Below are 144179 nucleotides of genomic sequence, written 5' to 3' on the forward strand. Positions count from 1 at the left end.
AACAAAGTAAGCTACAAAGTGTTTATAGTACCTAACAAATATTATTGGTTAATGTGAAACAGCAAAAAGCTGAAGCATGAATATAAAAGCAGCACTTATTTAAAATAATAGCACAAATAGCCATCCGTAACATAGTATTTAATTTACCCTTCAAATAAATATTGACCAAAAAGCTAAAAGACGTAGCTTGGATGGTCTTCCACATTGTTGCCCAGCTGGCAGTCCTACAGGTTTCCTTCTCTCCTTGCTTGAATGGCATCCTTGACTTCTAGTGGGAATTTTACAGCAATGCTTAAGCAGGGGAGCGAGATATCAGTTTTGTTTGTTTTGTTATGCAAGTGATTTCTGTGGTGATGTAGATTCTACACAGTAAAAGATATGACTTTTAGCAAAGACTTGTAGCCGAAATGATTTAGGAGGCTTAATTGCAGAGTTCTATTTGTTGAGGGTCTCAACTGAAGTGAAAAATGGAGTTGGGAGGCTTGATCTCAAGCATTTTATTTATTTGGTTATTTCTGATTTCAGGATTTGATGAGCAAATGGAAAAGATGAACAAGTTAAGAAGGTGTTACAGTAATCCAGGTAAGAAGGGATGTGAACCTGAACAAGGTAATGAGATTAGGAATGGAAAAAAAAATAAAAAAACAGGATGAACTACACAGATATTAAGGAAGTAGAAGTCGCAGGACATTTTGATGGAAGAGATACTTGGAGAAAGAGGAAGGCGCAAGAATGATCTTCAGGTTTTAAAAATTATCTACTACAAGTTACTGTTCGCAAAGGTTGATGTAAAAACCCCCACATCTTTCTCAGATTCTTCCATGTCTTATTAGAATTGTCACTGGGAGAAGACCTTTCAAATAGTATTTACCGGGGAACCCAATATAGAAACACGTCACCTACAGGAATATACTCATAAAAGAAAAAAAAAAAAAAAAACTGTCTTTATCTTGGAGGCAAAATAAAAGTAAACAAGTAACACCTAAGGGGTCAGCAAACTACCGTGCACAGGGCAAATCTGGATGGCTGCCTGTATTTTTAGTGGATTAAGAATGTTTTTTACATTTTCAAATAGTTTTTAAAAATTCAAAGAATAATAATTTTTCAAGACACTTTAAAATGACTAAATTCAAATGTCAGTGCCCATAAATAAAGTTCAATGGGAACACAGCCATGCTCATTTGTGTACATACTGTCTATGGCTGCTTTGGTGCTACAGTTGCAGACTTGAATAGTTGACAGAGACCTTATAATCCTCAAAGTCTAAAATACTTATTACTTGGCTCTGCAAGTATACAGTTTGTAGACTCCCTGTCTTCTATAGCCCAGATACTATGCCAGGGCTTTCATACTGAGTCTCCTTTACGTTTCTCAAAACCATTATTTGTATATTAGGTTATAGAAACCTGGAGAAATTATCTAGCTGACCGAGAAAAATAACATGCTTTGTTTGTAAAAATATTCAAATTATTTAGGCAAATGTATTGCTACCTTCTCTCTTTTTAAAGAATCGTATCCTTTCCCGCCTTAAACACTGTTACTCACTCCAAATGCTCTAGGCACCAAAGCTAAATTTTCAGAACATAAGGCCCTTTGCAAATGCAGTCTTTTAGTCACATCGCATCACTCTTTTACCCAGCCGTTACCACTGAATTTCTCACTGTTCTCCCATTTTGTTCAGACACAAGCTGAAAGTGACACAATCAAGAGATATTTGGTATTTACTTCCTTTTGGTCCCTTGTCTACCCTTCCTTTCTATGCTTTTCTTCCCTTTACTTTCTAGATCGAATTGTCTACCACTAGGAAATATAAAAAAGAATGAAGGAGGGAAATTGCAAAATATATAAGGGTTTCATTTCGGGGAAGCATACCTCTTATCACTCAGGTCAGCCTAACCGGTCAAATCCTCGAGTGTAGGACTGTTTGTTTTTTAAACGTTATTCAACATCTACGCGAGGTTCAGTGGATGGCCATTCGGATATGGATTTCCCCACCTCCCCCTCTTCCTCTCCTTTAGAAACCCTGGAAAACAGAACATCTCCCGACGGAAACACCTCAGGGTCGCGCCAAGATCCAGGCTTGCGCACTGAGACTCGCCCGGCGCCGCAGCATCGACTCGCAAGTCCGCGGGGTCTCCGGGCAGAAACCCAGCGCGGGCTTCTCAATCGACCGCGCGCGCGTGCGCGCTCCCCCCGCGGCCCCCTACCCTGCAGCAAGGGGAGCGTGACGTAATGCAACCTCAGCAAGTCAGGCGCGGTATAAAAGAGGGCTAGGCGGCGCGCCTCCCAGACGCAGAGTAGCTTGTGATTGGCTCGAGCTGCGGAACCTCGGAAACCCGAATGTGAGGAGCTCGCTGATCCACAGCTGCCGCCCCCCGCAGAAATCCGGAGCGCGGTCAGAATCCTAGTGGCGGCGGCGGCGGCGGCGCCAGGTAAGGAGACTCCTAAGGAGAGAGTACAGGGACTTGGATCCGCTGCTCTCAGTGTCGCTCGGGTGAGTAGAGAAGAGGCTCACACCCAGCGCGTAGTGTAGGGCGACGGGAACAATGGAAGTGGCGTCTAGTCCCTAAGCGTTCCCTCCGCTCGGGCAGACAGTGTTTCTCCTCAGCAGCGGGTGGCTCGGGGAATTGAGAGAATTACTTCTCCTTCGGCTGCCCTGTTTTTCCCCGAGGCCACAGCTCCCGGGAGCGAGAGCCGTCGTGGAGGCCGTCGGTGGTTTAGGGTGACGGGAAAATGGCGGAAAACAAAACGGTGAAGAATGCGGCGGCCCCCTGGCATTTTCTCTCGGCGACATTACCCACCCCCCCATTCCTCTCAGCTGCACTTCCCCCATCTCGCTCCCGCCCCCGTCCCCGCCAGCCGCGGTTGGTAACCTTGGAAAGCGCGAGGGATGACGGCGTTTGTGAGAGGGTGGCACCGAATCGGGCATTTTAGGGGCTAGGGAGCCGTCAGAGCCTGCGCTGGGGGTGGGGGCCGTGTGCGGCAACTGTCGCCTTCGCTAAAACACCACCATTTTGGTTCCCTGCCGCCGTCTCCCGTGTAGCGGGGCAGAGGGAGCAAGATGGTGAGGGGTTGGGCAGCACGGCGTGGGTAGTATCGGTGGCGACTGCTGCACCAAGTGAGGGAGGAGGGGAAAGGGTATTCTTGTCTCTTCGCTTTCTGCTTTTCCACTGCGAAGGTTCTCATTTGGTTGAAGATCCAGGGAGATGGGTAATGTATGGGAGGGCACGTGTGTGCGTTGTGCTCAGAATGATTGAAACTTGGCGTGATCGTGGGAAAGGGAGACTTCTGCGGGAAGAGGGTTGCGTCCAAAGCTGCAATACAGCTACTTGCCAGGGCTCCTTTGTCTCCTATCTCTGCTTATACTACTTTCACATTCTCTTGTTCTACCGCCTTAGGATTTTTCTCCTGTCCCTCACCCTATTTACGTCATCGGGAAGCTAGGCCCTGAGTAATCTGTTTAGAGGAGACGAGTGAGAGTAAAATGTGTGTGTGGGGGGGGGGGGGTGTTGCTTGTTTGTTTTTTGTCTTGCTTTGATTTTTGTTTTGTGATTTCTGCTCCACATACACTGAGGGAGAGATGTTTTCTTGAAGAGTACTTGGTGTGGTTATTCCATTCAATAAGGATGTGAAATATACTCTTCAGCCTACTGAGAAGCCTAGCTATATTGGCTACTGAATCCTTAATACACTGCTGTTCTCATACCCCATTCGTTATTGATCTTAATGAAACTTTCTATATGGGGAAAAAAGGTGCTCCAGTTTATTTGATATTCTTACAGTGTGATAATTCCTGTAAGAGTTGCACTATGTGTTAAAATCTTTACACTTCATTGAGCACTAGTGCAGATTTTTTTTCTATGGATTTGGCAAGAATAAAACTTGCCCTTGGTTGGTTCTCTTTTACTTTCCAAAATAAAATGTTATTAGTGATTTTTAAAATATGCTTTAGGAAAGATTTTGGTTTAATCAGATGGTCGGATTCTAAGTGAAGTAATGTTGTAGGTAGGTATTTCTGTTAGAATCCCTTTGGTTGCTTTTTAGGTTAACAGTTTTGAGCATATGAACCCTTCCCAATCTCACCCTGTACATTAAAGTGTAAAGACAATTCTTAAGTTGTGTCAGAGATTTGGTTCAAAATGTTTTAAGATATCTAATTGTGAATGTATTTTTACAATAGGTAAAAAGAACGTTCTTCCAAAGAAAATAACGTAGTTCAGAAGGAAAAATAACAAAAACAAAGTGCTGCAGATTTTATTTTACAATATGTAAGAAAATCTACAGTTTCTTCAGGATACTCATATTAAGGTGATTAACAAATTACTTCATGTTTTGTTTAATAATTAGGCAAAATTAACTGTTTAAAACATTTTAAAGGCATTTGTAATTGTTCTGTTGGTCATGTGATAAAGCAGTTATTCTGATTAAATTTAAAATAGTACACTGTTTTAAATGTTGGAAATAAGTCATTATGGCATTTTAATTTATCTCTCCGAAGACCCAGGTAGTTGTGAACTCTCTTGACTTCATTTTGAAGGCAGAAAACAATGTGGTGTTTAAAAAAGATAACAAAAATACAGCTCAGAGTGTGCTCACATATAAAGTAATTTTGTTTGAATCATTGTGATATACAGAGATGTCACCTACTGCTGTAGGATTTTGAGATATATGACTCAAGTGTTGATAAAGATTACTCTGTGAGACTTTCCTGCCTTCTGTATACCTATAGAACTTTGAGGCAAGGAAAAAAAATCTTAGTGATCTCCTGTACTTAAGAATAGATTAAGCCGAATTTATTAAACATTTCTAACTAAAAATGAGGAAATGTTCTATAAAATTGACAGATTTTTTTGGTCGATTTGCTTAGAAGCTTGTATCTGAGAGTAAAGTATACATGTAGTTTTAAGAAATAGCATTAAGTTACAGACCCTAATTTTAGGTCCATACTATCTGGTGATCTTAAATATAGTATAAGTCATTTGAAATGAAATAGGTTGAGCCCTTGCTTTCAAAACTAGCATGAGGCTAGCATGGCTTTAGTAATTATTAATGAAAAAACTTACAAGTTACAGTTACAAGTAAAAGCTATTCTGAAAGAACCTATTTGCTAAATGTTTGTATGTGATTGATCTTATCTCTGCTACATTTAGGAAGCAGTCATGTTTCATGAGTCCTCAAAACTGTGAGCCAAGAGATTGTAGTAGAGTAAGGCAAGAAGTCCTTACTGGCTCAAAGAACTCCAGGGAAACTGGGATAGAACATTTTTCATTATAAGTAGAACCCCGGGAGCCAGAGGTGAAACACAAGTTTATCTGCAGAGCTACGCTGCAGGGCTGAACTGGGTCTGGAAGAAATGGATGAGAGCCACTGGATGAAATGCACTAATACTAGACACCTGAGTCCTCTAGTAATGTATAAATACCCCAACTATTGTCTGTTGTCATCTTGTTCTTTTTCTTCCTATTTAATAACCTATATTTTAACTGGAACATCAATACTGCAATTTTGTTCTTTTGCTTGCGTCTATCACTTCCCTGTGGCTCATCCCCTTTGTGCTTCTTCTCCATTATCTTTGGTTTACTTCCACTGACCCTTCTTTTATTTATGGTTGTCACATAAAGCATAAAGCAAGGTTTCTTTTGTTTGTTTGCTTTGTTTTCCTTTGTAATGAGATTTGCACACCTGGTTGAGAGGCACATTTTCAATTGCATTTTTCTCAAAACAATTGACTTTGACTTAAATGCATTTAAACTATTTTAAAAAACACTTCTTTTACAGAGATTTGTGAATGAACTTTACTAAGTATGGATCCAGGTGGTGGAAGTCTTGGATTGCACACATCAGACTCTAGAATGGCCCATACCATGATTATGCAGGATTTTGGTAAAGCATTTTCTTTGTTGTATTTTTTCTTTGTAACTAAACATCAAAATTCTATTGGGGAAGGGGAGAATTACAATGAAAAATTGTTCCTTTGCCAAGAAAATACATTTGTAGGGCTTATTTAAGTAAATCTATGTGTCAATAGTCTAGTTAAAATCATTCTTATAATTTTGTGGGTAGATTGAAGTAAGGAAACTTGGAATATAGTGGTAATATGTCATTGGACATGAAAAACAATTTACATAAATATTTACAGCAGTTCTCATGTTAGAAAATGTTAAAATACATTTTACGTTGCATTGTTAATAAGCTGGAAATGGAAGTACTTTTGTCATTTCAAAGAAGTTAGATGCTTATATAGTGATAGAGGAATATCTTGCACTAGGTGATTAGTTATATTTTGATCCATATACTTAGAAAGTTCTCACTAATAGCATTACCTTTTTATTTTCTTGAAAAAAAAATTCCCTATTTTTGTGACCAGATTTTTCAGTAGCCTCTTAACAACAGTCATTTTGACAATGATAAGACTCCCTTAACAGCAAATAATCTGAATTTGGGCAAAGTCAGTCTGAATGATAGAAGAGAGAGGTATCTGAAGTATAAGTGGCAGTGATAGGGTGGTAAGAATTACAGAAAAGATCAGAGAGTAGAAGAGACAAATGGTAAATTGGGATTAAAAAGTAAACAGAAATATGAGATATTGTGGAATGTGAAAGATACAATTAGAAATGGGAGACTACAAAGAGTGATACTTTGCTCAATTAAGAAAAGGCTATACTATTTTTAGGTAATATGGTTGAATATGTTATTTTGTCTGGTGTTGTAAAGCCCACTGTAATGAGACTCAGAACTAGATTCTAGTCTTGGCAGTCCTATTATCTATGTAAACTTAGGCAAATTACTTAATTCACTTTTATGAGTGGGTTGGACTAGATAACATTTAATGTCCTCTCCAGATTTAATGTGGTAGGAGTTGTTGTTAATTGATGACACAAAAAGGAATCATGGATTTACTCTGCTTAAAGAGTCAGAAGTGAGTTGTTTGATTATAGATGACCTAGATGTGATTTTAGGTGGACAAAGTATGGGAATAAACTCTAGAAGAAGGCAAAAGGCTGAAGTGTAAGAGATTTTAAAAAGAATTTTGTGAATTCCTTGCAAGAGATAAGTTTTTTGAATTATGGAACACTTGAAATTCAGTATAATAAGTTTATAATAATGTTCACTTTAATAAGCTTAACGTTTTACCTTTTAAAAATAAGGTATTTTTTAAACTTTTTGTTTTGGGGTATAACCAATTAACAGTGTTGTGATAGTTTCAGGTGAACAGCAAAGAGAATCAGCCATACATATACATGTTTCCATTCTCCCACAAACTCCCCTCCCATCCAGGCTGCCAAATGAGCATAGTTCCATGTGCTTTACAGTAGGTCCTTGTTGGTTATCCATTTTAAATGGAGCAGTGTTTATATGTCCATTCCAAACTCCCCAACTACGCCTTGCCCCCATCATTCCCCCCCAGCAGTCATAAGTTCATTCTCTTAAGTGTGTAAGTCTCTGTGAGTGAAGTCAGAGAAGGAAAAATATTATATGACATCTTTCATATCTGGAATCTGAAAATAAATGATGCAAAATAAGATTTTTTATGGAAGAAATGCAGTATTTTGTCCATTTTATACAAAATATTACTTACCCTGTGGCATCTGATAAAGTGCCAGAAACCCCTCCCATCCCCACTCCTGAAGAAGTTGCCCATTAGCAAGCAAAGCTTGGTACCTTTCAAAGATTGAAAAAATGTCTGGTGCTGGTGAATTTTTACTTGGTGTTCCTCTTACCTTTCTTTCCATTGTTCCTCCTCGCTGTCTTGAGGTTTAATTAAGCCCTTATATATAATACTAAGGTTTACAGATTCTAAAATTTGATTAAAAATTAGATACATTCTCTTTAAATTTTTGCTAGCTTAAAAACTTAGATATCTTCAAACCTAGAAATTAATGATATTTGTGAAACATGAGTGTAGCATAGATAGAGCTAGCTAAGTAAACACACTATGTGGTATAGGATCTCTAAATTCTCTACGTTTTTGGTTGGTATGAAATGGCTACTATATTAAGAGTCTGAACTATTTAATTCAGAAATTTATCAGACCAGTTTCTTTTCAAGGATACTTTAAATTTTACAATAGTATGCTTTATGTGATAACTTGTGCATGTCTCAGTATAATAGTTGTCCTTGGAATCTGTGCTGTTGAATCTAATTGTTTAAGATTTTATTGCTAAAAAAAGTCCATACTGCTTTGGGCGTGCGTTTGCATGTGTATTCAGTTGCTAAGTTGTGTCCAACTTTGTGACCTGATGGACTGTAGCCCACCAGGCTCCTCTGTCCATGGGACTTACCAGGCAAGAATACCGGAGTAGGTTGCCATTTCCTTCTTGAGGTAATCTTCCCGACCAAGGGATCAAATGTGGATTCATTACCACTGAGCCACCTGGGAAGCCCATATTGCTTTGAGACTTGGTAGCAAAATAGCAGTATATGGTGGCCCAAAACAAACCCCCCAAATACCAAATATTATGCTTTCTGGTGAAATTCAGCTTTTCACATTTAATTTAAGCAACTTTAGTAAGAGGGGAAATGCTTGGAATAATGACTTGTTTCTTACTCTTATCTGGTCATCTAATTGATTTCACACTTTTAAAAGAATTTTTTTTCATATTGTTTATAGTTTGCTACCTAGCAAGATAAATTTTTAATGCCTTTTAATATTGCTTACTAAATGCCTTAAATTTTAAATAAGTCACTCTATGGTAGGTCTTTTTATTCTTTCTCTTTCAATCTATTCCTTTAGTAGTGATTCACTTGATTAGCCCTATAAATTTCTCAAAAATCAGTCTCTAGAGTAAGTAAATTCTGTTCTCCTCATTTAGGAAAGTTAAAAAAGCCAGGCTAGAGTTTAAAAAAAAGCATTCAGTTCCCAGTTTGAACCTTGAGCAAGCTTATTTAATCTCTCTAAACTGTCGTTTGTTCGTGTTTAAAGTGGAGATAATAACAGTCCCCTTATTTCACAGTTCTGAGGCTTAAATGAGATATTATATGTAAAATACTAGGTTGCTTGGTGCATAGTATTCAATAATAAATATAGCTAGTGTGTAGCTAAAATAACTTTGTCTAGAAATTCAGTGGAATCTTAATAAATGAGTTGATAAGAGGAAAGAGCAGAATTTAATGAAAAGCATTTTGGATCATGGTCTGAGTTTCTGCCAGTACCCTGTGGGAACTCATCAATTCTTGGTCTAAGATTCTTAAATTATTTAATTCAGGGTAAACAAGCATGTTTGGATTTTTTTGGTTTAGATCTGATTTATTTTGACCTGTATGTTCCTGCTAGAGTGAAAACTAGGTAAACTAGAAGCACTTATTCCATCTTATTAGAATCCTCCCAAACAGGTTAATCTGAACCCAAGCCAGCACTAGCATTATTCTGTCCTTCCATCCTTCTTTAGTGCCTACCTTTAGAAAACAAACTATCTTCTAGCTGTGTTCTTAAATAAATGGAATTTCCCACACTTTAAGTCTAATTTATGAAAAAAATTTATATAGTTTTAATGTTATTATTCATATACATAGAATTTCAATACTGTGAATTTTATAGGCTTAGAATTTAGTTTTTCCTTGCTAAAAACTGCATTTTCAGTCTGGTTGAATACTAAATTTGAACCCTCACCATCTCCCTGTCTACAAAAATGACCAGTGGAGTAAAAAGTGAATAGAAAGTTCTTATTCTATACACACTCCCTTTGTCTACTGATTTTCAAGGTTGAGGCTGTGTCCTTTTGGGTAATATGGTGGTTTTTGTGAGAATTTGAGAATAGTGAGAAAGCTTCAGAAGGGTTGAAAGGTAACTTTCCCTTCTCACCTTATTTTTTAATGTGTTCACTGGTCTCCATCCTAATTTACCAGCAAACTTTAGTAATGAATTGGTTAATAATAGTGAACCATGTAACAAATTGTACTCTTTTGGATTATTACTGTATAGAAAGTGATCATTATGTAGAAAAGGCTTTATACTGGATTCATGTAGGTAATTTTCTTTTAACTTGGTCCATAAACTATTAATTTGTTTACTGCATCACTTCAGAGAGGCAGAATGTAACAGAATTACTCGTGAAGGAATTTTACACTCTTTTAATTATATTTACAAGAGGGTAGGAGTTGGCGTTTACCATGCTGCTCAAGATAAATGTTATTTAAAGCTTTATTCCTACAGTTTTACTAATTTAGAATTTAATACAATTCAGAGTCTATATGTGTGTTTTTTTAAATAAACCAAATCTTTATCTAAAATGAGTTGTTTTCTTCTCCCCAAATCAGATGTGAAAAGATGCTTCCCATTTTTGAATATAGTAATTCTTATAAAATTAAAGAAGTTCAGAGACTTTCATGTTTATAATACGTATTGTCTAATGTATTAAGCTGTCATATTTTATTAACTCAATTTAACATGTTAGCACCCTTTCATGTTTTTGTGTCCTTTTTATTTTAACTTTAACTTTCTGAAATGCTTGATTCACAGGAAGTAGAAAAAATAGTGTATAGGATCCCATAAACCCTTTACTTATGTTTCTGCAATGGTGACATCTTAGTACAATATTAAAAACAGGAAATTAACATTGGTGCATTACTGTTATCTAGACTACAGACCTCATTCAGTTTTTACCATTTGTGTGTATGTGAGTGTATATAGGTCTGTGCAGTTTTGTTCCATATATAGATTTGTATAGACACCACCACAGTGAAGATACACAGTGAGCATGTATTTATGGTGTTCATCACTGTGTATGTGCTGTGCCAAAATATTCATATACACCCCCATCCTTGGCAACTGCTATCTGCTCTCCATCTCTATGCTTTTAGAATTTTGAGAATGTTATATAAATGATTCCATTTATACATTATGCAGTATATTGTATGTTGTAATTGAATTTTTTCACTCAGCACAATTTTCTGGCAGTTGATTCAGGTTGTTAATGTATCAATAGCTCGTCCTTTTTTTATTGCTGAGTAGTATTCCATAGTGAAGATGTGCCAAAGATGGCTTAACCAATCACTTGCATGCTGTAGACATTTGAGTTTCATTTTTCTTTTGCTACTAGAAATAATATCTACTATGCATTGTTATGGATAATCATATAAATTTGTTGTGTAAACATATTTTAGTAACTATCGGAGAAATGCTGCAGAGTGCAATTGTTAGGTTGTATTGGTAAGTACATGTTTTTTGTAAGAAACTGCCAAATTATTTTCGAGTGGCTACTACCATTGCATATGAGAGATTTAGTTTCTCTGCATCCTCACTGACCTGTGGTGGTACTTATTTCTTTTTTTTAAGCTGTTCAGTATCTCACTGTGGCTTTTTTGTTTTACTTCAAAATAAAGTATATTATTTTTAAGGTTTTAACTTAGATTTTACTAACATTGTTCTCTTTCACGTCCCCCTCAGTTCCTGGTTGGTGGGGGATTTTATTGCAGTTTAACTGTCAGTGGCTCTTTAAAATCCTAATTTTCCCAGGACTATTTCTAATTTTAAAACTACTTTATGTCATCTGATATATAAATACTTTTAATTAATAAGATTACTTTCTTTGGATAATTTGTATTGTAGTTGCTGGAATGACTGGTACTGCGCATATCGATGGAGACCATATTGTTGTTTCCGTTCCTGAGGCTGTATTAGTTTCTGATGTTGTCACAGATGGTGGGATAACTCTTGATCATGGCCTTGCAGCTGAAGTTGTCCATGGGCCTGATATCATTACCGAGACTGATGTAGTAACAGAAGGTGTAATTGTTCCTGAAGCTGTACTTGAGGCTGATGTTGCTATTGAAGAAGATTTAGAGGAAGATGATGGTGATCACATCTTGACGTCTGAGCTAATTACAGAAACCGTTAGAGTACCTGAGCAGGTTTTTGTGGCTGATCTTGTTACTGGTCCTGATGGACACTTGGAACATGTGGTCCAAGATTGTGTTTCAGGAGTTGACTCTCCCACAATGGTGTCAGAGGAGGTTCTTGTAACTAATTCAGATACAGAAACTGTGATTCAAGCAGCTGGTGGTGTTCCTGGTTCTACAGTTACTATTAAAACTGAAGATGATGATGATGATGATGTCAAGAGCACTTCTGAAGACTACTTAATGATATCTTGTAAGTGACATTTAAGTTCCATAATTACTTGGTAGAAGTTGATGAATGTTTAACATGGACAGGTTTTCTGGGATGGGGGATCTGTTCAATAAAGGTCATGTGGGTAATCTTTTTGAAAAGTAATTTTCTTCAAAGCTGTGTTGTTGAGATGGCTTTTTGAATTTGTTCATGTTTTTAATTTACTCTGAAAATTCATACCTACAATGGAGTAAACTAATGCAATTTATTAATATCTTAGAATAAAAATATGAATTTGGAAGGTTCAAAAAGAACATTAAATGACACAAAATTTTAATGGCAAATATATGTATTCCAAAATGGGTAATTGTATGAAACCACCGCTTTCTCTTTAATTTGACAGATAGTGGAGTTGTCATTTCAGTTTTGCGTAGGAATTTAAGCATAACGTGTTAAGAAATGTGTGATTAGTTTTTCTAATTAAATACTTGAAAAGTAAATAATCAACTCAGGTTGTATTCTACAATTCTGCCTGTGTTTATTTTCTGTTGTCTGTTCAGGTGTGTGTATAGTCTATGCAAAAATACTTAAAACAAATTTATATCAGACTGACTTTATAATGTTCTTAAGACATGCTATCTGAATGAAGAAGATAGAAGTATCTTGTTCTCATTTCAAGTGATAGGTTTGCCTGAATAGCAGCAATAATAAAAATCTTATGATAAGTTATTGGTGGAGCTTGAGGAAGAAGTGGATCTATTCCTTATAAAATTTGAAGTCATCATGCTAGAAGAAGTAAAGATTAATTGAAGATTTCACTTTTCAAGGGAGGATTTTTGTTCTTTTCTTTTTTAAAATAAAAAATGATTGATTGAGAAGTGAATTAACAGGTAGAATATGTGTATGTGTATATAAAATGATTGTTATGTATGTGCATCAGTGAATTTAAAACTAAAAACAAATTATATTTAATTTGTAAATAATGATTCTGAAGTCTGATGTGTTAGCTTTTTTCCTCTATAAGCACTTCAAAGTGAATATTTACATTGTTTTGAAGTGAATAATTTTAAGCCACTAAAAGACTGTGCAAATGTTATTATTCTTTTTAAATTGATGTGGATTACTAAAGCAGCTCCATATTTACATCTTAACCTGACATTTTTTTTAAAAAAAGCAAAACTGTGATTATGGTTTTCTAAATGGTATGGTTTTCTAAAATGGTATGGCAAAAGTCTTTCTGTACCAAAACAAATTCAGTATGCCTTTAAAAGGATACTTGTCAAATTAAACTCTCTGGTATTAAAGTGGTCTAAAATTTAGGCATTATATGAATTGTGAATAGTCATATCTCAACATATCTTCTGTGATTTGATTCTGCAAAAGTTTTTTAAGTTTCTAGAATATTTTAATTTAAAATGTTGATCTTGATGTTACCATATGTGTCAAGTGCAAAAGACTTCTGTCCTTCTAGTCTAATAGAATTAGACTGAAAACTATAAAGAACATTGTGTTATTCAAATAATACTGGAACTGCTGTGGAGTCATCTTAGGGGAATTCAGACTGGGGATTAATTACCTCCTTAATCATTAGTAAAGAAACTGTAACAATTTTTAAATAAATACCTTTTTTTAAACTTAAATAACTTTTTATTGTAGAATATAGGATATACAAAAATGAAATAATTTATATCATTTATTTTCTCACCACCCAGATCCTTGACTTTTTGTAATGGTTAGAATATTCAAATTGGGACTAATTACTCTATCTTACCATTTTCATTTATTTTATTTCACTCTAGTTTGATTTAGTTTTTCCTTTTTTTTCATCTCTTAATCTTTAATTCATGTTTTTACCTCTGGTTTTTGTTGACCATTAAATATTCAGAAGTTCAAGAATAAATTGCCTTGAGAGGCCTCAATGTTAATTTTAAAAGTTCTCTGGTTTTTTTCCCAAGATATCTTCAACTACTCTAAGAGATAAAATTGAGAACCTAAAACAGACTTTTATCTTGTTCCTGAATCCCTATAAGGAAATCTCAGCAGCTGGGTTTTGTTGGTAGGGAGTTTGTCTTCTCTCAGTCTCTGAGGTATATCTTAAGTTTTTTCCACTTTCAGTCCAAATGTCACAGTTTCTTTATCTTAACAGATAGTTAGGCTATTCCTCTTGTGCTAAGTAACTTGGAAATTAATATAGGATAACTATTTGTCTAAAGTTGTCCCAGGTGTTCTTTTATTTAAAAATACCTAACATCCATAAGACATTTGTGGGTGATGATTTCCTTTAAGAAAAACTTCATTGGAGAAAGGAGAGTCCTTTAAATAATTAACCAATATAGTGCATTCAAAGTTGTTTTCTTACTTATAAAATCAGTTGTTATTTCTTTCAGGAAAATATTCTTGTGTAAAGAAAAATATATTGGTAGGGTCATTATGGGAGATATCATGAAACCTCACCAATTTCAGGGATAAAAGGGAAAAGTTACCACCTTTGTATTTTTTAATATAACAACTTTATTGAGATAGTCACATGCCATACAATTCACTCATTTAAGGTGTTCAATTCAGTGATTTTTCATATATTCACAGAATTGTATCACCATAATCAATTTTAGAATTTTTTCTTACCCCAAAAAGACATCCTCATGCCCTTGAGCAGTCACTCTGTTAGTCCACTAACCTGTCAGGCAAAATCCAGTTTCTGTCTCTATAGATTTGCTGTTTTCAACATTTTATGTAAATATAATGGTATAATATATGGCCTTTTGTGTGTGACTTCTTTTACTTAGTATAATGCTTTCAAGGATCATCTATGTTGTAGCATGTGTCAGTTCTTCATTCCTATATATTGATGAATATATCCATATATTTCATTATATGGATATAAATTTTATCAGTTCATTGGTTATTAGACATTTGGGTTGTTTCCACTTTTGTGCTGTTGTGCATAATACTACCCTGAACATTCATGTACAAGATTTTGTACACATAAATTTTAGATCTCTTGGATATATACACCTAGGAGTAGAACACCTTTTTAATTTAAATATTATTCATTTTTGTTTGTTTCATCATTATGTAATAGGGATCCATTATACATTGCCTTATCCCATCCCTGTGGTACGTCAGTATATAGTTGACCCTTGAACAACACAGGTTTGAACTGTGTGGGTCCACTAATACAAGGATTCTTTTCAATAAATATATAATATAGTATTACATAATTTGAGGTTGATTGAGTCTGCAGATGCAGAACTACAGATATGGAGGGCCAACTCTAAAGGTATACATAATTTTCGACTGTGTATAGAGTCAGTGCCCCTAAGCTCTGCATTGTTCAAGAGTCAGCTGTACTCTGTACTGATAGCATCATATTCACCATATTAATTTTTTGATAGATGTAACAAGAAAGGGGTGCAGTAAAAAGTCTACTTAGTTTTTTAAAGGAATATTATATTGTACATTTTACTAAAATGAAATTTTAATCAAATTGTACCAATGGGCTATAGAAGAATGTTGAATGATACCACACTTTGTGGGGCTGGCAAATAATGCACCTTACTATTTTAATATTATATTTAGCACCAGTAGAATTCTGTGTTGTATGACATTGCCTACTTATTACTAGCTAGGATGACATGTAGATTGAGAAATAACACTGTGGGACTTGAATGTTGTTAGCCTTATAACAAATAAAAAAGTTAAGGTTGAATTTTAGGTATTTTGAGTATCATCTGCATTAAGAAAAGACTTAGAATCTATCTCTAAAACCTGTTGATTACCTGTTTTTTCTTTTAAGTAATTTATTTATTATTTTACTTTACAATATTATGTTGGTTTTGCCATACATTGACTTGAATCTTCCATGGGTGTACATGTGTTCCCCATCCTGAACCCCTCTCCCACCTCCCCCCCCATCCCATCCCTCTGGGTCATCCCAGTGCACCAGCCCTGAGCACCCTGTCTCATGCATCAAACCTGGACTGGCGATTTGTTTCACATATGATAATTTACATATTTCAGTGCATTCTCCCATATCATCCCGCCCTCGCCCTCTCCCACAAAGTCCAAAAGACTGTTCAATATATCTGTGTCTTTTTTGCTGTCTTGCATGCAGGGTTATCGTTACCATCTTTCTAAATTCCATATGTATGTGTTAGTATACTGTATTGGTGTTTTTCTTTCTGACTTACTTCACTCTGTATAATGGGCTCCAATTTCATCCACCTCATTAGAACTGATTCAAGTGTCTTCTTTTTAATGGCTGAGTAATATTCCATTGTGTATATGTACCACAGCTTTCTTAGCGATTTGTCTGCTGATGGACATCTAGGTTGTTTTCATGTCCTGGCTATTATAAATAGTGCTATGATGAACATTGGGGTACATATGTCTCTTTCAGTTCTGGTTTCCTCAGTGTGTATGCCCAGAACTGGGATTGCTGGGTCATATGGCAGTTCTATTTCCAGTTTATTAATGAATCTCCACACTGTTCTCCATAGTGGCTGTACTAGTTTGCATTCCCACCAACAGTGTAAGAGGGTTCCCTTTTCTCCACACCCTCTCCAGCATTTATTGCTTGTAGACTTTTGGATAGCAGCCATTCTGATTGGGGTGAAGTGGTACCTCATTGTGGTTTTGATTTGCATTTCTCTGATAATGAGTGATATTGAGCATCTTTTCATGTGTTAGCCATCTGTATGTCTTTGGTGAAATGTCTGTTTAGTTCTTTGGCCCACTTTTTGACTGGGTCTTTTATTTTTCTGGAATTGAGCTGCGGGAGTTGCTTGTATATTTTTGGGATTAATTCTTTGTCCGTTGCTTCGTTTGCTATTTTCTCCCATTCTGAAGGCTGTCTTTTCACCTTGCTTATAGTTTCCTTTGTTGTGCAGATGGCCTGTTTAAAGTCTGTTAACTTTGTACTTTCTGTAACAAAGAATATAGAATAAATCTTGAAGTTGGTAATTTATATCTAAAACTGTACACTAGCATATCTAATAACTTCATCATATTCTATGAACTTAAAATACAGAACAAGTTTACTCAGTATATTTCAAAATTGTTCATTCTGAGGAATCTAAGTAGAAAATAAGGTACACATTAAACTGTGGGCGTTAAGAAAAGGTATGAATGGAATCAGAATAGCAACAGTAATTTCAATAATTAAAGTGAAATTATGCTACAAATCTATTGAGAAGTGACCAAACAAATGTCTTATTTCATTTCATGAGCTTTAATTTTGTGAATTACAATTTTAATTCAGTTGATTGTAGGAGGAACTGTGGTCACTTTAAACCACTAAAGTGTATAAAATAGTATTTATCATATGAGAGTATTTTTTTCATTAATTTACTGTAAATTATTCCAACCTAAAATTCATATTTTGGACACTTTTAAAATTTTTAATATTCTATATCTTTATTTCTAAGAATGAGAAAGTGCTTTTTTTCTCAAGACTTATTACTTGACTCTTGTAATTTTTTTAAAGATCTCATTGTTTTATCCAACATATTTTAAAAGAGAGATTGTTAAACGAATAATATCAGATTCTTCATCTTTTTTCTTTCATTTTAATCTGCCCCATTGTCCAAAAAAATGTTTACCAAAAAAGTGATAATAGAATCAGGGTCTATGATGAAATGAAAAAAATTTTTTCTATTTATAACCAGTAAACTATCTTAACTCTTAAATATTGAGGAATCATTTATATTTAGTCACAAAGTTAAAGTAGCTTTACATTATAGGAAGAATTTCTGAAATGTGTTGTTTTTCACCATTGTGAAAGACCAAAAGAATAGTTTTGAATTTGTGCATATCAAATTTGAAACTGAGGTAAAGGTTAGACTTTGACCCATATAGATCTTAACTGAAATACATATTTTTAAGGGTACTGAGTTAAAAACTTTTAAATGTAACTGTTTTCAGTAGTTCTGGAATTGTTTAGATGTAGTCAAGACTTCATGATTCTTTGTTTCATATTTGATATTATGATACATATAATAGGGAGGAGCAGATTCTCACCTTAGATTACATTTCAGTTTTTATAAGGACAGAACAAGCATTGAAATAAAAAATGGTAGGCATATGTTGTTAATATTTTGGGAAATATATTGTTTAATATTTATGTCCAAAGAACAAACTCTGTGAATATAATATATTCATTACATTGTTCATGCACAATATTCACTTGAAACTAAACACTATTCTTAAAGAATCAAAAATTTTAAGTATAATTTAAGTGTAAGTTATTAATGTTGCTATACTTTTATGATTATTTTGAAGCAAAGCATACAATGGTTAAGTCTAGAAGAAGATACAGTTTATGATTTGATGTTGTCTTCCATTGACTCAACAGGAGTTAAAAGTATTTACTAAGGTTTTATTTTTATGATTTCTAAAATGCCCCTTTTATAAGATAATTCAGGTGTTTTCTCTTTTTTAGATACTAGATTTCGTATGCTAATTGTTTAGATAGGCTGCCACTTAATTTGGAAACTGTTGTTTATGGCAGTTTATTTTATGAATACTATATATTTTATGTTCTAATTTTTGTTATTAATTTTGCTGTTAGGAGTTAGCTTAAAATGTTGAACATGATGGAAGATTATTTAATTTTTTTCACAAATCACTTTAAAGCTGAAATATGAGTTTTACATATATATAAATTGAAATCTGTGACTAGATTTTTATATAATTATGATCATGTAGTGTATCTGTCTTGAATTCCTTTTTCATGAACTATACCACTTTTAATGGTTGCATAATAGGTTATTAATTGAATACAGTGGGTAAGTGGTTAACACATTATTTCACATTGCACTAATATTAATGCTTAACACCCACTAAATGCTACTGGTACTTTTTGGCTGAAATAGTTTCCTCTTTATATTTTACAGTAGATGATGTTGGGGAAAAATTAGAGCATATGGGGAACACACCATTAAAAATCAGCAGTGATGGTTCACAAGAAGATGTTAAAGAAGATGGATTTGGTTCAGAAGTAATAAAAGTGTATATATTTAAAGCCGAGGCCGAAGATGATGTTGAAATAGGTATAAATACTAAATTTATTGCTATAATGGTTAGGAATTAGAACTTACCTTTTCTGGAAACTATTTTATACTGCCTTCAAAGTGCAACTTTTTAATAGGTTTCTTTGGGGATGGAATATTTTCAAATTATATATATAAAAATGTAAAATTGTATATAAATATGGTACAGAACAAATCACTCTTAGGTTCTTTCAAATGTGTAGAAGATTCCAGTTGAGATTTCAAAACATGAGTGGAGGGAGTTTGGTTTAGAATAGGAAATTGTGAGTATTTAAGGGTAGTCTAGAGGCAGGCTGCTTGGATTTTAATCGTAGTTCTACCATGTAGCTGGCCTTTGGTGAACTACTTAACCTCCTTCTATGTCAGTTTCCTCATCCATAAAATGGTCATAATGGTAGTAACTACCTTATAATATTATTGCAAGGATTAAATGGGTAAATACATGTAAAAGACGAAGTGCTTTGCACATACATTGTTATTTCTTAGTAATGACTGATATTTTTTTAATGACTGATAATTTAAAGTGAAATTTATATAATTAATTCTCTTGACACTTAGAATATGTGGGGGGAGTATTTTTCTAAAGGAAAATATTTTAATATATCTTACTTATTATAATATAAAGTGTGCTCAGTCATGTCCGACTCTTTGTGACCCTAGGGACTGTAGCCCACCAGGCTCCTCTGTCCATGGGATTTTCCAGGCAAGAATACTTGAGTAGGTTGCCATTTCCTTCTCTAGGTGATCTTCCAAATCCAGGGATTGAACCTGGGTCCACCTGGGAGGAAATTATTCCATGATGCTTACTGATTTTGATACATGTTTTAACTTTTAAGGTGGAACAGAGATTGTCACAGAGAGTGAGTACACCAATGGACATTCTGTAGCTGGAGTGCTTGACCAGAGCCGAATGCAGCGGGAGAAGATGGTTTACATGGCAGTTAAAGATTCTTCTCAAGAAGAAGATGATATCAGTAAGAAAAAAAAATGGCACTGTAGTGACTCATCCATAGCCATCATGCATTCTTTTCTGAAAAGAGCAATCTCAGATTTAAGCACTACATAGTAGAAAATATCAATAAAATAAGTCTGACCCTTTGCTATAATTAAGAGGGAAGGGTCCTTTTGACTATTCATGCATATGTGTGTTGTTCAAGTGAGCAAACATAAAGATATTGTATCTCAGATACTTGGGATACAGAGATCAGCAACATACGGTTCCTGACTTTACTAGAGCTCACAAATACGTAGGTAATTACTGAGAATCTACTTTGTGTGTGTATTGCATATGTTGCATATATTATCTCATTTAATTCTTATAACTCATTTCTGAGGTAGGTGGTATTATCCCTGTTTAATGGAAGCAGAAAATGGTCAAAGAAGTTAAGCAGATGCCCATGGTCATCTAATATTAAATGAGGAAGATAGGATTTAAATTCATGACTGCCTAACTCGGCTGCCAGGGTTCTTTGCACATGGCAGTGAGCACTGTTGAGCTCTCTCTGAGTTTAGCAGTGGAAGGGCTAACTGGTTGTTTCCTTCTACTGAGGCATTGGCTGAGTAAGTATTCTTCCAAGTCAAGCCACCAGGATTTTTACTTACTATGCTGTTGATGATCTCTTAAGTAGTTGCTGCTTAAGGTTTCTTGGAGCTGAGTACCACACAGGGTGAAAAAAACTCCTGACATTTCCTTTCCTGCTATAATACACATTTCCTTATAAAGACATTTTGCTTTCTTCCTACTTTCTCCTCACCTCAGTATAGGAATGCAGCCCTTCCCTAAGGCTTTTTCTGTCTTCTTGCCATGCTGAAACAAAATCTACTTTGATTTGCCCTGGAAGAGCAAGAGCCTCCCCTTGAGTGCATTACCTTGACAATACTTAACTTTACCTATACTACAGTATGATCCCCACTCCTCAAATTTCCTTCCCTAGCATTCATAGGGAGCTGAATTCCAATCCCAAACATGAATAATATACCACAGCTGAAAATGTCAAAAACAAATGAGTCTAGGGGACTTTATTAGAAAAAGAATTTCTACTTGATCTCTAAATTCTTTACTTCTTTTTTACTCATTGGTCAGTAAGAAGGGGAACAATGGAAGGTGGGAGACTTAAGCTTAGGTTAGCTGATGCCAGAATTCCATGGGGATGTGCAAAATTTAGACCAGTGTCTCCTTCTGGTTAATTGAAAGAAAGGAACCTAGGAGAGGGATACTTCTCTCCCATATTTTTTCCACATTTTTCAAGTGAGTAGAAAATACCACTGTGTGAATTAAAGGAAAAGCATGGATTCAAGCCAGTTTTCTGTTTAACAGATTAAATCTAAGTGGATTCTTTCACATAAAATAAACTTATTGACCATCTAGGTTTAAATTTTTTTATACAACACTATATTTTTTAGTACTGCATTTAAGTTACTACATTAAGTAGGATAGCATGGACCACTTTCTAATAATTGATTCTATGGGAAATGCTTCTGAGTTCCAAAGAATTATCAACCAGAATTATGGAATACAATTCTTCTTATAAATATGTAATGCCCAATGGACTGTAAAATCAGTCAGTATATTTTAAGCACACATGTTTTATATAAATTGAAAGTCGTTTTCATAGGATTAGGTTCTAAGAGAAGGGTAAGAATTTTGATGAATTATTGTCTCCTAGTGGCACTAGCCTCCCAAATGCCTAATATAATTTTTAAATTTACCAAATTGAAATCTTGAAAGATAATCATTTGGAAATTTTTACCCATTTAGTAAATATTTGGAGTTATAAACAAACAATTATTTCTAAAATTTAGGTTGTGCTGAAATAGCAGATGAAGTATACATGGAAGTCATTGTAGGGGAAGAGGAAGTAACTTTCCCTGAGACTCAACTTGAGGACTTTGATGTTAATAAAACAATTGTCCCTATTGTGTGGGCTGTGGTATATTTTTAACTCTTATTTTTTAACCCGACAAGTACATAACACATCTATTTGATCAGCCTTTAGGTCATTAAATATGCTATGCTAATTGCCCCCATGAGTTGGCTAATACTATAAAATGTTTTGCTGTGGACTGATTCATCTCAAGTTACTTACATGATTTTTATACCACATATCTTATGTTATTTAAAATGAACTTTGCTTAATGCATTTTTTTTCAGTAGGATTTATTTTATATCCTACCTGTATAAGTGAGCAGCATGAAAGTTTAATTTTTCTTAAATAGGAATGTGCTTTGAAAATTGGTCCTTCCTCTTTTATACTAACACCACAAATAATAAGATATTGGGCTTTGAAAAGGAACAGAAATCTAGGTGTGCTCTTCTAGGAAGTATATAATGAAAGGTAAATTAATCTAGTTATTTTTTCCCTTTCTATTTGATCTCATTCCTACTTAATTTTCAGGATGGTCCAGGTATATTCTTTATTTTGAAAAATTTTGTTGTTCGAATGCATTAATTTATCTTTATTTTTCAAAGTTTCATTCATTCAGCAGTTATTTGTTGAGCATTTTCAATTTTGAGGGTATTCTGCAGAAATATCTACTCTTTTTTAATTAAAAACTATAATTTAATTGTAAATCAAGGAGTCTTGTTTTCAATTGCATAGTAAGAACAGCTCCCATTTCCAATCTTTTAATTTACTTTTTATTTGGAAGAAAATTGCTATACAATATTGTGTTGGTTTCTGCCATACAGCAAAGCAAATCAGTCATAATTATACGTATATTGCCTCCCTCTTCTCCCTCCTGTCCCCCAGCCCCACTCCTCTAGGTCATCACAGAGTACCAGGCTGGGTTCCCTGTGTTATACAGCAACTTCTCACCAGCTATCTATTTTACACATAGCAGTGTATATTTGTCGAGGCTACTTTCTCTGTTCATCCCACTCTTTTCTTCTCCCACTGTGTCCACAAGTCCATTTTCTATGTCGGTGTCTCCATTCCTTCCCTGTTAGTAGGTTCATCAATATCACTTTTCTAGATTCCATATATATGCATGAATATACTGTGTTTATTTTTCTCTTTCTGACTTACTTCACCTTGTGTAACAGGCTCTAGGTTCATCCACCACACTAGAACTGACTCATACCATTTCTTTTTAAGGCTGAGTGATATTCCATTGTATATATGTACCACATCTTCTTTATCAATTCATTTGTCAATGGGCATCTAGGTTGCTTCCATGCCCTAGCTATTGTACATAGTGCTGTTGTAAACATTGAGGGTACATGCGTCTTTCTGAACTGTGGGATTGCTGGGTCATATGTAGTTTTATTCCTAGTTTTTTAAGGAATCTCCATACTGTTCTCCATAGTGGCTGTATCAGCTTACATTCCCACCAACAGTGCAAGAGGGTTCCCTTTTCTCCACATTCTCTCCAGCATTTGTTTGTGGATTTTTTGATGATTCCCACTCTGACTGGTATGAGGTGATATACTTACTGTAATTTTGATTTGAATTTCTCTAATAGTGATGTTGAACGTCTTTTCATCCATTTGTTGGCCATCTATATGTCTTCTTTGGAGAAGTGATCTGGTGCCCATTTTTTGATTGATCATTTTTCTAGTATTGATCTATATGTGCTGCTTATACACTTTAGAGATTAATCCTTTGTCAGTTGTTTCATTTAAAATTATTTTCTCTTATTCTGAGGGTTGTCTTTTCATCTTGTTTATTGTTTCATTTGTAGTGCAAGAGCTTTTGTTTAATTAGGTCCCATTTGTTTACTTTTGTTTTTATTTCCATTATTCTCAGAGGTAGATCAAAGAGGATCTTGCTGTGATTTATATTCAAGAGTGTACTTCCTATGTTTTCCTCTAAGAGCTTTATAGTTTCTGGCCTTACCTATTAAGTCTTTAATCCATTTTGAGTTTATTTTTGTTTGTGGTGTTAGGAAATGTTGTAGTTTCTTTCCAAGTAGCTGTCCAGTTTTCCCAGCACCACTTATTAAAGAGACTATCCTTTCTCCATTGAATATGCTTGCCTCCTTTGTCAAAGACAAGGTGCCTATAGGTGCTTGGGTTTATCTCTGGACTTTCTATCTTGTTCCATTGGTCTATATTTCTGTTTTTGTGCCAGTACCATACTGTCTTGATGACTGTAGGTTTGTAGTATAGTCTGAAGTCAGGAAGGTTGATTCCTCCAGCTCTGTTTTTCTTTTTCAAGATTGCTTTGGCTATTCGGGGTCTTTTGTGCTTCCACAGGGTCTTTTGTGCTTCTGCACAAATTGTGAAATTGTTTGTTCTGGTTTTGTGAAAAATATATTTGTAGTTTGATAGGGATTACATTGAATCTGTAGATTACTTTGGGTAATATAATCATTTTAATATTATATCTCTCCATCTGTTTATGTCATCTTTGATTCATAGTTTTCTGCATATAGGACTTTTGTCTCTTTAGGAAGGTCTATTTTAGGTATTTTATTCTTTTTGTTGTAGTGATGAATGGGCCTGTTTGATTAATTTCTCCTGATTTTTCATTGTTAGTACATAGGAATACAAGCAATTTTTGTGTACTAATTTTATATCCTGCAACTTTATTACATTCATTGCTTAGCTCTAGTAATTTTCTGGTGACATCTTTAGGGTTTCTATGTATAATATCATGTCATCAGCAAGCAGTGAGAGTTTTGCTTCTTTTCCAATCTGTATTCCTTTTATTTCTTTTTCTTCTCTGATTGCTGGGGCTAGGTCGTCCAAAACTATGTTGAATTGTAGTGGTGAGAGTGGGCACCCTTGTCTTGTTCCTGGTCTTAGAGGAAATGCTTTCAGTTTTTCACCACTGAGATTAATGTTTGCTGTGGGTTTGTCATGTATGGCCTTTATCATGTTGAGGTATTGATCCTTCTTTGCCTACTTTCTAGAGAGTTTTTATCATAAATGGGTAATGATTTTTGTGAAAGCTTTGTGAAAAGCTTTCTCTGCATATATTGAGATGATTATATGATTTTATCTTTCAATTTATTAATAATATATATCACATTGATTTGGGTATATTGAAGAATCCTTGCATCCCTGGGATCAAGCCCACTTGATCGTGATGCATGATCCTTTTAAAATGTTGTTGGATTCTGTTTGCTAGAATTTTGTTGAGGATTTTTGTATCTATGTTCATCAGTGACGTGCTTAGTCACTCAGTTGTGTCCGACTCTTTGCAAACCCTTGGACTGTACCCGCCAGGCTCCTCTGCGATGGGGATTCTCCAGGCAAGAATACTGGAGTGGGTTGCCATGCCCTCTTCCAGGGGATCTTCCCTACCCAGGGATTGAACTGAGGTCTCCCACATTGCAGGCAGATTCTTTACCATCTAAGCCACGAGGGAAGCCCAAGAACACTGGAGTGGGTAGCCTATCCCTTCTCCAGGGGATCTTCCTAGCCCAGGAATCAAACTGGGGTCTCCTGCATTGCAGGTGGATTTTTTACCAGCTGAGCTATCAGGGAAGCCCATCATCAGTGATACTGGCCTATAATTTTCTTTCTTTGTGGTATCTTTGTCTGGTTTTGGTGTCAGGGTGATGATGGCCTCGTAGAATATCTACTCAGGTTTGATATAGAAAGTAAGGTTTTCCTATAAATTAGTAGTTCCAAGGATGCTCACAGCAGCCCTTACTTTCAGTGTGTGAAATTATCTAATCTATGGAAGTGGAAGAACTCAAGAACAAAAAGTTTAATCCAATGAATGGTGATTGATGTAAGATTTTGTAGATGTGATCCATTGATAATTGTTATACTCAGTCTATCAGTTTTTAATTTGTCTTTTTTTTTTAAGGAGATGAAAGAAGAGTTTCTCGAAGGTATGAAGATTGTCAGTCATCAGGTGAGAGAGCATTATATGTGAGATGTAAGTTAAGTAGCTGGTTTTGTATACTACTTGGTAGATAAAGAGTTACTAGTTTGTGTGTACAGACCCATTAGACTCTTATTTGCCTAGTCATATCTAGTTAGTTATAAGAGTTTATTTCTTCAAGGGATTTTATTTACAGACATAATGTATGTAATTCTGTGAACGCAGTTCATTTTAGATTTACCTCAGGATTTCCCTTGAGGTCCACTGGTTAAGACTCCATGTGCCCACTGCAGGAGGTGCAGGTTTGATTCCTGATTGGGGAACTGAGATCTCACATGCCGCACGATGTTGCCAGAAAGTAAAACTAAAAAATTTCTTTTTCAAGGTACAAATGTCAGGCCACTTACTGCATGGGCCATAAAAGGTTACTATGAAAAAAATTATAAAATAGAAATTTTTCTGACTTGAAAGTAAAAATTGCCCATGATATCAGCCACTTGTTAATGTTCTCCTTGGGATTGAACTATTTTCTTAATTTCTGTGCAGCCAGTAGATTTATATAGATGTTACATAAAACTCATGTGTCAGCTTAAGTATTTTTTAGTTTTAATAGACTTCATATAGTGTTTTTTATTCCATGCTTGATAGTTCTTTTTATTTTCTTACACAGGGGGAATAAAGTATCTGACTCTCTTGTTTCTAACCTTTAGGAGGTTTTTCACTCTCTAAATTTAAATATAGATTTCAGGTGAATTAATGAGAGACATACATATCATAGCATTTAAGCTAAACAGTATCTTGGGCTACATTTTTAAACTAAATTGCATAACACAAGAGATTGTGAGAACTGATATTTTATTAAGTATTTTGTATACACTGATTCCATTGAAATTTTGGTAAATTGCCTGTCACATTTATCTTAACTCTTAAAAAATCAATCCTTACTACTTTTAAACATTAAGTAAACCATTTTGAAGCATAAATACAAGAAGTTGTTGTTTGTCATGTATTATACAGTTACCATGATTGTATTGGTTGTCTGACATGTATAAATTAATTCTTTGCTAAATCTCTTTAATTTCATCAGCTTTCATTAGTGAGAAAATTGAGCTGATGTAATGATTTTGTTCATGGTCATAAAATTCAGTTTCTTACGTTTCATTTGCCTGAGCAGTTTGTTCCTTTAGGATGAATAAACTGGGATATTTTAAAGTTAATTTCACATGGTATCATATTTTTGCATATTCACTTGAGAGATGAGTGTACTTTGTGAAATTTAGCACTTCAATGGCAATTGAATGCCAAGTTTTCTCTAGTAATTCATCTAATCAAAATGAAAAGAGTATAAATATATATAGTTTAATGGTGTATTGATTTTTTTTCAGGAAATACTTTAGACTCAACATTAGAAAACAGAAGTAGTACAGCAGCACAATACCTTCAAATCTGTGATAGTATTAATACAAATAAAGTACTTAAACAAAAAACCAAGAAGAGGAGAAGGGGAGAAACGAGGCAGTGGCAAACAGGTAAAATACTAATACATTGCTTTATGAATATTATAATTACTTGAAATGCAGTAGTATTTTTTGTAACCTGAGAATTTAAGTCAGTTGTTTGTAGTGTAGTTAGTCCTACTCTCATATACTTGCGTTTTATCTAAACAGTTGGTTTTTTTAAAAAATGTTTTACTGTTACTTAGCAAATCTGTGCTTGTTTGCTTTTTACCCAGGTGATGTTTTTTAAAAGAGAATTTTCAGGTTGTTACAAAATGCATGTGATATAGCATTTTGGCAGGTAAATGGTCTATAGTAGAGTGCTGCTCATTATGTTTTAGTGTGCTCAGTTCATTCTCGCAGTCATGTCTGACTTTGTGACACCATGGACTGCAGCACACCAGGCTTCTCTGTCCATCAGTAACTCCTGGAGCTTTACTTTATTGTAAGTTGCGTTTAATCTACATCTTGTCTTACAGGGTTTTATTCCACTAGTATAGTTCTCACATTGTGAATGTCAGCTAATTTTGTTATCTTTGTTGTAAAACCCTTTTAAAACAGTCTGGCCAAATGTTCCAACTTCCGTTTTTATTTTTTTGTTTGTTTTTTTAATCTAGCTGTTATAATAGGCCCTGATGGACAACCCCTGACAGTGTATCCTTGCCATATTTGCACAAAAAAGTTTAAATCCAGAGGATTCTTGAAAAGACACATGAAGAATCATCCTGATCATTTGATGAGAAAAAAATATCAGTGTACAGATTGTGACTTTACAACTAACAAGAAAGTGAGTTTCCATAACCATTTAGAAAGCCATAAGCTTATAAACAAAGTTGACAAAACCCATGAATTTACAGAATACACACGAAGATACAGAGAAGCTAGTCCATTGAGTTCAAATAAACTTATATTAAGAGACAAGGAGCCGAAGATGCACAAGTGCAAATACTGTGACTATGAAACTGCAGAACAAGGACTGTTAAACCGACATTTACTGGCTGTTCACAGCAAGAATTTTCCTCATGTTTGTGTTGAGTGTGGGAAGGGCTTTCGACATCCTTCTGAACTCAAGAAACATATGAGAACCCATACTGGTGAGAAGCCATATCAGTGTCAGTATTGTGTTTTCAGGTGTGCAGATCAATCAAATTTGAAAACTCATATTAAGTCTAAACATGGTAACAATTTGCCATATAAATGTGAGCATTGTCCCCAAGCATTTGGTGATGAGAGAGAACTTCAACGCCATCTGGATTTGTTTCAAGGACATAAGACACACCAGTGTCCTCATTGTGACCACAAGAGCACCAACTCAAGTGACCTTAAGCGGCACATCATATCTGTCCACACTAAGGATTTTCCTCACAAATGTGAGGTCTGTGATAAAGGTTTCCATCGCCCTTCTGAGCTCAAAAAGCATAGTGATATCCATAAGGGTAGGAAGATTCATCAGTGTAGGCACTGTGACTTTAAAACATCAGATCCATTTATACTTAGTGGTCATATCCTTTCAGTTCATACTAAGGATCAGTCATTGAAGTGTAAAAGATGCAAAAGAGGGTTCAGACAACAAAATGAGCTCAAAAAGCATATGAAGACTCACACTGGAAGGAAGATTTACCAATGTGAGTATTGTGAATACAGCACTACAGATGCATCTGGCTTTAAACGACATGTGATATCAATACATACAAAAGACTATCCACACAGGTGTGAATTCTGCAAGAAGGGATTCCGACGACCATCAGAAAAAAATCAGCATATTATGAGGCACCACAAGGAGGCTCTTATATAATAAGATCAGTATAAAGGAAAGCTATTTAGAAAATATGACATGCTACATGGGAAGATAATTTCACAAACTGTTTCACCTGGTTACATAGCTTGATATTAAATTATAAATTTACATTCTTTTTATTAAAGATCTTAATGTATTTGAATTGAGAGGGGATCTCATAGCCCTTTGAAATTACTTAAAGAATTTAAGGAGCACCATAGAATGGTTGCAGAAAACCTTATTGTCTATTTAATGGTATAAACATAATTCAACTACAGAGGGGAAGAGCAAAGACAACCACTTTATTTGGCTGATCATACTAGAGACAAATCTTTCTGAAAAGATCATATCTAATTGAGGAGTGATGCTTTGCTTTGGCAAACAAGCCTCACTTTTATGCAGTTTTAGAAATGGGATGGAAAAATAAAATGCAGTCATCCATCAGTCACTTAGTCACTGAATCTTTATATGGTACCTGGAAACTGAATTCCAGAAATGGCAAAAGTTTTGTGTATTCATTAAAACAAATTTCACTGAAAAACAGGTTAGATTAATTCAATACTATTAGAAGGATTTCAAAGCTACTAAGGTTTTATTACAGGATAGGATGTTTAAAATACAGCATTCTGTACTGAAGTCTAAAGATTAAAGTTCCCCTTTTTTCTGATGTTCAAGTTGATTGATGTTCAGTATGGCATATATGACAAAAGTATATTTGAGTCAAATGTGGCTTTCTAAAATGGATGCAACAGTAATGTTGCAAACAAAGCTAGCACTATATTTCTTAATGATATTAAGATTAAACTGAGAGAACACAGTTTTCTTAAATATTTAGTTTTTTTAGGACAGTCATAGCAAGTATGATTGTTCCAGTCTTACTTGCTCTAATGTTTAAAGGTGCAATTTTATGCCATTATTGAAAATTTTGATTTTTAAAATCTATATACCATATTATTAACATACATTTTCAATGTGAGGCAGTATTTATGCAGTATTTAACAAAACACTATGCTGCCAATAGAGCTTGAAGGTGGATATTCAGTTTACATTGTATAAAATATGCATCCTTTTAACAACACTTTATGTTAGCATGCTGCAAATCAACATGGCGCTTAATATAAAAAGCTGGTTTAGGGAAATTTAATGAAAATCCTGTTCATAAATGTAATGCATATGATGTGTACTTTTAAGTTTTAGTTGCTTCATGTTTACACTCAGCTGTTCAGTATAATTAAAGTGTAATTTTACTCCATGCTATATTGTGGCTTTGTGTTTTAAATAATGTTCACCTTTCTGTTTTTGCACCAGGTAAGAATCAGTTCCTTGAGAATAAATTTTTTATCTTTCTTAATTCAGAATATTAAATTTGGAAAATCTAAAGTTGTGTGTCATGTGGTTGTAAATGATGTACACGCTGTAAGATAAGATTGTCACTGTTAATGTGGGATTATTATTTCTAAATGTTACTCATTGAAATGAGCATACAATAAAAAGCATTTATTGCACTTAAAGTCTTTATGAGTTTATTTAAAGTTGTGTTATAATGTCCATTCTTGCTTTCAAGACTTTTTACTCGAGTAAAAAGACTTTTTACTTTTTACTTAAAATTGCTCTTAGGCATTGTTTGTCTGCAGTTTAATGTTTTATAGAATTTTGTGCATAAAGGCTTTATGAGTTTATTTAAAGTTGTGTTATAATGTCTATTCTTGCTTTCAAAACTTTTTACTTAAGTAAAAAGACTTTTTACTTAAAATTGCTCTTAGGCATTTTTTGTCTGCAGATTAATGTTTTATAGAATTTTGTGCATTAACAACATGAGCTAGGAATTTAAACAGTTACGATGGCTATAGCATGATTATTCCTCAAAATTTTTTGTTAAAACTATGATGGAATGCTTTAAAGTTGCTCATCTTAAGACTTGAGACTTAGTATTATAGGGAAAACTAAAAATTCTTAGCCTGCTTAAGTAACATGATCCTAAAAAATGAATCTAATTATGTTCCCGTAGACCAATATACATTCATTAAGTCAAGGCTTTGGGAGAGATTCTGCAAATGATCATAGTAGTCAGTGTTCAGTAGAATTCATGTACCTAGATATATAGCACTGTTGCTTAAGACTCTGTCAGTTGGGTTAATCATTCTTTAATGATCACTAAGAGAAAAAGCCATTACATGTTAGACCAATGTTTTAAGCTTTAATGTCTATAGTTTGTCAAGGGATAGTGTTAAAATACATATTCTAATTCAATAGATGTGGGCTGGGGTCTACTATTCTGCATTTCTATCAAGCTGCCAATGTGTTAACTACCAATAGAAATAGGTGTTATACAAAGCCCCCCATGTAATTCTGGTACACTTTGGCAGCTTTGCTTAAACAATTTCGAGTGAGTATAATGAGGAAATCCATACTGAGGACTTGGCATTTGAGGTGAGACTTGAGTGCCAAGAAGAAACCAGTCATGCGAAGATCTTGTGCAAGAGTATTCAAGGCAGAGAAACATGCAAATACAGACAACCTGAGGTGGTACAAGCTTTGGCTGCGTCATGGTGAAAGGAACTGATAATGGATGAGACCTGTGAGAATTTGAAATAAGAAGTCAGAGGGTTTTAAGGAAAGGAGTGATGTGATTTACATTTTGAAGATCATTTTGGAAGCTGTGCGAAGAATGCATTGTAGAGAAGCCAAGGGAAGCAGGGAGCCATGTGAAGAGGTTATTCCATTCATTCATGGCTACAGTGGGGCTGAAGAGAAGCAAATGGATTCTCTTATTGATTGGATCTAGAAAACCTCAGCCAAGATAGAACAGGTAAGAATTCAGCCCATGTTACAAACAAGAGATTGCCTTTAAAAATGAAGGTTTTACCTGGACAGGCCTATTTTATATGACAAAAAAATGGAAGTCAAAGTACCTTCACAAGAAGGAGTAATCATTTTGGAATTACTAAAAGAATAGGCACTTTTCTAGAACAGTTCAGGGTCATTATGTGGAAATGGATTTGTCTGATTGTTACTTCCAAGTGGCCTATACCATGATAGAGAGGAAAATATTAAGAATTATTCAGGTAGAGCTCTCAAATTCATGTCTCATACAGGAAAACCACCAGTTTGAACCTTGACCTTCCCTTAAAGAAACCTATGACATAACTTTTATTGCAAAAAACCTTTCAACCATATACAATATAATGAACCCCTATATAGCCATTACCCAACTGCAGCAATCATTACTTACATGGTCAATTTTGATTCATTTTTACTTTTCCTTACTCCTGCTTTAACCCACCTACACCTCATTGGTTTACTTTTATTCCCTATTGTCTCACTGGCTTATTTTGAGGTAAATCCCAGGCATAGTTTTAAAGGAAGATAATCACACAGTTCTAAATATGCTTACTTCCAGAAAAAGAAGACAACTCACATGAAGGCAGGGGAACTAAACAATCCTTTTGGTCAGTTCTTTGTAGTTCCCTTTATTATGAGAATTGGCTAGAACTGGAATTCTATCAAAACTAAGGACTCATAAAATTTCATTTAGAGAAAATGCAGAACTAGATTAGAACCCTATAATATCACAAGATAATTCCACCCTGTCTTACTAAAAGAATTAGCCTGTAAATAAAGTACTGGTTAACAAAGTTCTCATAGAACCTTGGAACCTCTTAGATAGGAACTGCCTATTGTTATTGGCAATCTAGAGGCCCTATAAAAGAACTTCCAGATTTTGTAGGGTCAAGGCTCTAGCACTAGGTATCTCAAAAATGTTCTCACCTGACTTGTTCCAGTTGCTAGGACTCTCTCTTTGAGCATTACCCAAGTAACTATTCCAAAGGGAAATCTCCATTTTAAAATTTGGACCAATTGGCAGTGTTGGAACTATTTAACCCATAATGTTACTCCCAGCTACCCAGTCTAGATCCCAGCCTTCCCATCATAACATAACTGGCACATCAGACCCCTTTAGGAAACTACTTCAAAAAGCTTATATATTCTCCCATTTTAAGAAATTGGTCTGATTTATTATATTTTGGCACACTTGGGGAAGGAGTATTCAATACTGATTGTGTTAGCAAACCAGCTATTAAAGTAATGTGTCATAAAGTCTATCCCTTGACATAAAGAATGTCTGGAACATAAACTTTAATAATAAAAAAAATGGGAAGGAAGCCAAACATAAAGACTCTGGACTTAATATTTCATATACAAGAGACTGATCCAAGACTACCACGACTGCCTGGCTATCATGTAATTATGTCATATTACTATTCCAGTGTTCCTCTGTAGGCTCAAAAGTGGTATGTCTTGTTTTGTCACTAAAGGTTAATGGTTTTATAAGACAAATATGGTTTATTCTGTTATTTATTTTTTAAATATATTTTATTTGTCCTAAGATGGATAAAAAAGTACTTTTGCATTTTTTACTGGACAAGTACCATGGAAATCCAATAAATTTAGTAATGGTGTCTGGTGGGGGAGAGAGACCTTGCAGGTAAGTCTTTTCACAGCTTATTATTTACTTTCACGGGTATTATGCCTACACAATGTTATCTTTGTGGATTATAATAATGAGAAGTGAGAATGGCTTTTTGTTAAAGTGATCTAAATTGAGTGGTAGCATGCAATTCTTTGAGCTTTATTTTGTTCCTTTTGTACTGTTTCTGTAAAGACAAAGTATTACATTTAAAACATTACAAAAATGGGAAGAATGTTTTATGGCATCTAGTTATGAACTTACTGAATTATGGAATTTAGAGGACTAGGTTTGTAAGTGAGGAAATTCACATTTTAAGCAGAAACCTGCATCAATGAGAGGTCCAGCTATGTTAAAGTGTTGTCTCTAGTAATCCACATCAGAGTTTTCTATTATGGTGCTTTCTAGCTCTAACATAAGTATTCATGTGAATAGTAACTTTCTGACCAAAATGTACAGCTAAGCTAAACATCCATACTGCATTTTTCCTACTAGGACTTCCACAAAAACCACATAGATGCATATTTTATTTATACACTTAAATTAACTTTGCATGTCATTGCACAGTCTCCATTTTATTCAGCATCTAAAGTAAAATATGCTGGAACAGAAGTTAGATAAACAGGCATTCCTCACCTGACAATATCTGCAGTTTTCAGAGATAAGCTGTGTGAAACTTAGGAGAAGAAAACAATCACATGTTTCTATTGAACTTAATAAAAAATTGGAAAAGAAATACATACATATAACTTTGTTAAGTATAATAATTACCTTGTTATATCCCCCATTATCTTGCTATGCATGGATCAAGTGAGTCCAAATTTTGGGCACTGTTATTTTTATATGAATATTTTAGGAAAATCACATTCTAATTTTAAAACAGCTATGGTAGCACTTTTCTATCAGGCTACTAAAACCTCCACTTACATAATGTATAATGGGGAGATAACAATTTTGTTACAGTTACATGTATGAGTAGTTAGCAGAGGAGAAATTTCCCTGTTGTTCCTATACTAAGGGAAAAAAGGTAAGGACTATATAGCTCATTCTGTTACAGAACACTAATAAGATTAGAATTGTACCAACACACATTACAGAGCCTAACATTTTAGTCAGAGTATTAAGAAAATAAGGCTTTTTGCTTCATATCAAGACTAACTTGAATATTTATATAAATATTAAAAACATTTTTCTCTTCATTTGTGGTTTGATTCAGTATAGTGCCTCATATGTTCCTATCTTAACAGTTTCTTAGTATAATGGGTAATTATTAGAATATAAAGAATGACAGAATTATATATAGATATTTGCAAAGACATTTCAGTGCAAAACCTCATTCACATATAAATCCAAATTTATTTGTTACCTTAATCTATACTTTGCCAAATACAAACATTTTAATTTTTTTTCATTTATTTTTATTAGTTGGAGGCTAATTACTTTACAGTATTGTAGTGGTTTTTGCCATACATTGACATGAATCAGCCATGGATTTACATGTGTTCCCCATCCCGATCCCCCCACCCGCCTCCCTCCCATCCCATCCCTCTGGGTCTTCCCAGTGTACCAGCCCTGAGCACCCGTCTCATGCATCCAACCTGGGCTGGTGGTCTGTTTCACCCTTGATAGTATACTTGTTTCAATGCTAAACATTTTAATTTTTGCTAATTCTTAACTTTAACCAAAGGGGTTGAGATTTTAAAAGTTCATTCATATCTACTAATATATTTAGAAAATACTTTAGTTCACTTTATAAGATCATTAGAACCCAGTTAATCAACCAACTTCAAAATACATTAAATATTTTATGATAAGATCTCTTTCTCCCAAGTAGAATACAGATATCAAGTGTTTCACTTTTACACAGTATTTCAATGTTGTTTTGTCTACCACTAGTTTAAAAAAAAGCCCACCTTCCTTCCACTCTCTACTGCATTATAGTGTTATTTCTTTTTAAGAAAGAGGGTGTGCTCATTTGGGGATGATATGCTTCAAAAGAACAGATTTGCTAAGCCACTGACAAGTACTTAGAACCATAATACCATAATGTACAATCTAGTAGATTTAAGTATTTAAAAAAAAAATTATCCCGTTTCCCTAATAAATGAAATTAACCATCACCTTTGATTTAGTTTTATCTCAAAGAAGTATAAATGTAACTCCTTTATACATGTAATAAATCGTCTATTTTAATCACAAGATTTAATATGAGAAAAGCAAATATATTCTGTATATACCATGCACTAAACTGTTATTTTTTAATTCAATAATATTGCTTTTTGTTGTTGTCATTAAAAAATAGTATTTACTCCTGCAGCTAAAGTGAAAGTGAAGTCGCTCAGTCGTGTCTGACTCTTTGCGACCCCATGGACTGTAGCTACCAAGCTCCTCTGTCCATGGGATTTTCCAGGCAAGAATACTGGAGTGGGTTGCCATTTCCTTCTCCAGGAGATCTTCCCAACCCAGGGATTGAACCCAGGTCTCCTGCATTGTAGATAGACGCTTTACCGTCTGAACCACCAGGGAAGTCTCTATATCATAGGAAAACTTCTAGTGAGATAACTTGTAAAATGTTTACCCCAACAAAATTAACTCTGTCTAGGAAGCACCCTATTGAAAAAGAGTGGATTAAGTCCTACAGTTTGTAATTGAGTTTTAAAAATTAGTATGTTGCTATATTGAATAAAAGAATGTGATAGGATTCAGGCCTTATAAATGGCTGGAGAAACTATCATCTGTATAACTGGTTAATTCCATTAGACTTGCAGGGTTGTAGCATGGTTTAAAATATTGATTGGCTTTAGTTATGAAAAAATAAAGTACTAATGAAGACACAAAAAATTCCTTTGAGCTGGGGATTCATTCATGGCTAGAAAAGAAAAAAAAATAGTTTAGAACTGGCTTATAATTAATTTAAGACATTATAATTATATGGACAAAGTTATAAACACTATGTACATTGATATGAATAATACCAAAGGAAATGCATGGTGCCGTTTTGGCACCTTTTTATATGTATAGTCAATGACACAATGGTTTATATGACTTTAGCCAAGGTATAATTTTCAAATGACTTTAAGCACAGGGGAGGAAGATTTAAGTAGATTTACTCCTTGGTGTCATATTTAGAGATTAAATATATCCAAAAGTCTCTGCTGATAAATACACATTTATCATCTATGAACTTAAATACATTTTGAACTTGCTAATAGTATCTAGTACCTTCAGATATCAAGTTTGCTGTTCATTGCTGTATGCTATTAATGAAGGTAAAAGTAATGACTATTATTCTAAAGACCCTTTATTTGGCAGGTCCTCACATTTATGCCACCTCTGGGGAATAATAGTAATAAGTAATTCTCAACTAATTAATGACCTAAGAAATGCAATATATTAAAACATATTTCAAAGTTCAAATTATTTTTATTTTAGGGCTATTGAATGTTGGTTGCTTCCACTGATGATAGATAACCATATATACAAGATTAATGATTTGACTGCAGTTAGAGAAGGGCTTCAGAGCTAACAGCTTTCTGAATTTTTTTTAATTTATTCAAATATTTGACCTTGTTCAACCAAAAGATAATTGTTTAAAGTGAGTTAACAGATGTTTAATTTTATTAATTATATCTGCAGTAATTTATTAATTATACACTTGCAGTATTAACTATAAATCTACATTTAAAATTTTCCTTGAAGGGTTCTACAGAATAGTTAATTGACATATATTTATCTGTTGCTCATCATGATATACTTAGGCATTTTAAGACTTTTATTGAAATATAATAAACTTAGAAGTAGTACACACATAGGTGTACAACTAAATGAATTTTCCTAAACTCAACACATATATGCAACCATTACTCAGATCAAGAAAGAGCATATTATTAGTACCCCAGTAGTCCTCCTTATGTTTCCTTCCAATTGGGTGCTAGCCCTCAAAGATAACCAACCACTTCCTGACTTTAAAAACCATAGATTAGTCTTACCTGCTTTCAGTACTCAAGAAGATTTTAACATAAGAAAAAGGCTGTCATTATCATAGTGTTAAAAATCAGATTCTATATAGTTTTACAATGTCCTACAATGTGCAGGGCATTCCCCCACATCAAATTATCCAGCCCCAAATATTAATAGTGCTGAGGCTGAGAAACTCTGCTAACAAAACGCAATGACCTTAGGAATTTTTTCTCCCTAATTATATAAGCTAGAAATGTCCCATGAACTTACACAAGTCCATTTGTCTTCTGTTTTCTCAATAACAATAGTTTGTGTATCACTACCTGGTGGTATATATTCATAGTCATCATACAAGAGGCCTAGGATTGGATACTGTGTCCTGTACCTATATAGGAAAAAAAAAAGTTAGTTTACAGGCTGGACAAGAAAATAATTTCATTACTTTTTAGTCACTCCTACTTTGACTTTCCTTATTTAATTAGTCTCTGAATGACTTTTAACTTTTTCTAAAAAGAAAATCTCTTAGTGTACACAGATTTAAAACTATTATTTTCAAGAGAATAAGAGGGAAGTATTTCTGCTCATGGCAATGATGGACCACTTGCAGCACAAGACAGTGATCCCAAAGAAGGGAAGCAGATGACATGAGCCCTACAAGTGCCTAGCACACTGCCTGGAGTCAGAATTTGTAGAACAGAATACCAGACAGGAGAGAGCTATACAGTTGGAGAGAGGTGAAGGGATCTGTAGAGAATTCCCCTACAAGTGTTTGGGTGAGTACTGATCACTATAGGCATGTGAAAAAGCTACTGAGGCTGGGGTAAGAACCACTGAAAAGGAACAGTCTTAAAATTCCTGGAATTCACTTGGTGAAGGGAACTCCAGTCTGTGTTCCACTAACCAGAGTGAAAAGACTTCCTAATACTAGAGGGCATCAGGCAAATATAACAAAACACTACTACTGCCTTAGTAGTGGAATGACTTGGTCCTAGACTGCAAGTTGTTCTCAGAGTTTAAAAACAAAACTTGAAATTATTACACTGTTTCCAAATAACCTAACTGCCTAAATTCTTAGTGTTATAAAAAATATCCAGAACTCAAGTATGTAAAATCATAATATATGGCATTCAATAAGAAATTAGTAGGCATGGAATGAAGCAGGAATATGAGTAATGATAAAGAAAAAAGTGAATTAGTAGAAACAAACCAAGAAATGACAAATAAACAAGGTTTCATCTACTAGAAGTATAAATAAATATATAATGTGTATAATCAGTAAGTTGGAGGAAAGCATGAACACAGTGAGAATCTGTGATATACATGATATACATCAGATATACATGATAGACATGATATACATCAGATTTATAAAGATGAAATTAATGTGTGGGATTAACAACAGATTAGGCACTGCAGAGGAAAATGCTACTAAATTTGAAGACATCAGGATAAATTATACAAACTCAAACACAAGAGAAAAAAAGACTGAAAAAGATACACAGAGTATGAGTTAGCCATGTAAAATATCAGGTGCCCTCATATATGCTAATCGAAGGATTACAGGATATAGGATTATATATCCTGGATTATAGGGTTAGCAGAAGACAAAAAAATAATTGAAGAAATGACGACCTAATTCTTTCCAAATTTGATAGAAACTAAACACAGAGATCCAAGAAGCTCAATGAACAACAAGAAAAATAACGATGAAGAAAAACATAGAGGCACATCATTATCAAATTGCTGAAAACCAGTGATAAAGAATCTCATAAACAAAAAAAAGTGCATTACTCAGAGAAATAATCATAAAATTAACATCAAACTTCATATTAGATATAATGAAAGTCAGAAGACAGTGGAATGACAGCTTTAAAGTACTGAAAGAAAAAAATCTCTCCAGTTACTATTCTACACACAGCAAAAATAACTGGATAATAAAGGCAAAATCACAACTGTTTTCAGACATAAAAAGCCAAGAAAAGTCTTCACCAGCAGAGCAGTATGGCAAGAAATATTAAAGGAAGTATCTAAGACAGAAGAAAAATGATTATCATATGGTAATTTTGAATCTAAGCAAAAGAACAGCACTAGAAATGATAAATATGTGAGTAAATATAAAACATTGTTTTTCTTGTTTTAGTATTTTAAAAATAATTTTACTATTGAGAGCAATAAAATACTGTATTTGAAGGTTTATAATATATGTAACAGTAAATATGGATAACAGAAATAGCAAAAAGATCATGAAGGGAAAATAGAAGTATACTACCATAAAATTTTTATGCTACATGTGATGAGATACATTATTTGAGGACAGACTGTGATAATATAAAAAGGAATACTTTAAAGCTTACAGCAATCATAAAAAAAGAAATATATCTAATAAACCAATAAAACATAAAATACAATAATGAAAATAACTTCAAGAATATCACTAAAATTGATATAGTTCTAACTAGATCAGTTAGCAAAGAAAGAAAGCACACAATTTAAAGATATCAAGAAAGATATTACCTCATACCTGTCTTAGAATGGCTATTATCAAAAAGATAAGAAATAGCAGGTGTTGGCAAGGGTGTGGAAAAAGGAAATTTTTGCACTGTTGGTGGGAATGCAAACTGGTGCAGCTACTATAGAAAACAGTATAGAGGTGCCTCAAAAAATTAAAAATAGAACTATCATATGATCTAGCAATTTAACTTCTGGGTATTTAACAGAAGGAAATGAAAACACTAAAAGGTATCTTCACTCTAATATTCATTGTGACATTATTTACCAATAGTCAAGACATAAAATCAGTGTAACGGATTATCCGTTCCAACATTGATGGAAACTTACACTGATTTTATGTCTTGACTATTGGTAAATAATGTCACAATGAATATTAGAGTGAAGATACCTTTTAGTGTTTTCATTTCCTTCTGTTAAATACCCAGAAGTTAAATTGCTAGATCATATGATAGTTCTATTTTTAATTTTTTGAGGCACCTCTATACTGTTTTCTATAGTAGCTGCATACATGTAACTATATGGCTGATTCATGTCAATGTATGACAAAACCCACTGAAATGTTGTAAAGTGATTGGCCTCCAACTAATAAAATAATATTTAAAAAAAAAAAAAGTTAAAAAAAAAATATTATGTAATGTATATTCAGTACACACACATACACACACACTGGAATATTATTCAGCCAAAAAATAAAGGAAATCCTACCATTTACAACAGAATGGATTTACCTTGAGGACATTATGCAAAATGAAATAAAGCAGACAGAGACAGACAGATACCATATTATCTCACTTGTTCATGGGATCTAAAAAAAACAAACTCACAGGTAAAGAGAACATACTGCTGGTTGCCAGAGGTGGAGGAGTAGGGAATGGGCCAAATGAGTGAAAGTGGTCAAAAGGTACAAACTTCCAGTTACAAAATAAATACATTGAGATGTAATGACCAGTATGGTAATTATAGTTAATAATACTGTATTGTATATTTGAAAGTTGCTAAAAGATTAAACCTTTAAAAGTTCTTATCACAAAAAATTTGTAACTATGGATGGTAATGAGTATTAGCTAGATTTATTGTGGTGATCACTTAGAAATATGCACATAGTGAACCACTGTGTTGTATATCCAAAACTAAAATAATGTTATATGTTAATTATATCACAATTTTTAAAAATTTAAAGAGAAATCTTTTGCCTTGAAAACATAAAAAGGAGTATGATGACAAAAGAGCAGTCACAGAAGACCTCAGACATCCCCAAAAAAGACTTTAAAAAACCCCTCTGCATAATTGGGTAAGACTAAAGGAAAAAGAAAAAGAAGAGGCCTGCACCCTTGGGAAGGAGCTGTGAAGGAAGAAAGTTTCCCACACCTTGAGAAGTCTCCTCACCAGTGGAGAGATCATACTGGACAGAGGGAGACTTTTGGAGCCTAAAAGGGAGAGAGCAGCAACAGGTTTGTGGAAGGCAAAACAGAGAGTAACCTGCACAGAGGGTCGGCACTGCCAATCTATGTTCCCCCAACCTGAGACACTCTTCTGTCAGTGAGAGTGGGGCTTGGGTGCTGAAGTTCAGATTCCAGAGCTCAATCCCAGGGAGAGGACCAGAGTTAGGTATGGAAACTATACCTAACTAGGTCTAGGTGTACTAGGAAGAAGCCTGAACCCACCAAAGAAAGAAGGCACCATTATTGGGAGCCACATGAGGAGAGGGGTGGGACCACCATAAGAGCTTCTTTCCCTGTGAGTGCTCCCAGGCACAGGACACTGCCTACTGGAGGCCTGGGGACTGGCATGGGTCACCATCGCCATCTTGGGCTCCAGAGGCAGACACTGGCCACCTCTTCCAGACCTGCAGGCAGATGCTGGAACTGCCCTGCTGTCCCAGGAGAGCACGGATAGCTCTTGCTACTAGGAAATCCACCAGTGAGTTCCAGGAGCTGTCCCATTGTCCTGGGAGCATGTAGGTAAACTTGCTCCTCTAGAAAATCCATCAGTGGGAGTCAGGACCTGCCCATGCTGTCCTAGGAGGACAAGGATAGCTCCCCCTACTATGAAATCTGTCCAAATGGGCTGAAACTAGGGGATGTGTGACTAAGGAAGAAGTGGTGAAATCTCTCTTCACAGCTGTGAAAACTTCAGTTACACCTCCACTGATGGCTTCCTAAATTCAGTACATATGAAACATCTGAAAGGACAAGTGTTCTTGTAGCTGGGAGTGGTCTAATTTTAGCAGCTGTGGGCTTTGTGGGCATGTACATGTGAAGGTTGGGGCAGACCAGTATATGAGCTGCCTCTGTAGTTCCCATGGCAGGTCCAGGTGCATAGCTGATGCAGTCCTAGGACCTGACTTCAGTGGATCTGAGCCAATGGCCTGATGAAAACAATGCTTGGGAGTCACCAGGGCCAATTGCTGGCATACCCACAGTTAAGGTGGGACCAAGAACAGCACCAACAACATTGTACTTTGTAAGTTCATTAATAGGCAAAGGGGGACACAACAGAGCACACTGACAGGTAAACACCTCCAGAGGAGGAATACTCAGTGGTTCTCTCCCAGTGGGAGTGCTTCAATCCTACCTATCTTATACCACAGATTAGAAACACAGCTAAGAAACAAATCTGGGGGTATCCACTCTGACAGCTAGGGAACAGATCCCACCCCTGACAGGGCAGTGACAACCAAATAGCAATATCTAGGGCATGCAACATGTAGGGCAAACTCTGATCACCCTATCAAGGGGATAATGGTACAAGCCTCTGGACCAACCTCACCCACAAGGAGGCAGACACCAGAAGCAAGAGGAACCATGATCATGCAGACTGTGGGAAGGAGACCATAAACATAGTAAGTGACAAAATGAGATGACAAAGAAATATGTTACAGATGAAGAAGCAAGATAAACTTCTACAAAAACAACTAAATGAAGAGGAGACAAGCAATCTATCTAAAATAGAATTTGGAGTAATAATGATGGTAAAGATGTTCCAAGATCTCGGAAAAAGAATGGGGGCAGAGATCAAGAAGATGTAAAAAATGTTTACCAAAGACCTAGAAGAACTAAAGAACAAATTAACAGAGATGAACAAGACAAGAACTGAAATAAATACACTAGAAGGAAAAAAATAGCAGAGTAACTGAGGAATAAAAACAGATAAGTGACCTGGAAGACAGAATGGTGGAAATCTCTGCCACAAAGCAAAGAAAAAAGAATGAAATTAGGACAGTGTCAGAGACTTTTGGGACAACATTAAATGCACTGACATTTGAATTAAAAGGGTCCTGGAAGAAAAAGAGAAAGGGCCTGAGAAAATATTTGAAGAGATTATAGTTGAAAACTTCCCTAACATGGGAAAGGACATAGTCACCCAAGCCCAGGAAGTGCAGAGTCACATATGGGATAAACCCAAGGAAGAACACACCGAGACACATATTAATCAAAGAAACACAAATTAAATACAAAGAAAAAATATTCAAATAAACAAGGTGAAAGTAATAAATGACATACAAGGGAATCCCCATAAGGTTATCAGCAGATTTTTCAGCAGAAACTCTGCAGGCCAGAAGGGAGTGGCAGGATATATTTAAAATAATGAAAGGGGGAAAAAAACCTACAACCAAGAATACTCTACCCAGAAAGGCTCTGATTCAGACTCAACAGAGAAATCAAAAGCTTCACAGACAAACAAAAGCTAAAAGAATTCAGCACCACCAAACCAACTTTGCAATAAATGCTAAAGGAAACTTTCTAGGCAAGAAACACAAGAGAAGAGAACAAAAGAAGAAAGGAAGGGGGGAAATACCTACAAAACAAACCCAAAATGATTTATAAAATGTCAATAGGAACATAAAAGTTGATAATTACCTTAGATGTAAATGGATTAAATGCTCCAACCAAAAGACATAGACTGACTGAATGGATACAAAAACAAGACCCATTTATATACGGTCTATAAGAGACTCACCTCATACCTAGGGACACATACAGACTAAAAGTGAAGGAGTAGAAAAAGATGGTCCATGTAAATGGAAATCAAAAGAAAGCTGGAGTAGCAACAGTCATATCAGACAATAGACTTTAAAATAAAGACTGTTTCAAGAGACAAGGAAGGACACTACAAAGGAAGGACACTACAAAGTAATCAAGGGATCAATCCAAGAAGACATAACAATTGTATATATTTATGCATGCAATGTAGAAGCAATACAATATATAAGGCAAATGCTAACAGCTATAAAATGGTGCAGCTGCTTTGGAAAAGTTTAGGAGTTATCCAAAAAGTTAAACAGAGTTACTATGTGCTCAGCAACTCTACTCCTTGGTATATACTTAAAAGAAATGAACATATTTATACACAAATTTGTACACAGCTATTTACAATAGCATTGTTCAAAACTGAAAACAGCCCAAATTTCCATCAATTGATGAATGTATAAATAAAATGTTATATACATCCATAAAATGGAATACGATTTAGTAACAAAAATCAATGAAGTACTGACATATGCTAAACCACAGATGAATCTTGAAAACATGTGAAGTGAAAGATTTTGGTTTCCAAAGATTACATTTTGCATTATTTCATTTATATGAAATAGCCAAACTTGATTTTTGCTGAATGTATTCATAAAGAGTCACTTTCTATTTGATTTTGCTAAATTGCTGTGATGTAAGTTATGGTTATATTGATTACATAAGAAGAGATGCTGCCTAAGAATGATGTCTATGCAGGAAAGAACAGAGCCAAAAGATAAAGACAGATTTCTGTAGACATATTTTGATCACACAAATTCATTTGGACAACAAGCAATCCCAGTTAAGTGGATTAACTGATTCCAAGTTTAAGCTGAGTTTCTGGCATGTGCAACTGAAAGAGTCCTGACTAATATGGTTGGTTAAACAACGAATTATTTGCTTTTTACTTTCATTGTATTTAATGTATTATAAATACAGTGAAAGTGTGCTGTTGAATTTTATCGTCTTTTTTGTGAACATTCATTCCTCAGTAGAATTACTGGCCAGCAGAAAACACCAAACTCTGTCTAGGGGTGTATATATCAAGTAAACATGCTATAACTTGGATTATATCATAACCAAAATTATATCCAAATTTCATTAAAAATACATTACTTTCTAGTTGTAATAGTTGTCCTTCCACCGCTGGAGGGTTGGTTATGAGATGAATATATTTCTTGTCTCAACTTCGAGAGTTCCTTACAAATAAAAGACAATATAAGTTTGAAAACAGTACAAACATGAGGTAAGAGGTATTTCTGATCATTTTACAAGGTTCTAAGAATAATTTTTCCCTTCCTTTTAAGCCTTGAGGTAAGAATATTCCAATGCTATTTGTTGAATTCCATATAGTCTTGCTTCATGATACCTAATAAGTTACATTATAAGTCTCTGCAAGAATCCACTAACTGGTGTAGGATTTCTATACTAAAGGGAAAACATGAGATAGAATGGGCATGATTCTCAAGGTGAATATGTGAAAATTTCTGTTGAAAAAGATTAAAAAGTATAACTATAGCAGAGAAGTATTGGAACTGCAAAATGGAAACAGATATTGTTTCCTAAAAGATAATCTATTACTGAACATTACTACAAGTTCCATTTGTTCAATAACAGCAATACGATATTAACCACCATTTTGCATACTTTCTTCCTTCAGTACCTATTTTATAACAGATCTTGGGCCATACGCTATAGTCATAGAAAGGAATATAACACAGTCCCTTACTGAAGCAACTCAGGCTTATTGGAAGTTTCATTGCTAATGAGGTAGAAAATCAACATTTTAAAAATATTAAAGGCATAACTTTTTTGCTTCAATTCTGTCTATCCTTTGAATTATTTCTCCTGAAATGGAGCCTTCTACTTCTTCATAGTCATTCACATTCTTCTTTATAAATAAAGTTAAGTCTTGGAAATATGTCTTTTCTCAGTTTGTGGGAAGTGTTTGTCCCACATGGCTGAGTTGTATGGTTCCTCTCCACCTTGACCCCTTCTCTGTTACCTCTGACTGACGCTTTATAAGGGAATCCTTCTCTTCCAGCAAACTTGTCAGTTCATGAATCTTGAATTGGAAGTCACTGCAGCTTCCTTCTCTTCTTGAAACATCTTTTTGGTACTGATTTAATTGAGTCTAAGGATTTAAAAAGAAGTTAGAACTATTATAATTCTCATTTAGCAAAATGGATAACTGAGTTCCAAAGAGGTTAAGTGACATAAAGTTATACAGCTTGCTATGAAATGAAGAATAAAATACCAATAGTTATAAACATTTGGAGTTTTATGAATGTTGAATGTGAATTGAAATACCAATTAAGAATTTCTCACTTTTTAAAGGTGACTTTAGAATTTAGGCTTAAGCATTATGTAAGTAAAAATCCTAGGCAACAGAATTAAAATAAAGCTAAGAAAACAGGCAGTTTATATTCTTTCAAATACTAATTAAGGAAAACTCAGTAACTAATATTATATCATGATTTGCACTTAACAACATATTCCTCCTGCATAACTTCTCTCAATCCTCACAGCAACCCTCTGAGATAAGTGTTATTATAAACCTTATTTACAAAACAGGTAAATGAGATCCAGAGATGTTAAATGATACAAAGGAACAACCACTAATAAGCAACACAGCTGCAACTCCATGACAGGTCTTCTGACTCCAAATCCTGTTCATTTCCTTCTTTACTGCATTATGTATGCACAGATGACTGTTAGGTTAAAGTGTTATTAGTAACATTCTGATGGAAAAAGAAACCAGTGGAGGAAATCTGCAAGTTGATTTCCCTTTGAACAAATTCTATTTTGTTTCATTTTGATTTTTGGTAAAGACTGTACATTATATTTGGAAAAAAAAAACTCTGTTGTCAGTTTTTATATTAAAATATTTGAGTTATATAACTACAATTAAGTATCAGTAATTTAAAGGTTAGTCAATTTGACCTAGAATGACAAAATATGGCAATGTACAATTATTCTCACAAATATCACCTTGATTTTGAGGCCAATTACAGGTACATAATTCAACAGTTTTATCCTTGCACTTGACAAAGCTCTTGCTATGTATCACCCCTCAAAGTCAAAGAAAGATTTTTGTGAATTCAAATGTGGCTTCACTGGACAATCTTGAAAGTTATTCTTGCCTGCATAGAGCAAGCTTCAGGTAGGATCATAAAGTGTTCCCCCTCCCCCATCACCAAATAAATAAATAAAAATTAAAAAAACAACAACCCCAACTTAATTTCTTTTTTCTTCTTTCCTAGAAAAGATTGTTACAAAACAATTTAACAATATTCTTTACACAATGATATGTATTTAACAAAAAGTTCTACAACAGACTCCTATTACTCTACCTTCAGTTGATTTTTCTTTAGCTTTAAACTTGAAAATAGCATTATCTTATTAGAAAGTCTGTGCTGACCTGTACATTTATGCAGTGTAGGATCTACATTCCCTTAATTTAGTTTGCAGACCTGTATATTTATGCAGTGTAGGATCTACATACCCTTAGTTTGCAGATCTCTCTGTCTTTCTCCATTCTTAAGTTTTTTACCATCTCCATGTAATGGTTGCCAATCTCATCCATTTTAGCCTGCAGGATTGGGCCTGTGCAAGTCTCAGAAACCTACACAAGGCAAAATCATTTTCTGTAGTTAGACTGTTATGAAGGAAATACATATTATATTACAAAACATTAATAGATGAAAAACACATAATTAAACAAAACACTGAAATAATCAGAGGAATTTTTTGGAAGTTCATTATACAACTGAAATGGCAGTAAGTTAAGACTTAACTTCATGTAAAATCATGGGAAAGCAGTCTATGTATTTTCTTGCATTGAATTGGATACACACACAGACACACATACACACACACACATACACATATGGGCTTCCCAGGTGGCACTAGTAGTAAAGAACCTGCCTGCCAGTGCAGACTAAAAGACACAGTTTCGATCCCTGGGTCAGGAGGATCCCCTGGAGGAGGGCATGGCAATCCATTCCAGTATTCTTGCCTGGAGAATCCCATGGACAGAGGAGCCTGGGGGGCTATGGTCTATAGAGTCGCAAAGAGTCAGACACGACTGTAGCAACTTAACAGAGCACATAGATGTATATATAACCAAAGATATAATTAAGGCAATAGCACATGCTTAAAACAAAATTTGAATACCTGCATTCTAAGATTTTTATTCTCTTGCTCTAAATTACGCTTACAGTATTCCAATTCTTTTAGTCTATATTCTATGTCTGATAGCGTATGCCGAAGAGAGAGATTGTCTTCTTCCAATGCTTGGCATTTTGAGGTTGAATCTTGACGTCCTTGCTGTAAAGAATGCATAGTAAATAAGACAAATGGATTCTACTTTTTAGGAGACAGTACTTTTAGTTGATTAATTCAATGAAACAAAAGAAATACTTTTCCATGCCCAGTTTGCTTATATATTTATTCTTAAATGGTAAATTAAGTCAGCTATGAAAGATAGTACTCTCACTTACCTTCTTGAGTGAGAAGGAATCAAGACTAAATGAATTTTCAGCGTACCAATTTAGCAAACTCTTGCTACTCCTTGGCAATATGATAACCTACCTTCTGGTAGACACCAAAATAACCCTATGCCTGATTATGTAACAACTGGAAACTCAACCAAAATTTGGGATTGTCACAGGAGCAAATTTTAGGAATGGATCAACCTCAGAGATTTATTATGATTTCCTAAGAATCATCTCTGCTCAGATGTCTGTAGAAAACTTTTAGAGTTCATTCATTCAACTACTCATTGCACAAACATGTGTTAAGATCTACAAAAACCTTTTTAGCAGCACACTAGTAGACCAAATGAATGAGTGAACTTAAATATTCAATATTTATATAATTTTTGTCACCCAACAAAATAGAAAATTATGAATTGTTTATACTTCATATCTAAAATACTTAAGAGATATATGTATATATATAAATATATATAAATCCATATATTTTTTTGAGAGGGCTTCAGTAACTGGAGATACCCAAGGTCTCTCAATTCCCATATGAACAAATTAGTCCATCATATTTTAATTGTCTGGATTGTATCTCATAACTCCAATGTGCTAACTGTGCATATGAAAAACTATCAATTTAATTTATTATCAATGAAAATATCAACTTACCTGCTGTTGGCGATTATCAGCTCTCACTGATGCCAAGAGTTCTTCATACTCTTTAATTTGAGTTTCTTTGAATGCCAAGTCTTTCTCAAGTCTTATCTTATCATTTTCCAGTGACTAGAACCAAAATTATTTGTTATGACTCAGAATTATAGAAACTTGTCAACAGTTACATAATACAAAGGTCTATTTATATTGAAATGTTTAAATAAGCACTTATTTCATTTGCAATTGTTTAATAAAGCAGAATTCTAAAAGTTGATCAAAATATGGATTACAAAATGAAACTTTAAAAACCTGCATGATAGACATTTTGATGAATTGATGAAGCCTAAGTGCAATAAAGCAGAACCTTCTGAATTATTTAACATTTTTTCTTACATCCACAAAGACTCCTTGTTAATCCCAGCAGGATGTGAATTTTCAAATTAAGAGTCTGAATGAATTCATCAGAACCCAGAAATAAAAAACCCACTCCAAAGTTCTCAAGGAGTAATTCACTGTATGGAAAGTCTTCTGAATGTATCTGGCTAATGTCATGAAGAACACCAATTAAAATATAAATCAGAAAATGTTAGTTCTTAGAGATAGAAGTTTTCAAGCATTCAAAAAAATTCAAAGTATGCTTTATTATTACAGAAAAGAGGAAGTTCCTAAACAATGAGTCAGATTATTCTAATTTTACAAACTACTCCCTGGCTTTAAGCATTAAATTACCTTAGTGGTAAACTAAATAATTAGTGTGCACCCAAGTTTCTTTCACTTTCACACTGGACAGCTCTTTACTTCTCTCCTCCAACCCCAATTAACTGCTGCAAGAAAATAACTATATCTGGGTGAGTACAATATTATTGTATTAAATTTTTAAAAGGCAGACTGAATGCTTTGATTTGTATGTTAGGAAGCTAAGAACTAGAAAATCTTTGGAAAGAAAAATCAAAATAAATGTTACTGTTAAGTCATTCTGAAGATGTCCAAGCTCTTCCCGTATGTTGCTGAATGTGGAGAGCACTAGTCGGAGAGATTTATCAGACATATTCCTCATCTGGGGGAAGAAAACGATTGATGGTTTATTTTTACTAGCATTTAAAACAGGCAATGTAAGTAATAGTGATCTAATTTTTCTGCTCTACAATCAAACTTATTCACAACTTCCTTTTTAATATGGCAATATTAGAATATCGATGCAGGGCATTTGGTCAATAACATGCATAAATAATCCAAGGAATATTCCTGAAGAGATCATAGCTATGTTATTTGAAAAATGGCCTCTTTTTTCCCATGATAAAATATCACCTTTTTCATGATAGAAATATATCAGCAAATTCTCAAATTTACTTTTTTTTTTCTAAAGATTAGAAAAGATGAGACAATCAGTCTTCCAATAATCAATTGCATCTCCCTAAGTGTGCTGCCAAATGTATGGGTTTTGGCTGAGTTGAGAACAATATAATACAAATTAAGTTTAAGCTTGAAGTATAAAAATATCTCAAATTTTAAAGAGGGAGAAAAATCCTTTCACTAGGTTAAACTCATTTCTTCAAAGAAAAAAATGGTTTTAAAACAGGCAACTTCTGTTTCTGAATAGATGGAGCAGAAATACTTTTCTATTCTTCTTGCTAAGTATAATTGAAAGCCCTGGAATTTATGTATAAAACATACATAAAAAGACTCTGAAAGGTGAAAAAAATAATGAAGTCTGGTTTAGAACATTGGGAGCTAAGGAAAAATACAGAAGTGATTTCCTAGACTTTTTTTTTGCTTATCAGAGTGATGTTGGGGAAATCAGTAACCCAGAAACACCAAAGATATGGACAACAAAAGTCCCTAAGAAAGCCTGCTCTCTCTAGCCAAAGGGCCATAAAAAGGGCAGCCTAGCAAGGCAGATAGCATTTATATAATAACCACTCTACTCCAGCCAAACATCATAGAAAAAAATGCAGCTATATTCTACTCTACCCAAACCATCAAAAGCCAAGAAGGGAAATTAGACTATCTCTCCTTCAGTCTCTTTGCTTAGTCACCTAATTGGAATTAGTGAATTCTTAGTGAAGAGTTAAGACTTTCATCATTGTCCAACAGATAATTAGTGATCCTTATATATATAGGTTGGTGCAAACATAATTGCGATTTTTGCATTGTTGAAATTTGCCATTTGATACTGGAATACACTCTAAAATAAATGTGGTTATGTTATATATTAAAAAAAAAAAAAAAAGTGAAGCTACTCACCTTACACTGTCTGTAGAAGCCAAGAGGGGAACATTACCACAAAACTCTTTCCCATCCAAACCAGGATGTTATCAGTAGGGATCTACAATTTCTTACCCCCGCCCAGGAAGAACAATGAGATACTCCCCCAAGCACTGTCAACAAAAGCAGAGTAGGGAACCTGGACTTTCATCCCCACCTGGCAGTAATAAGCAGTCGCCCCACTTCCTCTGTTGCTCAGTATCAGAGGAGGCCTGCTACAAAAGAAGATTTGAGCAAAATAAAAAGTCATAATATAATACTCAAAATGTCCAGGTTTCAATAAAAAAACCACTTATTCTTAGAACAGGAAAATCTCAACTTGATAAAAAAAAGAGTTAATACATGCCAACATCAAGATACCAAAAATGTTTGAATTATCTGACAAGGATTTTAAAATAGCTATCTTAAAAATGTTTCAATAAGAAACTGCAAATATTTATAGCAAAAAATAGAAATTCTCAGCAACACAAATAAAAATCTGAGAAAACCAAAAGTAACTAAATGGAAATTTTAGAACCTAAAAGGGCAATAACTTTAAAAAAAGAAAGAAAGCTCAATGGATGGGCTAAAAAGCAGAATGGAAAGGATAGAGCAAAGAATAAGTGAACTTGAAGATAGAACAACAAAAAGATACATAATTCTGAACATCAGAGAGAGAATAGATTAGAAGAAGATTGGCAGAGCCTCAGTGTCCATTGGGAATGTAACATATATCTGACATTCATGTCATCAGAATTGTAAAAGAAAGAAGGTGGAGCTGAAAAAGTATATGAAAAAGTAATGGCTGAAAACGCCTCCAAATTAGCAAAAAAACAAACATACACATTCAAGAAGTTGAGAAAACCTCAAGCAGGATAAATACAAAGAAATCCATGCCTGGACATATCAGTCAAACTTTTTAAAACTGAAGATAAATTTAAAATCTTAAAAGCAGCAAAAGAAACCTTAACTATTGGGAACAGCAATTCCAATGATAGTCGATTTCTCAAGAGAAACCATAGAAGCCAGAATATATTTTAAGTGATGAAACAAGAGAATTGTCAACTACAAATTCTGTATCCAATTGAAAAAAAAAAAAAAAAAAAAAACTTTAGGAATGAGGGAGAAATCACAGTTTTAGATGAAAAGAAAAAGAAGTTTCCACTAGCAGACTTACACTAAAAGAATGACTGAAGGAAGTTTTCTGAAGAGAAAGGAAAAGATAGAAGGAATTTGAAACCTGGTGGTTCAGAAGGCAAAGAATCCACCTGCAATGCAGGAGACCTGGGTTCGATCCTTGGGTTGGAAAGATCCCCTGGAGAAGGGAACAGCTACGCACTCCAGTATTCTGGCCTGGAGAATTCCATGGAATGAGGAAGCTGGCAGGCTACAGTCCATGAGGTTGCAAAGAGTCAGACACGACTGAGTAACTTTCATTCACTTGGACTATCAAGAAGGAAGAAGTAACACAGTAAGCAAAAATATAGATAAATACAGTAGGTTTTCCTTCTCATTTTGCATTTTCTAAATTAAATTTGATGATTCAAGCCATAAAAATTATAATGCTGTCTGACGTCAGACATTTCTAAGTACACCATTTCAATGTACTTAGAGGAAATATTTTAAAGGTCATAAATATGGAGGCTAAAAGAGGGATGAAAGAAGAAAAATTTTCTGTAGTTAACTGATATCAATAAAATGTTGACAATAATACATGGGGATAAGTTATGGATATATAGTATCAGTTCAGTTCAGTCGCTCAGTCGTGTCCGACTATTTGCGACCCCATGAATTGCAGCACGCCAGGCCTCCCTGTCCATCACCAACTCCCGAGTCTACTCAAACTCATGTCCATCGAGTCAGTGAAGCCATCCAGCCATCTCATCCTCTGTCGTCCCCTTCTCCTCCTGCCCCCAATCCATCACACCGTCAGGGTCTTTTCCAATGAGTCAACTCTTCGTGTCAGGTGACCAAACTTGGAGTTTCAGTTTCAGCATCAGTCCTTCCAATGAACACTCAGGATTGATCACCTTTAGGATGGACTGGTTGGATCTCCTTGCAGTCCAAGGGACTCTCAAGAGTCTTCTCCAACACCACAGTTCAAAAGCATCAATTCTTCGGTGCTCAGCTTTCTTTATAGTCCAACTCTCACATCCATACATGACCTCTGGAAAAACCATAGCCTTGACTAGATGGACCTTTGTTGGCAAAGTAATGTCTCTGCTTTTTAATATTCTGTCTAGGTTGGTCATAACTTTTCTTCCAAGGAGTAAGCGTCTTTTAATTTCATGGCTGCAATCACCATCTGCAGTGATTTTGGAGCCCCCAAAAATAAAGTCAGCCACTGTTCCCACTGTTTCCCCATCTATTTCCCATGAAGTGATGGGACCAGATGCCATGATGAATGTTGAGCTTTAAGCCAACTTTTTCACTCTCCTCTTTCACTTTCATCAAGAGGCTTTTTAGTTCCTCTTCACTTTCTGCCATAAGGGTGGTGTCATCTGCATATCTGAGGTTATTGATAATTCTCCCAGCAATCTTGATTCCAGCTTGTGCTTCTTCCAGCCCAGCGTTTCTCATGATCTACTCTGCACTTAAGTTGAATAAGCAGAGTGACAATGTACAGCCTTGATGTACTGCTTTTCCTTTTTGGAACCAGTCTGTTGATCCATGTCCAGTTCTAACTGTTGCTTCCTTATCTGCATACAGGTTTCTCAAGAGGCAGGTCAGGTGGTCTGGTATTCCCATCTCTTTCAGAGTTTTCCACAGTTTCTTGTGATCCATACAGTCAAAGGCTTTGGCATAGTCAGTAAAGCAGAAATAGATGTTTTTCTGGAGCTCTCTTGCTTTTTTGATTATCCAGTGGATGTTGGCAATTTGATCTCTAGTTCCTCTGCCTTTTCTAAAAACCAGCTTGAACATCTGGAATTTCACGGTTCACGTATTGCTGAAACCTGGCTTGGAGAATTTTGAGCATTACTTTACTAGTGTGTGACATGAGAGCAATTGTGCAGTAGTTTGAGCATTCTTTGGCATTGCCTTTCTTAGGGATTAGAATGAAAACTGACCTTTTCCAGTCCTGTGGCCACTGCTGAGTTTTCCAAATTTGTTGGCATATTGAGTGCAGCACTTTCACAGCATCATCTTTCAGGATTTGAAATAGCTCAACTGGAATTCCATCACCTCTACTAGCTTTGTTCGTAGTGATGCTTTCTAAGGTCCACTTGACGTCATATTCCAAGATGTCTGGCTCTAGGTGAGTGATCACACCGTCATGATTATCTGGGTTGTGAAGATCTTTTTTGTACAGTTCTTCTGTGTATTCTTGCCACCTCGTCTTAATATCTTCTGCTTCTGTGAGATCTGTACCATTTCCATCCTTTATCGAACTCATCTTTGCATGAAATATTCCCTTGGTATCTCTAATTTCTTGAAGAGATCTCTTGTCTTTCCCACTCTGTTACTTTCCTCTATTTCTTTGCATTGATCACTGAGGAAGGCTTTCTTATCTCTCCTTGCTCTTCTTTGGAACTCTGCATTCAAATGGGAATATCTTTCCCTTTCTCCTTTGCTTTTCACTTCTCTTCTTTTCACAGCTATTTGTAAGGCCTCCTCAGACAACCATTTTGCCTTTTTGCATTCCTTTTCCATGGCGATGATCTTGATCCCTGTCTCCTGTACAATGTCACGAACCTCCGTCCATAGTTCATCAGGCACTCTGTCTATCAGATCTAGTCCCTTAAATCTATTTCTCACTTCCACTGTATAGGTATAAGGGATTTGATTTAGGTCATACCTGAATGGTCTAGTGGTTTTCCCTACTTTCTTCAATTTAAGTCTGAATTTGCCAATAAGGAGTTCATGGTCTGAGCCACAGTCAGCTCCCAGTCTTGTTTTTGCTGACTGTATAGAGCTTCTCCATCTTTGACTGCAAAGAATATAATCAACCTGATTTCAGTGTTGACCATCTGGTGATGTACATGTGTAGTCTCCTCTTGTGTTGTTATAGTGACCACTAAAAAAGTTATACAAAATGACACATTCAAAAGCACTAGAGATCAATCAAAATGGAATTCTAAAATACATTTAAGTAATCCACATGAAAGCAAGACAAAGAAAACAAAGAAACAAAAGACAGAATGAAGCAAAAACACAATGGCAGGTCTAGCCCTAACATGCCAATAATTACAACTTGATCTAAATATACCAGTTAAAAGACCAGTTAAATATACCAGTAAATGTACCAAAAAATTGACTTGACAGAGTGATAAGAAAAAACATAACCTAACTATGTGTTTTCTACAAGAAACTCATTTCAAAGATAATGAAAATTAAAATATATATAATGAAAGTAAAAGATATACCATGCAAGCCTTAAAAGAAAGCAGGAGGGCTATATTGACATTAAATAAAAATGATTTTAGAGCAAAGAAAATCACCAGGTATACAGAGGGACATTACAGAATAAGAGTCAATCCACCAAGAAGACATAGCAATCCTAAATGTCTATGCACCAGACAACAGAGCTACAAAACGTATCAAAGAAAAACTGATAGAAAGGAGAAACAGACAAATCCACAGCTATAGCTAAACACTTTTACATTCCTTTCTCAGTCTGATAGAACTACTTAGCAGAAAATGAGCAAGAGTATATAATAATTCAACAATATCATCAACCAAAGGATGTAATCAGCATTTACAGAATACTTTATCCAACAACAGATACATGTTCCTTTCATGTTCTCATGGAACATGTACCAAAATAGACTGCATTCTTGACTATAAAACTAAACTTAACCATTTCAGGAAAATTGATCTCATATCAAGTATATTTTCTGTCCATTGTGGAATCAAATTAGAAATGAATAACAATGACAATAAGAAAATCTCTACACACTTGGAAACTAAAACAATACGCTTCTAAACATTAATAATCCACCATTCAACGCAGATGTCAAAGGGAGATAAAAAGTATATACAATTGAATGAAAATGAAAATACATATCATAACTTGTGAGACACACTAAAGCCATACTGAGAGGATATTTATAGCACTAAATGCTTACATTAGAAAATAGAAAAGGTGTGAAATCAATCATCTAAATTCCCATATCAGGACATTAGACAAAGAAAAGCAAAATAAACAAAAGCAAGCAAAGGAAGGAAATAATATAGATAAGAGAAAAAAAAATCAATGGAAATGTAAACAGAAAAAAATAGAGATCAATAAAACTAAAATATAGTTCTTTGAAAAAAATCAATGAAATTGATAAACCTCCAACAAAACTGACAACAAAAACAGAAGACACAAGTCACTAGTATCAGAAATTAAATAGGGGAGAGTAAAACAGACCCTGCAGATGTCAAAAGGATAGTCAAGAAATACTATGAATAATTATACACATAAAATTTGACAATTTAAATGAAATGGACTACCTCCTTGAGATACACGGGTTATCACAACTCACCCAATATGAAACAAATCATTTGAATAGACCTATAACTACTAAGGAATTGAATTTAGAATTTTTTAAAGTAAAAAAATATACATCCATGTCATCCATGCCCAGATATTTTCACTGAAGGATTATGCCATATACTTCAAGAATAATTAAAACCACTCCTTATACAGTTTCTTCCAGAAAATAGAAAAGGAAGAGACATTTCCCAATTCATTTCATGAAGCTAGATTATCCTGACAACAAAATCAAAGAGAATACAAAAGAAAAAAAAAAAAAACACTACAGACTAATATCTCTCAGGAACTTAGATGCGAACATTCTCAATTTTTCAAGGAAACAGGTCTTCATTACACATTGGATGGACCTCGTGCCACCATAAATAATATCAAGGATATAGCTAAGATTCAGATTCTGCTTAGCATATGCATTCCCTATACCACTGTCTGTTTATAATACACACTTGTATTTCACTTAAGTTGCACAGATAAGATGCCAGGTCCAATATCTGAATGATCAATAAAGGCTTGAGATCAAATATCAAACTTAGAAATTTGCGTCACTGGACAAAACTAAATTATCTTTAGAATCCTTTCTTGCAAACACATGCACTCTTCTTTTTAGCTGTATTTCTTTAGCACCTATTTTGATTTATCTTGATCTGTCTCTCCCTTTTAGTGTAGGGGAATTTATTGCTGCAGTGGTCTCTAACTTTCCACAATTCAGGAAAATCAATGCAATGAACTTTCCACCTGCCAGGGGTAGGGTAGGGAGGTATAGAAAGTAGAATGAAGAAGAGGAGGGCAAAGTCCGTAAATTAGACTCAGGTTGTGCTACAGCAGCGAGGAAAGAATAAGGGCATTTCACAGGAATAATATTTCGATAACAATTTCCTGAATGTTAGTCACTCAATACTAGTCTTTGATAGTCTAATCAAACTATAATTCAGCCCTTGTTTAATCAAAATGTAATCAACTCTTATGAAACAGGATTTTTATTTAAATATTTCTGTTATTAATTAAGGGAAACATCCTAGGCTAGGAGTGTTTTAGTTGTAAATTCACAGCCACTCTTCATCCCATCTCACCTGCAGAATATAGCGAATTTGCTGTTTTGTAAATTCTGACAATCCTTTTGGAATCAATGATTCAATGTCTTCTGACTGTAAGAAAAGAGAGGCTTATCCTTTAACAGATACACATTAGTGTTTTAATTATAGGATCAGCAATCCACAGACTTTCATAGAGAGGGACCTATTTTTAGAGACATCAAAAGATTATTTCACTTTTTAGGCAATAGTTCCCACAAACTTTAGTAGCCTTATCAGTTCTTACTTGTAAAAAATTGATGGTACTACATACACCATGGAAAGAACTCTGCATTCCAGGGATTTTAGAGGAAAGTTTGGGGCAATCAATCAGATGTTCCATTTCTATTTTTTAAAAGAGTAACTTAAAAACAAAAGTGTGGTCACTTAAATACCATTAACACTTTATTCCAATGTATCTTTCAACAGCTAGAAGTTTTGTTGGGTGGTATAACATTTTAGAGGTGGATTTTTTTAAATAATAAAAATTTGGGGAAATGAAACCAAAGGTTTATTGAGAATTTGCAAATTATATGAATTTTGCATAATTTTTTGAAAAGTTGTGATAACAACATAACAACATTAAGAAGCTTCAACAAATTTTAAGTGAGAGGCTAAATTGAAGTCAGTACTTCATAAGAGCATTTTAGGGCTACTGAATTATTGAAACGAATGCAGTTTATCAATACACTGGAAATAAGGATGAAAATTAACACAAAAGTAGCCATTGTGCTTTTCATCAAATTGAAATCAGTTATTTCTCTATTTGATGACTTATTCCATTAAAAGTAATTATTAACTAGATGTACGTATATAATAGAATTGATACTTGAAAAAATTACTTCAAGTCGCTGGCTATTTGGCAAGAATAGTCAGTGACTTGAAGCAAATTTTTCGTTAAAAAAAGTTTAGTTTTTTACTAAAATTAAAATTTAGTTAATGTAGGTTTCAATTTTCTAAAACAGGGAGTATGTAATCAATGAATTTTTAAATGTTCTCATAAGGAAAGACAAATTAAATCATAAGGTGACAGCTGATAAAACATTTTTTGTGTGTGAATGATTATTATTTTTAACAATTATCATCTTTACAGCCATTACAAAGATATAAATATTTGTATCATTTCAAAGGCAAAATGATCGTTGTATCTTTCACTAACCTGTGTGTCCAGTCTAACAAAGATACCAAATTAAAACAATATTTTTAGTGCAAATATCAGAATCTGCTTTGTTATCAACTGTATTTGATCTTCAACTCTTTTAGCACTTACCTCATCTATAGACTCAAAGTCCTGTTTGCTGCAAGAATTAATAAAAAACAGACAATCTTAGGAAAATATATACATTGATCATATATAAATGTTAGTGTTCTAAATATTTTATCTTACTTTTTGATATGTCATAATATATCCAAATGAAATTTATAATCCAAATGAAAAATTTAAAACTAACTAAAATGGTACTTGACAAAAATAAAGATAACTTTCATGGAATTAGCTAATATGTTAAATATAAACAATAACAACCCAATAGAATATGCAGAATTAGTTAGTACCATCCATTAAACAAGTCTGTTTGTGACTAGATGTAGAAGTCTTCAGTGTTTGACAACAAGTAACATCTGAGTGAACAATAACAATAATAGTCATTCTCTATTTCTAACTCTTTTTCTCCTTGTATTTCTCCCTTTCAATGCTGATTTCAGCTTTTCCCTACAGTGTCTTTAAGCTATTCATACCATTTTAAGCAAAACCAAAACTTGCAAGACTAACTCATTCAATCTATACTATAGTGTGTGTGTATATATATATATATCAGTGACAAAGCTTAAAGGATATTCAAATGCTTATTTAGGGACATAGCCTTAAGCAACATGACCAAAATTTTAGTGAGATAGAATGAGGGTTTGTCCATGAGTATTGGAAGGCCCTTTGTGGAACCATGTGAGGTAGACAAATGCTGCAAGATGATTATTAGTGGTTATAGCAGTCTAACACTGGCCTCTTGGGGAAATGGTGAAAGCTGGGAAGGATATAGTTCTAGCATTGTCAGTGGCAACAGACAAGACCTTATTCTTGCCTACTTGTTCCTTCTCCACTTAGTGGAAAAGTTGAACCCAAAATACATTTGGTGAACATACATCTCAAACAAACAAATAGACAAGTATACACGTTCTGACAGCAAAACAAAACATTTTAAAATAAGGCAATCTTAGGAAATCATAGCTATACAACTGCCATATTGTCAAGTACAATAGAAAAGTATTTTAGAGATATAAGCTAGTATGTTAGCTCCTACCTTTACCTACTATGTAAGTGTTTATGAGTATTCCTTACAAAGCTAAGTGGATCATTCACTGTGCAAAGCCTCTTGCATGCATTTATAAAAATACATAAGCTAATGTGGAGAATGAGAACTGAAGATTTAATTTCCCAAGGCATGACTGCCTATGTATGGATTGTACATGTACAAAACTGTCTATGTATATGTATGTGATATTTCCTGGGTGACCAAAATAGAAATTGTGGGGAGGCCCTAGTGAAAAAAATGAAATATCTTCTACTTTTTTGTTGTTGTGTTGTGTTAATCTCTCAGTCTGTCCAAATCTTTGTGACCCCATGGGCTGTAGCCTGTCAGGCTCCTCTGTTCATGGGATTCTCGAGGCAAGAATACTAGAGTGAGTAGCCATTCCCTTCTCTAGGGGGTCTTCCCAAGCCAGGAATCGAACCCAGGTCTCCTGTATTATAGACAGATTCTTTACCATCTGAGCTCTCAGGGAAGCCCTTCTACTTTTTTAATGTGTTACTAAAGCAGCTGCGTGCATATGGAAGATTAAACAAGTTAAAATATGAATCACAATGCTAACTGGAATTATCACAGACCTTTTATGTTTAAAACTATAATTCCAATGCCAACTTAGTATACATGTCTCTAGTCACTTCTTACTACAAATAAGGAAACAAAACAAAGAAACAAAGCAAGGAACAATCAACAGCAATTAATACTGAAATTTACAAATGCAAACAAAATGGTTTCATAAGATAACCTTTCTTTATCCTGACCCTCCAGCTTACTCATTGTTGAATTGCAATTTAGAAAGAGAAGAAAATTGGAGACCAAAGGGGTGAGAGAGAGAGAGTGGAAACAAACAGAGCCAGGAGGTGGAAAGGTCAAATGTGTATTACATTTCCATTCAGTACAAGGTAATAGTGTCTATAATTATAGTGGGCAGGAAAAAAAAAAAAAGTGGCGCTCATTGTATGTCATCTCATCTCCTAGGATGGAAGGAATCTAATAAAGAAAAAACAAAGGAGAGAAGAGGATGAAAGGAGGGGAAGGAATGAAGAGAAAGAAACTGACAACCTTCTGACAAGCAGACACTCTTAAGCCCCCAAATTTTATGAAATCCTCTCTACTCTGGGGTGTTTACTAATGTGGAGACACTAACTTTCTATTTTCTTTTTGATATTTTAGCTACTCTAGAAATTAAATTCAATGTTTTGAATTTAGGACACCCATGTATATTTATCAAGACCCTCAATGAGAGCAAGTTGTTTCAAAACCCCAGATTATACTTTTAGCTGGATGATCATTATAAAATATTTAACTTGCTTGCTCAGTTATTTTGTCTACTTCTAATTAGTATGAGGCTAATAAATTTGGAATTTATTTATCTCTCATTCTATAAGCCTTTATTGAGTAGCAACTTTGTCAAGGCCATGACCCCTGAATGGGTTTTGGACAATCTAAACACAAATATTAACTTGTCCTATCCTTCACAAAAAACAAAACTGATCTAATGCAAAATTTGAGCAGTGTAAAATTGGTCTAAATCCTGGAATCTTTTCAAATTTAATGATTCCAACAGTTGATAATTTCTTTAAACTGTCTGCAATATATTTAACAATTTAGAGACACATATCTAGTATAAAAGTGATTTTCCTAAAGTAAAAATGTTCTCCCATATGTTCTAGTCCCTCCCAGATTTTGTCACTTTTGTAGCCTTAGATCAGTGATTCTCAAACCAGAGTATGTATCAGAAGCCTCTGGAGGGCTTGTTACTTGGCCTTACCCCAGAGTTTTTGATTCTGTAGGTCAATTTCCAAGTTCTCACATGATGCTCTTGTTGCTTCTAAGCACATGTCTTATATAAATCATTTATGGCTTATAACAAATCTATGAAATGAGTATTATTATTATTATGATCCCTATTTTACATATGAAGAAACTGAAGTACAGAGAGGTTAAACAAGTTGCCTGATACTACACATCTAGTATGTAACAAAAGCTGGGACATGAAACCAGGATATGAACCCTAGATCTACAATCAGGGTACTTAAGAATGTCTCTATCTGCTGTTGATTTCACAATGTGATACTTTAACAGAAATATTCACAGGGCATGATTAATACACAGAAGAGGAACACCTAGACCTAACAGTATCTAGGGAAGGCTTTGCAGAAAAGCCAAGTCACGGCTTATAGGTATAAGAGTACTCAAAAATGTTGGAATCCATCTCAGGCACTTAGTAGCTATGTGATTTTAATAACTTATTCTCTTTGGGAGTTCAATTTTAAACTTTCTGTGCTTACTGTGCAAACTAGATAATATTTAAAAAGCACTTAGCACAGTGTCTGGCACAACAGTGAACACTCAATAGACTATTCAGAATGAGGGGGAAGTTTTTAAGGTAGTGGCCTTATGCAAATGAATGAATGTGTGAAATAATTGTTTGGATAAAGGGAGAGGATATTTATTAGCATAAAACCTTGTTGAACTTAGCTAAAGATGGAAACCAATAATGGCCCCTATTTAAATAAATAGCTGTGCTTGTCTCTAACTGTGCTCAACTGCATGGATGTAACATAAAGAAAGCATTCATTCATTTATTCATTCAACAAATATTTATTAAGTGCCACGGTAAACCAGTCATCACACTAAGCACCAAGGAAACAAGGGTAAATAAAACACCCCTCATGAGGTAGTGTCTGAATTCTAGGAGTAGTGGGCAATGAGTACTGAATGGAGGAAAAAAGAAAACAATAGATAAGGCAGAGAACTAGACTATCCAGAGTTGGAATTTTGCTAGGTGGGGGGTGGGGAGGGGGGGGACAATAAAATAAAGAGGCAAGGCAGTTGAGGGTGAGGGTTAAGAGAATGGTTGCAATCATGAATACAAAAGCAAGAAAAGTTGGGGAGGAGAAAGCTAATAGACAGTTGTAATAAGTAGAAAGAAATGAGATAAAGAAGAGATGAAAGATTTCTAAAAAGTAGAAGAATCTAAAGTTGGTGAAGTCTGAACTAGAAGAAAATTCTACTGACTTTATTTTATCCTCCAGTTTTTTTTTTGGAATTTATGAAGCTTTCCTAAGTTTTGCCTGACAGATGACCACATATATGATGTGATTATGTAGTAAAGGCAACTTTTGGAGTATAGTTCATGAAATTCATTTCATGACATAATATGCTCTCATCTACACATGAACAGTTGATAAATTGTTCATGTTTATATACCTAAATATGTATTATTGTATAATATCATGTTATAATATAAATTTATAAATAAATATTTGTATATTTATATATAATTTTAAGATAATATGTAATATGTATAAGAATGTATAATCCTAAATGTATATTAAACTCTGGTCTTCATATGTTGAGCACACATCAATGGAAGATAAACAGTAGTGTGTTAGCAACTGGATTGTATCTTATATCATCAGTGTAATATCTTAAAATATCATACTATGCCATGCATTTTTTGAGCTCCTTGCCCAAGTGATTGCATTTGACATCAAAGTACATTAGAAAAGAAGGTCCATTTAATTATCTTTTGACCCTAAAAGAGCTGGTATGATCTCTTCGATGATTTTCATAAAGTTCATTAACTCTTAAAATGAGGTATTTCCTGATATCTGCTCATATAAAGAAAGCTGAGCACCAAAGAATCGATGCTTTTGAACCGTGATGGTGGAGAAGACTCTTGAGAGTCCTTTAGACTGCAAGGAGATCAAACCAGTCAATCTTAAAGGAAATCAGTCCTGAATGTTCATTGGAAGGACTGATGCTGAAGCTGAAACTCCAATACTTTGGCCACATAATGCGAAGAACTGACTCATTAGAAAAGACCCTGATGCTGGGAAAGACTGAAAGCAGGAGGAGAAGGGGACGACAGAGGATGAGATGGTTAGATGGCATCACCGACTCGATGGACATGAGTTTGAGCAAGCTCCGGGAGTTGGTAATGGACAGAGAGGCCTGGTGCGCTGCAGTCCATGGAGTCGCAAAGAGTCGGACACGACTGAGTGACTGAACTGCTCATATAATTATCTTGTTTCACCATTAAAAGTACTCAAGTTTTGCTGTGAACCTAAAGTTGCTCTAAAAAATAAAATCTATTAAAAAATACCAGGGTATTGTAAAGTTTTTGAAAGCTATAACGTAAAGGCAAATGATATGCTTATAGTACCTTCCTCCAATTCTCTGCAAATGTTCTAATAAACAGTGATATAGATCCATATTTTTGCGGCTTAGATCAGCAAGCAATTCTCCAAAATATTTGGGATCCAATTTTTCAGGGCTGTCATCCTGAATTATCACCTAAAGAAAACATCAGTTACTATTATAAACAATATTAAGTGTTTCTAAGTTCACAGATATTTTGATGTGAAATGAAAAAAGTGAAACAGCCTGTTAACACAAGTAACATCACAAAATCATCACATAAATGAAGCCACTAAAATTTCTTTGCAGCTGTCATATACATTTTTCAATATGGGAGGAATTTAAAGAAAAAACAACATCGTGATGGCATTTTCAGTTTTTCAGTCAAGTCTTAGTGATCTAATGAATGCAGTATGAATAGTTTACATGAAAATTCTTGAATATAGATGCTTAAATAAAAAGTAAAACAAGTAAATCAAAATCCCTGAAAGGCTCATTAATAATAATAACACATGGCTTATTCATCTGTCCCTTGTTGGAAAAGAAAATGTGACTAATTTGAGTGATACTGATGAATTAATTTCATTTGAATTTGCATATGTCAATAAAAATCTATTTGATTACTAGCACAGCTAAAAGAGTAAATAAACTTTCTCAATTCAATGTGTTTTTATTATTTCTTATTGGATTCACTGCATTTATTATTTGAGCTGAATATCTAGTCAACCTGACATGGGAAAAACTAGCTCACAGCCAAATGTAGAAAATTCATAGACCTCAGAGAGATTTGAAATCCTAAACACAAATTATTATCAATAGGTCATAGATAAGATTGTTTGGTTTTCTCAGCAACCTCTCCTACCCAAAGAAATAAACTTAAGAGTAAAGAATGAATCAAACTTTCTGGTTATTCCACAGTATCTAGCACATTGCTGATTGAACACCCTACAGTTGTTCAGTAAGTATCTTTGAGATGAAAGAAGTTATCTACTTGGTTACAAGAGACCCAAATGCCAAATGATCCTCAAAATAATTTTCTTTACAGGTTTCTATCTTAAAGTAGCTAACTAAGAATGGCTAAAAAAGCTTAAAAGAGCATAAGTAGCACTTCCTCAAGAACATAATGGTGATCCCTTACAACCTCTTCCTAAATTCAGGTAAGTCTAATCACAGCAACCAAATTGAACTTGTAGTAAGAGTTGGAGACAGACTTTTGAGGTCTACCTAGACTTCCAAATCTTGGCAGTGAGCTCTTAAGTGACAGACCCCTCTCAGGAAGTAAGGGTCAAAGTTATGGCAAGTTTTTATTGAGAATAATTGTTAACTTTTGATTTCATATTTTATTCATGCATTTCTCCCTTATGGATCATCTATATATTCATCAAACTGGGAGTGGCCTAAAAACACAATTTCAAATATGATTTTAAAGATCAAAGTTAACTGGATAAAAGGAAAATTTGGCTGTCATGTCAATGTCATTCCACTGATCCTCAGGTTATTTCATTGCTATAACTAGCTAGTGAGATAACGCCTTCCTGCCTTACCTCTCTGTGTCCCTCCCAAACCCGTTAACATTCCCAAGTAGAAAAGGGTATTTCTTTAGCTAAGAATATTCAAGTACTAAGCTCCTTGTTAAAGTCTGCAAATTAATTTGAAACACCGAGTATTTTACCCATTTTTCTCTCTTAGCCGACTATAACGACCTAACAATGCTGTGAAAACCTTGGAGCTTTTTTTCCTTTCCATTTTAACAGTGATTTTATATTTCAAATTATCTTAAAGTATTTATTTCCTTTTTATTTTTACTCAAATATTCTCTTACCATTACCTTCTATACTAGTAAACATGTTGGGTATAGAATTCTTTGCCCATATTAGTAATTAGTACCATTACTAAAACTTTTGCTCATATGATTTCAGTAAGACACCCAAGTAAAGAAACACAGAGTCCAGGACACAGAAATGATTTACATCAACATCATGTCTGTGTTCATAGATTAAAAAGCAGTGTTAAAAGTTGCCAAAAGTAGGTGATTTTATCTTCAGAAATGATAACTAATATTTATTTAGATCTTACTATGTGCCAGCATTGTGCTATGAACTTAACATAAAATTAAATGAGGTAATGTTCTCTTGTAACCACCACACATTATTGCCTCTCCAGAAGACCTCTTGTGCTTGTGTTCTCAGCAACTTGGGAATTACACTGTCCCTAATTGCATTATTCTGGAGGTTAGTTGGGCTAAGTATTGAAACAGTCAAGAGTATGATTTTCTTATTGTGAAACTATGAAAAAATATGACTAAAGTTCAGGTAATAAATTTTAATCAGCTTGAGAAAAAGTGAGAGCATTAAAACTGTAGAATGGTTCTTTTGACAAAACAAAAATGGTTCTTTTATCAGGGTAGAAAAGCAGGAATCAAAATTTTACTCCTTTGTGTATATATTCTTCCTTAGTTTTATACAGTGCACAAATTATGATAACTTTTAAGTAACACAGTAAAAACCAAAACCCAGTTGTGTTCAAAAGTATGGAGGAGAGGATAGACAGAAGGCATATTCTCATCTGCTGTTAAGTTTTTGATGGGACTATGCTTAATAAAATGAAATTTCCCAACCAAAAACTATGATGTACCAGGTAGCAATATTTTCATTACTAAATCACAGGTTGGTAGATATTAGTTTTATTGGAACTGCTTGTTTTGCCATTTCTTTTAGAGTTGGCTTATAACTATGTTTTTGTTGGCTTGAAAAAGCCACGATGGAGAGCCTCCCAATGAAACAGGAATGTTTTCAGTCAGAATAATGGTAACTCTAATGGATGGAGGTTTTCTCTCTGGGACAATACTGAGTTAATAAGATACTTGAGATAAAAGTACCTCACATCAACTCTTCTAACCTGAAGAATTAGAGCTATCTTGAATGTCAATCTAAGATAATAGCTTTAGATTTTCATATATAAACAAGGGAGGAATAGAAACTGTGCTGAAGAATAGTTATTCCCAGATATACAAAATGTGATATTTCACACACAAAAAACAAAAATTATTAAAGATTCTTTAGCATGCATCCATCAAATACCTTTAATCAGATCACAATTTGGCCGTAATAATGAACAAGCCATCCAACTCCTTGTTTCTGATTGCTAGTAAAAGCCTCTGATTAGAATTACTGCCACAAACCCAAGGCAAGGCAATAATGTTTAAGTGTGAAACCAGTGGCAAATTAGTAGTCATTTTTCAGAAAAGTGTAGAAAGGTAGTACCTTGTAAAGGAAAACCATAGGCTTCATCTCACTACTGCCTTGGAAATTCTTGTCCTATTTCCAATCTGGGGTTTTATGTTTTATTTGTTGTCTATGAGATTCCAGGAATGGAATTCTTCTGCTAGCGTCTACATTATATAAACTTTGATATTCAAAGATGGTTCTTTTGTTCAACCATATTTACACTATTCAGTGGTAGTAATTATAGAGTCCTACAGATAGTAGACACACAATAGTTGTAAATTTCAGCTGAACTATCTATATTTTCTTTCCTGGCCCCCTTCAAGCTTAGTGGCACACATATTTGAGAATGCTGTTCAGGACTAGAGAGAGTTTGTGATCAATGCACAAATCACAGTGCAGTAGTAATCTAGTAGCAGAGGGTATTGGCTTAATTAAATTTATCCCCACTAAGTAGCTGGCTTAAATGTATGCATTTTTCACCTATTAAGAATGGTTCAGTTCAATTCAGTTCAGTCCCTCAGTTGTGTCCAACTCTCTGCGACACCATGGACTGCAGCATGCCAGGCCTCCCTGTCCATCACCAACTCCCAGAGTTTACTCAAACTCATGTCCATTGAGTCGGTGATGCCATCCAACCATCTCATCCTCTGTCGTCCTCTTCTCCTGCCTTCAATCTTTCCCAGCATCAGGGTCTTTTCAAATGAGTCAGTACTTTTCATCAGGTGGCCAAAGTATTGGAGTTTCTGCTTCAGCATCAGTCCTTCCAATCACTATTCAGGACTGGTTTCCTTTAGGATGAACTGGTTGGATCTCCTTGCAGTCCAAGGGACTCTCAAGAGTCTTCTCCAACACCACAGTTCAAAAGCATCAATTCTTCAGCACTCAGCTTTCTTTATAGTCCAACACTCATATGCATACATAACCACTAGAAAAATCATAGCTTTGACTAGACGGACCTTTGTTGGCAAAGTAATATCTCTGCTTTTTATATGCTGTCTAGGTTGGTCAGAACTTTTCTTCCAAGTACCAAGCATCTTTTAATTTCATGGCTGCAGTCACCATCTGCAGTGATTTTGGAGCCCCTAAAACTAAAGTCTGTCACTGTTTCCACGTTTCCCCATCTATTTGCCATGAAGTAATGGGACCAGATGCCATGGTCTTGGTTTTCTTAATGTTGAGTTTTAAGCCAACTTTTTCACTCTTCTCTTTCACTTTCAACAAGAGGCACTGCTGTAGCACCTACCATTTTGTTGGGGCTTCTCTGCCCTTGGACGTGAGGTATGCCCTCACAGTCACTCCCATACCATGCAGAGGGCAGAACTATACCAGAAGTGACCCCCATAGAGGGCATCCTCAGGCAGGGGAGGAATGGATGCCATTCCAACCTTGAAGTGGTGTGATGAGGAAAAGTAGACACCTCTCCCTACAAATGGCCCAGATGGGTCGAACTTCAGAGGCAGCATCCCACACTTTGTTTTTAAGTGCAGGGAAGAGAGGAAAGGTTGGCGTTTTGAGAAGAATCCCCATAATTTGCCAGAAGAAATGGTACAGACCAGACAGCACAAGTGCCAGCCTTTCCATGCCATGTAGGGCCACCCAAGATGGACGGGTCATGGTGGAGAGTTCTGACAAAACGTGGTCCACTGGAGAAGGGAATGGCAAACCACTTCAGCGTTCTTGCCTTGAGAATCCCATGAATAGTATGAAAAGGCAAAAAGACAGGACACTGAAAGATGAACTCCCCAGGTCGGTAGGTGCCCAGTATGCTACTGGAGATCAGTGGAGAAATAATTCCAGAAAGAATGAAGAGATGGAACCAAAGCAAAAATGACACCCAGCTATGGATGTGACTGATGTTGGAAGTAAAGTCCAATGCTGTAAAGAGCAATATTACATAACAACCTGGAACGTTAGGTCCATGAATCAAGGCAAATTGAAGTGGTCAAACAGGAGATGGCAAGAGTGAACAACAACACTTTAAGAGTCAGCGAACTAAAATGGACTAGAATGGATTAATTTAACTCAGATGACCATTATATCTACTACTGTGGGCAAGAATCCTTTAGAAGAAATGCAGTAGCCATCATAATCAACAAAAGAGTCTGAAATGCAGTACTTGGATGCAATCTCAAAAATGACAGAATGATTTCTGTTCATTTCCAAGGCAAACCATTCAATGTCACAGTAATTCAAGTTTATGCCCCAACCGCTAATGCCGAAGAAGCTGAAGTTAAACGGTTCTATGAAGACCTACAAGACCTAGAACTAACACCCAAAAAAAATGTCAATTGGAATGCAAAAGTAGGAAGTCAAGAAATACCTGGAGTAACAGCAAATTTGGCCTTGGAGTACAGAATGAAGCAGGGCAAAAGCTAGCAGTTTTGCCAAGAGAACACACTAGTCATAGCAAACACCCTCTTCCAACAATACAAGAGAAGACTCTACACATGGACCAGATGGTCAATACCGAAATCAGATCGATTATATTTTTTCAGCCAAAAATGAAGAAGCTCTATACAGTCAGCAAAAACAAGACCAAGAGCTGACTGTGGCACAGACCATGAACTCCTTATTGCCCAATTCAGACTTAAATTGAAGAAAGTAGGGGAAACCACTAGATCATTCAGGTATTTAGAATGGTTGCTTAGCAGATTCAAAAGCCCTTAAAATGCCATATTAAATAAAAACAATTATACATGATTGCCTAACCCTCTAAAAGGCCATTGATATGTTAACAAGGTCTTCTGTGCTTAGACACTCTTCTGTAGTAACTTTTTGCTATGTGACAACAGAAAACATCACTATTAAGAAAAGCTTACAATGTATACATTAATATCCTGCAAACCTTATAATGATATGGTGACACTTGTAGATAAATAAGGTTACCACTTCATTAATTTCGCTTTGATTTGAGACATTTAATAGTTGTCAGACTGAAACTGTGAAGTGAAATTCATTTTATGTACAATGCCATATAGCTAACAAGGCAAAAAAGAAAACAGTAATTGGTCTCTTCCTATTTTGCACCACAAGAAGAAATCCTAGCAGGAAAAAAGTGTCAGGATTTTAGGTCTTGAAAATCCTTAGTGCTATTTTAATCTCCATAGATATTTTAGTAAAGAATGGTTGCATTTATAGTACCTGGTACACAGAAGATTTTCAATAAATGCTGTCACTGAATTGAATGTCCTATACAACCATCACAACTCTAAAATGAAGTCTTGACTCATAACAACAATCTTGTACTTGAAATAAAGACTTAATTTTCTATGAGTAACCCTAGGCAGCAAAGTGCTGCAATGAAAAAAGAATGGAAATTTGAGTCAAAAGTGGAGCTCCCATTTCCTAGTTGTAGGTTAAGTGTGTGTATTGCTTAATGTCTCTGAACCTCAGTTTCCTCAACTGTAAAATGCAGGCAATTTACTACCTATTTTGTGAAATTGCTGGAAGTATTGCTTTAGGGGGGATGAGTAAATTATTAAACTCTCATGTAAAACTCATCATAAAGATAATGTCTTTATTTAACCTAACACATATGGACAATTGGCTATTTGAATACTGATTATAAAAAAGGAGCAGGAGATGGTTATAAATTATCTACAAACTCTCAACTACCAGAGAGTAGAGACTCAGTTTTAATATCTTTATTTAATTCCAGCTACTATCATAGCAAGTGAACATAGTAGAGGCTCAGTAAACATTTGTTGCATGAGGAAGTTGTCATAAAAGATGTCATTGAGGCTAAATATTAACTATAATAGACGGAAAAACACTAGTTGAAAGAGGTGCTTTAACAAAGCAACTGAAAACAACTTTATTGAAAGCAAGTCAATGTTGTCCTTGCCCCCCTTTTGGTGTATATATATAGGTTGGGCATTTTTTTTTAATGAAATAAGATAATTCTTTTACTCCTAACCAACTAAAATAAAGTAGGTGGTTTGGATTGTCATTTTATAATGAATACCAGTGATTGAATTTGTAACATTTGTAACAGCTTAAATTATTTTGAGTGTAAAATAAAATATATTTTCCTATGATACAAGTGACTACTGAAAATTTATTAAACTTTTTCTTGTAAACAATGGGGATTTTGTCACTAATCATGTTTTTCTTTTTTTTCCCTCCCTGTAGTTTCCAGAAATCTCAGAGTCAAGTTTTTACCCCACTTTTACTAATGGCATGGAACTCTGTGGCCTGCATGTCTGTGTGCTCTTTTCTTTCTGGAGTTATTGTTTCATTATATTTATACTGTTCCTGATATTTCTTTTTCTGATCTATTACAGCTTATTTGTTCTTTTAAGTCACTCTAAATACTTCTTGCAATTAAATGGGAGATACATATTCCAAATAAATTAATTTTAAATGAATATTTATTTTTAATGCATAACTTCTTGGAACCATCTTTGTTGCTACTTTTTCTCTTCTCCACCTCTCTGTCATTTTTCTATTCTGCCATTCCTTAGTATGTAATTTATTCAAGGAATAGAACCACTTCTTTATTATGTAAGCAGAGTCAGTGGAGGAACTCACTATGCATATGAAGTAACTGTTTCAATGTAATTTATCTTACATTCTAAACTTCTTCCTTAACCCAAAGGCTAAAAGCTATACCCACAAGACACAGGAAGTACTTAAAAGATCTCAGTGGCATGATGCTTTCATTCATTCAGTGTACATTTATTGAGAACTTACTAAGTACTGTTTTAAGGTGCAGTTTTAAGTGCTACTGTAAAAAAGACATAAGATACTGTCTCCTCCTCTCTCAAGGTCCTTATGGTCTTTTAGAAGAGCTAAGATATGTATCTAAATAGCTTTAATGCATATAATAGATTGACCAGTTGATAAGAGCTATAAAACAGACCAAATGGTAAAAGAGTTATACAAAGGAAACACAACTTCAGCTATGTAAGAGTGATTTTAGGTAGGAAGAATCTTCACAACTGATTAGGTGTGAGGTGGCAAAGGAGAGGGAAAGTAAATTTTAAGTCTTGTAATTAGAGCACTGAGATATCATTAATAGAGGGAATAAAATTAAAAACTATATGTGGTTAATTGGAGATGACTGTGGGACAGTCAATTAGAGAGATCAATTAGTAAAAATAATGGATTAGAGTAACTTCCCTGGTGGTCCAGTGATTAAGAATCTGCCTTACAATGCAGGGGACACCAGTTTGATCCCTAATCAGAGAAGATCCTATATGCTTTGGGGCAACTAAGCCCACAAGCTACAACTACTGAGTCCATGTGGCACAACTATTGAAGCTCACATACTCTAGAGCCTGTGCTCCCCAACAAAAGAAACCGCTGCAATGAGAAGCCTGCATACCACAACTAGAGTAGCCCTCTCTTACCACAACTAGAGGAAGCCCAAGCACAGCCATGAAGATCCAGCACAGCCAAAAACAAATAAAGAAATTATGGATTAGAGCTTAGGAGGGAAATTTTGAGAGTTGTCCATGTAAAGGTGATCATGAAGTCAAGATTTTATACCATATAGTCAAGGGAGAGGAGGTAGAGAAAAGAGAAGAAGGCCAAGGATGAGTTTCTGGGGAAGATCTGATGAAAGAAGGAAGAAGAGTCTGAGAATTAGAAGCAGCAGTATAGTATAATGAGAAGAAAGAATATCAAGAATACAATGGATCAACAGAATCACTTATAATCAAATTGGAGTAAGATGAAAATGAAACCAAAAAAGAAAGTGAAATTTGCAACTTACAGGTCAATAAAAGCAGTTTCAGGAGAATGCTGAAACTAAAATCTGGTTTGCAAAGTGTTAAGGAATGTGTGAGTAATGAGGAAATGGCAGCAGTGAGTATGCCTTCCAGATTCAGGGTTTTTGTAGATGAAGGGAACAAAGAGTGAGATCATAAATCAATAGATTGGTAGGATTGCTAAGGGAGTCACCTTGAAGACGAAGTTAGACTCTTAATTCTTAAAGATCCAAAGAATCAAAAGTTTGCTCCAAGTAAAGAGAAATTTTTCAATGAAGTAGAGTGTTGAAGGAGTTCACATTGTGAACTCAAATCGTGGTACCTGGACCAAGTAAACTTTGGATAACTATTGAACTTGGAAATGCAAATTATCAGGTCTCACCAATCTTTATTTAAACAGACCTGCCAACTGATTTTGGTGCACAATACAATCTTACTTCCACTGCCCATTCTCAGCAGAAGGCAAAGCCACCTGCAGAGAGTAAGAGAATAACAGTGGGACCTGGAGTATGAAGAGGGTGGGAAAAGTAAGGATTAGATATTGAGGACCGTGGTGGCAAAACAATTAGAATTAACTAAAAGGACTGCCTAGCAACAGAAGGAGTCCATCAAGGTAGAGACAATATATATGAGATTAAATTTTTTAAGTTTGTAAACTTTAACTAATGAAGCAGTCAAAATCTAGGGGCAAAGAAAGTGGATGGCAGTTTATCCAAAGTAAGTGATCAGTGAAGTGAGGATTAATCAGAGAAGGCAGCAACAATTTTAAGGTTTTTTAGCAAGAGCATTGTTGATTCAGCTGACAAGGGACACCAACCTGGTTTGGAACTGAGGGTGCTAAGGGTAAGGTTCAATGAGAATTGGGGAGTAGGAGATGCAAGAAAGTGATGAGACATTCAGAATTCCAGATGAAACAGTTTCAAGTGATGAGGAGGTTCAAGGAGTGGCCAAAGTCTATGAGAGGTGAAGATGTAGTAGAAATGAAGAAATTAACAGTGATGAAGAACCATGAAGGCAGAGCATGGGAAAGATCATATGGTGATCTTTCATGGTGGTGAAGTTCTCACAGATGACTCCAGGGCAGAGGTTAGGCAAAAGCGGGAAGAAGCCTGTAAGCCTGCCAGTGAAACTGTTGAAGGATGGAAAGAGTGACTAGAAGATCAATAGTAGTGATAATATGAGCAAAGAGGAGTGGTGTATATGAATTGCAGGGTTTTAAAGAGAGGAAATGGTCGATCACTTAGCTGTATAGAATTGTACTGAGAAAAGAATTAGCAATAGATACATAGAAAATCAAACAAATGAAAAAACTTAGGGAATTATTAACACCAGCAAATAATAGTTGTACTAATAAAAACAGCAAAATAGTACACAAATTGGCTCAGCAGTAAGTGATTTTTTTTCATAAGCAATAATAGAATAATATAAACATTGAATAACGATTTAGTCCCCCAAATGGGGATTTAACTGTATTGAGATGATGAAAGGGATATAAACAGGTAGAGGGGAGATTTATAGAACTAAATCCTTATGTATCAGAATTACCAACAGATAATATACAATACTGATAAATTAAAAAATAACAGCATAGGTATATTCATACTACTTAGCTATATGAAGGTAAACACCAGAAGAAAAAAAGCTAAGAGTTGCAAATAGTTCTCTGGGGATCAGGCAGGCATGGAAAGTGTTGGGATAGGAAATTTGCTGTTTGTTTTATGCCATTTAATACTCTTTGAACTTTTAAGCTATCTATATGCATTGCTTTGATAAAAACTAAAAAAAAACTATTTTTAAGAGTAAAATAACATTTTTAAGAGTAAAAAAGTAACAATCTTTGTTTGTCACAGAACAAGAGTTCAAAAGGGCACAAAAGCAAGAGGTAACAGGAGACAGACAAGGGTGGTGTTGGAGAAAAAAATGAGTCCAAAACAGACACCAGTTAGATTTGGGGAAAGGATAGCAGTGAAGAGAATTTTGCCCAAAAGACGCTCATTTTCAATAATGAGATGAAGAAGGCAATAAAGGTGGAGAAGGACTGGAACCACATGTAACTGAGTGAGGGAACAGGTAGAACTTCTGAGTTTATTGAGCTGCTGCTGTTGCTGCTGCTAAGTCGCTTCAGTCGTGTCTGACTCTGCGCGATCCCATAGATGGCAGCTCACCAGGCTCCCCCATCCCTGGGATTCTCCAGGCAAGAACACTGGAGTGAGTTGCCATTTCCTTCTCCAATACATGAAAGTGAAAAGTGAAAGTGAAGTCGCTCAGTCGTGTCCGACTCTTAGCGACCCCTTGGAATGCAGCCTACCAGGGTCCTCCGTCCATGGGATTTTCCAGGCAAGAGTACTGGAGTGGGTTGTCATTGCCTTCTCCGTTATTGAGCTAAGCAGTCCTAAATTTCCATCATTAGTGAATGACTTATGTTAAATAAATATTGTAACAAGCTTCCTGGACACTTGTCAGAACCAGGAGAGAGAGTGGGATGAATTGAGAAAGTAGCATACACATGTATACACTACCATGTGTAAAACAGATAGCTGGTAAGAAGTTGCTGTTTCACACAGGAAGCCCAGCCAGGCGTCTCTGTGATGGCCTAGAAGGGTGGGATGGGAGTAGGGGAGGGAGGCTCAAGGGGGAGGATATAATTATGGCAGAAACCAACATAACATTGTTAAGTAATTTTCCTCCAATTAAAAAATAAATTAAAAAGAAAGTACCTGACACTAAAATCTGTGCAGTCCTGATGTTGACAAAAATTAAATTTTTAAATGATGGAAGAAAGACATCAGAGGTTGGAGAATTTTCCTTTGGCAATAGCACTATCTAAGTGAGCAAGATTCTTCCCTTTACATTTTCCCATGACTCTAAAAGTTTCCTTGGCAGTCTCAAGCCAAGTGCAAAAGAGTTGTGTGTGCGATATATATATAATTATTTGAGTCTTTCCTTAAACATCACCTGTATGACAACTTCTAAAATGAGTTCAGCTGAGCTTTTTCCTGTCGCTAACATATGTGGAATTATCTGTCCCTTGCTAATGGCAGGAAAATGATCTCAGCACGTTATTCTTAATGTCCTCAAGAAAGGAAATGTGATCAGCGATGTCCTGAATTTGAAACCAAAATATGATGTTTCTAAGGAGAACCATGGAAAACATACAAAAATTAGTTTTATTTGAAATATTTTGAAGCCAGGTTTTTGGACACCTGAATTTTACAAGTATTTTAATGCTTATTGGAAGACACTTTAAAAAGGGGATTTAGTCATGGCAAATAGATGGGGAAACAATGGAAACAGTGACAGACTTTATATTTTTGGGCTCCAAAATCACTGCAGATAGTGACTGCAGCCATGAAATTAAAAGACACTTGCTCCTTGGAAGAAAAGGTATGACCAACCTAAACAGTATAATAAAAACCAGAAACATTACTTTGCCAACAAAGGTCCATTTAGTTAAAACTATGGCTTTTCCAGTAGTCATGTATGGATGTGAGAGTTGAACTATAAAGAAAACTGAGCGCCAAAAATTGATGCTTTGGAACTGTGATGTTGGAAAGACTCTTGAGAGTCCCTTGGACAGCCAGTCAGAGATCCAACCAATCCATCCTAAAGGAAATCAGTCCTGAATATTCATTCATTGGAAGGGCTGATGCTGAAGTTGAAGCTCCAGTATTATGGCCACATGATGCAAAGAACTGACTCACTTGAAAAGACCCTGATGCTGGGAAAGACTGAAGGTGGGAGGAGAAGGGAATGACAGAAGATGAGATACTTGGATGGCATCACCGACTCAATGGACATGAGTTTGAGTAAACTCCGGGAGTTGGTGATGGACAGGGAGGCCTGGCGTGCTGCAGTCAATGGGGTTGCAAAGAGTCGGACACGACTGAACTGAAAACTATTACAATAGGAACCAATTTCCTATTGTGATGCTTTGAAGGATTTGAGGCATGAGTTTGAGGAGGGAAGAGTAAAGATTCAAACATGCATTTGAGTATCTACTATGTGCTCGGCACTAAGCTGGATACTTTACATATTTTATCTCATTTAATTCTATTGTAGATACACTGCACGTTAAGTGTGATTCTCCCTGTTTATAGATACGGAAGCTGATGTTCAGTCCAGTTAAAGTCAATTACCTAAGATCACGCAGCTCAGCAGAATCCGGTTTTATAAACTCAAATAATTGTACTTAAAGTCTGTGTTCCTTGACCTTTGAATTGCAATTTAACTCTAAACACAAACTAAAAATGGGTCAACCTTTAGTATAAAAAAAGAAAAGCCTAACTGACATCTGCTGTATTAGTCTTCAAAGACTTCCACTCATGTGAAAGACTAACATGTAAACACCAAAGAGCCTAGGTGAGACAACTCATTTTCTGCCCTGCTTTGCCCATGGGATCTGCACAATCAGGTTACCCCATCCTCACTTTGACCAGAAATGGAGTCAATTCTATATAATCCACATAGGTGGATTACCAGCTCTAAGCTTCCCAGGGCTATTCTGTTTTCAGTGGCACTTCAACTTTATCCACATAAAATACTGAAAAAACAGAAAAAAAAAAAGTATACAAAAAGCCTCCAGCCTTTACCAGAGCTAAATCCAAATCTCAAACTGAAGGATGAATAATAAAATAGAAAGTAATATATTAGTTACCTAACTCTGCCCATTTTCTAACCAGACAATGTCTGCTTTGGTCAAATATATCATTATTTGCACTAAGCTAATAAAAGTATATCATAGCATTACCATTGCCTTTGGATAAGATGCTTAATCCTGTGATATTGTTCCCATCTCTGATAATTGTCCCTCACTTCATTCCTACTGTCGTTATCTTAGCTTAAGTTTTACACTTTGTATGGCAAAAGATCATAATTCATAAAGCAATTATCCTTCAATTAAAATAGATACATTAATTAAAAACAAAAACAAGTTTTACACTTTGCTGAAATATCTTTTAATAATCTTTCTGCAAATCCTCCTCTGTGGTATTTTTCATGTTGTAGACTTTATAGTTTATGAAGCACATCAAACATATTTTCATTTAGTCTTTACATCAACGCTGTGAGGTAGACATTACTAACAGAATTTTACAGATGAGGATATTTCTGAGAGATTTAATATTTATTAAGAACACACAGCTTGAAAAGGACATAGCTGGGACTTGAACTCAGATCTTCCTACCCTGAAGCTAGTCCACTTTCTGTTATAACACCAAAGCCTCTCCAGTGGCAGACTCTTAATCCATTGGCCTACTCATGTTTACATTATTGACCAAAGACTCTCCACACTGCTGACTCAACTTCCAGAAGGAATTCTCAGCAAGCTCTGGAGTCAGGCTGACTATGTATGAATCCTGGCTCTACCACATGCTAGCTATGCAAAGCCTTTGTAAGTAACAACTTCTGTGAACCTCAGTTTTCTTCTCTTAACAATAAAGGCAATAATGATATCTTCTTCATTCTGATCACTGTGAAAAGAAAACTAATCAATATTTCAATCTATCTTGCACAAAGCTTCTAGAATTAATCTAATCATACCTATCAATATTTTCCTACTTAATAAACTTCAATCATTCTCCATTGCCTGCCAAATAAAGTTCAAAATTTTAAACTTAACCTTCAGAAATTCTCTGGTTGTCCAGTGATTATGATTCCATGTTTTCACAGCTGAAGGCCCAGGTTCAATCCTTGGTCAAGAAACTAAGATTGTGCCATGGCAATGGCCTCATGATCTGGACTTAATATATCATTTTAATCTTACATTCTAGTTCTCTTCATCCCATGTCTCCTTTGTCATACAAACCAAACCACTATTCCTGAAACCCAAAATGTACTTTCCGAAATATATGACTTTTTTCATGCTACTACCTGTTATTACAATGTCCATGCCACACACCACCATACCACATATGGAAATTCTATTCACTCTTCAATACTCAGGTCAATCTCTTCCTCCTCAACAAAGCTTTCCTACATCTTCCAGCTGAAATTAATTTCTTCTATTCCCAAAGCTCATTGCATGTTCCTTTTATAACAGACATACTTTGCTTTGTATACCTTATATGTTTGCCACTTTCCCCTATTAGACAATAAGCACCTAAGAGAAATGTGGCAATGTCTTACTGATGTTTGTATTTTTCATAGTACCTGGTGTGAAGATTTAATGCTTACAAATAATAATTATTACTATAAACTAGTAATTACCATTTGTTATGTACTTACTGTCAGCACTCAACAATGGTTAAGTGCCTAACATATAAGACATGATTTATTCTTACAATAACCCTGTAAGAAATGGATGAAGAATTTATGATGAGGAAACAGAAGCAAAGCAAAGTAACATATTGAACCGATGAACTTTGACCTACAAAAATGAAAATTTCAAATAATTTAACCTAAAAAAAAAGTCTTTCTAATTGTCATTACTAACCCATTTAAGAAATTCAACATCATCTGGACCATGTTAGAGTAATTCTAAAGCCGGTATTTCCATACATGATATGATATTCAGGAAAAAGATAATTTTAGGCTTTATCAGTTGGAAAAAAAATATTTTAAATCCTTCCTGGTTCTTTTTTTTTTTGTTTTTACCAATATTACCAAAGTGCATATCTCAAAGGTTCAGTCTTTAGAAATAACCTCATGCATATTTAATATAAAACAATCATATTCTTATATGGGCAGGGTCCTTTATTTTTTCTTATTCTTTTTATTTTGTCTTTCAGTTGCCTATGAGTTGCCTATGAGAGAGGTCAGTTGAACAAGTTACTTTTTACTGTGAAAAGATATGAAAAAATACAAATGATGATTTATTCCCCATAGTTCCAGTTATTATTGCTAGTTTTCCCAAGGTTCAAGACCATCTTTTTTTCCTTTAACACCCATATAACAGATGTTTACAAGGTCCCAAAGTATTCAGAACATAAATTAGTCACTGATGATTGCATCCCAACAGATTTCTTCTTAGCAACTAAGTTTTAGTTTCTGTCTTGTTGATGAAACACACAATAAAATGTATGCCTATTATAACCTGAGTTAATATACCAAATTTGCAAACAAAACATGTTACCAACTTGTGAAATGTGACCATTACAATCATCTTAGGCATATCAATTCTAATTCATTGTTCACTTAAATATCATATCTCAATGAAATATTTCATGTTGTACAACTGTTGGGCCCATTCAGCTAGAAATTAGATATTCATTTATCAATTCCTAACTTCCCTCATAGATTTAATGTACTAATATGCCTGAATTATTTTGTGTTCTGAGAAGAGACAGAAAATTTTATTTTAAAAATGCCATAATAAAATACAAATCCCCATGGTATAACCCCTCAATATTTTGATGAAAATTTAATATGGATGTCTATACAGAAGTGTGAGAAGGGTTTAAGAGATTATTTCAATTTTACAAGGAATCAGTTCATTAATTTTACCTGCTCATGTGTATGGGTTGAGCCACCATGGCACAGTTCAATTCCAGTGTCTGTAGAAACTGAATCACTTCCTGTGATGGTTTGGATTTTCTGACTAGAATGGGATTGTTCACAGTGTGGAGAGTGGATGATCTGGGGCTGTTGAACAATGTGATGATGGCACTGAACCTGAGGATAGCATTCCTAAAATACATAAACAAGACAAAAATACTTAGAATAAAAATTATTAATAAAAGAAAATCCATTAAAAAAATTGATAGTGTTCTTTCATAAGATCATTTAAGCCCTAGGATTTATAGTTTTAATAAGTGATATATTAGTTTTCCAATTATTCCATTGGAAAAATGTTGCACTAAACTCTATTTTCATTTGATCAGGTGACTGTGACAATCCAAATACTTACCTAAGTTGGTCAGGGAATTGCATGTTCTGATTAAGTTAATATTCCAGTTACACTTAACATTAAAACTATAACGAATATTAATTTCAATTGATATTTCTTTGATGATTCAATAGGCACTTCAGGATCTAATTGCATAATAATACTATAATATTGAAGATATTGATGGATATAAATTAGAAAATAATATATTGTAGTGACTTTCAATGTCAGAAGCATAATAGAATCACAGTGGGGGCAAATGAAGTACTTATGCTAAGCATAAATTAAGAAAAAAGATTGGAAAACAGTAACTGAAACTTCAGATCCAGAAAACAGAGATTCTAACTCTGATTCTACCATTAACTCTGTGATCTTGAGAAACCATATACGCAATTTTATAAGCCTCAGTTCCCTCATGTGTAAAAGGGGAGATAGTATGTACCTCATTGGGTTGCTGTGAGGAGTAAATTAACTAATGCTTGCAAAGTGCCAAGTATAAAGTACGTGGGAATTAACATTTACTATTATCATTATAAAATTTTATCATTGTCATCATCATCATCATTAACTTAATCATCAACCACCCCATTAATTTTGCAGGCAAAAAAAAAAAAAAAATAACCATGAGGTCCAGAGAGGTAGGATAATTTACTTATGATGATATAATTAATGGCAAAATTGGGTCTGGAACTTATGACTTCATGCTCAGAGTTCGTTTAGACCATTAGACTGAATTTGCACTGTCTTCAAAGTATTTTGGAACTTGTTTTTAAATTAAATCTTTGTTATCTGTTTGCTTATTTACTGTGATTTTGTTTCTGGTAAGTGTTGAGTACAGAATAAGAAAAGATATCTGGTTATTTCAGTTTTGGAGATTTCAGATATATTTGAATTTTCTATATTATTTTGTTCTATTCTATTTTGGAAACAGATACTTGAAATCCAGTTTTCAAAAAACTTTCACCCAAAGAAAAAATACTCTGCTTGAATCATAATGCTACATTCATGCACATACAATTAACTTTGAAAGTATAAATTCAATGCTCTATTTCCTTTTGACTGTGGAAAGGTGACCTATGTTAATGAAGCAAGGCATTTCAAATTTTAAAATTTTTATATGAAACAATTTTTAAACTGTATTAATTGAAGAAACAAGATGCATAAGAATTAATATAGTATACTCCTTGTGTATAATATTTTTAATGTACATACATGTATACTTACAAACATATACAACTGCTTTTAAATACATGCAAAAACACTTTAAGAATGACTACTTCTGGGAAGAGGAACTAAGGGAAAAAAGGAACAGGACAGAGAAGATTTTTTGCACTCTATATATTTTCTCTTTTTGCACTCTTTTTGTACCTTTTACATTTTTATGCTTTGAAATTTTTATCATGTATACAAATACATTTTCATGTATATAAAAATATTTTGGAAAAAAGTATGTATTAAGAAACACATTTTACAAGTAGGAACTGCCTTGTTAAACATATAAATAAAGGTCACAGAATCAGTTCATAGAATCATTTTCTCCAAGCTGTTTTCAAATAGAATCTTCTTTACAAATATACTAGCACTAAGTAAGATCTCTACAGTTTAGATGTCTGACTGTATTATCTAGCCTTTGTACAAATTTTTGGTATGAACATTTTGTTCTTTTATGTTACAAAATACCTTCATACACTAGATTAGGAAAAGTCAGGGTGATAGTTGGAGAAAACTTTCACCCAGTGAGGAGCTAGTACATACTGAAATAAAATTCCTCCTGGGAAAAAAAAACAAAACAAAAACGTGTCCTTTAAAAAACAGATGAGGAAAAACTTTGAAACGAAAATAAAGAAAACCAAACCCATTTCTCAACCACCTTTCCTTATTAATTTATCAGTTGACTCTTGAATGGAATGCTGACAGTCTCTCCATCTGAGATATCTTGCGATTTTCCTGAACTTATTTGGCCTGTGAACCACTAACTGGTACCACTGAAGTCTTAGCAGGTTTTCAGTTTTCAGTCCTTATACCTGACTGCTAAAATTATTTTTCCAAAGCAAGATATTCATATTTCTCATACTTTTGCAACATACCACATGCTGAGTTTTTAATGTACAAAAGTTCAAACATTTCTGATTTACCATATACCTTATCATATATTTCTCATCTTTGCTTAAGAAAAACATACACAGAGTACAATTTATAGACTTCCCTTATGGCTCTGATGGTAAAGAATCTGCCTGCAATGCAGGAGACCCAGGTTTGATCCATATAAATTGAATCTTGCCACTGGCATTACTTTACCATCCTTCTACTATAAAGACCTCTTTTTTGAACAGGTTCCATCTCCTAAAAGCTAGTCTTATTTGAATTAGTCTCATGATGACATTTTTTTTAATTAGTCTCATGATGACATTGGCTTCCCTGAGAGCTCAGTTGGTAAAGAATCACCTGCAATGCAGAAGACTCGGGAAGATCTGCTGGAGAAGGGATAGGCTACCCACTCCAGTATTTTTGGGCTTCCCTTGTGGCTCAGCTGGTAAAGAATCTGCCTGCAATGTGGGAGAACTGTGTTAGATCCCTGGGTTGGGAAGATCCCCTAGAGAAGGGAAAGGCTACCCACTCCAGTATTCTGGCCTGGAGAATTCCATGGACTGTATAGATCATGGGGTGGCAAAGAGTCGAACATGACTGAGTGACTTTCACTTCACTTCATGATGGCATTAAGCAGGTTCATCCAGACTCTAGCTTTATCCAGCTCATCCCATTATGTTTCTGTCACTGAGGAAACTACGCTAGGTCAGAGCAGTTGTATTTTCATATGCATGGTTCATTTTACCTTAGGCAGTCTCCTATGGCAGTTCCAAAACTCCCAAATCATTTAAATCATTAATAAGAATAGTGGACATATAAAAGTAAATAGTCAAGTTAATAGTAATTTAACTATTGCTATTATAGTAATTAGCAGCAATGTTCACTGAAAACATCTTTAATTGTGCCAGATATGTAGCAATAATAATGTATAGGATATTCAATATTTTTTCTAGGGCCAAGATTTAGAAAAGCTGTTTATTCTCTTTGAAACAAGAAGTTGGAAGCAGTGTGCAATGATGTATCTCAAAAATTCCTTACTATTTAGAATTGTCAGTCTTACTGTTTTGGGAGTTCAGTTAGATAAAAGACAGATATTATAACCAAGCAGCTTAAAAGAAAGTGTCTTTTGAAAAACTGACATTTCATGAAATTTTTCTATTTTGTATCATAATATACAGAAACTGGAAAATATGTGTTTAATATGTACTATTCTAAATCCTTCAGACTATATCCAATTATCGACACAGACCAGGATCTTAAAGATTTGGATGTTTATGATTCTGAGAGCTTACTCTATTTCATTATTACTGGGTATCAAATGAGTAAATAATATATTAGTTCCAATGAATTGGGTAACAGCTGCCCATAAATGCTACTAAAAACAAGATATGTTCTCATGTCAAGAAAAATGAAAAAGGAGAATTTAGTATGTTTTAATGTTTCATTTATATATGAGAAAAAAATGATTTTGTGATCAAAATTCGTTTGATAATATTTAACTACCTGTTATGGGTTGAATTGTTTGCCTCCCCCAAAAAATCGTTTAAGTCCTAACTTAATCATTTATGTGCTCCCAGTACTTCAGAATGTGAACTTACTTGGAAACAGAGTCTTTACAGAGGTAATCAAGTTAAAATGAGGTTATTAGAATAAGTCCTAACCAAGCATGACTGGTGTCCTCATGAAAAGGGTAAATTTGAACACAGAGACAAACATGCACAGAGGCAAGACCACATGAAGACACACAGGGAAGATGCTATGTGAAAATGGAGAATTAAAATTATGCATTTACAAGCCTGAGACCACCAAAAACTAGGAGATAGGAAGTGAAGAGTTCCTTCCATAGAGGTTTTAAAGGAGGCATGGCCCTTCCAATATGGTTGTTTCATAGTTTTGGCCTCCAAAACTGTGAGACAATAAATTTCTGTTGTTTCAAGTCACTCAGATTGTAGTACTTTGCTACCGAAGGCCTAAGAAGCTATTGCACTAACCTAGTTCAAGAGATAAATCCCAGGTTTTGTCTGGCTTGAGCATGCTTGTACCCATTGAGCAGGTCAATGTGAAACATCTATTGGTTTCAGTAACAACTCTGTTTGAAGGATGGAAGGACACGAAGAGGGTGGAGTTCTAAATGCCACGGAATCACCATCACCCTGCTGTAGTTTTGTACTCTGTACTTGGTCTCAGTTAAGCTTAATGGGATTTCAAAAACCTGACTTCAAGTTTTCATTTTCTAGATCTTTTACAGCATACAGTATTTTGCCCATCTGTTCATAGTGTTAATTTAGAAATTCATTTAATATTAATGAAGAAAAAATTACAATGTTTTAAATTATTATTTTTGTGAGCCTAGCTTAAAAGAAATGTACAAAACACTGAGATATCTATATTAAGTTCAGATTCTATCATTAATTTTCTCCATGACTGAGCATGTCTTCATTTCAGTTTCTCTTTCAGTAAAATGGGTACAACAATACTTCAAATGAAGAAATGGAAATAAAATTGTCAAGGATGATAGGAAGGGCTGTAAATATAAAAAAGTATTATTATGACTCATAGTGGTCTCACCTGGCACTTGAAAATTGAATGTCATTTAACTCTATTAAAATATCTATAATTCAAAAGTATACACTTATAAAATAAACCTTAAAACAAATTTTACATACCTGATCCATATTTAGCTTCTCTACTTTTCTTATGGTTTTTTCATAAATAACATTATTTCCTGGAAAGAAATGGTCTCCTCTTAGGAATGGCGACAGAGGTTCCTACAAAGACAGTAAAAGTTGCATTTTGCTATGCAATTAGCTTTTTGGAGGAAACTGAACTTAAGCAAATATGCATTCTCCAATAAACACCGAGGTAGTGGCAGATGTTAGGAGAAAAGGAAATGACATCCCAATAAGGTTCTGAGAAATATAAGGATGCAATAATAAAAATAATATATTTTCTATATATTTTAATATATAGAAATATGTATATATATTCAATATGTATTCAAATATTTGAATACATATTGAATATATTCAAATATTTGAATATATTCAATATATATTCTAATATATTTGAATAAATATATTATTCAAACAAACTAATCTGTATCTCCCACTACATTTTACTAGGCCTAACAGTGTTTGGGGGAAATTGGAAAGGGGTGGGAAAGATTTTTTTCTGTTCCTAAGGCAAAATATAATGTTTCCTATAGAGGTAGACAGGCATGAGGTCAACCACATCTAAACTGGGTTTACTGGAAAGTTTCTTTCAATGTGAAACTATCATTGGGGAAATGCAAAATAAACATAATTTGGCACCACTGAGCCTATATTAAAGATTCTTTTTGGAATTCAACCTAGGTCCCTTTGAAATGAAGTGTAGTGTATAATTCTTTCTTATGATTACAATATGTCAGGCAATGAAATAAAGGCTGGTGACATGTCCAAGATCTGAAAGAAACCAGGGAAGGGCTAATAAGAATCAGACCAGGAGTCCAAAATAATTGTAATGTGTACTGTACTCCTCTCTTTTCTTTTGGGTTTTCATGACTTTTCACTTATATGGGGGGGGTTATTTTGTTACAAACCAAAAATTGCATTCTTTTTTTTTTTTTTGTAATACAGAGGAACAGTATAGAAGGGGATTGGCTAAACCTATTACCAGTTAATGTGTTTAGGACCATTTCAAAATCAACAAAATATGATAGCATTTTTGTAGTCGGCTATTTAAAAAATTTTTTATAACAATTGAACTAAAAAACTGGTTGTTCTGGTTGTTGAGAAGGCAAGGTACTCTTGAACCCAAAATATATATTTCTTGTATTCAAGTTTGAATAAAGAGAGCTCTAACTAAATGTTTCTGAGATACTTTGGTAAAACAAACATATAAGTGATTCATTTTGGCTAAAATGAATTATTAAATCTAAAAATGGATATTTTTTTTAAATTCCCCTAGGAACTATTTTGTGTTTGTTTTTGTAAAAATAAAAAATTCCTCTTTGGTAATACACATAACACATGTCTACATTCATGTAATACATGTTTCAGAGCTTACTATGCACAATATACTTTTCTAAGTATTCTAAGGAATGACTCAAAGTTAGATTATTACTAGAAGCATTGAATATTGATCAGGGTTCAAACTATAGCCAGCAGCCTGTATTTGTAATGGGCTTCCCTGGTGGCTCAGATGGTAAAGAATCTGCCTGAAATGCAGGAGACCCAGATTTGATCTCTGGGTTGGGGATATCCCCTGGAGAAGAAAATGACAACCCACTCCATCATTCTTGCCTAGAGATTCCCATGGAGCCTGGCAGGCTACAGTCCATGGAGGTGCAAAGAGTCAGACACAACAGAAGCAACTTAGAATGCATACATGTAAGCTAAAAATGGTATTTCTATTTTAAACAACTATGAATAAAAAGAAAGAAGACCAAGACCCTATATGGGCAACAAAGCCTGGAATACATACTATACGGCCTTTTATAGGAAAAGTTTGCTAATCCCTGGTCTAGATAATATGTGAACACAAATATTTATAATACAAGATAAAAAGAGACAAGTGACAATAAAAAGCACAGAGAAATAATATGGGATGGAATTCAGGAGAAGAAAAATCAAGTTGCATCTGGTAGTGTTCAGGGTGGCTACTTGGGTCAGGTAGAATTTGAGAGATTGTTTAGGTGAGCTTTGAATATAAGGAGATGAAAGAAATTGGTATTTGAAATGAAGACAATAAAGTAAGTCAAGACACCAAGCTTTGAAAAGTGTAAATTTGTATGTAGGGGATATACTTGGCAGATGGAGCACGGTTCTGCAAACAGTGAGATACCTTTGAATGCTTTTAAACAGGGCTGTGATTTGAACATAAGCCCACTTTAGAAAGAGTAATTGGTAAATGGAAAAAATACAGGTAAGGAAACCAGTTAGAAAATTATCCTACATAATTAAGTACAGTACTTTTCAACGATGACTCTGAGATCTTGAACCTGAGGAATCTACTATATGGCCAACAGTCTCAAAAAAAAACAAAAACAAAAACAAAAACAAAGACACCAGTAAAAGTGGAGACACATGGAGTTTTATGTGCCCCAGGTAAGAATCTAGGTCTGATTCACGTTTGTATCCTCATACGTGCGTGCCTGCTAAGCCACTTCAGTCGTGTCTAATTCTCCAGGTAAGAATACTGGAGTGGGTTGCCATGCATGCCCTCTTCCAGGGGATCTTTCCAACTCAGGGATCAAACCTGTGTTTCCTGCATTGTAGGCAAATTCTTTACCTCTGAGCCACAGGGGAAGCCCAAACACACATTAACTTACTGCAAATAACTAGTGAAAAGACTTTTTTACAGCACACAGTTGAAAACACACATCTGAAACTGGGTGGGGATTTCATGACTACTGTTCTAGATTTCAGAATCATATGCATAGAAGTGGTGGTTAAAACCATGCAGTTGCTGAGAAGGCAAAAGAATATCAAGGAAAGAACTAGACAAATCTTCAGGAGTATGAGAATCATAAGTGAAAAATGCCATATAGTCAAAACAAGAGAAATTTTCAAGAAACAATAAGGTGAGTGAAAGTATAAATGCTTCAGGGAGGTCAACAGGTAAGAATTACAAAGTAGCTTGGATTTGAACTACTACAAATCTATTGGATTTGATTACTAAAATTAGTGACAATATCCCTGGTAGCTCAGATGGTAAAGAATTTGCCTACAATGCAGGAGACCTGGGTTCAATCCCTGGGTTGGGAAGATCCCCTGGAGAAGGGAATGACAATCCACTCCAGTATTTTTGCCTGGAGATTTCCATGGACAGAGAAGCCTGGCAGGCTCTTTTTGCAAAGAGTTGGACGTGACTAAGTGGCTAACACTTTCACACTGTCACTTTCAAAGTATAATAGAAAAAATTCTGGACTAACAAAACATGTATTCAGTTCTGCCTCTATTACCTATATGCTGTGGAAACTTAGGTAAGTCAGTTACCTTCTCTGAGGCTCAGTCCCTTTTTCATAGGGATAGTAATGCAGGGTACTTTATGCTAAACAAAATCATGTATGCTAAATTACCTTTAATCTGTCATTGCACAGTACAAATAGCATTGGTTTTGATTAATACAGTAATATTTAAAATACTGAATTTTAAAATAATTTATGAGAATCTTGATAGATCTTTTCTAGGATATCAAGTTTAAAAATATACAAAAGCAAGCTTGTTGAGAGTAGGGACTTTATCCATCTTGAATACCCTATAGTGAATGAACAGATGATTAGATGAAACGGGATGATATGAACTTCTATCTTAAGGATATAAGCATCTTCTAAAAGGGGGAAAATTTAGCAAAAGTATAAATTTTCTTCTCTGTGAACTAAAATTTACTCTGAAAGCTGAGCCATTATTATTTTTTAAGAAGAAAAATGACTTGGGTGCTAGCAGTGTTGAGTCTCCCTAAACTGTGAGTTGGACTTATTTTAAAGGACCTACTGAAAGAAAAACTTCTAAATTTACGAAACTATATTTTCGCCAAATCAATCAGTCTGTGATCCCATGGACTGTAGCCTGCCAGTCTCCTCTGACCATGGGATTTATCCCGGCAGTGATACTGGAGTGGTTGCCATTTCCTCCTCCAGGGAATCTTCCTGACCCAGGGATCTAATCTGCGTCTCCTGTGGCTCCTGCATTGGCAGGCAGATAGATTCTTTACCACTGAGCCACCTGGGAAGTCCCAATCTATCAGAAAAAACAAATATTAATATGAAAAAATCACTTTGCATAAGACAGGTCAGCAAAATTAATCAAAAGTCTTGGATTTCTAACAGATGAGCTAATAGTTTTACTATTTTAGCAGCTTATTTTTTTTTCCTACCTGTACATTTGAATTGGTGCCAAATCCACCTGAAAAATTAACAGGTGTTTTCAAAGATGGCTGATCTTATAATTTAATTGTTACTTTTAGAACCTCTGAGAATAGTTCTCACATCTAACAAAGTACATAATCTCCAGCATCTACTTTACTGTTCCCAGGCCATGAAACCTTGCTGGAGAACATTTAAAAAAAAAGATTTGCTGATGTGGCTCAGTACAAAGTTACCCAATTTTAAAAGGCTCTCCAACATTCATGGTCATACTTGTATTCACTAAGTTCTCTGTAACTATGGTTACAAATCATTCTCTTTTCGTTAGTGCCCCATGTTCATATTCCTTCATTCTCCTTATACTCGCTGAGAAAACCAAGACAATCTATCTGTTAGGCGAAGCACACTGACTGGAAATGCCCACCCTGGCCAGGCACCATAGTAACCATTTGCACGAGCTGTTTTACGACAGGAGATCCTGGTAAGGAATATGTAACTAATAAGCCACCACCAACTGAAAGAGTTTGGGAAAGATCAATAGGAGACAACACGTGTCTGACCAGCTCCCAGAATCCTTCTCACTGGCATCCATCTTAGCTGCACCATCAGGAAGGACTCTGAGTTAGAATGATGGGCTAAAGCAACCAGGAAACTAATCCTATCACCATAAAACCCGAAACTGTGAATCACATGGCAGAGCTGTTCTCCTGGGTTCTCCTGCTCTCCACCTGGGTGCCCTTTTCCAATAAAATCTCTTGCTTTGTCAGCACATGTGTCTCCTCAGACAATTTATTTCCAAGTGTTAGACAAGAGCCCAGTTTCGGGCCCTGGAAGGAGTCCCCCTTCCTGCAACATATCCAGTGAAATTACTCCATTTTCTGCCCCACTCCAAAATCTAAGTTTCTGCTCCTTCTACTCATTATATAATAACATATGCCTCTTTTATCTGGAAGTCACTTCTCTATCTGTACCTGGAATCCTATCCACTCTTGACTCTTCCAGAATTGTATCACCTTTCTTCCCTTTCTCTGTTGCATCTTTACTTTTCCTTCCTATTAGTTATTTCTTTCTGTCTATAAATCTCTTGGGTCTCCAAGATTCTATTTACTCCTTTGGCTAACATCCTGTCTCTCTTCCTTTGGCCAATATCCTTTTTAGGAAAGTAACCTCACTTATTATCTCCATTTCCGGATTTAGTCATCCATTAATGTTTTGCATCTGGACTTTGCTTCCATATATATACCAAAACTGCTCTCTCAAACATTGATGTTTGAAAACTCTATTTTCAAACCTCAACTACTCGGTCCTTTGGTCATTTGAGATGGTTGACCACCCCTTTACTCTATTTGCTTCAATAATTCAGTGTTCACATTCCTCTGACAGCTTCTCTGCCTGTGAAAGTGGCTCCTTCCTTCTGTCCCTTTAGAGTAGACGTTTTAGGTTCTGACCTCAACCCTTTCTATTACCACTCAGCGATCTCACTCATTCCCATGGCTATGAAGATAACTTTAAGAGGAATAACTCCTATGTCTCTATCACAAATGTGACCTGTCTCAAGTCACTTTTTAACTGCCTGGTGGGCATCTTCCCTGGCATGCACCTCAAATGCTACTGGTCCAAACAGAGCTGACAATCTCCTCCTTTTCCAAACCAGCTTCTCCTCTCCCCTACTTCTTACTTTTTAGTTGGGCTACGATGTTCCCAGTGTCTCAAACTGAAAAACTTGTCATATTTGACTTTCTTCTTTTAATCCCAAATCCAATATCAGTTATCAAAATTTGTCAAAACTACCCTGAGGATAACTATCAGAAAAGATAGAGATATTTAGTCAGAAGACCTAAGCAAGTCACATTTACTTAAGCTTTTGTTTCCATACTAGTAAAATGATACCAATAATAATGTTAATTGTAATAATTCCTTAAATACCAGAATAAATCCTTCTCTGATTCCCCCCAAATATTACCTCCAACCTCTGAACTTCAATAAGACATCATTTGTATTTCTCTCATGGAATCTGTCATACACCCCACCATATATTTTATGAAGTTGTATATAGACATATCTTAATCCCTTTCTGAGAGGAAATGTAAGCTCCTTTGCTTCAGGAACCATGTTTTATTTCCTTGTATTTTCCAATTTGAGGTCTGTATAAACCTTTCCCACAGTAGGAGCTCTGCAAGTGGAAAATTAATTAAATTGATTAACATCAATTGGATTCTATCTACTGATGGAACAAACATATTTCCCCATTTCTGAGTCATGTTATATACCAGAATGGATAAATCACTTGACTAAAATGACAAGAAATGGCAAATAAGAAAGATCAGGTACAATCAAGAATAAAAAGGCTGAACAGAATTAAAAGGAAATCATGAGACAAGCGATTGATATCAGTTTAATTACAGGGAGAAGTAAAGATTAGACAAACTGGAAGGTGAAAGAGAATGAAGTTGCCATTTAAGAGGCTCAGATCATTATAAATATTGTAATTAAGCCAGAATCTTCTTCTGAGGGAATTTAAAAGAACAAACAAAAAAGCATACACTTAGATAAATAAAATATATCTAGACAGGATTTTCAAGCTGCTCTGCAAAACCAGTTAGATTATTTTTGCTTGCAAATTGTGGGGATTAAAATTTATTTTATCTCTCAGTAATGAAAAGAGTTAAAAGCTTAAAATGTTAAAGCTAAAATGATCATTTTTCTTTAACCTGCTGCTGGATCTTCTCCCTGAGCAACTATTTACTTCTTTACAGTTGAACACAACTATAATGAGGCAGGCTTCCTGTTACAAATATGCACTTGCATATATTTTTCGAATTTCTCTGCTTTTTTTTTTTTTTTCTTTTTTGATTACACTGTAGCTGGGGAGGATGGGGGAGGGAGATGGTACATGGGTGGGTCTCTGAATCTCAATTCACTTACATCATCAATGGTCTTTATTTTGCAAATGTTTCTTTCCTTCATCTGCATTGTTCAATTTCAGTTGCAACTCTGCTGTTTTCTAACCAATGGTTTGGGGCCAGTTAAGAACTTTAGTTCCAAGAAGGTCGAGACCTTGTTTTGTTTACTGCTCTATCTCCAGGGCTTGGGGCAATTGTTGGTACATACTAGGCAATTGATAAAAATTCACTGAATAACTGTCAACCTCTCTGCTTCTGTTTTCTCACTTTTTTATGACCAAATGGGATAAGATATGTAAATTGCAGAGCATGGAATGTATAGCCAATAAATATTAATTCATTAACTAAAGAACAAGAATGCATTCAGAGTCACATAAGAATCGCTGGCAAAGAGGGTTGGAATTCAAATGATTCAATATTTAAAACCACTCTGTGGCTATGTTTTAGGCAAACACAATTTTCATGAAAAAAAAAGTGCTATCTAGAACTAATTCTTTGAGAGCCAGGGATATCAAGTGTAATATGCATCCAAGTATACATATTCCCCAGTTTGTTTGTGAAAGGAAAACAGAGTGAGAGAAAAAGAGGAAAGCATAAAGTGACTGGCCAAGTTGTAGAAAGAGGCACAGTCTTATCACCCAGGCCCTCCTGATGTCTCCCTTTCCCCACACATAGTTTTCAGATTTATTGCTTAAACACTTGATTCTGCAGAACGAGAAAGCAGATGCTTTACTGTAATCACATTCTTTCTTGATATTCACATAGATATTTGAAAACTCAAGCAAATATCCAAAACAGTCACCCCCTCCAAAGCCTGTATGCTGGTAGACTCACACAAGCACACGTGCACAACTAACAGCCTCTCTAGCTAAAGAGACGTGAGAAGATGATTGTTAAATGAATAAAGAAGAGAGAAGATAGAAACAAGCAGAAAAATAGTACATCCTCCCCACCCAACTAGACTAGTACCAACTATATTACCTTGATTTAACCCCTTGCTTTCCACAGCTGAAGCAAATGATCAGTTTTATTTTGTGAAAAAATTATTTCCTGCAGTAGTGGGGAAATAAAGAGAAAAGCAAAAAATTCCTACAGCATTATCTGGGGCACTCTGTTTCAAATGTGAACCTTATGTCCTTATAAACCTATAGTAGAGTTTCCTGTTGCAGCTAAATTAAGGCTGTGTGTGTGTTGAGCAAGGCTTATTACTGTGGGGAAAATTTTTTTCTTAATTTTCTCCTCAAAATGAGACTGAAAATAATATCCTAGCTTATATAATATAAGGTTATATATCTTTATAGAAAATATAATAGTGTAATTTTCAGAAGACCTCATTGCCAGGCACAAAATTTCATATACCATAGAACTCAAACGCATGGAGGTATTTTTGAACTTTTGAATTTTCATTCTCTTCTTCCTAGCAAATATCTCAATGGCAAATCTAATTAGACTAAATATTGCAACCCCCCTGATGCAACCGGTGATAGTTTTATATGAAGCCTGTGAACCACTTTGTCCCTTTTTACTTTGGTTCAAAGTGCACAAAAACCCTTAGTAGCACAAGAATGATGATATAGAAGCAGAAAACTTTATAATCCAAGAATTTCCATGCTACTTGGAACTGTTGCATCTGTGAGGCAAATGGTTGTCTGGAACTAATGATGAATTTTTTATAATAATAATTAGAAATTAACTTTATAACTGAAAGAAAGTCCAACAATCTGATTTTAGGAATCTAGTAACTAACTCACCCTTCTTGTTTAAGTTATCAACTTCTGAGGAATTATAGGTTGGGATAAGAGTTTGCATGATATAGCTTACCTGTTCAGGATTTTGCACTATGTATCGTCTTATAGTAGTTTGAGGATATGTAGTAACTTTGACTGTTGGAGAATGGAGTTCCTGTGAAGAAAAGATAAAAGCTGCATATAATCAGAGTTATTTAGTGACCTTGGAGTCATGAATAATAATAGAGAGCAATTTTCAGAGTGAAAGTTTTAAAATCACTTACACGAATGATGACATATGAGTTTATATTTTGGTTAATTTTGGTCTCAAAAACATACATGAAAGCAAATGTTTATGGGCTCAGCAACATGTTAGGTATTTATGCTATGCTCATTGCATAGTAATTCATCACACATTTCAAACTATTAATAGTTTGATGAGAGTTTTAAAATATTCTTTTCATTGTAAATATCCCCACATGTTTAAATAAAATATAGTTTAATATTTATTAATCAGATCTTCTGTTTGGAAAGGGCATGAAAGGAGACACAAAGAAAAAACTGACTGTGTATACTGTGAAACATGTAAATCTTCAATGTGGTGACAGGGGAGGGCCACAAATAAAGTTAAAAGGGAAACAAAACACTAGAACAAAGTCATTTGTAAGCTTTTGCAGGAAAAAGAGTTGGTATCAATATAAAGAAAGTTTTTATATCTTGGTGAGAAAAAAGTCTTCACACTATTAGAAAAATGAGCAGATGGTATGAAAACAGAAAAGAAGAAAAAGCAAATGATTAACAAACAACAAAAACAAGCTATATTCCAAGCTATAACAAACAATATTCAAACAAATAGGAATCAAATAATCATAACAAAAGAATACCATATTTTAACTGGAAATGCTAAAAAATAATGCTGATGAGAGTGCAGTAAGAGGAGCATTTTCCTAAGGAAACAGGAAAGATTAAATAATCATTCTCAAGCTGAAATATGTAGCCATCAAAATAATGGTCTTGATAATACAAATTAACATTTAAAAACTCATGGTATATAAAGTTAAGTGAGAATGAAAATATAAAACTACATATAAGGTATGATCTTAATTTTTTATTTGAACAGAAGGAAACAGCAAAAAAACTGAGAGTAGTATCTCTGAGTAGGGGAAAGAATCATAAGTGAATTATATTTTTTCTTTATATGCTTTTGTATTTCCTAATTTTTCTACCGTAAACATATTTTTGTTATCAGAAGTAAAACAAACAGCAAACCTAATTCTAAAGTCTTCATTATGAAAAATAACAATAAATGCAATCTTATGACTGGGTTTGAGTGTAGTAAACAGCTGTGTGATTTAAGTGGACTTAGTTTTGTGAGCTAATCCTATCTTGGTGGTCCTGTGGGGCTAAACTTCTAAGTCAACTGTAACCTTTATTCCACTGCTGTATGTTTTGTTAGGTGTGTGACCCATGCTAGTCTGTGAGTTCTTCGAGAATAGTGATTGGTTCTAATTCATCTTTGTGCAATATTTAGTACATATTTGGCACTCAGCAAATGTTCACTGAATAAATGCATGACTCTAACTGACCTAGCTCTAAGCTAGACAAAATTGGGACATGATAAGCAAACTTTTCTTCAATAATCTTATTTGTTCTGCATAATATCATCTTTTCCATCTTGTATCCCAGACCTCGAGACCAGTTTTTGTACATTTGTCCCTTCACTATTCAAGTTCACATCGTGATATCTCAAGCTGGGTAGGCATGTTTTCTAGAACAGTATCTTTCTCCTTCCTATCCTCCAAATCCTGAAAGCTTTATACTCCCCTCCTATGCACTAACAAACTTAGGATCTTTTATGGTTTATTTACTTAGAATTTACTTTTTAATATACAGGACTCACTCGTTAAACACATATTTGTTAATATGGTATTCAATTATTATTACAGATACCTTTTGCAGATATAATATATATTCAAAAATAATCTTTAAAAGTATGATTATTAAGTCATAAAGATTAAGGGAACTTGATCTTGTGTGTCTTTCAAATCATGCACCTTGGAGAAGGGCAAGTTCTGATCCTGTAAATTATTCTCTCTGGATGTCAAAGTACAGTAGTATCATTCACAAAGCCACACCCTCAATCAATCTAAGATCTAGGTACTTTATTTCTGCTCAAACCAAGGATCCTTAAAATATACTCAATCAGTGGGATATTGTTGGCTAAAAATAAACTTCACTCAAACAAAAAGCAATCAGATTGAGTAGACAATAAAATTGAAAAATCTCAATTCACAGATTTTTTAACACTTGTTTCACATTCCTTTAAAATAGGTTGAACTGATTTTCATATGTGACTCTCCTTTCCAGTTTATGATCCTGATTTTTGGTGAATGTGTAAAGCTTTGTGGAGGCCTAAAGATCAATTAAACATTCAAACAGGGTTTATGAAAAAAGAAAATAATCTAACATAATCCATAATTTATTTTACCGGTTCAGTATTTGGGGTTATACGTAGAGTGCCTGGGACACAAGTAGATATTTTCAGAGTTGGAGAATGAAGTTCCTGTTGAGAGAAACAAAAGAGGGTTCAAAAATCATTACTGTGCCATTTAAATGTCTTAGGATTTTAAAGTATTATTATTAGTTCCTTTATTTTTACAATAACCCAGTTTGCCAGAAATAAGAACTTTATTAAGTGCTTACTTAGATGATGTCCATCTTTACAAAAGCACGTTACTGAATTCCTTTCTCAGTATTGCAAGTAACCTAATGAAATATAATTTCTAGAATGCTTTCATAACAATACACACTTCTTGCACTTTTAGTTTGCATCCTTTTTTTTCTTTTTTGAGAACTCTGCTGATACATCCATTGATGTTTTTATATGTCTGCAATTAACAACATTTAATATTTATCAAAAACATTAAATGTAAAAAAATCCAAAAACCAATATAGGAAATTATCTTTGAAAACTCAACTAAGACTACTGCTGTTAGAGTACTTCATGCTGATTTTAAATTACGCTTTGTGTGATCTGCTTCTAGTTTAATCTCAAAGAGTGGGTTCTGATGTTAAAAAGGATCCATAAAAGTAAGAGTATGATTTTTAATAATGATTAGATAAAATGATCACTCCATCGATTATGCTGGTATTCATTACATTTTTCCCAAATCAACAAACTGCATAGCTTTATCAGTGTGCAAAGAATTGATAGCATTACTCGATTTCAACTAATTGATACAACTCCAGGATATACTTCTAAAACGATTAAAAATACTTTTTCTTCAGATCAAAGAGGTATTAAAAATTAGAATCACAGACTTACAAGGGGAAAACTAGCAGACTCATACCAAAGTATAGCTATAATGTGTGTATATATATATAACATATATATATGTATAATGTTTAACATTATGTTCTTAAAACAAAAAATATATATATAAATATATGCTGTTCTTAAAACAAAACTATGTTATACATAACATGCTGTTCTTAAAACAAAATGATGCCTTTACTCAAAGAGCCAAACTTTCTACACACTATGGTTTTTCTTTTGGTTCAACTTGCAAAATTTTCATCCCTTCTCCCTCTGTTACATCAACAGCAATACTGCAAGCTTAATGCTTCAAGGCAGCCTTTGAATATGTTCCCAGATTTCCTGCTGGTAGTTGAGGATAATTGCTCAGACAAATGCTGAGAATTAAAGATTGTAGACCAAACAGGTACATGTTCTTCACTTTAGGAAAATGGTTACAAATACAACCAAGTGCAGGTGGATATGGCACACAGATCAAACAGGAGCAGGTTCAGAAAGACAAAAAAAAGGTGATTTTTAGTTATACAATAGTACATGAAAACATTTCAACGTAAAAATTATACAAATAAAGTCAAAGATCTTCCCTTAACCATCCTCCTTTCATTCAAATCTCTTACCCATATGTAATTATTGTCAGGTGTATGCTTATATAAATACATATGTATAAATAATATTTACTGCTTTTATTTTTCTGCAATGTAAGCCAAACAATATATCTTATAGATTAGATGTGTCTTAATTCATTATTTTAAATTAATGAAGATATATATGTTTATTATAGTGTTCCATAATGTTCGTTTGATAGTTTGATTACCTATGCATCTTCTTAAAATTGTTTCCAGGTTTTCGCTGTGCTTCAAAGAGCATCCTTGTGCTATGGTGAGTATTTCTCTAGAATGCCACAAAGTGGGATTGCTAGGACATAGAGTATGTGCATTATTCATTTTAATATATACTGTCCAACTGATTTCCCAAAAGGCCATACCAATTACACATCCATAAGCAGTGTAGAAATGCTCTCAGGTCTGAAAGATGCTTTTATGCCAACTTTTAGTGTTTGTAGGCTGGAGCTAGTAATACCAGAATCATTTTGAGAATACAGTTAGCACATGCTGTCTTGTTCCTGGTTCCGTATATAGGCTAGCTTTTTCCCCTTCCCTTTACCTATTCAAGTCTGATGACATCAGCAAATGAAACAGAATGATGCTTACTAAGTAAATGGACTAGCTTTTAAGATAAAAGAGTGTACTGAGAAGTTTTATAAACTGGCTGAAATTCACCCAAGTAGGCATATACACACACACATACACACATATATCTTACATCTTTAGGACCCTTATTGATAGCAATATAGGCAGTTACTTTATTCAGATGCCCAGATGGTAGATATTCAAAAGGCAAATTGGTGTATTTGCACAAAGACTAGTCTGGTGCTACCATAAAAATATTATTCCATCTTATTATATTTGGAAAGCTGGTAAATTAATTTCATAAATTATGCTTTATTTAGTTGCTTTGAGCCTTCATTATTAGAACTGATATAGGCAAATATGGCTTTACCATGCAACTTTTATGGAAACAAAGGGAAAATAGAATAACTACAAAAAGTAAAATACTAAGGTGGTAGCTTAGTATGCGTCAGAGATTAAGACATATGGTAGTGATCAGCATGAATTTAAATTGCAGCAGTATTAAATTGTCATAAGGATAAAAAGCCTATCTGAATATAAGGGTTATTAATTAAAGAAAGACTTGCTAAAGAAAACCCTCTCCCCTTGAAAATCTATAGAATTAGGTAAGTAGTGTGAGTAAATGTCCAAAATGAACATTGTCTTGATGATGAAAGGTATTTTCAGTGGCATCTAGCTCTAGGCAGAATTGCAGCAAGTCATTCCACAAGTAGTCATTGCCTATTCTAAAGGAAGTGATCAAAAATGTTTATACATTAATGAATGAAGATGCCAATTTTAAAGGCATCTCAGGAATAGAAATCTAAATCTCTCTTGATAGTCTACATTAATATTTAATTTTTAATGTCACTTATTTGTATATAGCTTACATAAATCCTTCATGTTGGAATCATTAAATTCAATGAATAGTTACATCTTTAGTGCTTATGCCCTCTATGCCATAACCCTGTGTTCCTTATAACAAAATAATTGAAAGCTGGGGAAGGAGTGGTGGTGACTATCACAATATATTGAAAGAGTCCTGGACTTGGGGCTTCCCTGGTGGCTCAGAGGTTAAAGCGTCTACCTCCAACGCGGGAGACCCAGGTTCAATCCCTGGGTTGGGAAGATCCCCTGGAGAAGGAAATGGCTACCCATTCCAGTATTCTTGCCTGGAGAATCCCATGGATGGAGGAGCCGGGTAGGCTACAGTCCCCGGGTCGCGAAAAGTCGGACACGACTGAGCGACTTCACTTCATTTTCTGGACTTGAGAAACCCTGTTCCTCAAATAAACTTCTATTATAACACTATACCACTAGTTAGCTGTGTGATAATGAATAACTCATGCTGTGTGTATGTGAAAGTGTGGATTAGAGGATCTTTAAGCTCCTTTGTATTTCTGATACTCTGTGAATATAGGAAATCACTCTCAGTTTATTTTTCCACACAGACAAAACAACTTCAAATCCTTTCAACTTGTCTTGTTTTCCTTTGATAATGATAATAACATCACTTATTGAGAACTTTCTATGCCAAATATGTTACATAGATCATCTTATTTAACAGTCAGAAAAACCGCCATCAGAAAGCTACTACTATAATCCCATTTAACATATGAAAAAAGTAGTCATGTATAGATGTGAGAGTTGGACTATAAAGAATGCTAAGTGCCGAAGAATTGATGCTTTTGGACTGGTGTTGAAGACTCTTGAGAGTCCCTTGGACTGCAAGGAGATCCAACCAGTCCATCCTAAAGGAAATCAGTCCTGAACATTCATTGGAAGGACCGATGCTGAAGCTAAGACTCCAATACTTTGGCCACCTGATGCAAAGAACTGACTCATTTGAAAAGATCCTGATGCTGGGAAAGATTGAAGGTGGGAGGAGAAGGGGACAACAAAGGATGAGATGGTTGGATGGTATCACCAACTCAATGGACTTGAGTTTGAGTAAACTCTGGGAGTTGGTGGACAGGGAGGCCTGGCGTGCTACAGTCCATGAGGTCACAAACAGTTGGACATGACTGAGTGACTGAACTGAACTGAAAGTTAGACAAAGATGTTTAAATAACTAGCTGCACATCATACAGCTAATACTAACGTGTTGGGATTTCAACTAAAGTAGCATGATCCTACTTAATCACTTACCCCAAAACTCAGGCTCTTAATTACTATACTTTGCCACACCTGCATCATTATATTTTGTTTTTCAAGTTGTGGAACACAATTCTACTGTTATAATTGGCTAGTTTTTATAAAAGAAGGTTAGATATTTGTCTCTTTTTATTATTTACTGTCAAAGGCAACTTTTTGTTGCCTGAAAACAAGAAATGTGCCCACAACTGACCATGTGAGAATAGTCCTGATTAATAGCATATTAAAAAGCAGAGACATTACTTTGCCACCAAAGGTCCATCTGGTCAAGGCTATGGTTTTTCCAGTGGTCATGTATGGCTGTGAGAGTTGGACTGTGAAGAAAGCTGAGCACTGAAAATTTCATGCTTTTGAACTGTGGTGTTGGAGAAGACTCTTGAGAGTGCCTTGGATTGCAAAGAGATCCAACCAGTCCATCCTGAAGGAGATCAGTCCTGGGTGTTCATTGGAAGGACTGATGCTGAAGCTGAAACTCCAGTACTTTGGCCACCTCATGCGAAGATTTGACTCATTGGAAAAGACACTGATGCTTGGAGGGATTGGGGGCAAGAGGAGGAGGGGACGACAGAGGATGAGATGGGTGGATGGCATCAACGACTCGATGGGCATGAGTTTGAGTAAACTCCGGGAGTTGCTGATGGACAGGGAGGCCTAGCGTGCTGCAATTCTTGGGGTCACAAAGAGTCGGACATGACTGAGCGACTGAACTGAACTGAACTGAATAACCCTGTTGGCAACATCCTTTATGTAGAGTTTTGTTGGAAAACAATTATGTTTATAAGTAAGTAGGCTCAGGCTTAATATGAAAGCCAAGACTGTTTTCCCCACAAAGCCTAAATTCATTTTCTACTTTGGGAAAGCTGTAGCAGTGCTCTTCCCTTTCCTCCTCCTTCTTGCCCTTTTCCTTTCCCTTCTCTTCCTCACTCCAGCCTCTTCCCCTCTTTCTTCTCCTTCTCCTCTTATAAAGTACACATGGCATTACCAATTTTTGATCAGAATGGATTAAAATCAATCTGCTTTTTGGAGTTTTCCAGACAAACAAAGCTTAAAAGAATTCAGCACAATCAAACCACCTTTAGAGCAAATGCTAAAGGAACTTCTCTAGGTAGAAAATAAGGAAAAGCCCTACCTACAGAAAATAAACCCTAAACAATGGAGAAAATGGTAATAGGATCATAATTATTGATAATTACCTTAAATATAAATAATTAAATGTACCAACCAAAAATACAGACCAGCAGAATGGAAGAAAATATTTGCATGTATGCATTTCCACATACAACATCACCCTGCTTGACCCCCCCAAATTGTATGTAACTATTTTACATTGTTAGGTTAATTGTGTTCCCATTATGGCTTGCAATTGTAATTTATCTTTTATTTTTTGTCTAGTTATTGATTGTGAAAACTGATAAACATCTTTTACTATTGTGAATATGCAACTGCTACTCACTAAATACCACTGTTCATGATTGGCCAATAGAAAAATTATAGAATTCTATATCTCCAAAACTATCGTTTAATAGAAAAATCCGTAATAGAAAAAGCTTTTAAAAATTTATATGTATATCAGAATTATCTTGGAAATTTTTGAAAAATACAAATGCCCAGGTATTACTTTTCTTTGGCCAGAACTCCAGATATATTTCTAATGAGCAGGAATATTTAAAAACAACCAGACTATATGAGCATCTTTTACTTTCATCTAGTTTGTTTCACTTTTTCTATTTCATAGTCAGTGCTCCCATTTCATTTAGTTTATGTTCTCCAATCTCTCCATCTCTTTTTTTTATGTTCTTTCTCAAATCTTTGTCAACCATAGTAGAAAAGTTTTTGTACAAATATATAAATAATATGTATAACATATATATTTTAGAAAAAGTATGAATTTTTGCCTAACTAAGAAATGTGACATTTGATTCCACTTGTTTGATTTAGTATGAAAATAGTGCTACATTCTAATTTTAAAAAATATATATAATAATAATTTCAAAAATATTATATGTATACATGTATAACTAAATCACACACACACAAAAATAATTCTACTTTTTGAAATTTAGTAATGTTTATCTTTTTGCTAGTTTTTCTAAATGCCCTTCAGTTCAATTCAGTTCAGTCGCTCAGTCTTGTCCAACTCTTTGCGACCGCATGAACTGCAGCATGCCAGGCCTCCCTGTTCATCACCAACTGCCGGAGCCTACCCAAACTCATGCCCATTGAATCGGTGATGCCATCCAACTATCTCATCCTCTGTCGTCCCCTTCTCCTCTCGCCTTCAATCTTTCCCAGCATCAGGGTCTTTTCAAATGAGTCAGTTGTTTGCATCAGGTGGCCAAAATACTGGAGTTTCAGCTTCAGCATCAGTCTTTCCAATGAATACCCAGGACTGATCTCCTTTAGGATGGACTTGTTGGATCTCCTTGCAGTCCAAGGGACTCTCAAGAGTCTTCTCCAGCACCACAGTTCAAAAGTATCAACTTTTCGGCACTCAGCTTCCTTTATAGTCCAACTCTCACATCCATACATGACTACTGGAAAAACCATCGCCTTAACTAGATGGACCTTTGTTGGCAAAGTAATGTCTCTGCTTTTTAATATGCTGTCTAGGTTGGTCATAACTCTCTTTCCAAGGAGTAAGTGTCTTTTAATTTCATTGCTGCGATCACCATCTTCAGTGATTTTGGAGCCCCCCAAAATAGTCTGACATTGTTTCCACTGTCTCCCCATCTATCTCCCATGAGGTGATGGGACCAGATGGAATGATCTTAGTTTTCTGAATGTTGAGCTTTAAGTCAACTTTTTCATTCTCCTCTTTCAGTTTCATCAAGAGGCTTTTTCGTTCCTCTTCACTTTCTGCCATAAGGCTGGTGTCATCTGCATATCTGAGGTTATTGATATTTCTCCCGGCAATCTTGATTCCAGCTTGTGCTTCATCCTGCCCAGCGTTTCTCATGATGTACTCTGCATATAAGTTAAATAAGCCTTATGGACATCTAATAACAAAGTATGAGATATAAAATTTTAAATGCATTTGTGTAGGATATGATTAATATAAATTAATTAAATATAGATGCACTATATTTAAACTATTAGTGACATCATTCAAGATGCTCCTATTCTTATTTTTTCTTCATTTGATAAAATATTCTCAGAGCAATGTTAATATGTCTCACTATGATTATATATATATATTTTCCCTTATACTTCTTCTGACTTTTGCTCTATGTATATTTGTTTTTTGTTGCTAAGGTGTTTAATGGTTTATGATGTCTATCTTCTTTGTGAATTGTACCTTTTATCATTAAAAATATTCATCTTGGTTTCGTTTAAAACAAATAAACTTTTTTAAAATGAAAGATAAAAAAAGAGCAGGAGGAAATTCTAAAAGGAAAATTAAATTTCAAATGAGAAAGGAAATATTTAAAAACATCAGAAATGTAGTATTCAATATCCTTAGGTAGTACTCTAAGACAGCAAATTGTTAAAATAAGCTATTGGAATCTGAAAAAAAGGTCAGTCTGCTTTTGGGGTATTATTTCTCTACATCCTTGGATAATTGTTCATACCTAATGAGAGCTGGGAAACTCTAGTCATCTTAGGGAGAATTCGCTAGTCACAAAACATGTATTTTATTTCTGTATGTTAAAATAGCTATTACTTCAGAGTTAAACAATCATATAAAATGCAAATAGTGCCAATTTCTTATTTACCTCAGTGAAATAGCTTCTGAATAGTTTGATGCAGTGGAGAAAAAAGGGAAAGCAGAAGCTGGAGAGGTGTTATTTTCCTTTAGGTTAGAAGGGAAACTTTAAAATCTTAAGACATACTCTGAATTCCCCTTCATGGAATACTGCTTTGTCTCGGCAAAGGGGCTTGAGTAACTCAATGAAGCTGTGAGGCATGACATGCAGGGCCATCCAAGATGGATGGGTCCTAGTGAGGAGTTCTGAAAAAATGTGGTCCATTGGAGGAGAGAATGGCAAACCACTCCAGTATTCTTGCCATGAGAACACCATGAATAGTATGAAAAGGCAAAAAGATAGGACACCAGAAGATGAGACCTAAGGTCAGAAGGTGTTCAAAATGTTACTGGGGAAGAGTGGAGGGAAATTACAAACAGCTCCAGAAAGAATGAAGCATCTGAGTCAAAGTGGAACCAATGATCAGTTGTGGATGAATGTTAGGTCCATGAATCAAGATAAATTGGAAGTGGTCAAACAGGAGATGGCAAGAGTGAACATCAACATCTTAGAAGTCAGTAAACTAAAATGGATGGTGGTGGTGGTTTAGTTGCTAAGTCATGTCTGACTCTTGCAAACTCCCTGGACTGTAGCCTGCTAGGCTCCTCTGTCCATGGAATTCTCTAGGCAAGAATACTGGAGTGGGTTGCCATTTCCTTTTCCAGGGGATTTTCCTGACCCAGGAATCGAACCCGGGTCTCCTACACTGCAGGCAGATTCTTTACCAACTGAGCTATGAGGGAAGCCCCAAATGGATGGGAATGGGCAAATTTAATTCAGATGACCATTATATCTACTACTGTGAGCAAAAACCCATTAGAAGAAATGGAGTAGCCCTCAGAGTCAACAAAAGTCTGAAATGTAGTACTTGGATGCAATCTCAAAAATGATAGAATGAGATTGGTTTGTTTCCAAGGCAAACCATTCAACATCACAGTAATCCAAGTCTATACTCCAACTACCAAAGCCAAAGAAGCTGAAGCTAACTGGTTCTGTGAAGAACCAAAACATCTTCTAGAACTAATATTAAAAAAAGATGTCCTTTTCATCATAGGGGATTGTAATGCAACAGTAGAAAGAAGTCAAGAGATACCTGGAGTAACAGGCAAGTTTAGCCTTAGAGTACAAAATGAAGCAAGGCAAAGGTTAGCAGAGTTTTCTCAAGAGAAAAAACTGGTCATAGCAAGCACCCTCTTCCAACAACCCAAGAGATGACTCTACACATGGACATCACCAGATGGTCAATACTGAAATCGGATCGATTATAATTTTTGCAGCCGAAGATGGAGAAGCTCTATACAGTCAGCAAAAACAAAACCTGGAGCCGACTGTGGTGCAGATCATAAGTTCCTTATGGCAAAATTCAGGCTTAAACTGATAAAGCGGGGAAAACCACTAGGTAATTCAGGTATGATCTAAATCAAATCCCTTATGATTATAGAGTGGAGGTGACAAACAGATTTAAGGGATTAGATCTGGTAGGCAGAGTGCCTGAAGGACTACGGACAGAGGTTTCTAACACTGTACAGGAGTCATTGACCAAAACCATCCCCAAGAAAAGAAATCCAAGAAGTCAAAATGATTGTCTGAAGAGGCTTTACAAATAATTGAGGAAAGAAGAAAAGTGAAAGGCAAGGGAGAAAGGGAAAAATATCCTCAACTGAATGCAGAGTTCCATAGTATAGCAAGGAGAGATAAGAAGGCCTTCTTAAATGAACAATGCAAAGAGATAGAAGAAAACAATAGAATGGGAAAGACTAGATATTTCTTCAAGAAAATTAGAGATATCAAAAGAACATATCATGCAAAAATGGGCACAATAAAGGACAGAAACAGTAAAGACCTAATAGAAGCTGAAGAGATTAAGAAGAGGTGGCAAGAATACACAGAACTATATTAAAAAGATCTTAAAGACCCAGATAATCACAATGGTGTGATCACTCATGTAGAGCCAGACATCCTGAATTTTTAAGTCAAGTGGGCCTTAGCTTCCTAAGCATTACTATGAGCAACGCTAGTGGACATGATATAATCCCAGCTGAGCTATTTAAAATCCTAAAAGATGATGCTGCAAATTTGGAAAAATCAGCAGTGACCATAGGACTGGAAAAGGTTAGTTTTCATTCCAATCCCAAAGAAAAGCAGTGCCAAAGAATGTTCAAACTACTGCATAATGGTACTCATTTCACATACTAGCATGATAGTGCTCAAAATCCTTCAAGCTAGGCTTCAACAATACATGAACCAAGAATTTCCACATGTACAAGCTGGGTCTCAAAGAGGCAGAGGAACCAGAGATCAAATTGGCAAAATCTGTTGGATCATAGAGAAAGCAAATGTATTCCAGACAAACATCTACTTTGGCTTCATCAACTATGTGGAAGCCTTTGAATGTAGAGATCACAACAAACTGTGGAAAATTCTTAAAGGGATGGGAACATCAGACCATCTTACCTGTCTCCTGAGAAACCTGTATGGGGGGCATGAAGCAACAGTTAGAACTGGACATGGAACAACAGACTGGTTCCAAATTGGGAAAGGAGTATGACAAGGCTGTATATTTTCATCCTGCTTACATCATTGGAAAAGACCCTGATGCTGGGAAAGATTGAAGGCATGAGGAGAAAGGGATGAAAGAGGATGAGATGGTTGGATGGCATCACCAATTTGATGGGCATGAGTTCGAGCAAGCTCTGGGAGTCGGTGATGGACAGGGAAGCCTGGTGTGCTGCAGTCCATGGGGTCGCAAAGAGTTGTGGAGATGACTGAGTGACTGAACTGACCAACTGACTGACAGACATCATTCAAAATGCCAGGCTGGATGAACCACAAGCTGGAATTTAGATTGCCCAGAGAAATATCAACAACCTTAGAAATGCAGGTGATACCACTCTAATGGCAGAAAGTGAAGAGGAACTAGAGAGCCTCTTGATGAGGGTGAAAAAGGAGACAGAAAACGCCAGTTTAAAACTCAACATTAAATAAAACTAAGATCATGGCATCTAGTCCCATCACTTCTTGCAAATAGAAAATGAAAACGTGGAAGCATTTACATGTTTTATTTTCTTGGGCTCCAAAATCACTGCAGACGCTGACTCCAGCCATGAAATTAAAAAAGCCTTATTCCTTGGAAGGAAAGCTATGATAAACCAAGACATTGTATTAGAAAGCAGAGATATCACCTTGCCAACAAAGGTCCATGTAGTGAAAACTGTGGTTTTTCCAGTAGTCATGTATGGATATGAGAGTTGGACCATAAAGAAGGTTGAGCACTGAAGAAATGATGCTTTTGAACTGTGTTGCTAAAGAAGATTCTTGAGTCTCTTGGAATGCAAGATGATGAAACCAGTCAATCTAAAGGAAATCAACCCAGAATATTCATTGGAAGGGCTGATGCTGAAGCTGAAACTCCAATACTTTGGCCACCTGATGAGACGAACTGATTCACTGAAAAAGACTCTGATGTGGGAAAGATTGAAGGCAAAAGGAGAAGGGGGTGGCACAGGATGAGATGGTTGGATGGCATTACCAACTCAATGGACATGAGTTTGAGCAAACTCTGGGACATAGCTAAGAGTATTGGAGCCTGGCATACTACGTGCAGTCCATGAGGTGGCAAAAGTCATTCACGACCTAACAGCTGAACAACAACATAAGGGAAACCTTAAAAACTTAAAATATACTCTGAATTCCAGGATTATTTCAGAGCAACGCCTTGAAAGTCAGAACAAAATCTACTTTGTCCTCTAATATATTTTTGATACTTTCCCCTCTGATAAAACATTAGAATGGGAAAAATATACAGTAATGGTAACTATGAAATGATCTGCTGGAACTAAAAAACATTAACATTTTTTAACTAAAAATTCTTTAATATCTAACTAAGGTTAATTAAGGGAGATAGCTGATAAAGAACAGATATTTAAACTCAGGGCATTCATTAACTAGCCTTTCTAACTTGGACAAGTTATTTTGAGCTGTTTGCACTTCAATCTTTTTATTTGTACAACAAATAATACTCAATGTATGTTTTCATTTGTATACTGTACAATTTGCACAATGGATGCAATAAAACTTTTTCTATTTATTTTTTGGAGTTCTAGTAAGTCATGTATATAAAACTTTTGAAAAATAAAATATAGCATCTATTAATATGAGGCATTTTTAATAGATTGGTAACATAAGTAACTAAGTTATATGTTCAATACTAGTTATGTAGTGGTAATGAAAGAGACAGAAAAGACAGAATACACTTTCTACCCTCACCAAAGTTGCAATCAGTTAAGGGTAAAAATTATTGTTGTAAATAACAATAAAGTGTAGTATCATAAGAGCTACAAGGAACTTACTCTGGTAGTTTCCAGGGCTAAGAGGTAACTTCAGCTTGGGACAACTTAAGATTTCATCACAAGGTTACACTTCAGGAAAATTTCTTGAAAAAGTATGATTTCAACATATCTAGATTGGTGAGAATAGAGAATAGGGATATTTCAAATGTAAGAGTATCATGCACAAAGACATAGTTGTGGAAAATGAGGGGCTATATTTAAAGAACAACAGTTTACATTTTGGCTGAAACATAGAACACTAGAAGAGGAGTTCCCGGAAGTAAGGTCCCTGGGAGCCAAATAATTGGAGGGCTTTGAAAGTCAGACTAAGAAATTCATAGACAATGAGTGTCATTGAAGTTTTATTGAGCAATAGAGTGATATGAGGTGTTCATAGAGAATTTAAGTAACTAACATATTCTTAGGTGCAATAGAGTTTGTGAAGATTTTAAAATAATTTTATTCAGAGATGTATACATCCAAGCTGAAGTCTATGCCAAGGAGAAATGGGTAAATACTATGCTTGAAGATAAAAATATTTCCTTGGAGAGTTCTAAATGAATTTTCATATGTGGGTGAGTACTGAACAGTAGTAGTAGCTTTTATGAAACAATCTCAGGGCACATAACTGATATGCTAAATCAATTACAAGGTCATTGAGTAAGATTCAATAAATAAAAACATTTCCCTTAAATATACAGGAGAGGTAGAAAGAATATTTCTATAAACAGTGTAATTAACAGCTCTAAGTTAATTTGGTTAAAGGAAGAATCACAACAATATTCCAGGGAAATTACATGACAAATCAGAATGACAAGCTCTTCAACAACATTTGACATATTAAATAATGATAAATATTTGTCCAAAGGGAAAAAAGTTTTAACCAAATATAAACAAGTCAAATCCAGATGCTTAATAAGATTCAAGAACTAAAATAGAAAACTGATTGACTTATTAGCTTTCTTATATTTCTGTGTTGTTCATGTTTTTAAAGAGGCAATTTGTGTCCTACTTTCCACTTTCAATTCAAAGAGAGGGCATAGAAGAGTGAAATCTACAAAACAGTGCCAGTCATGTATCTTATTAAAACCACTGCTGACAGCCACATTCAGGAATTTTTGCAAGCCATAATCACAAAAAGAGAGGGGAGAGAGGAGAGGAAGGATTTGAAGTTTCATTCTATTCCCCACAACACTTTTTTTTTGACTGACTTTAAGTTTTTATTAAAAAAAAAATCTCAACCATCAAGTGTATAGTCCATGGTGGAGGGGAATAAGAACTACAGAAATAATATACTACTCAATATTATGCTATCTTACAATAATTTAGCTAAATGATGAAAACTGATACTGGGTTTAAAAGGAGACCACACCTGGAATGGAGATTGGGGTGGAGTACTACATTGAGGAGAGAGTAAGAAGATCCAGGGTTGTAGATGTTTTGGTGGAAGAAGACATTCCAGATGCATATTAAGGGATAGGTAGTAATCCAGCAGAAATGTGAGGGAAGGGTAGATGCTGCCAGAGCAGGCAATGGAATGAACAAAGGAAGGGGTGAGAGGGAAGAAAAACGTTCAAGAAACAGACAGAAGTGTAGTGCATCTAGAACACAAGATATAAGGAAATGAGTAGTGACAGATAAGACTACAAAAATAGAGTGAGGCTGTCCTAAGGAAGCTCTTGAATAACATCAAAGTTGAGGAGTTTGACCTAACTTGGGAACTCCATTATCAAAGTTTTTTAAAAGATTCTTAATTGCAAATTAAATGCCATTTTATTGCTGATTTAATACATTCCACAAAAAGGTACAAGCCAACATTATTTGTTCATGATACTTCTATCAAAGTATTTATGAGTCTTTAAATAACTAAAAATTAATCAACTTACTGCCCGGTGCTGGAGTTTTATATGTTTTGATACAAAACAATCAATAAAATATATGAGAGAAATGTAAAAAAGAATTCTGAACAGTAACAAAATGCATCTGCTTTCTTGGTAAATAACATAATATTTTAAAAGCATTGACATGTTTATTGACATTATTTATTTATGCCCTGGATTGTGTCCCAAAAGATTTCGGGTGGTTCATAATGGAGTAGATACAGGAAAATGATCATGAAGCATATCCAGGAATCAGGTATCAGAGACAGTATAACACAGATAAGAGTCAAATGTGTAGACCAGGAATATCCAGTATAGCATGGTGGTTATAAGCACAGACTGGAAACTAGACTCTTTAGATTTAAATTCAAAAAAAAGAAGGGGGATATATGTATACATATAGCTGATTCACTCTGCTGTACAGTAGAAAGTAACACAACATTGTAAAGCAATTATACTTCAATATTTTTTTAAAATATTCAAACCCCAGTTCTACCACATACTAGCCGTATGAACTTGAGCAAGTCACATAGCACCCCTGTGCCTTGGTTATCTCATCTGTAAAAATGGAAATGATATTTGAACTTTACTCGTTATTGTTCAGTTGCTAAGTCGCAGAGTCACTGACTCTGCAACCACTGAGCTGCATACAGCACACCAGACTCCTCTGTCCTTCACTGTCTCTCAGAGTTTGCTCAAACTCATGCCTATTGAGTCAGTGATGTCATCCAACCATCTCATCCTTTGTTGCCCCCTTCTTTTTTCACCTTCAATCTTTCACAGCATCAGAGTCTTTTCCAATGAGTCAGCTCTTCACATCAGGTAGCCAAAGTATTGGAACTTCAGCTTCAGGATCAGTCCTTCCAATGAATATTCAGGGTTGATTTCCTTTAGTAATGACTGGTTTGATCTTCTTGCAGTTCAAGGGACTCTCAAGAGTCCTCTCCACCACAATCTGAAAGTATCAATTCTTCTGTGCTTAGCCTTCTTTATGGTCCAACTCTCGGATCTGTACATGACTACTGGAAAAACCATAGCTTTGACTATATGGACCTTTGTTGGTAAAATGATGCCTCTGCTTTTTATTACACTAAGTTTGTCATAGCTTTTCTTCCAAGGAGCAAGTGTCTTTTAATTTTGTGTCTGCAGTCACCACCCACAGTGATTTTGGAGACCAAGAAAATTAAGTCTGTCACTGTTTCTATTTTTCCCCATCTATTTGCATGAAGTGATGGCACCAGATGCCATGATCTTAGTTTACTTTACTTACTAAGGTTTAAAATTAATTCAATAAGCTAAGGGAGATAGGAAGTTAGAAAGGCTATGAAACCCAGATCATGTGCTGAAGAAAGGAAGATGCATTTTGATTGAGGGGAGTTATTTTTTCATCTTTTTTCCTCTTTTTAAATATTTACTGGACTTCACTGGTGGTTCAGTGGATAGGAATCTGCCTGCCAATGCAGAAGACACAGGTCAGTCCCTGGTCTGGGAAGATTCCACATGCCATGCTGTGGAGCAATGAGGCCAGTGCACCACGACTACTGAACCCATACTCTAGATCCCACAAACCACAAGTAGAGAAAGCCTGTGCACAGCAGTGAAGACCCAGCACAGTCAAAAAATGAATAAATAAATAATTTAAAAAAATTTTCTCTCGAAAAGTAAGGTTCTGGGGAAATTATATAAAAGATAGATACAGTCAGCCCTCCATATCCATGGCTTCTGCATCTGCAATTTCAACCAATGGAGGACTGAAAATATTAGAAAAATAAAAATCTGGAAAGCTTCAAAAAGCAAAACTTGAATTTGATGTGTTCTGACAACTATTTATATAGCATTTACATTGTATTTACAGATCTGAAGATGACTTAAAATACATGGAATGCTATGCATAAGTTATATGTAAACACTAGGCCATGTTATATAAAATATTTGAGCATCTGTGGATTTTGGTATCTGGAGCAGGGATTCAGGTAACAATCCCCCTTGGATAACAAAGGATTACTACATATATAAATAAAAATATTTCATTTCACCTTTTAAAGAAGGTTCATGAATTTAATTCTCCTTCTACTGAAACAGTCTTTCTAAACATACACTTTCAAAGTTCGTGGCTTCATATTCTGTTTCATTCCTATGTGTCCATTAAAGCTGATCAGGTACATTGGCAGCAGCTTGATGGCACATCTGCATCACCATGAATTTCTTTGAATGTGATGATCTTAGATATATTTATATATTTAAATGAGTAGCTTGAATATATATATATATATATACACATATATATATATATATATATATATATATATATATATATATATATCTGCAGTGTCCAGTAGAACCCTCTGCAGTGGTGGAAATACCTTATATCTGTGCTGTACAGATAGTAGTTATTAGCCACCTGTGGCTGTTGCGCACTTAAAACATGGTTATTGTGACTGAGGAACTGAATAATTAGTTTTAATTTTAATTAATTTAAATGTAAATAACCACATATCCCAGGTGGCTCAGATGATAGACTGCCGATAATGCAGGAGACCCTGGTTCGATTCCTGGGTAGGGAATTCCCCTGGAGAAGGAAATGGCAACCCACTCCAATCTTCTTGCCTGAAGAATTTCATGGACACAGCAGCCTGGCGGGCTAGTTCATGAGGTTGCAAAGAGTGGGACACAACTGAGCAACTAACACTTTCTTCTTTCTCTTTACCCTATTGAAAGTATAGCTCTAGAAGAAGCATTAAGTAAGAGGCAGACTACAAGCAAGCTTTAATATTCAGCATCACTACATTTTAAAAAGGAAGAAGAAAAAACATGCACCAAAAAAAACCCCATTTCAAATATTAAGATTCAAGTTCAAAGATACTAAGAGCATGGGAACTTCCAAATTACTCTTTCTAAAAGATACTTATGTCAGTAAACATTATAAATATATTTCTGCTGTTCATCTTTTGATCATATACCATGAGTTTTAGAAAACTACCTTAATGCTTTTCCTCATTAGTTTTTCTTAGCTGGTAGAGCCCTAATAAGCCTTTCAAGCATATGTGTTTACCTAATCTTTCCAGTGTTAGAGGAACTCTTACTTTATAGTCTATTCATATAATGAAAATGAAATGCTAGTCACTCAGTCATGTCCAACTCTTTGCAATCCCATGGACTGTAGCCCAACAGGCTCCTCCAGGCAAGAATATTGAAGTGGGTTGCCATTCTCTTCTCCAGAGGATCTTCCTGACCTAGGGATCGAACCCAGGTCTCCTGTATTGCAGGCAGATTCTTTACCATTGAGCCACCAGGGAAGTTCATATTCATGACAGACTATTCATATATTATTTAATTTATTATTGTATTTTATCTGTGCAGCTAGTGGTTTTTGTTGGCTATATATTTATAAATCAATAATACAAATGGAAAGAATTATAAAGTGCTAACTCTGTGCTGGACACCTTCACATATTATCTCATTTGATACTCATTACAACTCTGCTTGCTTCCCTGGTGGCTCAGATGGTAAAGTGCCTGTCTGCAATGCAGGAGACCTGGGTTCAATCCCTGCGTTGGGAAGATCCCTGGGTTGGGAAGCTACCTATTTGTAGCTCTCCCTGAGACATTACACACAGATTCACTTGTAGAGGCATTTTCTCCACACAACGTTCTCTGTGACTGATCATTAGGCTCCACAAAATATAAACATCTTTAGTCAATACTACTGAGTTTCATTTTCCTATTGATAGGTCCTATCAAATAGTTCAAGATTTTAGTGCAATGCATAAAGGAGAGACAGCAAGACTGTTGGCATGAGAATTAAATAATAAAAAAGATTACATACATAGTACAGGACTTTGTTCTCTAAATATTTGGAAACTTGTTGAACACAACTCTTTCATGTTGCCTAATTTGAATTTTAAAACTTTACTTAAAATTAATAAGTAATACACTGTTTCAAGAAAGAAAACCATGGGAGCCTTATAGGTGCTTCTGTCAGTTTTAATGACTATGAGAATCACTGACTGTAATAATGGTGACTGAACAGTTTCAAAAGAGATAGTATCTTTAAAAACCACCTGACATTTATGCTGACAGAATTTTCCAAGACAAACCACCATTTGAATAAATTTTCTGAATAGTATGGGAGATGCTTTACCTAGAACTTTTTAAAGCAGTTTAAACACCTGCCTTAGGTTATTGTTGAGATGTTGTTCTGAACTTTGTACAGAAAGAAACAGGTTAAGTTGTAATGATCTCTTTTTAGATGAAACAAACACTTCCTCAATTTAGGATACAATTTGTGATTCTGTTCCCAAGTAAAGAAAGCTATAGAATGTAAGAGTAATGGAACTCCTTCCCTTCACTGCTTCCCTCCAAGGAAACTCTCCAAGAAACCCATTCTTGGATTCTTTTTCTTTTATTAAAGGAGAAACTAGGAGAGAAAATAAAGTATCCAGTCACTTTGCAGTGCATGTTTTTTGTTTTTAAGAATTAGAAATGTATCTGTTCCATTGGAAGTCAAAAAGGGATGGCTATTGGGATGGCTTCTGTTGTGAAGAAAATGTTAGCTCAAATATACTTGTTTAGAAAGGTTTTCACTTTTAAAAAGGGTTTAAGAGCATGGCAAATCTTGCAGTTATTTTACCAAGAATTGTCAAGAAAAAAAATCTGAATCACAACAGTTAAAAAAGTTCACCTCCCTCCCCATTTCCCCCACCACCTTCACACACACACACACACACACACACACACACACACACACACACACACACACACACACACACACACACACACACACACACACACACAATTATAGCTTGTTAGAGCCATTGACTGAAAACAGGCCCAGCAATTTATCAGACCTCCCTTAAACAAGAGACAATTGGCAAGGGCATTTTCACCTAGCAATTAGTTGCACTCAATTTCTATAGCCTCATTTAATTATAAGCACAAAAGGGATGACCAAAACTGAACACTCAGGGCTCTTTATCCTATGACCTCATTCCTTTTTCAGGCAACCTACTTCCCTGAACAATCATTCACTTTAGTGACCACGCCTTTGAACAACAATTTATCAAAACAACACACCCATCCCCACAGAGCAGGAAAATTTTCTGATAGTGTACAGAAATCCTGACATAGTAAAGGAGCTATCCACAATCTTTGTAACCAAAGAAAAGGAAAAAAAATCATGTAAACAAAGAAAAGCCCAAGCTGAATAATTTTGAGAGCAGAGATCATTCATAAACTCACATTCTTCCCCAGGTTGCTTTCTGGAGTTAAATTTTGTTGCAAGCTTAAAATTGAAAAGAATGGTCATTCATATAACACAATCTATAAGAGGTCCCTTCTTGCATCAAAACATTTTATTCAGTAAAATGTTGATGGCTAAAGCACAAAATCATATTCTAAAATGAAATATAGACATACAGAACACCTACAGACTAGATCATGTATGCATGCATACATTCATGCTAAGTTGCTTCCATCTTGTTCAACTCTTTGTGATCCTATAGACTGTAACTGGCTAGGCTTCTTTGTCCATGAGATTCTCCAGGTAAGAGTAATGGAGTGGGTTGCCATGCCCTCCTCCAGGGGACCTTCCTGACTCAGGGATCAAACCCACATCTGTTATGTCTCCTGCATTGGCAGCAGGTTCTTTACTACTAGCACCACCTAGGAAGTCCCCAGATCATATTTTTCTGTCCTCAGTATGGACTCTCCCTAGATAAGCAAATGGGTATTTATCTAGATAATCATGGTGCTTCCTACATAACAGGCATTTAGTAAATATGTGCTCAATGAATGATGGGTATTAAAAATATTTTATTTTGATCAATTTCTCTGTCATAACAGAACTGCTCTGTATGCATGGAAAATATCTTGAACATCACAAAAAGCTAAAATTAATGGAAGAGAAATATTTATGTCCAACGTGTATTAACATCAATGCTGTTCATTTGAGGCAGTATTTCATTTTGAATTAATGATGGATGTTTAATGTTCCAGCATTTTAAAATGTTGAGCCGAAAGGTTTTTGTTCTCTTTAGTTTCATGTAGTTTCTAGAACTCCGTTTATTTATAAGACTACATTCAGCTCTAAAATTCACCTATGACCTTGGTTATACCTGCTTCTGATTTTTCCAGTTCACATGAATAAACTTAGTAACTTTAATTCTATCATCAATTTAGATAATTGGCCCACAACTGGTTTCTATATTCAATTTTCTCTGAGAAACATTCTATCAGTCAGAGAAAATAATAACTGAGAGAATCATAAAATATATCTGATCAATTGTAGACAAGAAACAGAGCAACATTATATTTGGAGAAATTAAAAATATGTTTATATCTATAAATACTATTTTAGTTCATAAGAAAGCAATAAAGGGAAAAAAAAACATGTGCTAAAAAGTCAGAAATAGAAAATACTAAAGTGCTGCACAAAGCATTTGTTTACATCTAAAATGTCTACTACACAAACTAAAAAAGAAAAGCAGCACAATATCATTTCAGTTTCTCATAGGGATCATATTTTACTACTTCAATGATATATATTTTTAATCTTATGAATTCTTTTAATATCATCCAAACACAAAAATGCTAAAAACAATTAAAGTAAAAGTTTAACTGAATTCATGATAACCAACCCATTTTCCTAGCTGCCATGGTCACAAACTCAAGCATCAGAATAATTGCTATATACCAATTCAAAATGTCATTGAAACATGGCATATTAAAGAGAGAATTTTAAAAAATAAAGCTAAATGAAAAAGATATTAAGTAATGTGTATTTCTTGCTTGTGCTAGGTATGGTATATAATAAAGCTGCTACCACATCTTACGCATTTCATTAACATGAAGGCAATTTCAGGTCAATTTTAGGTCTTACCTTATAACAATGCCATCCTGCCACTAAACAGGGAGAAAGTAAATAAAATAATAGTTTCTTAGTCACATTCTTTGTGACAGCTATCTTAAAGCTTTCTTGCCAAATTATCTTTTAGTAGATTTATGAATACCCTTTGATATGTAACTCAGTTTGAAATTTTACCTCCCTCTTCCTCACCCAGCCCTTTTCTTTCTTATCAATTATAAATAACTTCGGACTTCACCCTCTATCCAATCTCTTTTCCCAGTTTCTATGGTGATACTTTCTGTCCTTAAGGCTCTTTGTAAATTCCTTTGGGGAACTACATTTCAGGATGGAGCTAATCCTATGAAGATCACTTAGCAGATATCTGGTATAAAGAAGGTTATTTTTGCAAAAAGCTCAACCAGTGTGGTCCAGGTTTATTTAAAAGGAAAGTTGAACTATGTAATATACAATAAAGTGTGACCCTAAAATCTGTTCTGTGGTCAATGTTTATAACTTGCCAAATTTCAGCTTTAATGTTTTTTCCTATTTATTTTTCTTTTACTAGGAAGTTGATAAGAGGTTAATAATTATGTGAGGGTAATTTTAGCATACCCATGATAATGATAACTTGTTGTTTCCAACTTTTGCATTGTTTTGAGGCTACTCAGGAACATACGTGACAGCTACTATGTTGTTCATTAACATCCTAATGTTTAATATTGGAATACACATTTGCATTATTATTATCACAAACTAGTAGTTTTGACTTTTTATTTTTCTTCCCTTTGACTTCAATGCAGGTGGAGTTTTTCTCAAATAGGTAATTACTGCCAGTAAATGCTGGGGTTTTTCTTCTTAATTTTCCCCTCAAATTAAGCTAGGAGTGAAGTAAAACAGTACAGTTGTGGCCCTTATAGTTGTTCATTTACCTATATCTTTAAAAAATTCTTTTTCAAACAGCTTTATCATATCCCTTATAAATGTTGCTTCATATCCTACTTAAAATAGTTGTTTTGGGGAAAATAGTCCATATTATTCCAGATCAGCATAACAATGCAACATAGGATATCATTCCGATGGTTACTTTTTGAGCTCCTCACAGTACTGCTTGTATCTTGAAGCATAATTTCAGTTTGGACAGAAGTTTCCAGAAAGCTTAAAGACATGCAAATTTAATGTAAAGACAGTCAAAGATGAAAACAGACACAGAGCTGTTATTTTTATGTTGTCTTGCAATATTGGCAAGATTATTAGCACAGATACTAAACTAACCCCTTTAAAAACAAATTTATTTCATTTTAAAGGATGTCTTAGATTTCCATTATTTTTAACTTTCATATAATGACTGCTTATACCTTGCCTTCCTCAATTCTATATTCACTTTCAATATTCCTTCTACTAAGACATAAATTATCCACCTTGACTATACAAGAACCAGTGTGTCATTTTCAGAAGACTAAACACATATAACGATTCAAATAGACATTTCTGCCTGTCACTTATCCTGGAGCAATATACTATTTGCCAAACACAAATAACTGCTTGTCACTCTGTACATATCATTTTCCCTGCACCACCATATTTGATTTTTTTTAAAACCTGTATACTTTTGATATGAAGTGAACCAGTGAGAACTTATTTTATAAAAAGTTGAGGATTGCTTTATGGTAGGAGTAAAAGAATACCTCAGATTAGATATTCCAATCTAATTCCACAAAAATGAACCATTTTATACTCTAGTTAGATTGTGAAAAATCACTGGAACTGATAAACAAATGGCTACAAGCATTAGTAAACTGATAAACAAATGGCTACAGCACTAGAAAAGAACAGCCAGGAGATGGAATTTGGGCGACCTTATATTGCATATAAAAGTGCAATCCAAGAGATAATATTCTGTAGAACAGAACCAGAGAAGCAAGAAGAAAATAAACGAGTTCAAGATTTCCCCCTCTTTGACATAGCTGCCTTTGTGGTACCTGGGAATGGTCGCTCCAAACCAAGCTTTGGTAGGAGGAGGAAGTTTTGAGAGGGGAGAGCACTTCTCCTGAGCCGACAGGGTCCAAAGTCTGAACCACCTTGTTCATGGGCCCACTGTAAGTCCTCACTCGCTCGTACACTACATTTTTTTCTGAAGGCTGCTGGGCTTGGCTTGACTGACGGTAGCAGTGGTAATGCTGGGGCTGGCATGGCAGCACCTCTGGGGACTGCTGAGTCCCACAGCTGCTGCTGCTCATCTCACTCCAGTAGCTTGAGCTCATCTTCTCAGTGGTCTGCAAGGTAATCCCCAGATGCTCTCCCTAAGGAACAAACAGAGAGAGATCATGAAAGAAAAGAGCAGGAAAGCAGACAGGCAGGCACATGTTGAAACCTTTTATTAACCACCGCGGCCTATTCTGGTGCCAACAAGAGACTAGAGTTACCTGAGCAGCAGCAGAAGCAGGTCCGGCAGCTGCAAAGGAGGCAGCAAAGTAGTCGAGTGCAAATGCAAAGTGGAGCCACCCCAGTGAGATTGCTCCAGGAAATAGTACTGCCACGCCCCTGAGGGGCGGAATCACCAGGCAGGTTTACCGGACCAGGAGAGGCCCTGCTTTGCTATGGAGATAGCTACAAGGCCTCTCTGTAGGCTAAGGAAGTCTAGGAAGAGCAGGAATGTGGAATTTCAGGGCTAAAGTCAGAGCTTCCAAATTCCACTGTCTTGGAAATTCACTTGAACTGTAAATAGGTAAAGACATGCCCATGCCAAAATTTACTAGGGAAAAAAAAAAAAAAATCACAAAAGCCATATGAATGTGACTTTCCCATGGTTCTTAACCTTAGGAAAGGTAATTAGAAGCATGAATATTACCATTCCAGAGTCTCAGACCAAAATAAGGGATATTAGCATAGGGACCACGCTAGTTTTCCCAGATAAATTTGCATTCTTTGTAAAACCCAGCTGGTAATTGCAGTTAAGGGGGATTGCTGTGGGGTCTCCTTCTAGCAACTCTCTCTAATTTGGGGACCTGTTTAATTTGCTCCAGGCCTCATGTGACTTTCTAATTTAAATTGAGGAAGATTTGTCTAAATGATGAGATCTGTCAAGAAAAATCTAACCAGTCCATAAATGCTTTGCATTCTAGCATTTATATATTGTTTTGCATTTTTACAAAGAACTGTATCCTGACTTTATGCTTTTTAAATATCTAGTTCTTAAGGGAGCTGCAAATCTTAAGAAGTGCCTTAATTGATATAATGAGATTTAAATATCCTTAGCACTTATATTGGAGAAGGCAATGGCACCCCACTCCAGTACCCTTGCCTGGAAAATCCCATGGACGGAGGAGCCTGGTGGGCTGCAGTCCATGGGGTCGCTACAAGTGGACAAGACTGAGTGACTTCACTTTCACTTTTCACTTTCATGTATTGGAAAAGAAAATGGCAACCCACTCCAGTGTTCTTGCCTGGAGAATCCCAGGGACGATGGAGCCTCGTGGGCTACCGTCTATGGGGTCGCACAGAATTGGACACGACTGAAGCGACTTAGTAGCAGCAGCACTTATATTTATCACTACTTGAAATCACAATCATATTGCCTACTTATCCACCAGATTTTGCCTTGCAAAATATTTCAGCACTACAGAATTCTAGAATACTCTCACTGAGGGTGTCTTCAGAAAATGGATGTCTTCCTAGTGTGTATATATACCATAGAACCCAGGACGCCACCACCATTCTGGAGAGGAAGAAAATATCGTCCAGCTGGCTAGCCAGATTTTTATCTGCTGAGTGTACAAAAGGCAGTGATTTACTTGGTCATTCACTCTGACTATGTGAGGAGTTTTACTTGGAATATCTTCATCCTCTCAAATGTATGAAGGCTTAGAGGAGAGGAGCTGAGGCAGAGACACAGAGAGGCTGAGAATCTTCCCAAAGTTAAACTACTAGTAAATAATGAGTCTGTGATTTGAGCAGACAGCTAACTTTAAGCTCTTAGCTACTGTATTATACTGCTAAGTAAAATTTTAAATTATGTTATGTATCTGGACATCCAATACATCTTCTAAGTGGAAAAATAAAATAGTTTTGAACCATTAATACATAAGTGATTTTAAAAGTAATCTTTGGTTTTTTACGGGGGAGAGGTAAGCAAAATGCTGAAAATGGACCTTAAAAACTTTAAAATAATTAAAATAATTTATTGTATATTTACATTTATATTTGTATGCTGTGTGCAGAGCTTTCAAATCTAGTCTTTGTTGATTATAATGCTGTTTCTCAAGGCTTAAAATTTAATTTAATTTGCCAAACAGCCTGGCAAAATATCATATCAATAACTTGTTAATATAATTAACATATCATTTTGAACCAGCTTTATGTGTGAATGGGAAATGGATATTACGTGGGGTCATCCAGTCAACTCTGATTGTTGAAATCTGAGTTTGAAATACACACAAACACATATACACAGTGCCATTAATGTCTGCATCCAGTGCTGCTAATATCTGTATTCTAATAACTAAAGTAAGAGATTGAGATGAAAAATAAAAATTCCTTCATCCATACCTGCCCTCCATATTTCTTGGATATATGGCATTTTGAGACAACCACCTTAATGCAATTGGTAAAAATTAATGTGTGAAACTGACACCTTCTTTTAATACCTGAGCCTCATCCATCAGTTTTCTACATGCTTGGGTATGAAGAAGAAAGAACTTGAAGCTCAGGGATAGTATTAATACAAAGAAAGGAAGTTAGACACTGTCTGGCAGACAAACCACATCTAGGTATGAAACAGATGTTGACAACCCTTGCTCACCTCAGAGAGGTTTGTCATTCATTGTCACCAAAGTTTGTGCTTCTTCTCTGAGACGTCATTGTGCCTTCATTGATCTGCTTCTACAATTGTTTTATTTCTCCTTTATGAAGATAATGTTAATACTCACCTATGTTTGATTAATAAATGCATATAAATATATTTGACCATTTAATAACAGTACTTGTTCTGTTTTCTACTGGAAAACCCAAGGAACTGACATTTAAACAAGCTTCATGACCCAGAGGAATCAGGTGGAGAGGGAGGTGGAAGGGGGGAACGGGATGGAGAATACATGTAACTCCATGGCTGATTCATGTCAATGTATGACAAAACCCACTACAATACTGTAAAGTAATTAGCCTCCAACTAAGAAAAATAAATGAAAAAATAAATAAACAAGCTTCATGATTGTGCTATGCTTCTTACATTAGTGGATGAAATAGTAACAGTTAATTTCTTATTCTCAGCTGCAGACTTATTCAGAGAATACTTAATTATATTTCTAGCAGTTATTTGTTTCACTTGGTAATATAGATGCTTTATATTTAGTACTGAAAAAACTTCATTTATCATGATGGATTAGATTTCCCCTTAGAAACTAATTTGGTTCTAACAGACCTTTAAAAATCTTTAGTGTTTTTTGATTATAAAAATAATATATTCATCCTTTAAAAAATAAAATGACTAAAGACATAAAAAAGTAGAAAATGAAACTTTCCTTATTGATGGTAAGAGCAAGGGATAGAGTAAGGATGGGGAATGTCTACCTTATGTATTATTGGTAATAAAGAAAGTGATTTACATCTTGACTAAGCTGTTTTGACAACCGTCTGAAAATTTCCTGATTTTGCCTACTGCATAAAATTGTTACTAGATTTAAATACCTGCTAACTGTAATATGCTACCCAGATACAAAGTTTTAAAACATATTATTCACAGACTATGTGGTGTGATTTTTGTGAAATAGTAGTCATGGAAAAGCAAATATGAATGCCCCAAGAGGTTATAGGTCTGATTTTTTAAAGCTTAGCTACCTAAAACCATTAAGGTAAAATAGTTCAGTAATTTATCAAAATTGATGCACAGAACTATCTTAGAATATTAAATAATGAAATTAATTATAAATTTGACACCAAATGAGTTTAGTCAGCATCGGCAATGGAGTTTTTATGTATATAACTAATCCTGAAACTCCTGTTTCATGGGGCTGGCGCTCAAATCTATTTTTGGCACTGGCCTGTTGCTTCAGACTAATGTTGTAATGGCAAAAGATACAGTTAAAAGCAGTTATTTAGGTCTTTTTACTTTTGCTTACTCTATGATCAGGGAGAAGTATGTTCATAAAGAAAGGGTCAATGAACAACGGTCAGAGGAAGCTAAAGGCCAAGGTAGTGAGATGATTGTGGGAAAACACCTATGTTTTACTAAATGGGTCCAAGTTACTTGATTCAGTAGAACTCTTTTCCACCCTTTGACAGAACTTACAGTAGAGCTTGCTTAACTGCTGTTGGAAAACTTTAGGCAATATTTCAGAATATCAGATATTAAAAATAATTTTCTTGATTTTTAGAAAATGAATGGTGAAGTTTAAATTCTGAACAATTTTGTCTGTTATCAAGTCAAAAATCTATATCAGATTATCAAGTGTCTGATGATGTACATACTTAGAATAGAGATAGTCAATCCTTGAAAGTCCCTTAATATCTTCTACTATGATATCTGAATCTCCATCCATAAGTAAATTTTAAGTGTGCATAATTTTGCTCAGAACGAACTAATTCCAATATTCCAAGAGCCACACTGGAGAAAATCAGACTTGGATTCAAGACAGAGTAAATAACTCCTCTGTATGATTTGAATGCTGCTGAACAGGCACCAAACCTCTATGTTTCTGGCAGATCCCCAGGGATATCTGACCTTTCCTGTAAAAAAAGATTACTTTAGAGCAGCATTTCTCAAACTGTGTCCTAAATAACACTAGTCTACTGTGTTATATCTGAAAAAGTGTTTTATGACAAAGTAAGTCTAAGAAATACTTGATGTAGGGAAAGAGTAAATTAACCAAGATAGCGTAATCAGGCTCTCTCACCCCACAGCCTTCCGCTTTTGCCCCACGTTTTGTAAATAATGTTTATGTAACAGCTAAGATTACTTATAGAACTGTGCATGCATGTTACTAGGTACTCGCTTGACCACGAACTGTTTTGTGTGGTATGCCTGTATGATCTTCACCATGAAAGCACTGGCTACTGCTCCATTGGGGCTACATTGGAGCGACATCATGATTATGTTATACAAGGTTATGTTATGGCTCCATTATGGTTATCCTATGGCTGCTGCTACGGCTGCTGTGTCAGCCAAAAGAGAGGCTGTGTAATGGTTGCCCTGCCAACCAGGAGAGAGTAAACGTGTCTGCAGTTCCTACGGCTCCTCAAGTCTCCTTCCAGCCTCTTAGCCCGTGCTTTGCCTACCCTGGGTTCAGCAAATAGTGCAAACAGCGTGAACAGTGAGACAATCAGTGTCACGAACAGGATGAAGAGCAATAATACACTTGGTTAACTATAATTTGAGAAGTAGCTTTACTGACACAGACTTCCCTGTAGCTCAGCTGGTAAAGAATCCGCCTGCAGTGTGGGAGACCTCGGTTCAATCCCTGGGTTGGGAAGATCCCCTGGAGAAGGGAACTGCTACCTACTCCAGTATTCTGGTCTAGATAATTCCATGGATTGTATACAGGGGACTCAAAGAGTCTGACATGACTGAGTGACTTTCACTTTCACTTTACTGACATAATTCTTATAGCCTTTCATAAGCTAGTGGACACTGTAATCTTTTTAACGGATCAATGATGCATAGAAATTTTCAAGTTTTGCTGGTGAGGAAATATATTTTGTGTGGAATAACTTTAGTGACCAGTGCTCTTCAGACTTTTTCTTTCCATATGTTTCAAGCTAAGCTCATTAAGTGGGAATTCATAACTAGCTTATAATTCTACAATATCATGAAAACATACAAAGACCATTTGATCAGTCATATAACTACATCAGTGATACTTGAATCAGAAGCAGCAGCTTCATTGGCAGAATTTTTAGAAATGGAAATTCTTTTTTTTTTAATTTATTTATTTTAATTGGAGGCTAATTGCTTTACAATATTGTAGTGGTTTTTGCCATACACTGACCCCACCCCATATCTACTGAGTCAGAGACTCTAGGAGTATGGCCCAACAATCTCTTTAACAAGAATTTCTGGTGATTCTGGGCTTCCCTGGTGGCTCAGATGGTAAAAAATTTGCCTACAATTCTGGAGACCCAGGTGTGATCCCTGGGTTGGGAAAATCTCTTGGAGAAGGGAATGACTACCCAATTCAGTATTCCTGCCTGGAGAATTCCATGGACAGAGAAGAGTTGGACACTACTGAGTGATTTTCACTTTCACTTTTTCTGGTGATTCTGTTACACAATACAGTTTGAAAATCCCTTAATTATATCAGTGTGTTGGGGACAGGCTTGGACAAAAGAGGAAGGTGGTAGTGCCAGAGAGATGAGACTTCCTATGTATTTATAAGAAATTGTAAGCATCTTAGGAGTGAGTGACATAGAGGTGAGCTACAACCCTGGGTAAGGGTCACGTTGCTCTGTATATAGGAAGAAGGTAGGATGAGAATGAACTACAGTGTAGTACATTAATTATAGCTAAGATGTCTTGATATTAAGAATATTTTCATTTTAATAAAAATAGAATATTGAAGGCTAAGTGGTATGGTATCAATGAGCATAGCTTAGCAGTCAGAGAGACCTGGACTTAAATTTTTACTCCATTACATTTTAGCTCCATGGCCTGGAAAATTATGTTACTTTTCTTAGCTTTTATGATTCTCAATGAAATGGATAATAGCCCCTAGCAACTGGCTTGTAGTGTAGATTAGATAAAATGCATGTAAAGTGTTTAGTATGCTGTCTGGTACCTAGTAGCTACACAATAAATGGGAATTCTTAACATTATGCTCTAGATTTGACTTGGGATAAAGAAAGGGCTTGCCGTGGCTTTGCAGATATAAATCTGCCTATAGTAGAAAGTATCATATGAAACAGGTCTGACTTGAGAAAAGGAAAAACATCAGAAGTGGGGAAATGCCAGATGACACAGTTACAGAGAAGCCTCAATCAAATTAATAAAAAGGAAAGATAGAATGAAGCTTGATTGCAAGGCTTTTGCTTATAATTTTAAAAGCTTGGCTAGGATGGAAGAGCTTATTAAAAGTTAAAGTCTCATGGTGTTTGCTCTAGGTATCTGTGTTGTAATGTAGAGAAGTTTTAAGGAGTAATCTTAATGTAATCGAATTATCTAAAAACAAGTTACAAAAGTATCCAAAGCAAATATAAGAAGGGGAATAATAAGAATTGAAATCAATGAAATTGAAAACAGAGAAAGAATAGAGAAAATTAAAAAAAAACACATACAAAAGATGGCGCTTTGAAAAAATCAATAAAAATTGATAATCCTCTAACAAATGAAGGGGGAAGAAAGCACAAATAACCAAAATCATGAATTAAAGAGGAGATGTCACTACTGACTCTACAGTCATTGATAGGATAATAAAGTACCTTATGAACATTCACGTACATCCTCCAACTTAGATAAAACAGACCAGTTCCTTGAGAACCATAAGCTACCACAATGCACACTAGGTCAATTCTACATCTATAAAAGAACCAAAATTCATAATACTAAACCTTCCAAAAAGAAAAATACTGAGTTTCAGCAAATATTTAGGGGGAAAAATCAATACATTTTCTATACAATCTCTTCCAGAAAACAGAAGAGGAAGGAACAGTTAACTAATGTGTTTTATTTATTTTTTTATTTTTTTTAATTTTTTTCCATTTATTTTTATTAGTTGGAGGCTAACTACTTTAACTAATGTGTTTTAAGACCAGCATTAAAAGCAAAGACAATACAAGAAAACTATAAAATATTAACCAACATGAGAATAAACTCAAAAATCCTCAATGAAATATTAACAATTCAAATCCAACAATATATAAAAACAATAATATATTATCAACAAGTGGAATTTATCTCAGGAATGCAAGACTTTTCAACATTTGAAAATCAATCAATATAATTCACCATAGCAATAAATCAAAAAAGAAAAAAATATGTATAATCATTTCAGTAGATGAGATAAAGCAGTTAACAGAATCCTACCTTCATGCCTGATGATAAATCTGATGACAAACATCTGAAAAAAAAAAAAAAAACCAAACAACTACAGCCAATGGTGAAGGACCATTTTCCACTACAATCAGAAATTAGGGTTTCCCAGGTGGCACTAATGGTAAAGATCCTGCCTACCAATGCAGGAAAGGCTGAAGACAAGGGTTCAGTCCCTGGGTTGGAAAGATCCACTGGAGGAGGGCATGGCAACCCACTCCAGTATTCTTGCCTGGAGAATCCCATAGACAGAGAAGTCTGGCAGTCCATAGGATCACAAAGAGTCAGACATGACTAAGGTGACTTACACACACACAATCAAAAACTAGCCAAGATATCTGCTCTTACCACTTCTTGAAGCCCTTGACAGTGAAAAAGGGAAGAAAACATAATAAAAGGATTCCAAATTTGAAAGGAAAACAATAATAAAACTACTCCTATCTGCAAATGACATGTTTGTCTATTTACACACTCCCAAGTAGTTTACAAAAGGCCTCTTGAACTAATATAAGTGAGTTTGGGATGGCTGCAGGTTATAAGGTGGACATATAAAAAAATCAACAATATTTCTATACACGCCAATGAATAAATAGAAATTGAAATAATAATGAACAATATCTTTCACAATATACCCCAGGGAAATATTAAAGTATATATCAAACAATACATGAGCTGTATGATAAAAACTATAAAGCATTGATGAAAGAAATCAAATAAGGCAGATTCTTTACTGTTTAAGCTACCAGGGAAGCTCAAATAAGGCCTAAGAAAACAGAAAACACTCCATACTCATGGATTAGAAGTTTCCATATAGTGATAATGCCAATTCTCTCCAAATTTGTCTGCGAATATAATTCAATACCAATAAAAAATCCCAACAAGATTTTTTGTATATATAAACAAGTAGTTTCTAATAATTACATTGAAGGATAAGGGTACTAGAATAGCCATAGTCATATTAATTTTGGAAAAAAAAAAAAAGCAAAGTTGAAGGACACACACTACTCAATATGAAGATCTACTGTAAAGCTACAATAATCAAATCTATGAGGTATTAGAGAAAAGATAGATACTTAGATCAGTGAAATCAGAAGAGAGAGTCCAGATAGAGCCAGATATAGACCACACAAATATGTTCAACCAACTTTTGACAAAGATGTAAAGACAGTTCAATGGAGAAAGGCAAGTCTTTTCAACAAATGGTACTGAAAAAACTGAATATACACATGCAAAAAAAAATGATGAACTTAACCCTAAACATTTCACTATATGCAAAAGAGCCCATAATAGAGCATAGATGTTGTTGTTCAATCGCCAAGTGATGTCCGACTCTTCACTACCCTGTGGACTGCAGCATGCCAGGGCTCCCTGTCCCTCACCATCTCCTGGAGTTTGCCCAGATTTATGTCCATTGCATTGATGATGCCATCCAACCATCTCATAGATCATAGACCTAAATTTAATACTATAAAACTCATAGAAGAACCCATAGGCACAAATTTTCATACCCTTGGATTGAATAAAGACCTCTTAATTATGACATCAAAAGCAAAATTCATAAAAATCTCACTAAGCTGTATTTCACCAAAATTAATTACTTTGCTCTGGTAAGGACACCATAAAATTAGAAGACAAGTTACATTCTGGCAAACAATGTTTGCAAATTGCTTATCTGATAAAGGGCCTTCCCTGGTGGCTCAGATGGTAAAGCATCTGCCAGCAATGTGGGAGGCTCAGATTCGATCCCTGGGTTGGGAAGATACCCTGGAGAAGGAAATGGCAACCCACTCCAGTACACTTGCCTGGAAAATCTCATGGATGGAGGAGCTGGTAGGCTACAGTCCATGGGATTTCAAAGAGTCTGACATAACTGAGCAACTTCACTTTCACTTTTATCTGATAAAAGATTTATAACCAGAATAGATTTTTAAAACTCCCAAACCTCAACAATAAGAGACAAGCCAATTTCTAAAAATGGATAAAAGATTTTGACAAACACATCACCAAAGAAGATAAATGGATGACAAGTAAGCATATGAAATGTGTCTGCTTTTCAATAGGCTGTCTACGTTTGTCATAGCTTTTCTTCCAAGGAGCAAGCGTGGCTTGCAGTCACCATCTGCAGTGATTTTGGAGCCCAAGAAAATAAAGTCTCAAGGGGCAGTCTTAAAATGGCGGAGGAATAGGACGGGGAGACCACTTTTTCCCCCACAAATTCACTGAAAGATCATTTGAACACTGAGCAAATAGCACAAAGCAACTTCTGAACGCTGGAGAAGGCCATCAGGCGCCCAGAAAGGGAGCCCATTGTCTTTGAAAGGAAGTAGGACAAAATATAAAAGATAAAAAGAGAGGAAAATGAGTTAGGGATGGAGACCCATCCCAGGGAGGGTGTCTTCAAAGAGAAGTTTCCAAGCACCAGGAGACCCTCTCACTCACAGATCTGTGGGGAGTTTTGGAATCTCAGAGGGCAACATAACCGGGAGGAAAAGATAAATAAATAAAACCACAGATTAGGTGCTAAACTGCAACTCCCAGCAGAGAAGCCGCCCAGACGCTTTGGTCAGTCACCAGCAAGCAGGGGCTGAACAGGGAGGCGCTGGCTGCACTGCTTAGGGGAAAGACTGGACCTGAATGCCCTGAGAACAATCTGAGGGAACTAACGTGAGATAGCAACCCAAACCATGGGATAGCCAGAGAGGAAAAAAAAACGAGGAGAGAGAGAGAGAGAACTTTCCCTCGAAAAGCTGTAACCTAAGGCACTGCCCGCCCACTCACAGAACAAAGGACTGAGCGAACACCAGAGGACAGCTAGCAGGCTGCAGACCAGCCCATCCCCTGCTGGAAGTAGGGGAGCAGGCAGGCGCCAGCCAGAGCCAGAAGGAAAGAGGCAAACTCGGCCCCAGAGATGACATCCCCTGCCAAACCGTGAGCAGGTTCTCAGTCGCTAACGAAGTCTTCCTGGGATCCTGGATGGTTGACATCCACTAGAAGGGTCGCAGCCAGAGATCACCTCCCCAGAGGAGACACACAGAACACCTGAGATGCAGCTACACATCCAGGAAACCAAGCGACTGGGTCCGGGGAGGTGATAAGACGCACCACACCTGAGGAGTGTGAGCTCACCAAGCACATGGTCGCCTGAGCTGCTCGGACCTGGGAAGGGCACAAAATGCAGGCCCAACAGAGTCTGTGCTTTTGTGGAGTACCCAAGAAATTGAACCTGAGCAGCATAGATCTGGGAAGTGCAGGCAACCCAGGCCCCACCCCAGAAAGTTCCCCAGCAGAGCAACCTGGCCTAAGCAGTGTAGACCAGGAAAGTACACACACTGTGAGCGGGGGCAAACCCAGTGTGGCCCAGACACTGTGAGTACTCCCCACACCCACCAGTGATATTTGTTTGCAATGTTCCTCCCTCCCTGCAGCACAATTGAACAAGTGAGCCTAAATAAATGACCACCTTTGCCCTCTTGTGTCAGAGCGGAAGTTAGATACTGAAGAGACTTGTAAACAGAGGAAGCCAAAATAAACCAAGAAGAGGGAACAGCTCTGGAAGTGACAAGTGCAACAGGTTAAAACCGTGTAGTTCTCTTTTCCTCACACCCTCTCCAGCATTTATTGCTTGTAGACTGTTGGATAGCAGCCATCCTGACTGGCGTGTAATGGTACCTCATTGTGGTTTTGAGAAAAAAAAAAAAAAAAAAAACGTGTAGTTAACACTGACTGCATCGAAAGGAACCTATAGACTTTGAGAAGTATAACGTGGAACAAGAAACTATCTGAAACTGAACTGACCACACACTGCCCTCAACAGCTCCAGAAAATTTCCTAGATATATTTTACTATTATCATTTTAAATTTCTTTTTATTTTATTTTTGAGTTTTTTCATTAATCCTTTAATTTTCATTTTTAAAATCTATTACCTTGGAAAAAAAGACCCTATTTTAAAAGCAAATTTCAGGGGGGATCGGGATGGGGAATATGTGTAAATCTATGGCTGATTCATATCAATGTATGACAGAACCCACTGAAATGTTGTGAAGTAATTAGCCTCCAAATAACAAAATGAACAACAACAACAAAAAATAAAAGCAAATTTCATATTTTTTAATATATTTTTTTGCAGCTTTGTCTTTTTTTTTTTTTTTAATATTGGAGTTTTGAGAGTCTAACCTCAACTCTAGATTTTTAATCTTTGATTTTCCTGGGCTTTTGTCATCACCCTAATTCCAAAACCAGACAAAGATGCCACAAAAAAAAAAAAAAAAAAAAGAAAGAAAGAAAGAAAGAAAACTACAGGCCAATATCACTGGTGAACATAGATGCAAAAATCCTTAACAAAATTCTAGCAAACAGAATCCAACAACATATTAAAAAAAAATCATACATCATGGCCAAGTGGGCTTTATCCCAGAAATGCAAGGATTCTTTAATATCTGCAAATCAATCAATGTAATCTTTGCTTTTTGGTAATTGTTATCAATTTTGTACCTTTAAGAATCCAATCTTCAGTACCCATTTTTACTTAGGAGTGTGATTACTGGCTTGACTGCTCTCTCCCCTTTTGGCTCTCTTTTTTCTTCTCCAGGTCACCTCTATCTCCTCCCTCCCCCTTCTCTTCTCTACTTTGTGAATCTCTTTGGATGTTCTGAGCTGTAGAGAACACTTAGGGAACTGATCACTGGCTAGATTGGTCTCTCTCCTTTTGACTCCCCCTCCCCTCCTCCTGGTTACCTCTATCTCCTTCCTCCCTTTTCTCTTCTCTATGGAACTCCATGAACCTCTCTGAGTGTTCAAGACTGTGGAGAGCAAATAGGGAATTGATTACTGGCTAGACTGCGCTTGCCCCTTTTGATTCCCCCTCTTCTCCTCCTGGTCACCTCTATATCCTTCCTCCCTCTTCTCTTCTTCATGTAATTCTGTGAACCTCTCTGGGTGTCCCTCACTGTGGAGAATCTTTTGACCATTAAACTAAATGTTTTATCATCGGTGCTGTATGGATGGAGAAGCCTTGAGGCTACTACAAGAATAAGACTGAAAGCCAGAGGCAGGAGGCCTAAATCCAAAATTTGAGATAACCAGAAATCTCCTGACTCCAGGGACCATTAATTGACAAAAGCTCATCCAGAAGCCTCCATACCTACACTGAAACCAAACTCCACCCAAGAGCCAATAAGTTTCAGAGAAAGGCATACCAAGCTAATTCCCCAACAAAGCAGGAACATAACCCTGGGCACAAAAATGCAGGCGGCCAAGAGTCACATCAAACTCACAGACACCTCAAAACTCACTACTGGACCCTTCATTGCACTCCAGAGAGAAGAGATCCAGCTCCACCCACCAGAACACTGATGCAAGCTTCCCTAACAAGGAAACCTTGACAAGCCACTCGTCCAACCCCACCCACAGGGAGGAACCTCCACAATAAAGAGGAGCCACAAACTTACAGGACACAGAAAGGCCACACCAAATACAGCAACTAAACAAGATGAGAAGGCAGAGAAATATTCAGCAGGTAAAGAAACATGATAAAAGCCCACCAAACCAAAGAACAGAGGAGGAGATAGGGAGTCTAACTGAAAAATAATTCAAAATAATGAGAGCAAAAATGATTCAAAATCTTGAAAACAAAATGGAGTTACAGATAATAGTCTGGAGACAAGGATTGAGAAGCTGCAAGAAAAGTTTAACAAGGACCTAGAAGAAATAAAAAAGAATCAGTCAAAAATGAATAATGTCATAGCTAAGATCAAAAACACTGTGGAGGGAAACAATAGTAGAATAACTGAGGCAGAAGAGAGGATAAGTGAGGTGAAAGACAGAATAGTGGAAATAAATGAAGCAGAGAGGAAAAAATAAAAAAGAATTAAAAGAAATGAGGAAACCTCAGAGACCTCTGGGACAATGTCAAACGTCCCAACATTTGAATCATAGAAGTCCCAGAAGAAGAAGACAAAAGAAAGGCCATGAGAAAATACTTGAAGAGATAATAGTTGAAAACGTCCCTTAAATGGGAAGGAAATAGCCACCCAAGTCCAAGAAACCCAGAGAGTCCCAAACAGGATAAACCCAAGGTGAAATACCCCAAAACACATATCAATCAAATGAAGGAAGAACAAACAAAAAGAACAAATATTAAAAGCAGCAAGGGAAAAACAACAATTAACCCTCATGGGGATCCCCATAAGGATAACAGCTGATCTTTCAATAGAAACTCTTAAGCCAGAAGGGAATGGCAGAACATAATTAAAGGGATGAGAGAAAAAAACCTACAATCCAGATTGTTGTACCCAGCAAGGATCTCATTCAAATATGAAGGAGAAATCAAAAGCTTTACAGACAAGCAGAAGATGAGAGAATTCAGCACCACCAAACCAGCTCTTCAACAAGTGCTGAAGAATCTTCTCTAGACAGGAAACACAGAAAAAGTTTATAAACTCAAACCCAAAGCAACAAAGTCAATGGCAACAGGATCACACTTATCAATAATTATCTTAAATGTAAATGGGTTGAATGTCCTAACCAAAAGACAAAGAATGGGTGAATGGATACAAAAACAAGACCCTTATATATGCTGTCTACAAAAGATCCACCTCAAACCTAGGACATATACAGACTGAAAGTGGAGGGCTGGAAAAAGATATTTCATGCAAATGGAGACCAAAAGAAAGCAGGAGTAGCAATACTCATATCAGATAAAATAGACTTTGAAATAAAGACCATGAAAAGAGACTAAGAGGACACTATATAATGATCAAAGGATCAACCCAAAAAGAAGATATAACAATTATAAATATACATGCATCCAACATAAGAGCACCACAATACGTAAGGCAAATGCTAACAAATGTAAAATGGAAATTTAATAGTAACACAATAAGAGTGGGAGACTTTAATACTCCACTCACAACTATGGATAGATCAACTAAACAGAAAATTAGCAAGGAAACACAAACTTTAAATGATACAACAGACAAGTTAGACCTAATTGATATCTATAGGACATTTCACCCTAAAACAATGATTTTCACCTTTTTATCAAGTGCACACGGAACCTTCTTCAGGACAGATCACATCCTGGGCCATAAATCTAGCCTTGGTAAATTCAAAAAAATTGAAATCTTCTCAAGCATCTTTTCTGATCACAATGCGGTAAGATTAGATGACAACAACAGGAAAAAAAAAAACTATGAAATATATAAACATATGGAGGCTAAACAACACACTTCTGAATGACCAACAAATCACAGAAGAAATCAAAGAAGAGAACAAAATATGCATAGAAACGAATGAAAATGAAAACACAACAACCCAAATCCTACGGGATTTGTAAAAGCAGTGCTAAGGGGAAGGTTCATAGCAATACAGGCTAACCTCAAAAAACAGGAGAGAAATCAAATAAATAACCTAACTTAGAAAAGGAAGAAGTGAAGAATTTCAGGGTTAGTAGAAGGAAAGAAATCACAAAAATTAGGGAGGAAATAAATGCAAAAGAAGCAAAAGAGATCATAGAAAAAATCAACAAAGCTAAAAGCTGGTTCTTCAGAAGGATAAATCAAATAGATAAATCATTAGCTAGACTCATCAAGAAAAAAGGGAGAAGAACCAAATCCACACAATTAGAAATGAAAATGGAGACATCAAAACAGACAACACAGAAATACAAAGGACCGTAATAGACTACTATCAAAAATTATATACCAATAAAATGGACAACTTGGAAGAAATGCCCGAATTCTTAGAAAAGTATAAACTTCCAGAACTGAACCAGGAAGAAATATAAAACCTTAACAGACCCATTACAAGCACGGAAATAGAAACTGTAATCAGAATTCTTCGAACAAACAAAAGCCCAGGACCAGATGCTTTCAGAGCTGAATTCTACCAAAAATTTAGAGAAGAGCTAACACCTATCCTACTCAAACTCATCCAGAAAATTCCAGAGGAAGGTAAACTTCCAAACTCATTCTATGAGGCCACCATCACCCTAATAACAAAACCAAACAAAGATACCACAGAAAAAGAAAACTCCAGGCCAATATCACTGATGAACATAGATGCAAAAATCCTTAACAAAGTTCTAGCAAACAGAATCCAACAACATTTTAAAAAGATCATACATCATGACCAAGTGTGCTTTATCCCAGAGATGCAAGGACTCTTCAATATTTGCAAATCAATCAGTGTGATACACCACAGCAACAAACTAAAAGATAAAAGTCATATGATTATCTCAGTAGATGCAGAGAAAGCCTTTGACAATATTCAACCTCCATTTATATTAAAAACCCTCCAGAAAGTAGGCAGAGAAGGAACATACCTCAACATAATAAAAGCCATATATGACAAACCCCCAGCAAACATTATCTTCAATGGTGAAACACTGAAAGGATTTCCCCTAAAGTCGGGAACAAGACAAGGGTGCCCACTATCACCACTACTATTCAACATAGTTTTGGAAGTTTTGGCCACAGAAATCAAAGCAGAAAAAGAAATAAAAGAAATCCAGATTGGAAAAGAGGAATTAAAACTCTCACTGTTTGCAGATGACATGATCCTCTACATAGAAAACCCTAAAGACTCTACCAGAAAATTACTAGAGCTAATTAATGAATATAGTAAAGTTGCAGGATATAAAATTAACACACAGAAATCCCTTGCATTCCTATACACTAACAATGAGAAAACAGAAAGAGAAATTAAGGAAACAATTCCATTCACCACTGCAATGAAAAGAATAAAATACTTAGGAATATATCAACCTAAAGAAACAAAAAACCTATATATGGAAAACTATAAAACACTGATTAAAGAAGTCAAAGAGAACACAAATAGATGGAGAAATATACTATGTTCATGGATCAGAAGAATCAATATAGTGAAAATGAGTATACTACCCAAAGCAATCTATAGATTCAACACAATCCCTATCAAGTTACCAATGGTATTTTTCAGAGAACTAGAACAAATAATTTCACAATTTGTATGGAATTACAAAAAACTTCGAATAGCCAAAGTAATCTTGAGAAAGAAGAATGGAACTGGAGGAATCAGCTGCTTGACTTTAGGCTATACTACATAGCAACAGTCATCAAGACAGTGTGATCCTGGCACAAAGACATAAACATAGATCAGTGGACCAAAATAGAAAGCCCAGAGATAAATTCACACACCTATTGACACCTTATCTTTGACAAAGTAGACAAGAATATACCATGGAGAAAAGATAATTTATTTAACAAGAGGTGCTTAGAAACTGGTCAACCACTTTTAAAAGAATGAAACTAGGACACTTTCTAACATCATACACAAAGATAAACTCAAAATGGGTTAAAGATCTAAATATAAGACCAGAAACTATAAAACTCCTAGAGGAAAACACAGGCAAAACACTCTCTGACATAAATCACAGCAGGATCCTCTATGACCCAACTCCCAGAGTAATGCAAATAAAAGCAAAAATAAACAAATGGGACTTAATTAAACTTAAGCTTTTGCACAACGAAGGACACTATAAGCAAGGTGAAAAGACAGCCTTCAGAATGGGAGAAAATAATAGCAAGTGAAGCAACTGAGAAAGAATTAATCTCAAAAATATACAAGCAGTTCTTCCAGCTAAATTACAGAAAAATAAGATCCAATCAAAAAATGGACCAAAGAACTAAACAGACATTTCTTACAGAAGACATACAAATGGCTAACAAACACATGAAAAGATGCTTAACATCACTCATTATCAGAGAAATGCAAATCAAAACCACACTGAAGTACCATCTCATGCCAGTCAGAATGACTGCTATCCAAAAGTCTATAAGCAATAAATGCTGGAGAGGGTGTGGAGAAAAGGGGACCCTCTTACACTGTTGGTGGGAATGCAAGCTAGTACAGCCACTACGGAGAACAGTGTGGAGGTTTCTTTAAAAGCTAGAAATAGAACTGCCATACAACCCAGAAATCCCACTGCTGGGCATACACACTGAAGAAATTGGAATTGAAAGAGACACGTGTACCACAATGTTCATCACAGCACTGTTTATAAAAGTCAGGATATGGAAGCAACCTAGATGTCCATCAGCAGATGAATGGATAAGAAAGGTGTAGTCCATATACACAATGGAATATTACTCAGCTATTAAAAGAATGCATTTGAATCAGTTCTAATGAGGTGGATGAAACTGGAGCTTATTATACAGAGTGAAGTAAGCCAGAAAGAAAAACACCAATACAATATACTAACGCATATATATGGAATTTAGAAAGATGTTAATGATGACCTTATATGCAAGACAGCAAAAGAGGCACAGATGTAAGGAACAGACTGTTGGATTCTGTGGGGGAAGGTGAGGATGGGATGATTTGAGGCAATAACATTGAAACATATATAGTAATATATGTGAAATAAATCGCCAGTCCAGGTTAGATGCATGAGGCAGGGTGCTCAGGGCTGGTGCACTGGGATGACCCTGAGAGATGGGGTGGGGAGGGAGGTTGGCAGGAGGGTCAGGATGGGGAACACACGTATACCCATGACTGATTCATGTGAATGTATGGCAAAACCACCACAATATTGTAAAGTAATTACCCTCCAATTAAAATAAATTTTTAAAAATAAATCAAAGAAAGTCTCTCACTGTTTCCATTTTTTCCCCATCTATTTTCCATGAAGTGATGGGGCCAGATGCCATGATCTTAGTTTTTGGAATGTTGAGTTTTAAGCCACCTTTTTCACTCTCCTCTCTCATTTTCATCAAGAGGCTCTTTAGTTTCTCTTTGCTTTCTGCCATAAGGATGGTGTCATCTGCATATCTGAGGTTATTGGTATTTCTCCCATAAGTAAGCAGAGACATTGCATTGCCAATAAAGGTCCATCTAGTCAAACCTATGGTTTTTCCAGGATTCATGTATGGATGTGAGAGTTGGACCACAAAGAAAGCTGAATGCCAAAGAATTGTTGATTTTGAATTGTAGTGTTGTAAAGACTCTTGCAAGTTCTTTGGACTGCAAGGAGATGAATGAAACTAGTCAATCCTAAAGGAAATCAGTCCTGAATATTCATGCAAGGACTGATGCTGAAACTGAAGCTCCAATACTTTGGCCACCTGATGTGAAGAACTGACTCATTGGAAAAGACCCTGATATGGGAAAGATTGAGGGCAGCAGGAGAAGGGGATGGCAGAGGATGAGATGGTTGGATGGCATCACCTACTCAATGGACATGAGTTTGTGCAAGCTCCGGGAGTTGGTGATGGACAGGGAAGCCTGGTGTGCTGCAGTCCATGGGGTTGCAAATAGTCAGACATGACTGAGTGACTGAACTGAACTGAACCGAAGAGCATGAAATACACTCAGCATCTTAAATCATCAGGGTAATTTAAATTAAAGCCATGTGATACCATTAAATACTTATCAGATAGGAAATAAACAGTTATAAAAAGCTGACACTAGAAAGTGCTGGAAAACAATACAATGGGAAAGACAAGAGGTCTTCTTAAGTAAAATGGAAACATCAAGGGATCGTTTCATGCAAGGATGTGTACAAAAAAGGACAGAACTGGTAAGGACCTAAAAGAAGCTGAAGAGATTAAGAAGGGGTGGTAATAATACACAGAAGAACTATACAAAAAAGATCTTAATGAGCAGGATAATCATGATGATGTGGTTGATCACCTAGAGTCAGACATCCTGGAATGTGAAGTCAAGTAGGCCTTAGGAAGCATTACTACAAACAAAGTTAGTGGAAGTGATAGAATTCAAGTTGAGGTGTTTAAAATTCTGAAAGACAATACTGGATAGTGTTAAAGTGCTGCACTCAATATGACAGCAATTTTGGAAAACTCAGCAGTGGCCACAGGACTAGAAAAAGTCAGTTTTCATTCCAATCCCAAAGAAGGGCAGCGCCAAAGAATGTTTAAACTATGACACAATTGCACTCATTTTGCATGCTAATAATTTATACTCAAAATCCTTCAAGCTAGGCTACGGCAGTGTGTGAACCAGTGATGAACTTCCAGATGTACAAGCTGGGTTTAGAAAAGGCGGAGGAACTAGAGATCAAGTTGTCAACATCCGTTGGATCATAGAGAAAGAAAGGGAACTCCAAAAAGCACAAACTTCTGCTTCATTGACTATGAAAAGCCCTTGAATGTGTGGATCACAACAAATTGTGAAAAATTCTTAAAAATGTAGGAATACCAGACCACCCTACCTGTCTCCTGAGATACCTGTATGCATGTCAAGGAGCAACAGTTAGAAACTTGCACGGAAAAACAGACTGGTTCAAAATTGGGAAAGGAGTGTCAAGACTGTTTATTTTCACCCTGCTTATTTAACTTATATGCAGAGTACATCGTACAAAATTCCAGGCTGGATGAATCACAAGCTGGAATCAAGGTTGCTAAGGAAAATACCAACAACCTCAAATATGCAGGTGGAGTCAATTCAGTTCAGTTCAGTTGCTCAGTCGTGTCCGACTCTTTGTAGCCCAATGGACTGCAGCACACCAGGCTTCCCTGTCCATCACCAACTCCCAGAGCCTCCTCAAATTCATGTCCATCGAGACGGTGATGCCATCCAACCACCTCATCCTCTGTCATCCCCTTCTCCTCCCACCTTCAGTCTTTCTCAGCATCACGGTCTTTTCCAATGAGTGGATTCTTCACAGCAGGTGGCCAAAATATTGGAGTTTCAGCTTCAGCATGAGTCCTTCAAATGAGTATTCAGGACTGATTTCCTTTAGGATGGACTGGTTGCAGTCCAAGGTTAAGTACATCATGCAAAATGCCGGGCTGGATGAAGCACAAGCCGGAATCAAGACTGCCAGGAGAAATAGCGATAACCTCATATATGCAGATAACACCACCCTTATAGCAGAAAGCAAAGAGGAACTAAAGAACCTTTTGATGAAGGTGAAAGAGGAGAGGAAAAAAAACTGGCTTAAAACTCAACATTCAAGAAACTAAGATCATAGCATCCAGTCCCATCACTTCATGGCAAATAAATGGGGAAAAAATGAAAACCGTAACAGATTTTAATTTCTTGGTTTCCAAATTCACTGCAGATGGTGACTGCAGCCATGAAATTAAAAGATGCTTTCGCCTTGGAAGAAAAGCTATGACAAACCTAGACAGTGTATTAAAAGCAGAGATATTACTCTGCCAATAAAAGTCCATATAGTCAAAGCAATGGTTTTTCTAGTAGTCATGAATGGATGTGAGAGTTGGACCATAAAAAAGGCTGCACACCAAAGAGCTGATGCTTTTGAACTGTTGTGTTGGAGAAGACTCTTGGGAATCCCTTGGACTGCAAGGAGATGAAACCAGTCAATTCTAAAAGAAATCTACCCTGAGTATTCATCGGAATGACTGATGCTGAAGCCCCAATACTGGCTATCTTGTGCAAAGAGTTGGCTTACTGGAAAAGACCATGATGCTTGGAAAGATTGAAGGCAAAAGGAAAAGAGGTAGAAGATGAGATGATTAGATATCATCACCAACTCAATGGGCATGAATTTGAGAGAACTCTGGGAGATAGTGGAGGACAGAGGAGTCTGGAGTGCTGCAGTCAATGTGATCACAAAGAATTGGACACAACTTAGTGACTGAGTGGCAAGAGCAAGTGCTGAGAAGGATGAGGAACAATTGAAACACTGTACCACAGCTGATGGAAGAATGGAGTAGGTGCAGCCACTTTGACAAACAGTTTTGCAGTTTCTTACAAAAGTGAATATAGAGTTACCATGACATCCATCAATCTCATTTTGAGGTATTTATCTTGGAGAATTAAAATTTATGTTTACAGAGAAGAGTACACACAAATATTTATTACAGTTTTATTCATGAGTGCCCCAAACAGAAAACAGCCCAAATGTTTTTCAACAATTGTACATCCATACAATGAAATTCTACTCAGCAGTGAAAAGGAATGGATTGTGTGTGTGTGTGTGTGTGTGTGTGTGTGTGTGTGTGTGTGTGTATATATATATATGGATGAAGCTTAAGTGCATTTACTAAGTTAAATAATGCAGATCCAAAAGGATACATGATATATTATTCTGTTTATGAATTTATGGAAAAGATAAGTCTATACAGACAATGAATATCAGGGGTTAGTACTGTGAAGAAGGTCTGAATACAAAATGGGTAGCATGAGGGAATTCTTCAGGGTGTTGAAATTGTTCTTTACCGTATAGTGGTGGTGATTTCAAGAATTCATTCATGCATTAAAATTCAAAGGCCAGTTCACCAATAGAAAACTTAATTTTAATGTATGTGAACTAAAATTAATAGTGATGAACAATTTTTTTAAAAAAATCCAGATAACCATTAGCACTGGAATTATGAATTCCTGATGGGCAGGTCAGTCATATGCATCCCAAAGGAAGTCTTCAGTCTCCTTGGTGAATACACTCTTGGGGCATTCTTGAAGGAGATGGTTAGAATTAACTGTCATGCCATGAACTACTAACAGGTTTTATCCAAAGAAAACAGTTATCTATTATCAAATAGCCATTCTTACTCTGATGATAAGGAGAAATCATTGGGAGGGCGTTTCCCCTGGTTTTCTATCCTATCAGATCTTTGTTCAAGACCCACCAAATGTGCATTTGTGTAGCTATATAAAAAGGTTGATATTTGTCAATGTAATTCTTTAGTAGAAATTAACTACTTGTGAGTAGAGTAACCATGACTACCTTTCTATTTTCTTCTCCCTCTCCTTTTTAAAAACAAAACCAAAATATTAAAATTTTCATATGCTTCTGTATAGGTAATTCTGCAAAAGATTAAAAAAGAATATAAATACACATATGAATCAGAGGTGTTCCAGTTCATCCGTAGTATACCCTGCTAATTTTTATGATTTAAACAGTAAGTATGGTAATTAGTCACTCTCTATTTCTGGCAATGTTAAAGCAGACTAGTTAGAATCTAAAATAAGCAGGTTTATTTTATTATAAATCAAAGTCAAATAGACATTCCAAGTGGGCTAACACCTTTCTTTTTAAGTATGGCATTTGCAACACCAAAATCTTCTATCAGTTTTATTTGCATTTAAAATTAGATAAAATTTGAAGTGACTCCCTTAGAAATGGCTTTCTTTTCTAAAAGAGGTATTTTATCTGAAAATCCAGATAGTAAATAATTTAGGATTTACAGGCCATAGACTTTCTTACTCAACTACTCATAATTGTTTTGTACTGCAAAAGCAGCCATAGATAATGTACAAAAAATGAAAGTGGCTGTGTTAAAATAAGATTTTGTTTATAAAAAATGTGTTGACTATAGATTGCCAACTCTTGCAGTATAGGTGATTATTAATTTTCTCTGATTCATTTCTATTCATTTCCACAGCTACAATGGATAGAAATGCTGAACAATGAAGATGAGTCTTATTTCACACCACTCAGAAAAATAAACTTGAAATGGGTCAAACACTTGAACATTAGACATGATGCCATAAAACTCCTAGAAGAAAACCTAAGGAACCTTCTCAACATTGGTCATAGCAATGATTTCTTGGATACGACACCAAAAACACAAACATGAAAAATCAACCAGTGGGACTGCATCAAACATAAAACCTTCTGCATAGCAAAAGAAACAGCCAATGAAATAAAAAGTCAATTTGCAGAATGGAAGAAAAATTTGGTAAACCATATATCAAATAAGGGGTTAATATTCAAAAAAGAACTCATAACACTCAATAACAACAACAACTAACAGTCTAATTAAAAATTGACAGATGAACTAAATAGATATCTTTCCAAATATGATATTCAAATGGCTAACAAATGAATGAAAAGATTCTCAACATCACTAATCATCAGAGTAATGCAAATCAAACCCACAATGAGATATCACCTCTTACCTGTTGGAATGGTTATCATCAAGAAGACAAGGGGGCTTTCCTGGTTGCTCAGTGCTAAAGAATCTGCA

General features: G+C 35.4%; 2 protein-coding genes across 11 annotated transcripts; one reads left to right on the forward strand and one right to left on the reverse strand.

Annotated features, from left to right (window-relative positions):
• The first annotated feature begins 2301 nt into the window (after positions 1-2301).
• On the forward strand, positions 2302-30643 carry ZNF711 (zinc finger protein 711). Of its 9 annotated transcripts, none has more exons than XM_065916010.1 (10): positions 2302-2432; positions 4181-4308; positions 5151-5412; positions 5779-5883; positions 11549-12091; positions 18943-19098; positions 19935-20072; positions 25857-25904; positions 27260-27403; positions 27988-30643. In XM_065916010.1, the coding sequence occupies exons 4-10, from the start codon at positions 5805-5807 to the stop codon at positions 29163-29165; spliced, it is 2286 nt and encodes a 761-aa protein (XP_065772082.1). In that variant the 5' UTR covers positions 2302-2432; positions 4181-4308; positions 5151-5412; positions 5779-5804; the 3' UTR covers positions 29166-30643. The 9 variants fall into 9 exon arrangements, with proteins under 9 accessions (XP_065772082.1, XP_065772080.1, XP_065772081.1 ...); XM_065916008.1 differs by having other exon boundaries at positions 5151-5407; XM_065916009.1 differs by having other exon boundaries at positions 5279-5883.
• Positions 30644-35202: 4559 nt separating this feature from the next.
• POF1B (POF1B actin binding protein) lies at positions 35203-120705 on the reverse strand. 2 transcript variants are annotated; one of them, XM_065915619.1, is made up of 17 exons: positions 120655-120705; positions 120211-120531; positions 97287-97361; positions 94893-94973; positions 85988-86089; positions 80852-81034; positions 64499-64629; positions 59298-59325; positions 58028-58102; positions 50202-50294; positions 49253-49366; positions 48273-48425; positions 47602-47721; positions 46102-46230; positions 45213-45295; positions 37846-37960; positions 35203-36484 (listed from the first exon to the last, which is right to left on the reverse strand). In XM_065915619.1, the coding sequence occupies exons 2-17, from the start codon at positions 120490-120492 to the stop codon at positions 36479-36481; spliced, it is 1770 nt and encodes a 589-aa protein (XP_065771691.1). In that variant the 5' UTR covers positions 120493-120531; positions 120655-120705; the 3' UTR covers positions 35203-36478. The 2 variants fall into 2 exon arrangements, with proteins under 2 accessions (XP_065771691.1, XP_065771692.1); XM_065915620.1 differs by lacking the exons at positions 85988-86089; positions 120655-120705 and having other exon boundaries at positions 120211-120535.
• Between the last annotated feature and the right edge of the window lie 23474 nt (positions 120706-144179).

This window comes from Muntiacus reevesi, chromosome X, assembly GCF_963930625.1.
Source record: "Muntiacus reevesi chromosome X, mMunRee1.1, whole genome shotgun sequence".
Taxonomy (NCBI): Eukaryota; Metazoa; Chordata; class Mammalia; order Artiodactyla; family Cervidae; genus Muntiacus; species Muntiacus reevesi.

Excerpts from the sequence above, each read along its gene's own strand:
- POF1B (XM_065915619.1), bottom strand. The coding sequence starts at position 120,492 with ATGAGCTCAAGCTACTGGAGTGAGATGAGCAGCAGCAGCTGTGGGACT. Across the intron at positions 46,231-47,601 it reads GAGAGATCTGCAAACTAAGG|ACTCAATTAAATCAGTACCA; the intron begins GTATGTAGATCC and ends TTAAATCCTTAG. Across the intron at positions 37,961-45,212 it reads ACAACTATTACAACTAGAAA|GTACAGGACACAGTATCCAA; the intron begins GTAATGTATTTT and ends TTTCCTATATAG.
- ZNF711 (XM_065916010.1), top strand. The coding sequence starts at position 5,805 with ATGGATCCAGGTGGTGGAAGTCTTGGATTGCACACATCAGACTCTAGA. Across the intron at positions 12,092-18,942 it reads AGACTACTTAATGATATCTT|TAGATGATGTTGGGGAAAAA; the intron begins GTAAGTGACATT and ends TATATTTTACAG. Across the intron at positions 20,073-25,856 it reads TCAAGAAGAAGATGATATCA|GAGATGAAAGAAGAGTTTCT; the intron begins GTAAGAAAAAAA and ends TTTTTTTTTAAG.